The sequence below is a fragment of the Ahaetulla prasina genome, chromosome 7 (assembly GCF_028640845.1).
Source record: "Ahaetulla prasina isolate Xishuangbanna chromosome 7, ASM2864084v1, whole genome shotgun sequence".
NCBI lineage: Eukaryota > Metazoa > Chordata > Lepidosauria > Squamata > Colubridae > Ahaetulla > Ahaetulla prasina.
In genome coordinates, this window is record NC_080545.1 from 88,508,241 (window position 1) to 88,652,419 (window position 144,179).

Genomic DNA, 144,179 nt, shown 5'->3' on the forward strand with positions numbered 1-144,179 from the left:
AAAGTAGACTTCATGAGATTATTACTAATCTTTTGAAAAATCATAATTTTAAAATATCTGCACTCATTCATCATTCACTCCCACTTTTACAGACTAGCATTTCATATACAATTTAACATAAATCAGTACTTAAAAAAATAAATAAAACATGAGATGTTTTTGAGGAAATGATGGAACGACCGTCTTCAGAGCACTTTTATTCAAGGGTTGAAGTTAACAGTGTTTTTCTTAATCCATAAATTTTCAGAGGCATCATAAACATCTTATGATAGTGTACAACCATTTTAAGCTAGAGGAGTAACTTTTAAAAAAAAGATGCAGGCTCTTTTCACAAACTTCCCCAGCAGGAAACTGAGTGAAGTCTATGTTCTGCTTAAGCTGTAGGAATCTATTCAAAGAAATAATTTACTTGACTCAAAGGAATCTCCATCAAGAAGATATCCTTGACTTCCTGTTGAATTTCAGAACCTAGGAGCCTTTGAATTTTTCAGAAGGAGGAAGATAGCGTTGCTCCAAGTCATTTCTCTGAAAACTCACCTTTCTTTAAATAGTGTGGATCTTAGCCAAGTAAGAATTATTACAAGGAAAGTCGCAAGAGGCCAGTTCTTTTAAATATAATTAGGGAAATCGAAAATGGTCCATGGATTGCATTTTCAGTCAATTTAACATAATAAAGAAATATACCACAGACTTAAACTTGGCAGGGCAGCCATGAAGGTCTTGGAAAAAGATATTCAAATGCCATGAAGTGTCTGTACTGCCATAGATCAGAATACTGCAAGGGATGATATTCCCTTTGACCAGAGGTGGATTTCACATAATTGGCGATGTTTCGACGAGGTCTCACTCGTCATTAGGAAGACGGCCTGCGCTTGTGTGAGCAACAAGCACGGCCGTAAGCACCAGCCTGAAGATGATGAGTGAGACCTCGTCAAACATCGCCGAGATACTCAACCTTATACGGAAGACCGAATCAAGACCTACATACCCATATGCGTGAAAACCTACGAATATATATATAAATAAATATAATATATATAATATATTATATATAAATTTCACGCATATGGGTATGTAGGTCTTGGCGTATTCGGGTCTTTTTCCATATATATATATGTAGGTCTTTGGTTATTCGGGTTTTTCCCGCGTAAAATTGGAAGTGTCTTGGCGACGTTTCGACGAAGTCTCATTCGTCATCTTCAGGCTTCAGCTTCATGCTTCTGGGAGCAATGTGTGATTGCAGCTGTTTCTTCCTTTTTAACTGCTAGTGGGGATTTGAACTGATTGGGTGGGAACTTCGTTGAAACCTCGCCAAGACACTTCCAATTTTACGCGGGAGAAAACCCGAATAACCAAAGACCTACATACAAACACCCACGAAAACCTCAGAAAACATATATATATATATATATATATATATATATATATATATATATATATATATATATATATATAAAACTACTTTTTATTTTTTTAAAAAAAAACAAGACCTAACGAACACTAACATAAAACATATACTCCTTCTTTACATCAGTTTCTTCTATTATTTACATTTTTCCCCTCTCGTTTTCTTTAATTATACTTACCTTTTTTGTCCCATTATCCCTTATTTCTGTGTATATTCCATCATACCTATCATTATAACAATTCATTTTTTTCCATGCACTACCCTTTGTGTGTGTGTGTGTGTGTGTGTCCTTTTCCCCTTTTTCGTCATTTACCATTTCTAATTTCTACCCAATTATACAATTTATTCCATACTATATAATAATCCGTATCTTCCTTTTCTTTTATCTCCTTTGTTAATTTATCCATCTCAGCACAGTCCAGAATTTTCCTTATCACTTCCTCCTCCGATGGTATATTCTCATTTTTCCAGTTCTGGTGCATAAAATATTCTTGCGGCTGTTATTATGTGTAAAATTAGATACCTTATTTCTTTACTATATTTCCTATTGAGTATTCCCAGCAAAAAGGTCTCTGGTTTCCAGTCTATGTGTTGGTGAGTTATTTCTTCCAGCCATTTTCTGATTTTGGCCTAATTTTTTTTTGCAGATGGACATGTCCACCAGCACCAAACTTAATGCACCTATCATGGTTTCTTTCCCTGAAGTTTGATCTAGTGGTTAAAGCGTTAAGATTGGTGACCATCTCAAGCTATATCTACCTCAGTATCTTGATAGAAAATTGAATGCCAATGTATTTAAAAAACACAGAATTACATGGCTTTCTACTATCCAGTTGTAATGTGGTTTTGTATCCAGAATCTATTGTCTTCAATTTTGGCATTGTATACGAATGCGATACGATGCCAAACCCAGCTGCTAATTTTATGTTTGAACAGACTCTATTGCCTTCCTAGATTCTGCATTAAAAGGTTTCAATCCCCTCTGTGAAACAAATTTGAGAGTTTCATACTTCACTTTAGAGCAGAAAACAACACCAGCCCTTCAGCATAAGGATCACATCAGGGGTTTATCATTAAAGTCAACTTATTATCATCAGTGTCTAAGTAAAGCCATTATATAAATTGATTAAAAGAAAGGGGGGAAAGAAAGATGGTTGGTGTGCTTGGAAAAGGTGGGGGGGCGGTATTTTTAGCCCTCTTTTGCTGGCATATGAAGCCTAACAGCTTTTGTCTCTGGTAATGTGGCCCACAGGGGAAAGAGTAAATTGCCGGCAATTTATTCCTTTTCAAGCAATACAACACATTTATCCTTTTCATTCTAACCTGCCAGCAGTTCACCCTATTTCCCATAACATATGCCGTTACCTCTGTCCACTCAGAAGCCATTACGTCTGTCCAGTCAGCCAAACAATACTTGAGGCTGCAAAATTGCTGAATTAATGTTTTCCATCATTTTTACTTTGCAAAGCAAGGGCCTCTTCTTTTCCTTTTGCTTTTTCCCCCTGTTTAGGCTCCCACAACAGCGAAAGCATTTTCTCGTTTGTGATTTGGCAACGCGGCTGGCAGGGTGCCCGTCATCCTTCATTTACCTTATGCCAGTGTCCTGCTTTTGCCTCAGGAAAATGGACAATAGAGAGAACGAGTCCAGCATGATAGAAAAAGTGATGTTTTTAAGATGACGGTGCCTAAGTAGGGCCAGACGTGTAAAATAGAGAAACTATAAACTATAATGTGGGGGGGGGGGGAAAGGGTTGCGGTAGAAAATGAAACCTTAGAAAATGACTCTGGACTCTTGTGTCAGAGAAATATAAAACAGAATTACGGATCTTGGATACATGTCTGGGAAAAAGTCTGGAATCAGTAGGAATGTAATGAAATAACATGTCTAATTACCCTGGCAGAACAACAGTATTTTGTTGTAAATTAAAATTAAATAATAAGTTAAAATTATTTAATTTTGCCCAGGATGCTGGCTGGTGAATTCTGGGAGTGGAAGTCCATGCATCATCTTTTTTTGGAGGGGTCAAGAAGCTTAATTAAAATATAGTATCATATAAAGAACATGATGAATCACCAGTAGGAATTAAGATTGCTGGGAGAAATATCAACAGCCTCAGATATGCAGATGATACCACTCTACTGGCAGAAAGTGAAGAGGATCTAAAGAGCCTCTTGATGTGGGTGAAGGAGGAGTGTGCAAAAGTTGGCTTGAAACTCAACATTAAGAAAACTAAGATCATGGCATCCGGCCCTCTCAATTCCTGGCAAATAGATGGGGTAGAAATGGAGGTAGTGACAGATTTTATTTTCCTGGGCTCCAAGATCACCAGAGATGGGGACTGCAGCCAAGAAATTAAAATACACTTGCTCCTTGGGAGGAAAGCTATGGCAAATCTACATAGCATACTAAAAAGCAGAGACATCACCCTGCCAACAAAAGTACTATAATCAAGGCTATGGTCTTCCCAGTTGCAATGTATGGCTGTGAAACTTGGACCATAAGAAAGGCTGAGCGCCAAAGAATTGAGGTGTTTGAACTCTGGTGCTGGAGAAGACTCCTGCAAGTCCCTTGGACTGCAAGGCGAACAAACAAGTCAGTCGTAGAGGAGATCAACCCTGACTGCTCTTTAGAAGGCCAGATCCTGAAGATGAAACTAAAATACTTTGGCCACCTAATGAGAAGGAAGGACTCCCTGGAGAAGAGCCTAATCCTGGAAAAGATTGAGGGCAAAAGAAGAAGGGGACGACAGAGAATGAGGTGGCTGGATGGAGTCACTGAAACAGTCGGCGTGAGCTTAAATGGACTCTAGGGGATGGTAGAGGATAGGAAGGCCTGGAGGAATGTTGTCCATGGGGTCGTGATGGGTCGGAGACAACTTCGCAACTAACAACAACAACAAAGAACATGTGAAGAATGGTTGCAGGAATTGGGTCTGTCTAGTTTAATGAAAAGAAGGGATGACATGATAGCAGCATTCCAATATTTGATGGGCTGCCCCAAAGAAGAGGGAGTCAAGCTATTCTGCAAAGCATCTGAGGGCAGGACAAGAAGCAGTGGGTGAAAACTAATTAAGAAGAAAAACAACTTAGAACTAAGGAGAAATTTCCTGATAGTTAGAACAGTTAATCAATGGAATGACTTGCCTAAAGAAATATGGGAGATTTTCAAGAAGAGACTGGACAACGATTTGTCTGAAATGGTATCCTGCTTGAGCAGGGGGTTGGGCTAGAACGTTTATCCTTTGGTTCATCATAGGAGTTTATTTATTTATTAATCATATTTAGATGACTACCCATGTCACAAGAAATAATTCAACACAATGAATAATAATCAATAAAATCAATAATATAATAATCAATAAAACAACAACTATAAAAATTAATCATTGTAAAAATATTAAACGTCATTATTTTTTAAAAAAAATTTAATTTTTAATTTTTTTAATTTATATCCCGCCCTTCTTCGAAGACTCAGGGCGGCTTACACTGTGTTAAGCAATAGTCTTCATCCATTTGTATATTATATACAAAGTCAACTTTTATTGCCCCCAACAATCTGGGTCCTCATTTTACCTACCTTATAAAGGATGGAAGGCTGAGTCAACCTTGGGCCTGGTGGGACTTGAACTTGCAGTAATTGCAAGCAGCTGTGTTAATAACAGACAGTCTTAGTCTGCTGAGCCACCAGAGGCCCTATTATTAAAACACCATGAAAATTTAAAGGATATAAACCACAGAGACAGAATAGAAGTTCAACTACAATGGAGCCATCTAAGAATGTCTCCAGCTCCCCAGGGCCACCAGGCACGGTGAGGTAACTAGGTCTTAGGGGACTTCAGACTGATAACATGAATGGCGCTGATTTCACTTCAGTGTGGGGGAGAGAAGGCTCCATAGGTTGGGTGCCATAGCACAGAAGGCCCACCTCCTGGGACCCACCAAAATTACGTCCCTAGAAGATGGTACCCACAACATGCCTTCTCTGCCCAATCTCTCTGTTGTGAAAGGAATTTCTCCACATGGTAAGCAGAGGTGGCTTTCAGCAGGTTCTGACCAGTTCTGGAGAACCGGTAGCGGAAACTTTGAGTTGTTGGGAGAACCGGTAAATATCATCTTTGATTGGCCCCACCCCCATCTATTCTCTGCTTCTTGAGTCCCAGCTAATTGGAAGGAAATGGGGATTTTGCAGTAACCTTCCGCTGGAGTGGGGAGGGGACGGAGATTTTACAGTATCCTTCCCTGCCACATCCACCAAGCCATGCCCACCAAGCCATACCCACAGAACCGATAGTAAAAAAATTTGAATCCTACCACTGATGGTAAGTACAGGATTTTCATTAATAAACTCTTTTGTCAAGTGTAATTATCTTGGTATCTTCTGCTGTGTAAACCACCTTCGCTATCTGACTTGTACATTCTAAATTAAATGGCAACATCGAAAGCAAAATGTTGGAGATGTGATTGTGAGGATGCTACTTATTGTCAAATATGGTGGACTTGCAAGAAGCTTTTTGGATTAAAATATGGTGGATGATGCAGAACATTTTGAAAAAGAAGATCAAGTTTGTTCCACAGTTCTTTTTATTAGGAATAATTCCAGATTGTACTGTTATAGAGATAAAATTGATTTTGAATTTAATAACTGCTGCAAGATTATTGATTGCACAATATTGGAAGAAAGAAGACTTACCTACAATTGGAGAATGGATTAGTAAAGTATCAAATTTAGCAGAAATGGCGAAAATTTCTGCCTACTTGAAAGACTATACACAAGAAAAATATATTTTGGAACGGAGAAAGTGGATCGATTATATTCAAAATAAGTATCAGATTAAAAAATACCAATTAGTTTTTGAGTGAAGTTAGGATTTGCTATGTATTAGAGTTTAAGAAAGAAGGGAATTGATAATGTGATGGTGTGAAATGGATTATGTTTTATGTTATATTTTAGATTATGTTTGTTAGTTACTAAACCCTGTATTCTGTTCTGGGAAGTCTCGGGGGGGGGGATGGGAGGAAATGGGGGGGAAGGGGGAAGATTATAAATTGATTGATTGCCATTGTACAGGAATATTGGTAGAATTAAATAAGTTGGAATGGTGTAAAGTCGGGGCTGCTCAGTAACCACTCCAGAAGGGAAAGGGTAAGGAAAGAGGAGTAAAGAAGGAAGAAAGTAGGTAGGCAGGTAGGTAGGTAGGAAAGAAGGGAGGGGGAAGAAAGGAGAGGAGGAGGAGAAGGAGGGGAAGATAGAGGGTTAGAAAGGATGGAAGTGAGAAGTGGGAAGGAGGAGGGGAAGTAGGAAAGTGAGGAAGAGGATGGTGGGGAAAGTAGAAGAAGGATGAGAAGGGTAGAAAGGATTAAGGAAGGGAGTGGCGACCGAGCAGGCCCGATTGAGCATAATTTGAGTATAGGATCAATTGTTGGATAAGTGATTGTATTGTACACTGGTCAAATTGTGGGAATTATTATGGAAAATAAAAAACTTTTTTTTAATAAATTAAATGGCAACATCTAGGCTTAAGTTTTTGATAGGTACCCATTTATCTCCACAATAATATCAAAATGGCAACAAATACAGTAGTATGTTACAACACTGAAGACAGCTGGAAGTTTAGTTTAACAATCTGAATGTCCTGTTCTTTTGGACCTACTGAAGAAATGATTTTATAAATATTTTTTTTTCTTTTCCTCCAGAAAGATTCAACACAATTATATTTACAAAACTGAGCACTTTAAACAGGAGTTCAATTTGCAAGTGAACCGATGCAAAGGAAACATTCTTTATTCAGTCTAGTTGAAATCCACTTATAGTTCTAACTCCCATGATGACCTACCTTCTAGGAAGGAAAATAAGCGGGAAATGTAGCTTTGGGTTCATGAATAAATATTTATACAAGCCAGTGATCTCTTGCCTGATGAAATGCTAATCAGAACTTCATTTCATTGATTGTAAAGCAAATACTAGATTTGGGTAAAACAAATATTGGACTGGCCTCTGGCTAGCCCTCTCTTAGGACTAAACTAGCAGCAAAGGTTAGTGCTGTGATTTTCAATATCTGGAGTAGAACAGCAGCCAACCAAGAAAACTGCATTCCTAAGGTTACACATTTGTAACCAGGGGTGGGCTTTAAAATTTTTAGCAAGGAGTTCTCTGCCCATGTGAGAAATGGAATTATCCCTGTAAAGAACATAGCCTAAGTAACTCCATATTGTACTCTTCCTATCACCTGAGTTAACCTGAGCTATTTTAGCAGTGTAAGACATTTAATAAGGGGAAGTTTGTGTAACGCCTGTTCTGAGGAAACAAGCCATAAAATGATGTTTCTACCTGTTGAACAGGACAGGCTGACCTAAGCAAAATCGTATTCCATTTAATTGTTCTGTAAATGACATAAGGGGGAAGTAGGATCTCTGGGGGACTTTCCAGAGGAAGAAGATGGTGCTGAATAAACCAGAAATGTTATGTAATGTGTGAAGAACAATGACAGGTCGGGGCGTTGTAACTGCCCTGTTGATTGTCTGAAAATGTATTTAAACCATGTATTCGGTTGGATGTTCTCTCCCTTGCGGATAACCCATTTGCAAAAAAAATTTATGATATACAGTATATCTTTTTGAAATAAACCTGCTTTACACTTGTTCATGGTTTTTGTTGCTTTTTATGGGATTTACCATTATTGTATTTCTCACAGCCCAGTTGCTGGGTAGGCATGGCCTAATTGGCCTCCTGCACCACGGTGGGGGGGGGTTTGCCCTCCCCGGACTCCGGAGACTTTCCTCGAGCTTCTGGGAGGGCAAAAATGGCTTCCCCAGGCTTCGGAGGCCTCTTTTCTGGCCTTCCCAAACTTCCGGTAGGGCTGTTTTTCACCCACCCTGAGCCTCTGCGCCAGGGGTGGATTCTACTTACCTTTACTACTGGTTCGCATTGTACCCACGCACGCAGATCACTTTTGATGAAATTTGGGTCAGTGGGTGGAGCCTCCTGGTGTTTTACTACCAGTTTGTTGTGGCTCCAGGCCCCACCCCCGGGCCTGGCCCCCTGCCAGAGAGTGACTCAGAGAGTGAGGGGGAAGGGCCGTCAGGGCTCCCTTCTGCAGGGCTGGCTTCCCTGGCTCAGCTCCAGGAGCCAGAGGCAGGCCAGGTGGAAGAGGTGATGAGGCCTCCGTCTCCTGTATCTCCCCCTGCCCAGGAAACGCTTCCAGACCCAGCTGAGGACAATCAGTCCTGGTTAGATCTCCGGTTTTGTAGACAAGAGAGGCAGGAACAACAGAAGCAGGGGTGGGGCAGGCCTAGAAAGTGCTGAGTCACGGAGCCACACCCCACAGGGTATAAAAGCAGGAGGGGCTGCTATACTGCTTCGTGACGAACAAATCCAATTGCCTAGAGAGAACTTGAGCTGAAGTGCTGTTTATTCCTGACTTTCTGATTTACACGCCGGCATCAAGAAAGATAACAGAAAAACCTTGGCAGATGCTCGCTGGGTTGCTGCCAGAGCTGATAGCTGCTGTGGACTCAATTGCCGGCTAACTGAGTCATTTCTCGTGCCTCCCGGACAGCGGTGGGGGGACAGAACACAGTTCTACAGAACCGCTCCGAACCGGGGGCAACCCACCACTGCTCTGTGCAAGCTCTACACTTACTTACATCCAAAACGGGCTGCATGGGGACTCCTGGGAGGGGTGGGGCAGGATGTGTGGGGTGGGGAGGGCCAGCCAGGAGTAGGATTTGGGGGTTCTTCAAACTGCACAGAATCTTGGCTAGAGGTTTTCCCAAATCCCTGTGAATCCCCAGCAGCCCACCCTTGCCTGTAACCATAATATATGATGTATGTGTGGGAGGGTGAACAACTTGTTCAAGCATTATTTCTATGAAACTGAGACAAAGCTATGGCAGTCAAATAAATAAAACATGTGCTTTTACACATAGGTACATGCTGCTATAACATGCATGTTATAGCAAATGGGTATCAAACTCAAGGCCCGTGAGTCAGATCTGGCCCACGGGGTGCTTAAATCTGGCCCGCAGGGCTGGCCTAGAAATAGCAAAGGACTGGCCCGTGGTGCCTCTGGCAGCCAAAATGGGGGGCGGGGGGGGCAGGCGTTTTGGCTTCAAAGTGCTGCAGGAGACTGTCCAGGCTGAAAACGGGCCACGTGGAGGCCATGTGTGCCCTCCCGCACCCCGTTTTGGCCAGCAAAGTGCTGCAGGAGGCTGTTGTGACCCAGGCCCAAATAGGTGGTAGAAAACTGAGTCCGTGAAAAAAATAAACAAACATTATTCGAACAGCTGGGAATTACTTCAGTCCCAGCATCGTTCAACTCAAATTAAAACAAATTCCTCCCAACACAAATTCCTCAGTCCAATCGCAAATTAGGCAAATTGCCAAAGGCCTTTCTTGGCAAACACTCTGAATTAAAAAAATAAATGCAAGACGTAGACGAAGCAGAAGATGAAGCTACTAACGTTGTTTTCTGGCAAAGCCCAAACACCGTTACTGGTCTGCTTTAAGCCTTATGGAAGGGGCCAATCATCTCTCGGCCCTACTCCCGAGTTGTCCTCTTTGCTTGAGCTGTTCTTGCCTTCTGGCAGCTCTTCTCATGCGTGCATTAGGAACAGGCTCCTCCTGTTCCTCTGCCTCAGTACTATCAGTCTCTGGAGGCTCTGGAGTCCACACCTCACTCCCCGATGGCCCTGGCCCTACCTCAGCCTCATTGCTCTCTGACTCCATTGCCAGCTCCACAGGCTACTGGTGGACCACAATAGAGGCTGGCCAGCTTGTCTCCCCACCACCACCTGGCCTGCCCCCAGGGGAGAACTACAACGCTGATCCAGCCCTCAAATAAATCCAGTTTGACACCCCTGCTATAGCATGGACCAGCCAGCCATGCCTTATTTGACATGCAATCTGGATCCTTCGTTTGCTAGGCTCTTTGCTAGAAAACTAGTCAAAAACATCAACTAAAATGCCCAGAGAACTTGCCGGCTGGATGTCACCCTTTGAAGCAGTTCAGATAGAAAGCACAAACCATGAATATTGCTCTACCTTTATTATAAGATTACAGACACAGAATCTTGCAAGCCTGAAAGCACTTCTTCCCTACCAACCTCATGGAATGCATGCCATTAAAGAGGGGAAAAACTAGAATTTAGTTTCTGCTATGGGAGAAGTCGTAAGACAGGGTTGGCAAAACTTTTCGGCACAAAGTGATGAAACAGGAGCGTGCGTGCGTGTGCAAGGAAGTGCCAAAAACCGGAAAAGCAGCTCCCCGGCACGCATGCGTGGGAATGCTGGAAACCGGAACAGCAGTTCTTGCCAGGGAGCTGTTCTTCCAGTTTCCGGTGCTCCTACGTGTGCAAAGACCAGCTGGCCGGCACGCATGTGCACGCCGGAATCTGGAAGAGCAACAGGCGATGGCTGGCATGCCCAGAGAGATGGCTCTGCATGCCACTTCCAGCACATGTGCCATAGGTTCACCATCACGGTTGTTGGAGATGACCAGGCTAAGCCTAAAGGCAGAGGCAAACACATCAGTGTCGCGTCTCTACACCCCCGTATGAGACCCAAGTCCAGCCCCCTTGGAAGTCCATTGACCCTTATCAGCAGCCAATTCACCTTGACCATTAGTCGTTCAGATTCTTATGTATAGGTAGCATGAAGTAAACTTGTAGTACTTTTGGTTCATGTCTATAGAGATTCTCAGTCATCCAGGTCATGGTTTTCCCAAAGGTGCTTTTTTCAAGAGGCAAATGGACTTTCTGGTTTTTCTTTGAAGACGTTTCAAAGGGTCTGTAGATATTTTCACAGCCCTCTTTTTGACTCGTGCAGTATACAGATCCTCAATGGAAGGCAGGTTGGTAGCAATCGTTTTTTCTGCAGTTGCAGAACCAAACCAGACAGTAATAGAAGTGCAGATGACAGCCTTAACAATTCCTCTGTAGAACTAGGGACGCGGTGGCTCAGAGGCTAGGACATTGAACTTGTCGATCGAAAGGTTGGCAGCTCGGCGGTTTGAATCCCTAGTGCTGCCGTGTAACGGGGTGAGCTCCTGTTACTTGTCCTAGCTTCTGTCAACCTAGCAGTTTCTTTTCTTCTTGTTTTTTATTGAAAAAGTTTCAACAAACAAAAACATTTTCTCCCCTTTCCCCCCTCCCCCCGCAAAACCCCCTTCCCCCCTCCCTTCACCCCTATCCCACCCCCTGGCTTCCCAGGTCAATCACAAGGTATTGTTATACATAAACCAAACATAGAATAAAATTTTCCTTTCTAATCCAATTAACCTCATCCAAATCTTTTCATTTCCTAACCCGCCCATTATATAAAATAATACATCCTAATTATTCAAAGGTAATCTGATATCTCTTAATCTGATATCTGTTTTGTAAATAATCAATCCATTTTTTCCATTCAATTAAATATCTTTCCTGTGTATTGTCTTTCAAAAAGGCTGAGATTTTAGCCATCTCAGCCAAGTTAGTAACTTTCAATATCCATTCTTCTATTGTAGGTAACTCTTTTTTCTTCCAATATTGTCCAATCAACAGCCTTGCTGCTGTTATTAAGTTCAAAATCAATTTAATCTCACTGTACAATCCGTTATAATTCCCAAAAGGAAAAATTGTGGCAGGAACTTTATCTTCTTCTTCAGGACATTTTGAATAATCCACCAAATTCTTATCCAAAAGGCCTTGATTTTCTTACAAGTCCACCAAATATGGAAATATGTAGTGTCATCACAGTCACATCTCCAACATTTCGCTTGGATATCAGGATACATACATGATAATTTTTTGGGATCTAAGTACCATCTATAAAACATCTTATAAAAATTTTCCCTTAGATTCTGTGCTTGTGTAAACTTAACATTTCTAACCCAGATTTTCTCCCATGTTTCCAACATTATTGGTTCCTGAATATTCTGTGCCCATTTTATCATACAATCCTTTACCAAATCCTTTTCCAAATCTATTTCAAGCAATACATTGTACAATCTCTTTATATGCTCCTGGGTCTGATTTCTAATTTGCTTTATTAAATTTTCCTCCCTTTGCATTATACCAATTTTTTGATCTTCTTTCCACCTAGCACTTAGTTGCCCATATTGAAACCAAGTATAATTCCTCCCTTCTTCATTTAATACCTGTAATGATTTTAATTGCAATCTACCTCCTTCAGCATACAAAAGTTCTTTATAAGTAATCATTTCCTGTTTCTGTTCTATATTTATATTCTCTATTGTATGTCTGGGGCTCACCCATATAGGAATCTTATAGTCTAGTTTATAGGAATATTTTTTCCAGACCCACAAAAGAGCACTTCTCAACACATGACTCTTAAAAGCCCTATCCACTTTTTTTTCATAAAATAAATACGCATCCATCCATATAATAAGTCATAACCTTTTATATTCAAAATTCTTTCCTCCGTTAAATTAAACCAGTCACTTATTACTGAAAGGGCTACTGCTTCATAATATAGTTTAAAATTAGGCATTTTTAGGCCTCCTCTTTCCCATAAGTCCTGAATTATTTTCATTTTAATCCTCGCCTTTTTACCTTGCCATATAAATTTCAACCTAGCAGTTTCGAAAGCATGTAAAAATGCAAGTAGAAAAAATAGAGACCACCTTTGGTGGGATGGTAACAGCGTTCCATGCGCCTTTGGCATTGAGTCATGCTGGCAACATGACCATGGAGATGTCTTCAGACAGCGCTGGCTCTTCGGCTTTGAAACGGAGATAAGCACCGCCCCCTAGAGTCGGCAAGGACTAGCACGTATGTGCGAGGGGAACCTTTACCATTACCTTTACCTGTAGAACTGGATCAGCAGCTCCTTGGGCAGTCTGAGCTTTCTGAGTTGGGCAGAAAGAACATTCTTTGTTTAGCTTTTTTGATAAGGTTTTTGATGCCAGGTGTTCATTTTAAGTCTTGAGATATGATAGAACCTAGAAACTTAAAGGACTCTACTGTTGATATTGTGTTATCTAGTATTGTAAGAGGTGGTAGTATAGGAGGTTTTCTTCTAAAATCCACCACCATTTCTATGGTTTTGAGTGTATTTAGTTCAAGATTGTTCTGGTTGCACCACAAGGCTAGTTGTTCAACCTCCCGTCTGTATGCAGATTCATCATTGTCTTGAATGAAACCAATCACTTTTGTATCATCTGCAAATTTCAGTATTTTAACAGAGGGATCTTTTGAGATGCAGTCGTTGGTGTATAGAGAGAAGAATAGTGGAGAGAGCACACAGCCCTGGAGGGCTCTTGTGCTAATTGTACAGATATCTGAGGTGATTTTGCCTAGCTTCACCTGCTGCTTCCTGTCTGTTAGGAAGCTTATGATCCATTTACAAGTGTGGTCAGGTACAGCTAGCTGATTTAGTTTAGTTAGAAGAATATCTGGAATGATGGCATTGAATGCTGAGCTGAAGTCTACAAAGAGGACCCTTGCATAGGTCTTTGGAGATTCAAGCTGTTGTAGGATGTAGTGCAGAGTAATATTAACAGCATCATCTATTTATCTATTTGCTCAGTAGGCAAACTTCAAGGGGTCTTCATAACTACAGATGTTAGTTAATTCTAACTCTACAGTTAGTTAATTCTAACTCTACAGATGTTAATTCTAATTCTAACTCTATTCTTATTCTATTCTGTTCTGTTCTGTTTCTTATTCTATTCTTATTCTAGTCTAGTCTAGTTTAATCTATTCTTATTCTATTCCATTTATATCAGAATTATTTATAAGGCACTTATCATGTTTGTTAGCACTAACATATAATTCTATAGTTCAGAGTTTATTCCGTGTTTAGTTCAATTGAAGCAAATCCCACCAATTTGGGGGGGGGCGGTTTAGGAGTGGGAGGATTATGGGAGACACAAAAATGATTAATGATTATGTGCAACCTGGTTCATTTTCTTGGGTGTGAATTCGAAGAAAAAACCTTTATCCCAGAGTCTAGTCCACCTCCTCCCAAAAAAAAGGGCATAGAAAAATGAATTTATGGAATCTGGGAAGGTATTACATCCTAAGATCAAATCTGCATGCTTTATTCCATGTACCTTTGCCATTTTTATTATTAACATACGCATCTCAAAATGGAAATCATGGTCCCTCTAATGCTTCAATCATTTTAATTGCTAAGACTATGGTAAGCTGGCTTTGGAGGCCAAAAATAACAGAGGATTGCTTCTAATGACTTAAGCTGCTAGAGTAAATAGCTTCTACTGAAACTGAAATGTCGTTTTGGGTGCAGCGTGAAAATGCACACGGTGGTTTAATTCATAGAGATGCTTGACATTAAACTGAGTAATAAAAACTGAGTTTCCAACATTCTTTCCCTTTACTTAATTGTTATTAAAATCAATAACCCAGATAAAAACATAAAACCAAAAATTTAACAGCCCAGGATATAATATTTAATGATGCATTTTAATTACAGGAACACCAAAATTAGCCACAGTATTAGTAAGGCTAGCATTGGAATCAGAAACTGGAACTTTAGATAATAAAGACCTGTTTATCCTTTTTTCCTGAAACCACATCTTTTTTTTTTCCTTTTTAATGATCCTGTAATCCCTTGCATCAGGGTGGAGTCGGGGCAACTGAATGGAGCTGAACGTTTACTGGCCGGATGCCCTTCCTGATGCCTATGCAAAGTTCACAGCAGATATTTTCTCTTTGCAACCGGAGAAAGAAATATCTGCCACTACCTAGGATTGAACTCACACCCTCCTGATTGTTTAGGAAGAGAATAGAATAGAATAGAATTTTATTGGCCAAGTGTGATTGGACACACAAGGAATTTGTCTTGGTGCATATGCTCTCAGTGTACATAAAAGAAAAGATACGTTCATCAAGGTACAACATTTACAATTCTATCTTACCTAGAGGGGCACCTCTAGGTAAGAAACTAGATAATTTTAGCAATTATGTCCCCCAAATTTGGTAGCATGACTTGGAGCAATATGTTGTGGATCTATTGGCTGATATAGCTCCCTTGGGAATTCTGGATAGCCCCTGTAAGAAATGATGATAATCCTTATGCTAGTATAAGATATCCTTGTGATCCTTATACTGTTATTGCTACTCTCTAACTCTGCAATCATCGAATCTGCATATGGCTGAATTATTTATCATAGCTACGTTTCATACACTGCAGTTAGTAAATCATCTGATTAATGCTACACTGAAGTTGATTGGTGTTTTTGTGGTTTGCAACCTTATGCAAATCTGCATATTGGTTTATTTTTTTTTACTTTAATGCATTTTTACTTAATGCACTGAAAAGCCCAGTGGTTCAGAAACTGTGTTTAAGTTCATTGCGGAAACATAATAAATCACTATGGAACAAGCATCATAGAAAAATAGGGGATGTAAGATTCTAATCTTCGTGTTTATGGAGAAAACTTTGAGCCCAGAAGTGATGTCTGATCCAGAATTAGGCATTCACTGTCTTGCAATTTTCCCTAATTAGGAATCCTTAATCTTCATTTTGTAGCCTATCTATTCCAATTTGCTTGGAGAAAGGCTATATATATGCCCTATACCTGTTTGGATTATTTGTCTATTTATTTATTTATTTATTTATTTATTTATTTTATTTTATTTGCATTTATATCCCGCCCTTCTCCGAAGACTCAGGGCGGCTTACACTATGTCAGGCAATAGTCTTCATCCATTTGTATACTATATACAAAGTCAACTTATTGCCCCCCAACAATCTGGGTCCTCATTTTACCTACCTTATAAAGGATGGAAGGCTGAGTCAACCTTGGGCCTGGTGGGACTTGAACCTGCAATAATTGCAAGCAACTGTGTTAATAACAGACTGTCTTAGCAGTCTAAGCCACCAGAGCTGAAACTCTCTTTTTTCATTTCTTGCTTGAATGCAAAAAAACAACAACAACTTTGACTAAATGGGGCCTGTCTGGGAAATGAATTACTTCTGTATGTTGTCAAATGCACAATCCGCCTGCGTTTTCTACAAAGAGAATATATGTTGAAAAGATGGCTGCGCAAATGAGCTTGCTGTTTGACATGGGCACAAACACTCTTCACCGCTAGGAAAACTCAAGGCTGCCATCAAAATAATCACTGAATGTTCATACCGAGAAAAGAACACTCCAATTTTAAGAGATGCGTATTCAATGATCGCTGAAGGCACAGCAATCTAGGTACTATTTTTATGCTTGCAATTTCAAACAATGTAAAATGATCTTACAATATTGTGCCCTGTGTCATACAAATGATGAGAGATGGGGGTTTTTTTTGCATTTCAGATTTAATCTTGCACTCAAGAAGCACCAGAGGGCAGGACAAGAGACAATGGTTAGAAACTGATCAAAAAGAGAAGCAACCTGGAATTAAGGAGAAACTTCGTAACAGTGAGGACAATTAACCAATGGAATAGCTTACCTTCAGAAATCATGGGCGCTTCATCAAGTTTTTAAGAAGAGACTAGACAGCCACCTATCTGAATAGAATAGAATAGAATAGAATTTTTTATTGACCAAGTGTGATTGGACATGATTGGACACACAAGGAATTTGTTTTGGTGCATATGCTCTCAGTGTACATAAAAGAAAAGATACGTTCATCAAGGTACAACATTTACAATTCTATCTTACCTAGAGGGGCACCTCTAGGTAAGAAACTAGATAATTTTAGCAATTATGTCCCCCAAATTTGGTAGCATGACTTGGAGCAATATGTTGTGGATCTATTGGCTGATATAGCTCCCTTGGGAATTCTGGATAGCCCCTGTAAGAAATGATGATAATCCTTATGCTAGTATAAGATATCCTTGTGATCCTTATACTGTTATTGCTACTCTCTAACTCTGCAATCATCGAATCTGCATATGGCTGAATTATTTATCATAGCTACGTTTCATACACTGCAGTTAGTAAATCATCTGATTAATGCTACACTGAAGTTGATTGGTGTTTTTGTGGTTTGCAACCTTATGCAAATCTGCATATTGGTTTATTTTTTTTTACTTTAATGCATTTTTACTTAATGCACTGAAAAGCCCAGTGGTTCAGAAACTGTGTTTAAGTTCATTGCGGAAACATAATAAATCACTATGGAACAAGCATCATAGAAAAATAGGGGATGTAAGATTCTAATCTTCGTGTTTATGGAGAAAACTTTGAGCCCAGAAGTGATGTCTGATCCAGAATTAGGCATTCACTGTCTTGCAATTTTCCCTAATTAGGAATCCTTAATCTTCATTTTGTAGCCTATCTATTCCAATTTGCTTGGAGAAAGGCTATATATATGCCCTATACCTGTTTGGATTATTTGTCTATTTATTTATTTATTTATTTATTTATTTATTTTATTTTATTTGCATTTATATCCCGCCCTTCTCCGAAGACTCAGGGCGGCTTACACTATGTCAGGCAATAGTCTTCATCCATTTGTATACTATATACAAAGTCAACTTATTGCCCCCCAACAATCTGGGTCCTCATTTTACCTACCTTATAAAGGATGGAAGGCTGAGTCAACCTTGGGCCTGGTGGGACTTGAACCTGCAATAATTGCAAGCAACTGTGTTAATAACAGACTGTCTTAGCAGTCTAAGCCACCAGAGCTGAAACTCTCTTTTTTCATTTCTTGCTTGAATGCAAAAAAACAACAACAACTTTGACTAAATGGGGCCTGTCTGGGAAATGAATTACTTCTGTATGTTGTCAAATGCACAATCCGCCTGCGTTTTCTACAAAGAGAATATATGTTGAAAAGATGGCTGCGCAAATGAGCTTGCTGTTTGACATGGGCACAAACACTCTTCACCGCTAGGAAAACTCAAGGCTGCCATCAAAATAATCACTGAATGTTCATACCGAGAAAAGAACACTCCAATTTTAAGAGATGCGTATTCAATGATCGCTGAAGGCACAGCAATCTAGGTACTATTTTTATGCTTGCAATTTCAAACAATGTAAAATGATCTTACAATATTGTGCCCTGTGTCATACAAATGATGAGAGATGGGGGTTTTTTTTGCATTTCAGATTTAATCTTGCACTCAAGAAGCACCAGAGGGCAGGACAAGAGACAATGGTTAGAAACTGATCAAAAAGAGAAGCAACCTGGAATTAAGGAGAAACTTCGTAACAGTGAGGACAATTAACCAATGGAATAGCTTACCTTCAGAAATCATGGGCGCTTCATCAAGTTTTTAAGAAGAGACTAGACAGCCACCTATCTGAATAGAATAGAATAGAATAGAATTTTTTATTGACCAAGTGTGATTGGACATGATTGGACACACAAGGAATTTGTTTTGGTGCATATGCTCTCAGTGTACATAAAAGAAAAGATACGTTCATCAAGGTACAACATTTACAACACAAATGATGGTCAATATATCAATATAAATCATAAGGATTGCCAGCAACAAAGTTACAGTCATACAGTCATAAGTGGAAAGAGATTGGTGATGGGAACGATGAGAAGATTAATAGTAGTGCAGATTTAGTAAATAGTTTGACAGTGTTGAGGGATCTGTAAATATTTTCACGGTCCTCTTCTTGATTCGTGCAGTATACAGGTCCTCAATGGAAGGCAGGTTGGTAGCAATTATTTTTTCTGCAGTTCTAATTATCCTCTAAAGTCTGTGTCTTTCTTGTTGGGTTGCAAAACCGAACCAGACAGTTATAGAGGTGCAGATGACAGACTCAATAATTCCTCTGTAGAACTGAACCAGCAGCTCCTTGGGCAGTTTGAGCTTTCTGAGTTGGCGCAGAAAGAACATTCTTTGTTGTCCTTTTTTGATGATGTTTTTGATGTTAGCTGTCCATTTTAGATCTTGTGATATGATAGAACCTAGAAATTTAAATAGTACAGGTTCTCCTGCTTGAGAAAGGGGCTGGACTAGAAGACCTTCAAGGTCCCTTCCAGCTCTACTCTATTCTATAGTGGATAAAACTTACCATTCACATTGACTTAGTGAATTAGACGGATCAACAGTCTGACTCTGGCAACTAACTTCCTATCTTCTGTATTTAGCTTTCGGAGTGATAAACTTATTATTACAGTATCCATGCAGATTGTGTCTCTCACACTAAATAAGAATAATTATCCAACCAGGCAAGATGAACAGAAAATATCTTATGGGTTTCTTGGTGCTCTCTGAGCTTGGTTGTTTTCTGGCAGAAGTTTCATTATCCAACTAGGTAACATCATCAGTGCTAGAAGGGACTTGGCCAAATAAAGCATTCTATTCTATTCTATTCTATTCTATTCTATTCTAGTCTATTCTATTCTATTCTATTCCATTCCATTCCATTCTATTCCATTCCATTCCATTCCATTCCATTCCAGGGATTTTTGCTACCAGTTCTCCGAACCACCCGCCATCACTACTGGATTCGAACTGGGAGCATTTCACCCCTGTGTTAAAGCAATACAATAATAAAATTTGTTGGATGTCAGTTCTTTGCTTCCTTTTGGAAAAAAAGTACACTTAAGCATCATAATTAGAATGACAGATTAGTCCTTGACTTACAGCTATAAATGAATCCAGTTGTAAGTCATTAAGTGGGTCACCGTGGGATTATGCCCAATTTTACAAATTTTTTTGCGATGTTCATTAAGGAAATGCAGCAGACAAAAAATGCAAGGCTGAGTCAACCATGAGCTGGTCAGAAATGAACTCTTGGCAATAGGCAGAATTAGCCTGCAGTCTAACTGCATTCTAACCACTGCGCCACCATGTTTCTTAAATGCTTATTTCCAGCAAAAATATCATAAATCACAGTCATGTGACTGCAGGACACTGCAAACATAAATCTAGGCTGATTGCTGAGTGCCCAAAATGTGATCATGGGACCTAGGTGGTGGCCATTGACACTTTTAATCTGAGTTGTAAGTCGCCCTGGGGCTGACCATCATAACTTTAAACAGTTGCTAAGCAACTGGCCATAAGTTGAGGAATTCTAAAATGATTGGTGGATATACTCAAAATCTGTAGAAAATTAAGATTGCCACAATTTGACTAGAGAGGGTCTACAATTGTAATATCTCCGGCTTTTCCTCAGTTTTTTTAAAGAAGGAAACACAATCAGAATAGGTCATCAATCTGCTAATCACATGTTTCTCAGTCTTAGGTTCTAAATTCATAGTTCATTTGAATATATTAAGTGTCTTGCATCTTTTTATTTGTATTTTAGATGTTTAAAAACTTATTCTAAACTATCTATTTATTGGCATTCTAATTATTCATTCTGTCGTGTCCCCCTCCCCCTCTGACGACCGGGTCTAGGAAGTCCGTATCAAGCGTGGCCACGAAGCCTCTGCAGCTTTGCCAAATTCCTTTCAGATTTCTCAGGGCAGGCAGGAATCCAAGTTGTGACTTCAGCGAACCAGATGAGACTTTGCTTGACTCAAAGTTGCTTGACTCAAGCTGGTCCTTTATATAGGCTGTGGGGTGTGGCTCCATGACTCAGCACTTATCCAGGCCTGCCCCTCCCTTCCTTCTGCTGATGTCTCCGATCTCTGGAAGCGGGGATCCTCCCACTGTGAATTCTCTTCCTCTGGATCTGCTGCCGGTAATTCCAGCACGTGGCTGGCTCCCTGCTCACATGCTGTAGGAGTGAGGTTTGTTTGTTCATTCCTGACATTCTGTCCGGGAATGGGGCCAGGGCAGGGGGCTGGAGGTATGCCAGGCCGTTCCTCTTCATTATCAAACTCTGAATTTGATAGCAGGCCCAGGAGGAGGTGGGAGGGGCCCAGCTGAGGAGAGGAGGGAGGACGAGGTACAACACATTCTGCACAAATCTTGCTGTCTCGGGCTGACTTTTTGAAACATTTCTGCGAAGGACATCATTGTAAAAAAAAATATTAGGAAATTGATTTTTCATGTTATCTTCCCATGTGTAAAAGTAAACGTGTAGATTGACGGTTTCTTCTTGGGAATATTACTAGAGAACATAACTTTTGTGAGTAAACATTAAAGGAATTGGCATGCAGCTTGACTCAATGGTGCAGGCATCCTTTTTAAATAAAAACATAAATAATAAAATTGCCCAAACTTTTCCAGGATTGTCAGATTTTATGAGTTTGGAAACATAATTTCATGATAGCCGGTGATTTTTTATTTTTTTATTTTTTGGGGGAAGTCTCATGAAACAATTAAATTTGGGGATGCTATAATCCAGGGGTGTAAATCTTGTCTGAGGGGCCGCCCTGGAAACAGCGAAGGACCGGCCTGCAGTGCCTTTGTCAGCAAAAACAGAGCTTGGGGAGCAAGCTCCATTTTTGCTGGCAGGGGGCTAGCAAAACAAACTAAAGACAAAAAAACCTGAGGAATGTTTCCCCTTTTTATTTGAGCATCCAAGAAGGGACAGGAAAGGAGAAAGGGAAAGAGTAAAGGCAAAGAAAAAGAACGAAAGATGGGAAGAGAGCAAGAAAGGAAAAAGAAGGAAAGAGGGGAAGGAAGAAGAAAGGAGAATGAAATGGGAAGGAAAAGAAAAAAAGGAAGGAAGGAAGGAAGGAAGGAAGGAAGGAAGGAAGGAAGGAAGGAAGGAAGGAAGGAAGGAAGGAAGGAGATTATAATGATAGTGAAGGAGGGTCTGAGGGAAGTCCTGCCTTAGCACTTGGCCACCACAGATGCTCCCCATATGAGTGATGTTGAGTTGGCCACGCCCACCCTGGCCATGCTTACTCCATCCACGCACATTCCCCCTCCCCCCGAGGTCAAACAAAACCCTGATGCAGCCCTCAATGAAATCAAGTTTGATACCCCTGGTCTTTGTAGGTAGATGTTCCTTCAACTAGGAAGTGCATCTTTTGCTAGATGATTGTCATGTTTCTCTTGAATCCTCAAGACCTTGTAGGGGGCAGGGGCATCCCAGCCAAACGTTAGGGAAGAACTTAAGACAACTCTCTCCTCCGGTTGAAGATGATGAGTTATGGACTCCAGGTCCAAAAAACCAAAGCAATGGTAGCTACTAGGGTGAAGAAATAGCGTCCGCAGGCACAATAAGAATTTCTCCAACAAAGCTTCTAGGCCACATCGAGGAGGAAAGCCCTGCTCTGCAGATTTAAACCTGCCCTCTGAGCTTCTTCAGTATCCTTTACAGTATTCACTCAATCCTGTATATCGCATGGATCTTTTTCTTGAATCCAAAACTATGTATCAGGACCAATGGTGGGATTCACACAGATTTGGTAGAACCGGTAGCTAACTTTTTGTGCAGTTTAGCGAGCCAGCTAAATAGCATGTCTTGCATGCCCGGTCCCGCCTCGTCTCGCCCCTCCCCTCCCAGCCACTTCTCACCTCTCTGCCTGGCCGCTCACCCAGCTGCCCAGCTGCCTGACTACTCACCTGGCTGGGCAGCGAGGCAAGCGGCCAGGCGTGACGAGGAGTGCCTGGAGGGGAGGGATGAGGCAGGGTCAAGCATGGTGAGGAGAGGCTGGGCAAGGCAAGGCACCCCTCGATGTGAGTGGTGTCAAATTGGCCACAGCCACCCAATCACATGACCACCGAGCCACACCTATCCAGCCGGTCATTAGGGCATTGAACCAGTTGTTAAATTATTTGAATCCTACCACTAATCACGAACCATTTTATCTCTTCTTTTTGTCCATTGAAGTAAGAAAAACCTATCTAAAAACAGCAAACTATGCTACCTGCAAGAACTTACTACCCTCAGGCTTTCTACTCAGTATCTTTTGTTTTGCTTTGTAGTTTTTCCTCTGCATTAGACCAGCGCTGCTAATTACTTAAGAATGATTGATAGCAATTATGGCTTTCAAATAGGACAGATTGCAAGCTACGTTCTAATCACTTTTGGCCATAAAATAGAAAATATTATGATAAGCAAAGGAGATGCTATGAGTACAGATGACTTGGCATCTGTAGTTGCTGGGCAAATAAAGCTTTCAGCAGGCTCCTTTCCTCATTGGAAGATTTCGAACTGTTCATCAACAAAACAAAATCAAAACTGAGCAAAGGCATTGCTCTGCTTTTCTGAATCAAAATGTGTTGTTTATGAAAAGGCTTCCCTTCCATCCTACCCCTACAGGAGCCATATTTCTTATCAGCTTGATGGCAGTGTTAATGCTAAGTAAGTTCTCCTCATTTATTCATTTATTCAATTTTTATGGTCACTCATTTGCAGAATGACTGACTTTGGCGAAGTCTACTTCTGAACAACACACTGAATTTTATAGCCCAACTAAAGTGGATGTGTGAAAATGCTTTGGAAGCAGCTTCAGCAAAACTATTTGAGACAGAGAAACCACCCTGTAGAAGGGATACATACATAACTTTTAGCTTCTAGAGGGAATTTAGGTAAAGGTTCCCCTCGCACATATGTGCTAGTCATTCCCGACTCTAGAGGGCGGTGCTGATCTCCGTTTCAAAGCTGAAGAGCCAACGCTGTCTGAAGACATCTCCGTGGTCATGTGGCCGGCATGACTCAACACCAAAGGCACACGGAACGCTGTTATCTTCCCACCAAAGGTGGTCCCTATTTTTCTATTTGCATTTTTTATGTGCTTTCGAACTGCTAGGTTGGCAGAAGTTGGGACAAGTAACGGGAGCTCACCCCATTACACGGCAGCACTAGGGATTTGAAGTGCTGAACTGATGACTTTTTGATCAACAAGCTCAGCGTTTTAGCCACTGAGACACCACGCCCCTTATAACAGACAGATATTCATTTTATATATTACTTCGTAAGGGTCCAATTTTCACTTAACAAGTCTTATGCTGTACTCAATGAATGATTGGAAGGATGAAAGAAATTTTTGTTGCCATTAAATATAAGGAAACAAGAAACTGATGATAAATCATTCCTAAGATTGTGACCTATGCCTTAGAAGAATCTCCTTAATGATATTTTCTGGAATGCCCTAAATCAGTGTTTCTCAACCTTAGCAAGTTTGAGATGTATGGGTGTCAACTCCCAGGGAATTAAACTCCATATATCTTAAGTTTCCAAAGATGAGAAACACTGCTCTAGATTGTTCCTTAATTGAATACTTGTATCAACTGCTTATAAATTCCACTGGTTCATTAGATCATTAGCAGTATAATTGAGTCATGTTTTATTACCTTCAGATTCATCGTCATCTGTATGCCAAGGTGGAAAACTCAGACCACAACAGATTGGAATATTGCAAAATTGGCAGTTGGCTTCCAGGAGAAAAAAAATCTTCAAAAGAATAGAATAGAATAGAATAGAATAGAATAGAATAGAATAGAATAGAATAGAATAGAATAGAATAGAATAGAATTTTATTGGCCAAGTGTGATTGGACACACAAGGAATTTGTCTTGGTGCATATGCTCTCAGCGTACATAAAAGAAAAGATACGTTCATCAAGGTACAACATTTACAACACAGTTGATGGTCAATATATCAATATAAATCATAAGGATTTCAAGCAACAAGTTTTAGTCATACAGTCATAAGTGGAAAGAGATTGGTGATGGGAACTATGAGACGATTAATAGTAGTGCAGATTCAGTAAATAGTTTGACAGTGTTGATGGAATTATTTGTTTAGCAGAGTGATGGCCTTCGGGAAAAAACTGTTCTTATGTCTAGTTGTTCTGGTGTGCAGTGCTCTATAGCGTCGTTTTGAGGGTAGGAGTTGAAACAGTTTATGTCCAGGATGCGAGGGGTCTGTAAATATTTTCACGGCCCTCTTCTTGTTTCGTGCAGTATACAGGTCCTCAATGGTTTTGTAGAAACTTCAATCCTTCAATTTTTATCAGAAAACTTCACAACTACCAAAGAGTCTGTATCCTTATTGGACAAGATTTCACTTTTAATAGGAGTGAATATGTTGAAGCCCACTGTGGGCAATTCCAAATATCTTCTGATGAAGAAATCACTTCTTATACATTGGCCCCAGGGATATATTTTTTTTGTTATTATTATTATCTACAACCTACGTTCTTCTTTGTTCCATCAGTAAAGTATTGGGACCGTGCAAAATCCATGCAAATCCCACCCTTCAGCCAAGCATAGGCCTTACCTTTGTGGGCAACTATGGTGAGCAGAGTGGTACAAGCCCCATGGGCTAGAACTGGAAAGTAAGGCCAATGGTGATGGAGGGAAATCTGCTCTGGCTCCACAGCGTTTGGCCAAAGGGGGTGTGGGGGAACACGGAAAGATTCTAGAAGAGGGGTGTCAAACTCGCAGCCTGTGGGCCACATGCGTCACATGTTGGCCCCGCCTCCGCCCGGTTTAGCAAAGGGCGGGGGAAAGTCCCGATATGTTTTATTTACCAAAACGTTCTACCTGTAAATGAGTACTTTAATTTCAACCGTAATAACACAAGGGCTATCACTAGATTTAAACTCAATGTAATTCACTCAAATCTTAATTGTAGGAAATATGACTTCTGCAATAGAGTAGTAAATGTCTGGAACACTGTACCTGATCCTGTTGTTAGTCTTTCTAAGCCCCGTACCTTTCACCGTAAACTGTCTACCGTGGACCTTTCGTGTTTCTTAAGATGGGGCGTGCATAAGTGCACCAGTGTGCCTACCATTCCTGTCCTACTGTTCCCAATTATATGTAATCATTCTATGTGTTTATGGCTAGGTTTTGCCAATTTATATCTATTTTTATTTATTTATTTATTTAATCACATTTTTATACCGCCCTATCTCCCGAGGGACTCAAGGCGGTTTACAGCCTATTAAAAACACAAAAACAGATATAAATACAGAATAAAACACTAATTAAAAAACTTATTAAATAAGGCTGACTTTAAAATTATAATTAAAATACTAAAACCCCATTAAAAACTAAATTAAAATTAACATCCTAGCCAGTCCTGCGCAAATAAATAGATGTGTCTTAAGCTCGCGGTGAAAGGTTCGAAGGTCGGGAAGTTGACGGAGTCCCGGGGGAAGTTCGTTCCAGAGGGTGGGAGCCCCCACAGAGAAGGCCCTTCCCCTGGGTGTCGCCAGTCGGCACTGCCTGGCGGACGGCACCCCAAGGAGTCCCTCTCTGTGAGAGCGCATGGGTCGGTGGGAGGCAGTCAGTGGCAGCAGACGGTCCCGTAAGTAACCCGGCCCTAAGCCATGGAGCGCTTTGAAGATGGTTACCAAATCCTTGAAGCACACCCGGAAAGCCACAGGTAGCCAGTGCAGTCTGCGCAGGAGCGGTGTTACATGGGAGCCACGAGGGGCTCCCTCTATCACCCGCGCAGCCGCATTCTGGACTAACTGAAACCTCCGGGTGCTCCTCAAGTGAAGCCCCATGTAGAGAGCATTGCAGTAATCCAGGCGAGATGTCACGAGAGCATGAGTGACCGTGCATAGGGCATCCCGGTCTAGGAAGGGGTGCAACTGGCGGACCAGGCGAACCTGGTAAAAAGCTCTCCTGGAGACGGCCGTCAAATGGTCTTCAAAGGACAGCCGTCCATCCAGGAGAACACCCAAGTTGCGCACCCTTTCCATTGGGGCCAATGACTCTCCCCCAACAGTCAGCCGCAGCTGCAGCTGACTGTACCGGGGTGCCGGCATCCACAGCCACTCTGTCTTGGAGGGATTGAGCTTGAGCCTGTTTCTCCCCATCCAGACCCTATCCTTTTCTTTGTGCCAATTTTTTTCATGTGTCCATGTCTATGTCTATTCTGTTACTTGTTTTCTCGTACTTGTTGACAAATAAATAAATAAATGTCACGTGACAATGCCATGACGATGCGAGTTTGACACCCTTGCTCTATAACAGGGGTCTGCAAACTTAGCTCTTTTAAGACTTATGGACTTCAACTTGTGGACTTGTGGACTTCAACTCCCAGAGTCCCTCAGCCAGCTTTGTTGGCTGAGGAACTCTAGGAGTTGAAGTCCACAAGTCTTAAAAGAGCCAAGTTTGCAGACCCCTGCTCTAGAACAATAGGGAAGCTACAACCACCGTTCAAAATTACTTTGTCTTCCTTTACAGATTTTCTTGGTCTTTGATGATCATCTTCACTGGACTTCATTGTGATTTATCTCTGTGAGAAGAAATGTCACAGAGGCATTTCTTTCTTGTATTGGACTTGTCAGCAAAAGGACTTAGTTGTTCATAGCATAAGATTGCCACTTTTATGGACTGCCTGAACAGTTGCTCTTTGATCGTGGCTCATAATTTATAGGACACGTTTGGCAGGCTCTTATTTTTAGATGAGCAGTTTCACATATCGTCAATATCTGATCAAGCATTGGGATTGGCAAATGAAATGGACCAGCAAAATATCTGGTCTTATTAATTTTATTATATAATTTTTAGCTGAATTCATTCAATACATAATTCCACAAAACAAGTCTCATATTTTGCTAGTATATCCCATTTATTTTCATCAACTTTATCTTAACTTCAAGTTCTGCTGTTAGCTAGGCGTCGTAAGAGTTACAGGTCTAACGTGAGATGTACAATGATGAATTCTATGGTTGATGAGAACTCTTTTTTTTTTTGCCCAGATCATCATTGGACAGTTTTAGCCAGGTCTGTGCAGTGTGGGAAATGATTTGGTTATCTATCCAGTACTGTCTGCTCAATGGCTGTTCCCAGAAACTTGTCAAGAATTATTTAGGGTTTCTCCCATTGTCTATGGAGTTTCTCAGTCATCCAGGCCATGGTTGTCCCACAGATGCTTCTTCAAAAGGCAAGTGAACTTTTCCTTGAAGATGTTTTGCTTTTCATCCAAGAAGCTTTCATAGTCCTGATTGAGGATGGAGGATGGAAAGATGGTGGAGGATGGAAGGATTTCTATTCTTTGTAGTCATCTGGTCATTAGCATTTTTTCTGAGAGTCATTGAGGCCACTTGGAAGTTTATCTGTGCCCTCAGGGTCAGCTAAATAGTGCAAATGAGTGTGGAACCTTCTTGGAACTGCTGAAAGGACTAGGTTGAAACAGGAGATAGGTGGTGTCCTATCCCTCCATCTCTGTTGAAAGAGGACTTTCCAACCTTAATGTAGATGACCTCTTTTAACCCCTTTTTCAAACCTGTGGTCCTTTCAGTACAGAATGTGGACTTTGTCTCCCATTGTCACCCAGATCAATGCTATGATTGATGGCAATTATGGCTCTAAACAGAACAATGACACATAGCAAAAAGCACCGCACTAATGTTGGTATCTGCATCAGTACCATTTTGTTCATTAAGGCAAATTAGACTTTGTGGTCCACAGCCGAAGGCATAAAGGTGGTTCTGAGCTTTGATTCAAATAACAGTTTGCATCTTCTATGCTCCATGATGGTGATAAAATATTAGATTAGATTAGAATTCTTTATTGGCCAAGTGTGATTGGACACACAAGGAATTTGTTTTTGGTGTACATGCTCTCAGTGTACATAAAAAGAAAAGATACATTCGTTAAGAATCATAAGGTACAACACTTAATGATAGTCATAGGGTACAAATAAGCAATCGAATCATACTAGGAAACAATCAATATAAATTGTGAGACTACAGCAACAAGTTACAGTCATACAGTCCTAAGTGGGAGGAGATGGGTGATAGGAACGATGAGAATAGTAATAGTAATGCAAATTTAGTGAATAGTTTGACAGTGTTGACAGAAAAAATTGTTTAACAGAGTGATGGCATTCAGGGATTCCTTATGTCTAGTTGTCATTGTATACCAATGACTGCATCTCCAACGATCCATCTGTTAAGCTACTGAAGTTCGCAGATGACACAACAGTGATTGGTCTCATTCGAGACAGTGACGAATCCGCATATAGACGAGAGGTCGAACGACTAGCCTTGTGGTGCAACCAAAACAATCTGGAACTGAACACACTCAAAACTGTAGAAATGGTGGTAGACTTTAGGAGAAACCCTTCCATATTTCCACCTCTCCCGATACTAGACAACACAGTATCAACAGTAGAAACCTTTAAATTTCTAGGTTTTATCATATCGCAAGATCTAAAATGGACAGCTAACATCAAAAACATCATCAAAAAAGGACAACAAAGAATGTTCTTTCTGCGCCAATCAGTAAGCTCAAACTGCCCAGGGAGCTGCTGATTCAGTTCTACAGAGGAATTATTGAGTCTGTCATTTGTACCTCTATAACTGTCTGGTTCGGTTCTGTAACCCAACAAGAAAGACACAGACTTCAGAGGATAATTAGAACTGCAGAAAAAATAATTGCTACCAACCTGCCTTCCATTGAGGACCTGTATACTGCACGAATCAAGAAGAGGGCCGTGAAAATATTTACAGATCCCTCACATCCAGGACATAAACTGTTTCAACTCCTACCCTCAAAACGACGCTATAGAGCACTGCACACCAGAACAACTAGACATAAGAACAGTTTTTTCCCGAAGGCCATCACTCTGCTAAACAAATAGTTCCCTCAACACTGTCAAACTATTTACTAAATCTGCACTACTATTAATCTTCTCATCGTTCCCATCACCAATCTCTTTCCACTTATGACTGTATGACTGTAACTTTGTTGCTGGCAATCCTTATGATTTATATTGATATATTGACCATCATTTGTGTTGTAAATGTTGTATCTTGATGAACGTATCTTTTATTTTATGTACACTGAGAGCATATGCACCAAGATAAATTCCTTGTGTGTCCAATCACACTTGACCAATAAAAATTCTATTCTATTCTATTCTATTTGTGTGCAGTGCTTTATAGCATCGTTTTGAGGGTAGGAGTTGAAACAATTTATGTCCAGGATGTGAGGGGTCTGTAGATATTTTCACAGCCCTCTTTCTGACTCGTGCAGTATACACGTCCTCAAAGGAAGGCAGGTTGGTAGTAATTGTTTTATGGCACCTTAACCTGTGTGCAATTCTTTGTAGGAATAAAAGCAGCTGGAAAACTCACCACACATGTGGATTTTCTTCATCTGTCATTAAACCTTCTGTTAACAGTATTATTTTTTCTTGCTCTCTGCATTTATTGCAATTGAGGTTTAGTAGCAATATACACTGAAGTCCATGACGCCAAGAATCTTCTCTGCCTCTGACTATGAACATCAGCAGGTCAATTTTTCGCAGAGTTGTGATGATGCTGATTGCTCAACAAAACAACATCCCGCGGAATGCAGGAAAGTGCTTCCCCACTGGAGAAGGATGTAATTTGAACATTGTCAGAGGCAATTGAATTATTTCTTCATTTGGATGTGGTTCCCCTCCTCCTTCTTTCCCAGAGTGAGCTCTTTTGCCACATTAACTGAAGCATTTGCCTTGGAGAATAGGTGCCTACGGGAGGTCGCTAACTGCACATAACAAGTTGCTAATCGTGGGGAAATTATAATGGCTTTTTCATGGTCCATTGTCATTTAGTTATCTACATGCAAGGAGTACCCTCTATGTGCAAATGTCCCCATTAGCACGGGGGCATAAAAGGCCGATCTATTTATTTTGCAGCGTGCAATTGCTGCAGAGGTAAAAGGGCTAAGTACACATTACAGGCTAATGTGCTTAATGTTGTTCCAGTCCTGGCTTTTTAATCACTGAAACATCTTCAGCAGTAGGCAATTTAGGATGGACATGTAGCAGAGGTGTGAGTAACGGCTTCCTGGGTTTGTCAATCTTGCCATTCCCAGTTGAATTTGAAATTCAGGGCACGAAATCCCATTTTGGTTAATCAGATTCTAGCAAAATTTAAAGGAAAACATCCTAAACTTAAGAACCCTTTGCTAGTGGAACCAGTGAGATGGAGAAATGATGGACTTCCTCTTTGCTGGAAATTTTTAGAAACCAGAGAGACTCTTTCAGGGCTAAATTCATTTAGATTCTTCCGCTAAGCAAGGTGGCCTAAACATCCAATTCTAACTGATTCTATGACTCTGTAAAGGTAAAGGTAAAGGTTCCCCTCGCACATACGTGCTAGTCGTTGCCGACTCTAGGGGGCGGTGCTCATCTCCGTTTCAAAGCCGAAGAGCCAGCACTGTTCGAAGACGTCTCCATGGTCATGTGGCCGGCATGACTCAACGCCAAAGGCGCACGGAACACTGTTACCTTCCCACCAAAGGTGGTCCCTATTTTTTCTACTTGCATTTTTACATGCTTTCGAAACTGCTAGGTTGGCAGAAGCTGTGACAAGTAACGGGAGCTCACCCCGTTACACGGCAGCACTAGGGATTCGAACTGCTGAGCTGCCAACCTTTTGATCAACAAGTTCAACGTCCTAGCCACTGCATCCCTTGACTCTGTACCAGGCGTGAAATCCAGCAGGTTCTGACAGGTTCTGGAGAACCAGTAGCAGAAATTTTGAGCAGTTCGGAGAACCGGCAAATACCATGTCTGGCTGGCCCCAGAGTGGGGAGGGAATGGGGATTTTGAAGTAACCTTCCCCTGGAGTGGGGTGGGAATGGAGATTTTGCAGTATCCTTCCCCTGCCACACCCACTAAGCCACACCATGCCCACCAAGCCACGCCACAGAACCGGTAGTAAAAAAATTTGGATTTCACCACTGCTCTGTACAGGTATGGTAGTCTTCAACTACCTGTAATTGAGCCTGTAATTTTTGTTGCTAAGCAAGAGTTATGAAGTGAGTTTTAAATGAGGAGCATGTCTTTTGAAGTTGAGCCTTTGATAGTGATTTAAGGTGTTGCCTATTCAGCCATTTGGTAAATTGTCTTCCTGAAGAATGTACGATTCAGAAAAAATAATTAATCTCTTTGCTCACTTCCGATTTTCTTAAATTTGTTTGTTTGTTTGTTTCTCTTGTAGATGAGTGAAATCATTGGGTTTTGTCTGTGTGTGCTCATTCAAGAGAACTGTAGGGTCCTTGGCAGTGGTGAAATCCAAATTTTTTTACTACAGGTTCCGTGGCCGTGGCATGGTGGGCATGGCAAGCGAAAGATACTGCAAAATCTCCATTCTCACCCCACTCCAGGGTAAGGAGACTGCAAAATCCCCATTCCCTCCCAACTCCTGGGGGAAGGATATTGCAAAATCTCCAGCCAGAGGTGGTATTTGCCAGTTCTCCAAACTACTCAAAATTTCCACTATCAGTTCTCTAGAACCTGTCAGAACCTGCTGGATTTCGCCCCGGTCCTTGGTTCTCTCTGAACCTGGTTTCTTGAAGACATTTCATTACCCAACTAAGTAACATCATGCAACCATTGGTAGGAATTCAACTATCAACAAATCTAAACCTACGTCCTTCGTGTAACTAGGGGCCTTGGAAGTGAATTATCCCAACTCATCATTTTTCTAAGCTAAAATCATTCCCGCCACTCAACACTTGCTCCTAAAAAATCCTCCAGTCCTTTCATTATTTTAGCTGTGTCTTGTTATAGGTTAGATTACCGTATGGCATTTTTACAAAATTTTACAAGATGTGTATTTGTGTGTATCTGTGTGTGTGTGTGTGTGTGTGTGAGCTGTGTGTGTGTGTGTGTGTGTGAGCACACACACACGTGGACATGTGTGTGTAATAGGAGCAGTTTATTTAAGAAGTATGTGTGATCAAATGAGGGAAGGAATTAAAAATGAATGGGCTCTGAATTATTTTGGACTGGACACAAAAATGATCTTGATGCAGTTTGACCATATGAGAGAATATTCAATCTCATGTTAATACAAAGCGAATAAGTAAGGATTGAATTTAAAAAAAAACAACAGGAAGGAAACAGGAAGAGGGGGAGGATTGATAAATCTGGTTGAGTGGAGTTACTGAGGACTTCAAAAAGAGGTAGAATAGAGAGGTTTAAATCAGAAAAAAAGCATGTGTGAATCAATATGTGAATATGCTGGAATTGTATTAAGAAGAGAAAGAAATGGAAATCTCTACTGAATAATGCTGGTATAAACCAGCTACAGTTAAATTTCTTTTCCTTTACTCTTATTTCATCCTTTAATGTCTATGGCTAATTATTTCTTAGTCCCTTTCTCCTTTTTTCCCCCTAACACTGCACATTCCCAAAAGGAATAGTGTGATCAGTATGTATGCATGTCAGATTTTTTTTTTAGATCTCCTTTTTAACAATGGAAGAAAAAAAATTCTATTTGCCAGCTTACTAAAACACCACCTAAAGATGTATTAGCCAGTGGTGGGATTCAGCCAGTTCGCACCACTTTGGGAGAACTGGTAGTTAACTTTCTGAGCAGTTTGGTGAACTGGTTGTTGGAAGAAATCATTAGGTCAGAGAACCGGTTGTTAAATTATTTGAATCCCACCACTGGTATTAGCCCAGCCTACAAGGAAATACACACACTTTGGCACAAAGTTTTCCGTTAGAAGAAAAAGATAATAACTGCACCCTTATGAATTGGGTAGACAATTGTCAAAGGCAAAGACTTGATAGTCTTGTCTTGGACATGCAGCAGTTGATGGCGTTGTAGTTTTGGAAATGGAGTTCTACTCAAAAAGAGTCATTTCAGTGATAAAACCACTTCATAACACCTTGGTAAGACCAACTTGGAATATTCTATCCAGTTTTGGTTGCCATAATATAAAAAAAGTTGTTGAAACTCTAGAAAGAGTGCAGAGAAGAGCAACAAAGATGATTAGAGGATTGGCGTGTCCTTCAGATGGTTTCAGATGCCATCATGACTTTTTTTTTTAATTCAAAAAGTTTTACAAAAAAATTTTTTCCCCCTTTCTCCCCAACCCCCCTCCCTTCACTAATCCCCTCCCCCCTCCCCCCTGACTTCCCGGAACAAGCACAAGGTATAGTTAAAAATAAAACAAACATATGCTAAGAAAATTTTCCCGCAAAACTATTATACCAATTTTCCCTCTCTAGCTCTGACTTCCTCCTAACATAACCAAAATCCTTCAAAAAAAATTAACAATTAACAGTAATAAGATATGTAAAGCAATAGAACAAATTAATCCTAAAGTGTTTAAAACCAGCTAAAGCATAAAAATCCAATCCCATTCAGAGAATATCTCCCTTATAGCTTCTATAGCCATATAATTTTTCCCTCAGGTCTTTCTTACATAAGATCTTTCGAGAATATTCTGTTTAAAATTCAATACAACACATTATAAAATTTCAATACAGAAAATTACAATATCTATTCAACTTTAATCCTTCCTCGTCAAAATCCAGTATAAATCCAAATATCTAGTCTTTTATGATAGATATAAAACATATAATCAACCCATTTATTCCAGATCTTCCTCTCATATTGTCTTTCAGGGACACTAATATTTTTGTCTGTTAATATTTCAAAACAACCTTGTTTCAAGGATAATACTTTTGTCTCTTGCCATTTTTTTTGATGCATTAATCTCTGTCTTTCCTTCATTACTCCTTTTGAAAAGTCAGTCACAATATTTCCTACTAGTTCCTTATGTCCAAGAATCCACAAATTACTACCGTATATTTCATCAGAGAACTCTTGGAAAGCATTAACCCTGTGAGTTTTTCAGTTCGGAGACAGCCTCCTGTAGCACAAATTCAGGCATTTCATCCAAACTATTTAAAGAAAACTTCTTTACATCAACTTGTTTATTCACGATCATATCTTCATATTTATCCACTTTTGTTTGTATCTCCTCCATTCCATTTTCCAAGTCCTGATTACACTGGTTAATTTCCTCCAAGCTCTCATCCAAAACGTCCCCATTTTTTATCAATTCGTATTTTTGAATAATTAAATACATTCTTTCTGTGTAATCCTGTATAAAGTCACGAATCCATTCTTCTGAAAGAACCTTCATGGCAAAGTTCTTGCTGAGAATCCCCTTATGAAATACTTAAACAACGTAATATAATCCAACAATCCACAGTCCAACACAATAAGATAAAATCTCCATTCAGTTTCGATTTCGCAGCAAGGCTCCTTTCCTTTCCCTTCCCTATCGCTCTACTTTCAGTTGCTCTCAAACGCCATTTTAAAAAATTAAAGGAAGGGGGGGAAATTTCTCTTTTTAAAGAAAGTGGAAGTCAGAAAGTCAAAAATACTTGCAAACCAATAATTGTTCACTCATGCTTCTTCCGTCTGCTTATAGAAATCCACAAAAAGAAATCAATTGTTAGCAGAAGTGGACACCTTCCTCTTTTCCTGCTTTTTTTTTTTTTTTTTGCATTTATATCCCGCCCTTCTCCGAAGACTCAGGGCGGCTTACACTATGTCAAGCAATAGTCTTCATCCATTTGTATACTATATACAAAGTCAACTTATTGCCCCCCAACAATCTGGGTCCTCATTTTACCTACCTTATAAAGGATGGAAGGCTGAGTCAACCTTGGGCCTGGTGGGACTTGAACCTGCAATATTGCAAGCAGTTGCTGTTAATAACAGGCTGCATTAGCCTGTTGCGCCACCAGAGGCCCTTTTGCAGAAGCGCACTGAATACTGGAGATTAAAGGAGGATTCAATGGGATTCGACCTTTCGAGACTTTGCATAACAAATACAAAGCCCCTAGGGGAATCTACCACTCTCCCCCCCTGCTCTTTCTCTCTCTTTCAACCAGAGAGGGAAATTGAAGCCGGGAACAGCTGTTGCTGTTTTCACCGGCTTTTACCATATCCAGTGCGGAGTGCCATAAATTAGCACCCAGCGAGAAAGGTGGCGCCAAGCGGAAGTCGCCATCATGACTTTTTGACTCCACTCCAGGGATGAAATCCAGCAGGTTCTGACAGGTTCTGGAGAACCAGAAGTGGAAATTTTGAGTAATTCAGAGAACCAGCAAATATCACCTCTGGCTGGTCCCAGAGTGGGGTGGGAATAGAGATTTTGCAATATCCTTCCCCCCAGGAGTGGTGAGGGAATGGGGATTTTGCAGTATCCTTCCCCTGCCACACCCACCAAGCCACACCACGCCAACCAAGCCACACCACGCCACACCCACCAAGCCACGCCCACAGAACTGATAGTTAAAAAAATGAATTTCACCACTGCTCCACTCACATCTGTCAAGATTGAACTGCTTTGCTTCTTTCAAACCTTAACGCTTTTCAACTTGCCAATGAACTGGGGGGAAGGAAGGAGAAAACAGAATACTGAGAATGTGTGCATGGACTGTGAGAGCCTGGCAACCATCAAGGTCACCTCTGCAAGTGCTTGAGATGAGAGCAATCCAAAGAGATGGATTGTTCCCATAACAAAAAGACATCTCATAATTGGATAAAATGATCACCCAGGGATGTGGAGAAAGGGAAGCCATTGTTTAACTAGGCAAGCCTTTGCACGAGAAAACCAGATCTAGTTTTGACTCTTCATGTTGTGTTCCACCAATGGCCAGCAGAGCTGGCAGCAGATTCAGACAGTGAGGAGATTGGGGAGGAACATGAGCCAGTCCTGGAATCTGGGGAAGGCTTGGATGATGGCTCTGAGTTGGAAGCAAAGAGAGGGCCAAGGCCATCTGGTAGTTCTTTGCTGCCTTCAGAGTCTCCAGAGTCTGTCATCAGCAAGGCAGAACAGTGTGAGCCTGTTCCCAGTGTACACAGGTGCAGAGCTGCCAGGAGACAGGAACAATTAAGGAAATAGGGTCAACTTAGTAGTAAGGCTTGGAGATGATTGGCCTCTCCCATAAGACATAAAAGAGAATCAAATAGGACATGAGCTTTTGCAGAAAGCAATTAGTTCATCTGGCCAATTCAAGATTTGAAAATTCTGTTTGTGACTCTGTGCCAAGTTTGGCCTTGTCCTGCATCTGGAAACTAACTCTTCGGAAACGTTCCACATGAGTTAGGTGGGTGTTGATAACCTTCCTCTGAAAGACTGTTTATCAAGCCTTATGGACTGTAAATGAAAGTAATTTACAGTCGTATGAATTAAAGAGGTTTGCTGGGACTAAGTTTGTGCTGTTTAATTTCTAAGGAAGCCTAGGTCAGAACACTTAAGTACCAAAATGATGTATCCAATAAAGTTTTACTTTTGGGAATTCAAAGCACCTGAGAGTGTTTACTTATTTTGGGTTCACACCCTGCTTCTCCAAATATTTTTTAAAAAAATGTTTACTAAATGTGTCCTAGAGATCGATTGATAAAACAACTGGCAGTCATTTTTAAGTTGTACTGAGACAGAACTATCTTGCATTGTCTCCATCTCCTGCTTATGCTCACAGTCATCTTGGTGACTATTGGGAGAATAAAATAATTAAGATGGGCCTTGGCCTCATCTAGCAGGCTATTTTTAGGTTGCTATGTCACATTCTTCTCCAGATTCCATTTATTTGATGAAATTGCAAAACATTATCCATCATATTTATATGATGCCATTTTTGGAGCAGGTATTTCTTTGGAAAGAAAAGAGGACATCATCATGCAAACAGATGCAACTAAAGGGGCAGTTTATGGTGATTAAAAAAGGTAAACAAGTCCCTGCAGATTTTACACTGCTATTTGTTGCCGACTATAGGGGAAGGTGCTCATCTCCATTTCAAGACCATTGAACCAGTGCTGTCTGAAGACGTTTTGGCAGTCATATGGCTGACATGACATCATGGAGTGCTATTATCTTCCCACCAGAGTTGTAGCAATAGCAATAACATTTAGACTTATATACCGCTTCACAGTGCTTTACAGCCCTCTCTAAGGGTTTACAGAGTCAGCATATTGACCCTAACAACAATCTGGGTTCTCATTTTACCGACCTCGGAAGGATAGAAGGATGAGTCAACCTTGAGCCTGGTGAGATTCGAACTGCCAAAGTGCTGGCAGCCGGCAATCGGCAGTCAGCAGAAGTAACCTGCAGCCCAACCACTGTGCTACCTCTTTATCTACTCACATTTGCATACTTTCAAACTGCTGGGTTGACAGGAGCTGGGGCAAGGTCAGGAGCTCACCCGTGACTTGGCGTTCAGGTCGCAAATCTTTCTAGCATATTAATCACTCCAAGCCCAACAAGTTAACAAATGAGCCACCAAGATACCATGGAGGGAGATACTATAAAGCTTTCCTTCCACAACAATTAAATACACACACACCAACACCAACACCAAATACATGCCAGAATGCCTACTCCATAGACCTAATATTTCAAGTACTATAAACACTATTAGAAAGTAGGAGGAATCACCTGCTTGGACCATGGTTGCTTTATTAAAACACACAGATGGAAGAGCGGGTGATGACATTACTGTTGAAAGTACCATATGTAGACAAACAGAGAGGCAGGCTTGAGGGTAACTCCAAGTTTGGAGACCAATGGAACGTGGCGATAACCTGAAAGAAAACCAAGATGACAACAATGCAGGCATGTCAAGTAAGAAGCAACAGTGGAAAAAACTGACCATCCACACTGAGTTAGTGAATTAGACAGATCAACAGTCTGACTTCTAGCAACTAACTTCCTAATCTTCTGTGTTTAGCTTCTGGATTGATAAACTTATTATTACAGTATCCACGCAGGTTGTGTCTCTCACACTAAATAAGAATAATTATCCAACCAGGCAAGATGAACAGAAAATATCTTATGGGTTCCTTGGAGTTCTCTGAGCTTGGTTGTTTTCTGGCAGATGTTTCATTATCCAGCTAGGTAACATCATCAGTGCTAGAAGGGACTTGGCCAAATAAAGCATTCTCTTCTAGTCTAGTCTAGTCTAGTCTAGTCTAGTCTAGTCTAGTCTAGTCTAGTCTTATGTTATCTGGAGTATGGCTTACATGCACACTGTGGCACATGCAAAAAGACATTTCCTCAGAAAAAAACGTGTTTTTACAAAATTTTAACCAATTGTTCCTCCTTGTGTGGTTTCAACAAGAACAGAGATCAATTTGATATAGATTTTCCAGAAAATCCTCCTCTTTCTATTTTCTCTGACTAACTTCATGTAGACATACACAAGTATATATATTTTATCATTGATTCTAGGTGCTCTGTTATTGAGAAATAGATGTTTTCTCCTTCCATAATAACACTTATAGATATTCTCTGACAGCACACCAAGTTTGTCATCTCATTAGAGTCTAAATATTTCATGATGCTTCATGCAGTGTGAAATATAGCTTAATATTTCTTTGGATATTTTATGATGATGTGCCTGCAATATTACACTCAGGAAAATATTTTACAAATGGAATGTTGTGCTTTTTGCAAGTTTGTAATGACAGAAGAAATGAACTAGAGAACATGACTGATTTCCATCACACAAACTTAAACTCATTTCAAACACTCTTTGATAAAATACCTTCTCTTATTCTCTGAATCTGATTTTGGTTAATTTAAATCCTCCAAACAAGTCGGAGTATTTGTAAAGCAATCGGGATGCAGTCTAATTCAGAATTAGGCAGAGGCTTAAATGTGCAAATTAATAAGTGTGCCCTGCGATTTTTATAGATATAAAGGCATTTGTTTGTTTATTTATTTTATTTATTTATTCGTATCCCACCTTTTTATGTTTACAGATAAGTCCATGTGGTAAAACTATCCAACACACTTTTCTCCTATTTTTGCCCACAACAACTCTGTGAGGTAGATTGGACTGAGAGAGGGTGATTGGTCCAAGGTCACCCAGCTGGCTTTCATGGCTGAGGCTGAACTAGAACTCAAGGCCTCCCACTTTCTAGTCCAGATGTCTTCAAACTTGGCAGCTTTAAGGCTTATGGACTGGATAGCTGGCTGGAGAATTCTGAGAGTTGATGTCCACAAGCCTTAAAGCTGCCAAGTTTGAAGACCTCTGTTCTAGTCTGATGCATTGACCACTAGACCAAACTGACTGTCACCATATAACTGACGTTCCAGTACAATCAAGAAAGGCAGCAAAGGAGAAAAAAGGGAATCTGAGTTTAATCCCCTCCTTTTGTAAATTTAAAAATATTCAAATCATGCTCGGCCCTTTTTAGCGGTGACTTATCTTTGTTCAATGTGCTGTCAACTTCTATTTTTTTATTATGGTTAAGGGCCTCAAAAGCTAGCATGAAATATAACTGAGCATTTCAATGGCTATTTTATTGGGCTGTGTGTGTAATGTTAAATTCAAAGTAATATTTTATAACCTGCATTTGGAAAAGGGAGACGTACGGTTTTTTTGCAACTCCTGGAGGGATCATTTCTAGGTGAGTTGATGGCTGGAAACTGAAAATTAGTTTGACTTCAGACGGCTCCACGTTAGAACAATGTCTTTGTGTTAAATATAGTTTGACACTTTCCTATTCTCTAAATTCAGGCTATAGTTTCTTCTCTTGGTTGTGATATGTATTGTTGTGTCTCGCCCACTCCCACTCCCCCTGCCGCAGCCGGGCCCCTCTTATCTCCTGCCGGACGCTGATAGTTCGGAAGAATGTCCTGGCATGCCTCCAGGCCCCAGCCCTGGCACCATGCCCGGACAGGCCGAGCAAGACGAAGGGCCTGACGTGCCTTCAGCCCCCAGTCTTGGCACCATGCCCAGGCAAACGGAGCAACTAAACCCCTCCCCCACAGCATGTGAGCCTGAAGAATGTGAGGCCAGTCATAAGCTAGGATTGCCAACAGCTAGAGGCTGGAGGGATCCTCGCTTCCGGAGAGTTGAGAGGCGACATCAGCAAAAGGAAGGGAGGGGCAGGCCTGGATAAGTGCTGAGTCATGGAGCCACACCCCATGGCCTATATAAAGGATCTGCTTTCTGACATTCTCTGAGTCAGGCAAAGTCTAACTTGGATTGCTGAAGTTACTTCCTGGTCTCCTGCCTGCCTTGAGAACTCTGATAGGACTTTGGCAGAGCTTCAGAGGCACGCTTGATACGGACTTCCCCGACCCAGCCGTCAGCGGAGGAGTGGGACACGACATGTATTATATCTCATCTACTGATGAGCTAAAGACAGAAATAAGGTTTTCTGGTGTTTGCGGTACTGCTAATTCTAGAAGATCAAACACCAGTAAATCTGTAAATATTACAACAGATGTCTGTAGAAATTCTCAGCCATTCAGGTCCTGGTGGTCCCAAAGGTGCTTTTTCAGGAGGCAACTGGACTTTCTGGTTTTTTTCTTTGAAGACGTTTCGCTTCTCATCCAAGAAGCTTCTTCAGCCTCCTGAAGAAGCACTTTTGGGATTCCAACAGATAATAACTAGGTATCAATAAATGATCACTTAAGTGATCATCAGCTACAATAATCCATTGTACTACAGTGTGCGTGGTCATAAACAAGAACCACAACTGGTAGGGCTCCTTACCAGAATGTGGAATCTAAATTTAGCATCCTTCACCACCTCTTAGCTCTTTAACTTCTTGGCTACATTGTAAGCCAAAGCACACAATGTTAGAAAAACTTCTGTAGGACACAATCTCACAACATGAAATCCCTTACATATGAATTAAAATCTGCGGTACAAAAGAGTGGATTAAAAATAATATTTTAGGTTAGGATGGGCACATCAAGCTAGAAATTGGGAGACAGTGAATTCTAGTCCCAGCTCATTGTTCCTTGTCTGACCTTCAGATGCTTTGGAAAATAGGTTGTCTCCTTCTCTCTGTGACAGCTTCTCAAATATTGGAACACTGCTATAATATCAACCCTGGTCCTTCTCTTCACTAGACTAGCCAGGCCCACTTCTTGCAACCATTCTTGCAATGGGGAATGGAGGGATTTATATTCCTTGCAATCATTTTGGTCATTAGCAGTCTTTCTGAGAGTTGTTGAGGGTACTTGGAAGTGCATCTGTACCCTCAGGATCATCTGAATAGTGCAAATGGACTTCTTGGAACTGCTGAAAGGACTGTATTGTAAAGAGGAAACAGATAGTGGTGGGATTCAGATCATTTAACAACTGGTTCTCTGCTCTAATGACTGGCTGGGTAGGCGTGGTTGGGTGGTCATGTGACTGGGTGGGTGTGGCCAACTCAACATCACTCCGAGGGGCATCTCACCTTGCCCAGACTCTCTTCAATATACCCAGCCCAGCTCCGCCTCGCCCCTCTGCTCCCACCTACTCTTTGTCATGCCCAGCTACTTGCCCCACCGCCTAGCCGGGCGAGCGGCCATGTGACCAGGTGAGCAGGTGGGTGGTGAGGCAAGGAGTGGCTGGGAGGGAATGGTGAGGTGGGGCCTGGCATGGCGATGCACATTATTCAACCGGTTCGCCAAACTGAACAACAAGTTAGCTACCAGTTCGCCAAACTGAACAACAAGTTAGCTACCGGTTCTACCAAACCTGTGCAAACCATCACTGGCCATATCCCTCCTGCTCTGTTGAGAGAGGGCTGTCCAAATCTATTGTGGATGACCCCTCTTTCAAACCAGCAGTCCCGTCTATCCAGAATGTGGCCTTTGCTGCCTTTGCTGAAGAAACTTCTCGGATGAGAAGCGAAATGTCTTCAAGAAAAAACAAATAAAACTTTGGAACAACCGTGATGTCAGTTTTGGAAGGCAATTTTCTTTTTGCTTCTTAACTGCCACATATTTTAGCTGGGGAAGTTGGGAGGGGGTTGTTGCTGGAGCGGTAGAAAGTTAGTCATAACAACATTCTGTATTCAAGGACATCCAGTGTCTGATGAAGACTGCCTGAAGATTGTATCCAATTGAGTGTGAAGAGTTGATTGGACAATGTGATGAACTTGTGGGTGTGGGGCAGGGCTGTGAACTGTCAACTGGGTGTGGAAAACCTGAAAGCTTTCAGTTTCGGGTTTTCCCAGCTGTGCCAACTAGTCATCTCTAATAAATTGGAACTTTCAGGAACCTCACGTCTCAGAGCTTTATTTCATTGGGGGTGTTCCTTGGAACCCTGACACGTGACCTGGATGACTGAGAATCTCCATAGGCATTAATGGTAGGATTTTAAAATCAAATATTGTGCTGCCAGGTTTTCTGCTACAGATGGTAATTCTCACCTTACATAGTACCTTGGCTTTTTGTTTTGTTTTTTTAAGGGCAGACAACTGCTTGTCATCTCTCATTAGTCAGAAAATAATGGCCTTACCTTTATTCATGCTCAAAAGTGGCAAAGTAAATTGGCCAAGGAAGTCATTGGCAAGAACTGCCATCTGATCTTCTACTACAAAGCGTATTAAGGCAAGATCTGGAACTTGGACAGTAAAGGTGAATGTCTCATTCCATCTAGGGTTCAAAGCTGAAATAAGCAAGGAAGAAAACTCTTGTTAATAGTTTCAACCTTTTGAGAGGTGCTCTGAGTTTCGAAAACACCAAGGCAGGGGTCTCCAATCTTGGTCCCTTTAAGACTTGTGGACTTCAACTCCCAGGGTCTTTCAGCCAGCTTTGCTGGCTGAGACACTCTGGGAGTTGAAGTCCACAAGTCTTAAAGGGACCAAGGTTGGAGACCCCTGCACCAAGGCACCCTTTTTTTGCCCCCTTAGTCCCTATTTCAGAACCTATGTAGTTCCTCAATAGATTTTTGTTAAACCTGACATCTAAAAAAACAAAACAAAATAGTTAAATTAAAACCCAAGAGATTTTTAAATATTGGGACTTCTGCAGATGTTTACATGGTCTTGTCTCCAAGGAGAAATAATAGATTATAATACCTGCATTGTTTTATTTTTTTAATGCAAAATTTTGCATGAATGTATTGACTCAAAAGCAGTTGAATGCCATAAGGAAGCAAAATTCAGGTGAAGTATATAATAAGGTAAAGTTAAAGGTTCCCCTCATACATATGTGTTAGTCGTTTCCGACTCTAGGAGGCGGTGCTCATCTCCATTTCAAAGCTGAAGAGCCAGCGCTGTCCGAAGACGTCTCCGTGATCATGTGGCCGGCATGACTCAATGCCAAAGGCACACGGAACGCTGTTACCTTCCCCTCAAAGGTGGTCCCTATTTTTCTACTTGCATTTTTTAACATGCTTTTGAACTGCTAGGTTGGCAGAAGCTGGGACAAGTAGTGGGAGCTCACCCTGTTACACGGCACTAGGGATTCGAACCGCTGAACTGCCAACCTTTCTATCAACAAGCTCAGTCTTTTAGCCACTGAGCCACTGCATCCCTTACAGAAGTATATAATATAACGATGTATACAGAACACCCCATCGCTGATTCTATTGAGATACTTCTTGTCTAATCACATCAATAATATTTCATTTATTTATTTAAAACATTTTTAAAGCCACCCATTTTAAAACAACTTTGGGCAGTTTACAGCCAATAGATATTCATCAAAGTCATGGTCAGCCATATGCAAAAGAAACTGAATCTTCAAACTTCCCCATTCTGTACTAATTTAATTTTCCAAGAAAGCTAGCAAAAATCATGTTTATTTGTACGTATGCTCTTTTTCCGACATGTTCTCAATGCATGATATTTTCCTAAAATAAGGATACAGATAGTCCTCAATTTATAACCATTCATTTAGTGACCATTTGAAGACAATAGCAGTGAAAAAAGTGACTTATAACCTGATCCTTACATTTATGATCATGGCAACATCACCATGGAATTCAGGAACTTGGTAATCAGCATGAATTTCTAATGGTTTCAGGATCCTGGGTTGATGTGATCACCAATTACAACTTTCCCAGGTGGTTTTTGACAAATGAAGTCAGTGAGGGAGTCAGATTTGCTTAATGACCACATAAATAAGAAGGTTGTAAAATTGAGCATGATTCCCTTAACAACCGCCTTGGTTAGCATGGAGGTTTTGGTCCCATTATGGTTGTAAGTTAAGGACTACCTGTATTGTAGTTTTTCTTTCCTAATGCTGCACAATTTTATACAATTTTTCCCTAATGCACATTTCTTGATCCTGGCATATCTTTTTTTTGTGTAGGGGCTTCATCTTAATGAGTTGAGGTTTTTTGTGGATATTTTCCCCTAATTTAGGTCTGTCTGAGGTACAAACTGCATTGCCTATTTTTAAAAATTGCAGGTGTCAGAGTTAAACTACTTTCATTGTGTGCATAGCTTAAAGGCATAATCTATGGTAATATAAAATAATTTGTATTTGTGACTCATTATTCTGTTATTCTTTAAGACTCTTCAATTGTTTGGTACATCGACAAATAGCAACTTTAAGCTAAAGTGACCAGATTTCAGCGATGGCAAAGCGGGACACCATTGATGGGGGAGAGGGGGGGGCTGCGCATGTGTGTTGAGTCTTGCCATCTGCCTGAAGGAGGAGGAGCGGCTGCTGCTTCTCCGCTTTTCCAGGCAGGCTCGGCTCTCCTCTCGGCTCTTCTCTTCCTCTCGGGTGAAGTCAAGTGGCATCTCTCCTCCCTCTCACGCCCCCTTCTCTGCCACTCCCCCTTCTCCGCCTCCTCCTCTTGCGTTGCCACCTCCCATTTTCAGAATGAGAGTGAAACAAAAAAAAAATTGGGACTTTTTGGAATTGCCGCGGGACGCGGGACAAATTATTAAAAAGCGGGACTGTCCCACCAAAAGCGGGACGTCTGGTCACTATACTTTAAGCGGGATTTTAAAAAAAACACCAATCCCTTCTATTCCAAAAGGTATGACCTACTAAAATAATCAAACACATATAAATTCATAAATTTTGTATCTCTTCTCTGCTCATCATCCAAATTTTTAAAAACGTGGATATCTTTGGAAATGTTATACACAAAAACATCTTCCATTTGTGAACATTATGTTTGCATAACGTTACAAACTTTGTATTGTAATATGATGTATTACAATATAAAATAATTGTAATTGGGTTACAATCAATCCTGTTGCTGAAAGTTGCAGACAAAAATGGGTATTAATAATAGCCATGCATTATACATATAGAATTCATTAGAAATTTAATGAATAAATAATAATTATAAATATATCTGAAACAACCATGTATTGTTGTTAGTATGTAAATTTATGTACCGTAAATAGCATGTATTACAGAAAGTTCTGTGTAAACCATTTAAAAAATAAATTATGCATTTGAAAGCCCGTATTAATAAAAAAAATCTGAAGAATATTTGATATAATAGAAAAATAAGGTAATATACGCAATATTGTAACTGACAGAAGTTAGACAGTTCCATGCATTCTTAACTCTGATACGCAGGTTTTACAGATTATTGAATTGGCTCTTAAAACTTTCTATTTTATTCAACTTACCATTATTCTTTATGGCAGAAGTCTGCCGTTTTGTCATATCCGCTGGAACACCATGAATTTCTATTTTGACTAAAGGATCAGCCTTGTTACTTTTGGAGAGGTTACTTGGAGGCAGCTGACAGCCACTAATAATCTGGAGAAAAGACATACGTTGGTATGCATCCTGATAGTAATGCTAGATTATATCAATGCATGACTAATTATCCAATGGTTGCCAGGCATAAGAAATCAGGAGCCAGGATACAGTTCAAAAGGGGCCGTGATAGCTCAGGCTATAAGAAGCCTGTTATTAGAACACAGCAGCCTGCAATTACTGCAGGTTAAAGCCCGGCCCGAGGTTGACTCAGCCTTCCATCCTTTATAAGGTAGGTAAAATGAGGACCCAGATTGTTGGGGGGGGCAATAAGTTGACTTTGTAAATATACAAATAGAATGAGACTATTGCCTTATACATTGTAAGCCGCCCTGAGTCTTCGGAGAAGGGCGGGATATAAATGTAAATAAAAAAATAAAAAAAAAGAACTACAAGTTTATTTCATACTATCTACATTCAAGAATCTGATCTATTAATGGTCAAGGCAAAATGGCACCAGATAAGACTCAACAGACTTCAAGGAAGGGGGGTGACTTTAGGTCTCTTATGGGAATGTAGTTATCATTCCCAACTGTACTTGCTAAATGAGGACCACCTATATAATAAAAAAAAATTTTGTTTACATTTATATCCTGCCCTTCTCTGAAGACTCAGGCGGCTTACACTATGTTAGCAATAGTCTTCATTATATTTGTATATTTATATACAAAGTCAACTTATTGCCCCCAACAATCTGGGTCCTCATTTTACCTACCTTATAAAGGATGGAAGGCTGAGTCAATCTTGGGCCTGGTGGGACTAGAACCTGCAGTAATTGCAGGCTGCTGCTGTTAATAACAGAGTGCATTAGCAGCCTGAGCCACAGAGGCCCTTATTTAGCTCTGAAACATTTATTTATTTATTTATTTATAATTTAATTTCTATACCGCCCTTCTCATGAAGGACTCAGGGCAGTTTACAGCCATATTTAAAAACACAAAATACAAACAGCAGATTTAAAAACAGAATTAAAACCAAATATTTAATAGGCCGAATCAAACTAAAACGATCATAGACCGACGTAAAACCCGTTTAAAAATTTCAATTTAAAATTACGCTTAGGCCAGTCCCGCACGATGAAATAATAAAGTCTTAAGTTCACGTTTGAAGGTCCGGAGGTCGGGGAGTTGGCGCAACCCCGGAGGCAGCTCATTCCAAAGGGCCGGTGCCGCCACAGAGAAAACATGTTCAAAAACATGATTTGAAACTTGAAACTTGATTCAATACTCCAAATAGATTACGTATTTACTCTACCCTTGAGCTCAGATTGGTCATCTCCTACAATTGCACAATCCTGGGTATTGTCATACATGGATAGACATCCCCTCCCACCAGCCACGTGAAGATAAAAGTGAACCCAGAATTCACCTAATCGATAGCTCCTTGCTCCTTCTGTTTTTTGCAAGCGAGAGTTTGGTGGATGTCATGGTATCTGGAAATGACCTTGGGAGACAGGGCAAAGAGATGTAACCAAGGAAACAGTCAGATAAAAGGCAGCTGATCCCACAGTGGGAATGTGGGGAGGACAAGAGGCTCAGAAGAAACCCTCCCTAGTTTCGTAGGCTGTAAAGATGATAGGAGGGGAGAAGCACTTTCAGACTTGAAAGATTCAGTTAATGTAACCTTACAATAAAGATTGTTCAACTGATATTATGTTTCCTGTCTGTTCTACTTAATGAGGCTGACATCAGTGTTGCAAGTCTCCTCTGAAATCTTGCCCCAGCCACATTCCTAATTTAGGGGGCAGTTCATCCCCATCACCACGCCCTTAAGCTACTGTTTTGCAAAGCTGGGATAGAAGTTTGGTCCATGTAAAACTGGATGCAGTGAGGGATTAGGTTGTAGATTTCATTGATCCCACAATCCATATCATGTGAACTATTTTTAATGATTCTTTTAAATTGTTTTGTTGTTAGTTGCGAAGTCGTGTCCGACCCATTGCAATCCATCACAACCCCATGGACAACATTTCTCTAGGCCTAAATTGCATTAACAGAGGGATATAATCAAGATCAAGTGAGATACTAATACCATTCTATAAAGCCCCAGTAAGACCACAACTAGTTTTGGTCACCACACTATAAAAAGATGTTGAGACTCTAGAAAAAGTGCAGAGGAGAGCAACCAGGATGATTAGGGGACTGGAGAATAAAACATATAAAGAATGGTTACAGGAACTGGGCATGGCTAGTCTAGTGAAGAGAAGGACCAGGGGTGACATGATAGCCATCTTCCAATACTTGAGGGGCTGACCCAGAGAGGAGTGGGTCAAGCTGTTTTCCAAAGCACCTGAAGGCCAGACAAGGAATAATGGATGGAAACTGACCATTCAACCTAGAAATAAGAAGGAACTTTCTGACAGTGAGAACAATTAACTAATGGAACAGAAGTTGCCTTTGGAAATTGTGGGAGCTTCATCACTTGAGACTTTCAAGAAAAGATTGGACTGCCATTTATCAGAAATGGTATAGGGTCTCCTGCTTGAGCAGGGGGTGGGACTAGATGACCTATTAGGTCCCTTCCAACTTTGTTAATCTGTTAAAGGCCTTCCTGTCTTCTACCATCTTCTGGAGTCCATTTAAGCTCACGCCAACTGCTTCAGTGACTCCATCCAGCCACCTCGTTCTCTGCCGTCCCCTTCTTCTTTTGCCCTCAATCTTTCCCAGCATTAGGCTCTTCTCCAGTGAGTTTTTAAACTTAAATGGTAGGTTAAGGTTGATTTATCTTGCAGTCTGTTTTTTATACTTTGTACTGTTTTATTGTTGTAAGTTAATACAATATCAAATGATGGGCCTTCTACACATTTTTTTAATCAAGTTTCAAGTTTCAAATCTATAACTAATTCAATAAACAAAATGATTGCTAAGTGAAAGCTTACAAACTTACTTCAGCTTTCCTTTGGTTTTCAGACCTGTGAAGTTGTTAATGTGAGGAGTGGTCATAAAATTGTTCATCACTGTCCACAAATGGACACTAAATTAAGGCAATCACTAAACAAGGTAGTCTCTAAGTGGATACTCTATTTTGGCTTGGGCTGAGGTGATTTAATGTTGCATATAATATGGTTCTCAGTGATTTTATAATCTTCAAATCTCCTAAGTCTTTCATGTTTTAACAATTAGCTTAATATATTCTAAGAAGGTTGTACCCTGGAATCAATGTTATAGAAAAACTCATTGACTCTGGCAACAGGATTGCTTCATTAAATGATATAGAAAGGAAAAAATGTTCATGATATGTGATTTAATTGTTTCAAACAAAAGTTGAAACATAAAATACAAAATGAATCCAACACAGGAACATCCTGGACCAAAAGTACATAAAACAGATGAATATATGACCATGAATGAAGCTATTCAATGGTACATATCATCTATTGGCAACAGAATACTTACTCCTAACCTGATGAATGAATCATTAAAACAGAATGTTTGTTTTCAAGAAAATTTATTTATTTTATTTATTTTATTTTGTCACAACAATATATGTAGGAATCATACAAAAGATTATATAGTATATAAACATATATGAGTAAATATAAGGAGGTATAAGCATATATATAGAAAGAAGAAAAGAAAAACAATAGGACAGGAACGGTAGGCACGTTTGTGCTCTTATGCATGCCCCTTATGGTCCTCTTAGGAATGGGGTGAGGTCAATAGTAGAAAGTTTTTAGATAAAACTTTTAGGATTGTGGGAAGAGACCACAGAGTCAGGTAAAGTATTCCAAGCACTGATGATTCTGTTACAGAAGTCATATTTTCTGCAATCTAGATTAAAGCGGTTGACATTAAGTTTAATTAATTTATTTTATTTATTTATTTATTTAATCATATTTATATACCGCCCTATTTCCCGGGGGACTCAGGGCGGTTAACAGCCACGTAAAATATACATAAATACAAGTTAAAACCCCAATTAAAAAAAACTTATTACATACGGCCGAATATTAAAACCCCAATAGAATAATAAAAACCCCATTAAAAACCAAATTTAAAATTTAAAATCCTAGTCCAGACCTGCGCAAATGAAAAGATGTGTCTTAAGCTCGCGGCGAAAGGTTCGAAGGTCAGGAAGTTGACGAAGTCCTGGGGGAAGTTCGTTCCAGAGGGCGGGAGCCCCCACAGAAAAGGCCCTTCCCCTGGGCTTCGCCAGCCGGCACTGCCTGGCTGACGGCACCCTGAGGAGTCCCTCCCTCTGAGAGCGAACGGGTCGGTGGGAGGCACTCGGTGGCAGTAGACGGTCCCGTAAGTATCCCGGCCCAATGCCATGGAGCGCTTTAAAGATAATTACCAAAACCTTGAAGCGCACCCGAAAGGCCACAGGTAGCCAGTGCAGTCTGCGCAGGAGAGGTGTCACATGGGAGCCACGAGGGGCTCCCTCTATCACCCGCGCAGCCGCATTCTGGACCAACTGGAGCCTCTGGGTGCTCTTCAAGGGGAGCCCCATGTAGAGAGCATTGCAGTAATCCAGACGAGATGTCACAAGGGCATGAGTGACCATGCATAGGGCATCCCGGTCTAGAAAGGGGCGCAACTGGCGGACCAGGCGAACCTGGTAAAAAGCTCTCCTGGAGACGGCCGTCAAGTGGTCTTCAAAAGACAGCCGACCATCCAGGAGAACGCCCAAGTTGCACACCCTCTCCATTGGAGCCAATGACTCACCCCGAACAGTCAGCCGCGGCTGCAGCTGACTGTACCGGGATGCCGGCATCCACAGCCACTCTGTCTTGGAGGGGTTGAGCTTGAGCCTGTTTCTCCCCATCCAGACCCGTACGGCTTCCAGACACCAGGACAGCACTTCGATAGCTTCATTGGAGTGGCCCGGTGTGGAAAAGTACAGCTGAGTATCATCAGCGTACAGTTGATACCTCACACCGAAACCACTGATGATCTCACCCAGCGGCTTCATATAGATGTTGAACAGGAGGGGTGAGAGAATCAACCCCTGCGGCACCCCACAAGTGAGGCGCCTCGGGATCGACCTCTGCCCTCCTGTCAACACCGTCTGCGACCGATCGGAGAGATAGGAGGAGAACCACCGATAAACGGTGCCTCCCACTCCCAATCCCTCCAACCAGTGCAGCAAGATACCATGGTCGATGGTATCGAAAGCCGCTGAGAGGTCTAATAGGACCAAGGCAGAGGAATAACCCCTGTCCCTGGCCCTCCAGAGATCATCCACCAACGCGACCAAAGCCGTCTCAGTGCTATAACCGGGCCGGAAGCCGGACTGGAACGGGTCTAGATAGATAGTTTCATCCAGGTACCGAGGTAATTGACATGCCACCACACTCTCTACAACCTTCGCCACAAAGCGAAGGTTGGAGACTGGACGATAATTACCTAATACAGCTGGGTCCAGGGAAGGCTTCATGAGGAGAGGTCTCACCACTGCCTCTTTCAAGGCGGCCGGAAAGATCCCCTCCAACAAAGAAGCGTTCGTAATCCCCTGGAGACAGCCTCGTGTCACCTCCATCTATTAGTTGCTCTAGTATTATTGCAATTAAAGCTGAAGTAGTCTTTAACAGGAAGGACATATACAGATCTACAAGGACTTTGGATCAGGCCCAGTGGTGGGATCCAAATTTTTTTACCACCAATTCTGTGGGCATGGCTTGGTGGATGTGGCATGGCTTGGTGGGCATGGCCGCAGAAGGATACTGTAAAATCTCCATTCCCACCCCACTCCAGGAGAAGGTTACTGCAAAATCCCCATTTCCTCCCGATCAGCTGGGACTCGGGAGGCAGAGAATAGATAGAGGCGGGGCCAGTCAGAGGTGGTATTTACCAGTTCTCCAAGCTACTCAAAATTTCCACTACCGATTCTCCAGAACTGGTCAGAACCTGCTGAATACCACCTCTGATCAGGCCACTTTAAAAAGTCCTCCATACCTTCAAGTTGTCTCTAACATAAAATACTATGGGAGAAGTTGTCCATTCATAAAATACCTGCCCAATCACTATGGCCAATCCAAGATAGAGTGGTGTTCTTACTATTACTATTCTTTGAAGGTTTGACAGTTCTTTTTGCACCTTCAAATCAATCTTGACTCTGGGCAATTACATTCCCTACAGTTTTCTTGAATGTGTTTTCAGAAATAATTTCCCATTGCTTTCTTCCTGGAGTTGAGAGAAAACATCTGGCCCAAAGTCTCCCAGCTGGCGTTGGGCGTATGGCGAGACTGGAATATATGGTCTCCAAGCTTGTAGCCTGGCTTCTTAAACCACTATATCAAACAGGTTCTAATGGTTAACGTAACCATTAAAAACTGTTTTTATGAGATAGGAGATATATTGAACTACAAGCTAAACATCTGCTTTAGGCACTGATTAAAGCATGTTTGCTAGTTTCAGTTCAGTGTATTATGCAAGCAAAGCCATTCATTGGTAAAGAATTAGTGATATTGTTCTTATGACAATTCTTCATTCTCTGGATGCTTTGCAACATAGTGAGGCAGTGGTGGGATTCACATAATTTAACAACTGGTTCTTTGCCCTAATGACCAGCTGGGTGGGCGTGGCCATGGAGGGCATGGCCAGGGGGTGTGACAGACAGCACTCGGTCTCCTGCACTCCACTGGGAGCAAAAACGGGTCGTGGGGGGCCGTTTTGGGCCTAGGAGGCCTCCCTGCACTTACCACCTTTAAAGCGCTCCATGGCTTAGGACCGGGTTACTTACGAGACCGCCTACTGCCATCGTTTGCCTCTCACCGACCCGTGCACTCTCACAGAGAGGGACTCCTTAGGGTGCTGTCAGCCAAGCAATGTCGGCTGGTGACCCCCAAGGGAAGGGCCTTCTTTGTGGGGGCTCTTACCCTATGGAATGAGCTTTCCCCTGGACTTCGACAACTTCCAGACCTTCGGACCTTTCGCTGCGAGCTTAAGACCTATTCATTTATCCGCACAGGACTGGCATAGAACTTTTAGTTGTTTTTAGAGTTTTAAATTTTTAATTAGTTTTTGGGATTTTAAATGTATTTTTAAATTTGGGCAAAATTTAAATAAGTTTTTTAACTAGTGTTTTTATTTTACTGTGTGTATTGATTGTCATTTTTATTTTGGCTGTTCACCACCCTGAGTCCTTCGGGAGAAGGGCGGTATACAAATTAAATTATTATTATTATTATTATTATTATTATTATTATTATTATTATTATTATTATTATTATTATTATTATTATTATTATTACCTGGGATCCAAAATGGGGCATGTGTGGACTCCTGGAAGGGGCAGGGCAAGAAGGGGCGGGGCCAGTCAGCAATTTAACTACCAGTTCGCCCGAACTGTTCCGAACCAGCTGAATCTCACCACTGTAGTGAGGCCAAATATGCTAGCTAAAGTTATTCCCCCCGGTTTCCAAAAGGATTAAATATCGGCTGAATAAATGTATACATCTATTCTCTAAATTTGAGGGCAGAACAAGAAGTAACATATAGAAGCTTATCCGAGAGAGATCCAAACTAGAACTAAGGAGAAATTTCCTGAGAGTGAGAGCAATTAATCAGTGGAATGGCTTGCTTCCAGAAGTTGTGGATGCTCCATCACTGGAAGCTGTTAAGAAAAGATTGGATACCCATTTCTCTGGCTCTCCTGCTTGAGCAGGGGTTGGACCAGAGGACCTCCAAGGTCCCGTCCAACTCTGCTGTTCTGAGGTCTGTATGTCTATTCAGGAGAAGAGAATCTTGGGAGAGAGATATCAGATGTATTTTTGAAGGCAATGTAGGCCAAGGATAATGATCGCTTGATTGTAGAAGTATAACATTCTCAGACTTTTCTAGTCAAATAATTTGATGGTACAGTGGTGGCCAAAATTGTGGAAACCTTTTTGGAAAAATGTATTTTTGAGATTTGATGGCTAATAACAACACTTCTTTTATTTTGGAGTTTCAAGATAATCCTATTCCACTGCTGGAATGGCCTGGGAATAGCCCAGACCTTAACTCAATTGAAAATCTATGGAGTCAACTAAAGAAACTTTTTAGTCAGAAGCGACCCAGCAATAAAACCCAGTTAATAGAAACAATCATTCAATCTTGGTTTCACATTAGAACAGCTGCAGAACTAAAAGACTTGGTTCACTCAATGGGAAGACGTTGAAAGGCCATAATTATGCCAAAGGTTACCCAACTAAGTATCAACTGATGTGATAATTTTTGTATATCTCAATTTTTCTATGTGTTTGACTTTTCTTCTTTATACTGTAACTGCTATTCTACTAGCAAATCCTTCATAGAAGTTATTGCATTACATTCTTGATTAAATGAACTTTCCATTGATATATAATTTTATGGTACTACTCTCCCCAAAAAAGTGGTGTTATTAGCAAGTTTTAGAAAATACACTTTTCCCAAAAGGTTTCCACAATTTTGCCCATGACTGAATGTCCACCCATATTAAAAGACACACTGGGTGGCTCACAACAGCAGCAAAACTGAAATACAATAAGAACACCTGGTGCCACAACCTTTCTCCTGTAATGCAATCAACACCACCATCTTCAGGATCCAACCTTACCCTGTCCTAGCGTTGTGGGAAGGCCTATCTCTTTACAACCTTCTAGGAAGCAAACTTGTCTTCCACTGAGGACCTTTTATACTGCACGAGTCAAATAGAGGGCCGTGAAAATATTTATAGATCCCTCACATCCTGGACATAAACTGTTTCAACTCCTGCCCTCAAAACAACGTTATAGAGCACTGCACACCAGAACACACACCAGAACAACTAGACACAAGAAGGCTAAAAAAATAATTTTTCCCGAAGGCTAAACAAATAATTCCCTCAACACTGTCAAACTATTTATTAAACTATTTATTATTTACTAAATCTGCACTACTATTAATCTTCTCATCGTTCCCATCACCAATCTCTTTCCACTTATGACTGTATGACTGTAACTTTGTTGCTGGTAATCCTTATGATTTATACTGATATTGATTGTTTCCTGATTGCTTATTTTTACCCTATGATTATCATTAAGTATTGTATCATTAAATGTTAAATTGTACCCTATGACCATCATTTGTGTTGTAAATGTTGTACTTTGATGAAGGTATCTTTTCTTTTATGTATACTGAGAGCATATGCACCAAGACAAATTCCTTGTGTGTCCAATCACACTTGGCTAATAAAAAATTCTATTCTATTCTATTCTATTCTATTCTATTCTATTCTATTCTATTCTATATCAAGGAATTGTTCCTTAGATAGGTTGAAGTTTCCATGAAACTGCTTCAAGACTCTAAGACTAGAGGAGGATTTGGCCTACCAAACTGGGAACTTTATCACCAAGCAGCGATGTTAACCTGGGTTAAAGAATGGATTTTATTGAGAAATACAAGTCTATTGACTTTGGAAGGACATGATTTGCAACTAGGTTGGCATGCTTTCTTATAGTACGGCAAAAATAGGATACATGGATACTTTCAGAGACATTGTGTTAGAAGTGGCTTGTTAACAATATAGGAGAGAGTGAAAGAAAAACACTGCATGGAAATACCAATGTGGCTTTCAACAATAGAAGCGTTGACACATCTGAATATGATTAATATGAACAATATTGCATGTTATAAAGACATTTTAACTGAGAAGGGAGAGTTGAAACAGAAGCAAGAATTAGAAAACCAAGGGAATGAGACTGATTGGTACACAAGATTGCAAATACAATCAAGGTATGATAAAGACTTGAAACAATATGGTTTTAATTTGGGGGAATCAGAGTTGGATCAGATACTGACTGGAAAAGATGAAAAAATGATTAAAAAATTGTATAATTACTTATTGCAAGTTAGACTAGAAGATGAAGAAGTAAAAGAAACAATGATAACATGGGCAAAATTTTTTGGTTATGCAATAGAATTAGAGAAATGGCAACAACTATGGGAAAGGGATTATAAATTGACAATGACAACGGCATATAAGGAAAATATATAAAATGTTTTATAGATGGCACATGTCACCAGAAAGACTAGCAAAAATGTTTAAAGATAAATCAGCTAAATGTTTGAAATGCTCGAATTTGCCGGGCTCATATTATCATATGGGTGGACATGTATAGAAGCAAAAAAATATTGGTTTAGAATACAGACATGGTCAAAAGAAATGCTACACAAATCCATAGAATTTAAGCCAGAAATTTTCTTATTGGGTATTTTGCCAGAAAGATATAGCAAAGAAGAAATGTATTTAATTATCCATGTAATAACAGCATCAAGACTTGTATTTGTGCAAAATTGGAAGTTAAAGAAAATCCCATCAGAAGGTGAAGTAATAAAAAAGATCTTAGATTGTGTGGAAATGAATAGATTAACTTTAAGAATAAAAGATAAAGAGGAATCGGTGTATTTCAAGACCTGGGGAAGATTTTATGTATGGTTAGAAAAGAGATAGAAATAAAAGTCAATAAATAGATAAACAGTGTTAATAAATGGAAAAGAAATGAGAAAAACTGTAATTAAGAAATAGAAATTCAGATATCGCCAAAATAGATGGAAAAGGGGGAGGGGGGATGAAGAAGAGAAGATTATAGATATAAATGTACAGCCATGAAATGATGGATTGGGTAAAAAAGAAAAGAAATCGAAAAGAAAATATATATTATCAGAAGATTGGAGTTGCTCGGATACCAAACAAGGGAAATAATATACAACAAGGAAGAAAGAAAGAAGAAAGAAATAGAAGGTGGTCTCTACTCAAAATCCCAAAATCTTCAATCAAAAACTGTCTACTATTGACCTCACCCCATTCCTAAGAAGGCTATAAGGGGCGTGCATAAGAGCACAATAGTGCCTACCGTTCCTGTCCTATTGTTCCCTTCATTATATCAAATTGATATAGTTGATGCATATTTTTTACATATATATATATATTTTTCTGAGGTTTTCGCGGGTGTTTGTATGTAGGTCTTTGGTTATTCGGGTTTTCTCCCGCGTAAAATTGGAAGTTGCTCCCAGAAGCACGAAGTGAAGCCTGAAGATGACGAATGAGACTTCGTCGAAACGTTGCCAAGACATTTCCAATTTTACACGGGAGAAAACCCGAACAACCAAAGACCTATATATATATATATATATATATATATATATATATATATATATATATATATATATATATATATATATATATATATATATATATATATATATATATATATATATATATATATATATATGTATATATGTATATATTCTTCAAGATATGTTGTTTTATCTATGACAATTGTTTCTGTATACTGTTGTGACAAAAAGTTAGGGGATAAGAGTAGGAGAGAAGGTGAAAAAGGAGGGAAAGGGGAGTGGGGGAGAGGAAAGGGAAGTAGGTATGAGGAAGGAGAGGAGGAGGAAGAAGGTAGGAAAGGAGAAGGAGGGAGGGAAAAGAGGTGAAGGTTTGTTGTAAAACAAAGGGAAAGAAAGGGTAGAAGAGCAACTTCAGAGGTAATTAAAAAGTTTTATTTTGTGCTTTCTTTAGAGAGTATGATTATCTATGTCCTTGAGTGGCGCAGACTGCTAAACAGTCTGTTATTAAGAGCAGCTGCTTGCAATTACTGCAGGTTCAAGCCCCACCAGGCCCAAGGTTGACTCAGCCTTCCATCCTTTATAAGGTAGGTAAAATGAGGACCCAGATTGTTGGAGGCAATAAAGTTGACTTTGTATATAATATACAAATAGGATGAAGACTATTGCTTAACATAGTGTGAGCCGCCCTGAGTCTTCGGAGAAGGGCGGGGTATAAATGCAAATAAATAAATAAATAAATATGTACATTTATAATACGTGTATAAGAAAAAGAAAAAAAAACCTTAAAAAAAAGAAAAAGAAACTGCCTTACCTTTATTGTTAGCGTAATGGGATTATATCTATCAGCAACGTTAAATGGGTCAAAAGCAGAGTCTCTTCTTCTCAAGAATTCTGGTTTCAAAACGTAACCAGAGCCTCCATTGTCCAAAAATTTTCCAATTAGTAAATCCATCTGCACACCTGGTGTTTGGAAATTTAAGGCCACTGTAGGAAAAAAAATAAAAAATTAAAGCAAAACGTACTTCTCTTTTTTTAATAATTTTTTTAAAATTTTATTTCCAAACTTAAAATACAACCTTCGACAGAAAAAAAGAAAACAAAAAAAAATCAAAACTAAGAAAGACAATTAATTGTGCATAAAAACCAAAAAAATACACCTAAATTATTTCCCCTAGTTGCATACTGAACAATATATTTCAACAGTAATAGTCCCTGTCCCTCCCCCCCCCGCTTGCAAAACAGGTCTACAATTTATAAACGTCTATAGCTCTATTTAGCCAAGTAATCGATAATCTGTCCATTTCTGCACATTCATATATTTTTATTATAATTTGATCTGGTGGGATATCTGGATGTTTCCAATTCTGTGCTATCACAATACTACATGTCGTCAATATGTGTAATATGATATATTGTATATTTCTTTCCATTTTCCCTTTCAGAATGCCCAATAGGAATAGTTTTTGTTTTTTTCTATTTTCTGCCCTGTTATTTCATCCAGCCAGATTTTTATCTTCCCGCAAAATTTCTTAATCTTAGGGCAGGTCCACCACATGTGGTAGAAGGTCCCCTGTTTGTAACCACATCTCCAACAATTTGGGGACCTATTTGGAAACATCCTGGCCAATCTCACTGGTGAAATTCATGCCCCTTTCAGCCTCCTCCAATGAGCCTGCAATTCTCAAAGCTCCTTCTCCTTTAATTATGTGTTGGAATTCATTGTTAGAATCTATGCCTATGTCTGTGCAACAACTACAGTGGTATTCAGCCAGGACTCTGCAAAACATTTCTAATTGCAAGTATCGCAATAATTTTTTCAAAGCTGCGAAGTTGGCTCCATGCTTGGGAAAACAGTTACAGAGTTGTTGTTTTTACTTTTAGTAAAAACAGTTTGCTACAACCTTTTTTGAGTTTGCAGAGAAACACAGTATACTGGCATGAAATTTGCTATCCCCAATTCCAATTCATGTCCAGTCATTGTTCCCAGTCACTGCCTCAACAGATTTTGCATACCTTGAGGCCACCCTTAGACATGGCCAGAACAGGATAGAAAGCACAGTTTTAACACTAGTGATGCTAAAAATGCCCTAAAACTGGGCTCATCTACATGGCCTTGTCAGCAGGCCGTCCTTTGGTTCTTGAGATGGGAGGAAAATATACCATTTTGAAACACACCAGGAATGAAGTCAGTAAAATTGATGCCCTCATTCAAGGGTTACAGGCAGGGGTGATATTCACTTACGTTCCCTACTGGTTCGCAAATGTAAATGTGCGTGCATCCACCTCTGCGCATGTGCAGGGCCTTCCGTGCATGCGCAGAGCATCAAAAACATGGATAAATGAGACGTGAAAATGTCCATGTGGGTGGGCAAAGCTATCCGCAGCCTCTGCTATCGGTTCGCCCGAACCGGATAGAACCGGCTGAATATCACCACTGGTTACAGGGGCTGCTGGAGCCAAAGAAAAATCAGCAGCAATAATTCCAACCAGGGTCCATGTCCGGTTGCAAATATCTAGGGCTACTGTTTTCCTGCAAAACCAAAACATGAAGCACCCCAATGGCCAAATACATCCAAGCCCTACTCTACGTATATCCAAGCACCTCCTCCTTGGGCTTCTGGGCAGCATAGGGATCCAAAGGGCTGGAATGGAAAAAGAGAGGTTTGTGGAAAAATCACTATAAATCCTTATCATCAAACAGAAATGGCCTACAGGGGGAAACAGAATTGGCCTAGGGCAGGGATGTCAAACTTGTGGCCCGTGAGCTCGATACATCATTGGCTGGTTCAGCCCCCGCCTGGTTTAGTGAAGGGAGAAAAAGTCCTGATACGTCACATGACGATGCCATGACGACACAAGTTTGACACCCCTGGCCTAGGGGGAACATTTTCAAGTGGTGAGGTAAAGAGCTGCCATAAAGAAGAGGGGATCAACCCAGGGGTGAAATGCTCCCGGTTCGGCCCGGTTCGGCTGAACCCGTGGCCAGTGGTTCAGAGAACCAATAGCGATGGCAGCACGAAACTCCGCCCGCCCACCCAGTCATTGTTACTTCCTTGTTTTTACCAGGAAGTAACCTGTTTCTTACACTCTGTGCATGCGCACAAGGATTTGCACATGCGCAGAGGGTCCAAGCACGCATGTGATGCACACACGTGCGCGAGCGAGCGAAGCAAGCACATGCATGCTGTGCATGCACTTACAAACCACTTGGGAAGGTAAGTAGATTTCACCCCTGGATCAACCTATTCTCCAAAGCATCTGAAGGAAGAACATGAAGCAATGGATGGAAACTAATCAAGAAGAGAGCCAACCTAGAAATAAGAAGAAATTTCCTGGCAGTGAGAAAAATTATTCAGTGCCTTCAAAAGTTGTGGGTGCTCCATCACTAGAACTTTTTAAGAAGAGATTGGACAACCATTTGTCTGTAATGGTATAGGGTCTCCTGCTTGACCAGAGGCACTAGAAGAACTTCAAGGTCCTTTCCAACTCTGTAATTTTGTTATTCTGGTAAATTCTCATCCCAGCAACCTACATCCTCTACAGGGATATAGAATAGTGTCCTTCCTATGATTGGGCTTGTAATTACCATATTTTTTAGAGTATAAGACACACTTCCCCCTCCCCCAAAAAAGAGGGTGAACATTTGGGTGCATCTTATACACTGAATGTAGCCCCACCCACGCACCGGCTCCCACCCTTTAGTCTCTGCCTCTCAGCAATTTACCTCCTTGCAGCAAACAGCCCATTTCAGCTTCAGCACAGCCTGATTAGCACAAGCAGTTGATTGTCGGTTGGATCGGGCTCTCGACCCTCAGCTGTTTCAGGCTACATGGATTGCCATTGCCTATTATTGTGTGGGCCTCCGCTGTTTGCTGCAAGGAGGCAGATGTTTTTTTCTTGTGCTAATCAGGCTGGGCTGAAAATGAAAATGAAACTAAAGCAGGTTGTTTGCTGTTTGCTGCAACGAGGCAAATTGCTGGGAGTCAGAGGCCGATTTTTTTTCTTGTCTTCTGTCCCAAAAAAGATAGGTGCGTCTTATAGTCCGGAGCGTCTTATACTCCAAAAAATACAGTACTTGTTTATTTTGGAGTACTCTTTCAAGATTCATTTTGTCCCCTTTATTTTTGGTCTTGAATATAAATTGTGGGTTGGAAGGGTTAGACTTCATGTTGAATCAGGCAAGGCGAGGAATGCCTGACAATAATAGGTTACTATCAAAATAATAGGTTACTGTTAAATCATCACACCTCCAAAGGAAACCACTCTCTGATTGAGACCCTTCGTTTCAGTCCATTAAAGAACTGAAGTCACTCCTTCTCTAGGTATCAATATTTTATTCTGGTGTCTCTGTTGGTATTTCACAAACATCCAATTTTCTGCAAGACAGGCTTCCCTAGTCCCGAGCAACATGCAATTAATGTTCTTTTCATGCTAGGAAAATGTGCATGAATATATAGTGCATTTCATCAAAGCTTCTGGTGTCGCGGAGTTCATATCATAAAATAGAACAATTTATCTTTTTTATACACTACAGCAAGACCATTAAGAGTGAAAACAAAGCAATGATGGCTGAACGCAACAGGAAAGAGTGGCATTTATCTGTCACCCTCTTCTCAGGCAAGATTCCCACCAGTTGCTGTAGATAAAAAAAACAGGGATCTGAATCCACACAATTAGTTTATTGCTCTTGTGTGCATGTGTGCCTTAAGTCAGACGCCAGTTTGACACCCCTGGCTTAGAGGGAACATTTTCAAGTGGTGAGGTAAATTGCCATAAAGAAGAGGGGATCAACCCAGGGGTGAAATGGTCCCAGTTCGGCCCGGTTTGGCCAAACCCCTAGCGATGGTGGACAATGGTTCAGAGAACCGGTAGCAATGGTGGCACGAGGCTCCGCCCACCCACCTGGTCATCGTTACTTCCTCGTTTTAACCAGGAAGTAACCTGTTTTTTTACCCTCTGTGCATGCATGCGCGGAAGGATTTGTGCATGCACAGAGGGTCCAAGCATGCACGTGATGCACACACGCACATGAGCGAGCGAACCTGGCAACTGTCCAGGGGTGGTATTCACTTACTTTCGCTATCGGTTCACAAATGTAAGGGTGTGTGCATGCACTGAGTGTCAAAAACGGGACATGATGACGTCTGGGCAGGTGGGTGGGCGGAGCATCCCACAGCTGCCGCTACTGGTTCGCCCGAACCGAATAGAACCAGCTGAATACCACCAATGAAATTGTCTGAACAGATCCCTTGGCAACATTTTGGAAGTGGTTTGTCCTTGTTTACTTCCTATGGCTTAAAGAGAATGACCTGCCTAAGGTCACCTTGGTGGCTTCATGCATAAGGTGGGACTAGAATTCACAATCTCCTAGTTTCTAGTTTCACTGTATCAGACTGGCTCTCTTTCTCTTTATGTGAAAGGAACAAATACAGTTGTTTAGAAGACCTGCGCTCTAGTACTCCTATCTCAGAACTACTGTTGCAGAAGGTGAACATCAAGAGGTTTTAATTTTCTCACAGGAGTATCTTTGCTGCAATCAGAACAATCATGTTTTTCTACCGTGATGCACTTCTGGGATAGTGGACTTCATTTCCCAGAATTCTAGGTTAACTTGGAAAACATGAAAGTTGAAAGTTTTGCTTTCTCTGATACTGTGAATAGGAGGGGGGTTCACACACACACACACACACACACACACACACACACACACATCCTGTTTTACAAGAATGCCATATGGTAATCTGGCCTATAAAAAAAACTGATTCTCATCAGTGGCATCTGCAGTCAACCCCAAAAATGGAATGTGTGCAGCGATTTTATTGTTGTTGTTCAGCTGCTAATCCATATCCAGGTCTTCATGACCCATGGACCATAGATGGCAAGGCCCCTTGTCCTCCATTATCTCCCTGAGTCTGTTCAAACTCATGTCCACTGCATTGATGACACTACCTAACCATCTCCTCCTTTGCTGTCCTTCTGTTTTTGCCTTCAGTCTTTTCCAACATCAGGGTCTTTTCCAATGAGTCCTCTCTTCTCATTTGGTGGCCAAATTATTTGAGCTTCAACTTCAGCATCTGTCTCTCCAAAAGAGAGTCAGGGTTGATTTGCTTTAGGGTTGATTGATTTGAACTCCTTGTGCAGAGATGCCATCATGCAATATTGCCTTTATTTATTTTAATAAATAAATAATTAAAAAAATAATTGCTACCAACCTGCCTTCCATTGAGGACCTGTATACTGCACGAATCAAGAAGAGGGCCGTGAAAATATTTACAGACCCCTCGCATCCTGGACATAAACTGTTTCAACTCCTACCCTCAAAACAACGCTATAGAGCACTGCACACCAGAACAACTAGACACAAGAACAGTTTTTTCCCGAAGGCCATCACTCTGCTAAACAAATAATTCCCTCAACACTGTCAAACTATTTACTAAATCTGCACTACTATTAATCTTCTCATAGTTCCCATCACCAATCTCTTTCCACTTATGACTGTATGACTGTAACTTTGTTGCTGGCAATCCTTATGATTTATATTGATATATTGACCATCATTTGTGTTGTAAATGTTGTACCTTGATGAACGTATCTTTTCTTTATGTACACTGAGAGCATATGCACCAAGACAAATTCCTTGTGTGTCCAATCACACTTGGCCAATAAAAAATTCTATTCTATTCTATTCTATCCTATTTGCATTTCAACGGTCAATGCAAGTATGTAGACTGCAGAATTTGTGTGATGATGGTTGTAATGCCTATTTCTTAATTCCCTCCTCCTGGCTTCCTCACAGACCACTCTGAGTCCAGTGTACTTATATCCTTGTCTTCAAAGATAGCTTTTCACAGTTAGAAATGCACGTAAAAATTTCACCTCCACCTAAGTTTCAACATTAAGTTGTTCAAATAATGAGATTGGTCTCATCTCTGCCTACTGCTCTAGATCCAGTCTTATCAGAACAGAATACATATTTCATGTGATCTCAGCCAACTGTAATTAACTGAATAAACAAACCGCAGCTTAATGGGATGTGTGAACTAAGATATCCAGGCTCCATTATCCCCGTGAACTTTCAGATCCCCTTAGCAGTAACCCACACCCCACTTTTCAAACAATTGCTGTCTCCCGAAGTGGCACAGATCATAAAACCAAGGTCTTGCCTGTTGAAAGTTGAAGTATTCTCTGTGTTCTTGTGTATGAGAGTGAGAGAGTGAAAGTGAGAGAATTATATTCCCAAGAGCAGAAATCTCACTTGAACAATCATTAATGAAGTAAAGTTGATAACAAAACCACAAAAGTTTACTTACTGGAAATTAATTATTGACATAAGCAAAGCCTACCACCTGATTAATAGTAGTAACTGTAAGAGGGATCTTGGAGTCCTAGTGGATAACCATTTAGATATGAGCCAGCAGTGTGCAGCAGCTGCCAAAAAAGCCAACATAGTTCTGGGTGCATAAACAGAGGGATAGAATCAAGATTATGTGAAGTGTTAATACCATTTTATAATGCCTTGGTAAGGCCATGCTTGGAATACTGCATCCAGCTTTGGTTGCCACGATGTAAAAAAGATGTTGAGACTCTAGAAAGAGTGCAGAGATGAGCAACAAAGATGATTAGGGGACTGGAGGGCAAAACATATGAAGAATGGTTGCAGGAACTGGATATGTCTAATTTAATGAAAAGAAGGACTAGGGGAGACATGATAGCAGTGTTCCAATATCTCAAGGGCTGCCACAAAGAAGAGAGAATCAAGTTATTCTCCAAAGCACCTGAGGGTAGAACAAGAAGCAATGGGTAGAAACTAATCAAGGAGAGAAGCAACTTAGAACTAAGGAGAAATTTCCTGACAGTGAGAACAATTCATCAGTGGAATAACTTGCCTGCAGAAGTTGTGAATGCTCCAACACTGGAAGATTTTAAGAAGATGTTGGATAACCATTTGTCTGAAGTGGTACAATTTCCTGCCTAAGCAGGGGATTGGACTAGAAGACCTCCAAGGTCCCTTCCAACTCTGTTGCAGCATTATTATTATTATTATTATTATTATTATTATTATTATTATTATTATTATTATTATTATTATTATTATTATTATTATTATTATTACTGCCTCCTGCCAGGTAGAGAGTCAAACAACATACGATTCATGCATAAAGTTGTCCAGGTTGGAAAATGTTATCGTAGACAAGAATATGAATGATAAGTAAAAAAGGGGAACACAGGATAAATCTTTAATTCTATTTCCAACTTTTGGTCACTAGATTATGAGGTACTGAGGAGGAAGTGCCACAGGAATTGGACTTCCAAAACTGCCATCATGTTTACAAAATAGAAAGCCAGGAAAAAAAGGAATGGTGTGTAAAGAGGAGCTATAAGAGGGAAATTTGGTTCTTTGGATTCAGGTTTTAGAATTAACTTCACCATGGGGGGGAAAAACTGCATGCTTGATACAAGTCAACATGACTTTAATGGCACACAATCCATGTCCTTATCATAGAGAGTCGTGGTGGTGCAGTGGTTAGAATGCAGCACTGCAAGCTACTTCTGCTAACTGCTGGCTGCCAGCAGTTTGGCAGTTCGAGTCTCACCAGCCAGCCATCCTTCCATCCTTCTGAGGTCAGTAAAATGAGGACCCAGATTGTTGGGGGCAATTGTTGTGACCCAGGTCCAAGTAGGTAGTAATAAACTTAGTCCGTGAAAAAACAAACTTTATTTGAACAGCTGGGAATTACTTCATTCCCAGCGTCGTTCAACTCAAAGTAAAACAAATGCCTCCCAACACAATTCCTCGTTATTTCACAAAACTTAGTTCAGTTAGGCAAACTGCCAAAGGCCCTTCCTGGCAAATGTCCAGAAGCCACAAAAACAAAGACATACACGAAGCAAAGGACGCAGCTACAACGTTGTTTTCCAGCAAACCTGAAACACCGGTGTTGGTCTGTTTTAAGCCTTATGGGAGGGGCCAATCATCTCTTGGCCTTACTCCCGAGTTGTCCTCTCTGCCTGAGCTGCTCTTGCATTCTGGCAGGTCTTCTCATGCGTGCATTAGGAACAGGCTCCTCCTATTCCTCTGCCTCACTACTATCAATCTCTGGAGGCTCTGGATCCGCACCTCACTTCCCAATGGCCCTGCCTCAGCCTCAGCCTCATCGCTGTCCGATTCCGTTGCCAGCTCTGTAGGCTGATGACGGACCACAACAGCAATATGCTGATTCTGTAAACCGCTTAGAGAGGGCTGTAAAGCTCTGCAAAGTGGCTTATAAGTCTAAGTGCTATTGCTAAGTGCTGCCAACTTTGAAATGAAGCAGATAAATTTATATCTACTACAGACAAGTTTACTTTACTAGCTGTAATTTATTAAATTTATATTCCATTTCCTATCAAAGAATAATGGTGGAAAATAGCACTGGTGATCCTTTTTTCTTTGGTCAACAACTGGAGGCCACCATGTTCGTTCTCTATTTTTCTCTTAGTCCTATGGCTCTTTCTGGAAGACTTGAATACCGATCTATTTTGGCCCCCAAAATGATAATTTTCCCAATGTAAATCTAGTCTTGTCCCATTCACACTGCACAGCAGATTTGGTTAGCATCTAAGGGACCTACCCAGCTGGCATCCGACATTCCAAAATTCTTGAGGATCATAATTTGAAGAATCTGTTCTGGTTCCTTTGGGATAGATTCTTGTAAGGAAGCGGACTGTGTGCGAGACAAAGTCGGGAGCTGCAAAAAACAAACAAACAACATGTTCAAAACACTATTGCAAAGAAATCTGCCTAACTTTTTTTGTTACTGCTGCTGTTAACTCTATGTTATTGGTTCACTGCTTCTTTTATTGCTTCTTTTATTATGCATATTTTTGCATTGTTTCAAAGAATGCTCCTCTCAACTATTTTGACCTACTTTCTGATTATTGCAAGCGGTTTTTGTTTTTTGTTTTTGTTTTTTGCAATGAGAAGCAATATGTAAATATTTTAAATAAAATAAATAAGCGTGGAAAAGGCTGCAGACAATTTTAAAATAGCAAATATAACAAGCTGATAACATTTCAAAAGGGAGATTGTGTATGCTGACAACAAATTCACAATATACATTTATGCTGCATGCCTTTTGGGAGGGAGAGAACAGCAGAGCCAGTTTGGAGTAGTAGTTAAGGCACTAGTCTAGAAACTTGGGCACTGTGAATTTTAGTTCTGTCTTAAGCATGAAAAGCATCTGGATGACTTTGGGCCAATCATCTGGTGTCTGTGAGTTCTAATCAGGGGTGGGCTCCTAGGGGTTCGGCAGGGTTCGGGCAATCCTCTAGCCAAGGATCGCCGAGGTTTGGCGAACCCCCAAATGCCACCACTGGCTGGCCACGCCCACCTTTCCCTGCCTCCCCCAGGAGTCTCCACGCGGCCCGTTCATCATTCCAGGTAAGTGCAGGGGCCATGCAGAAGGTCTGGGAGGGCAAAAAACGGGCCTCCCAGAGATTCCATGAGTCCAGAAATGGTCTTGTTTCTGGCCTCTGGAGGGGTTCCAGACCCTGGGGGAAGCTGTGTTCGCCCTCCTGGAGGTTTGGAGAAAGCCTCCAGAGTCTGCGGAGGGCGAAAAACAGGCCTCCCAGAAGTTCTGGAAGTCCAGAAACGGGTCTTTTTCCAGCCTCCGGAGGGCCTCTGGACCGCAAGAGAAGCAGTTTTCACCCTCCCAGAGGCTCGAGGAAGGCCTCCGGAACCTGCAGAGGGCAAAACACACACACACCGTGCTGTGGTGCAGGCAGCTGACTAGGCTACAGTCAGCTGCCACGCCCACCCAGCAACGGGGCAGCGAACCCGTTGCTAAAGGATCTGAAGCCCACCCTTGGTTCTAATCCTGTTTCAGGCATGGAAGTCATCGTGGTGACTTTGGGTCAATCCCCAGGAGCCTGAGAATTCTAGTCCCGCCTTACGCATAAAACTCAGCTGTGTGGTCTCTCTCTCAGCTCTGGGAAAGGCAAATCACTTCCAAAAATCTTGTAATCAAGTAAATTGCAGGGACTAGTCCAGTCGTTAGGAGGAGTCAATAATGACTCAAAGGCAAAGTAATTTAGCCACAAAGAAGCTAGATTGATTTAGCAACAATTAAGTTAAGAGAATTTCAGGAGTCTTCTTGGACTTCCTTATCCCTGAGGTGACCTCTGAGGTAAATGCAAGCAGTCAACCTGTCTTCTCATGACTTCATTAAAGCCCAAAGGAAGACATCAGCATCGCGGTGGCACAGTGGTTAGAGTGAAGTACTGCAGGCTACTTCTGGTGATCACCGGCTGCCAGCAGTTTGGCAGATCGAATCTCACCAGGCTCAAGGTTGACTCAGCCCTTCCATCCTTCTGAGGTGGGTCAAATGAGGACCCAGATTGTTGGAGGCAATATGCTGACTCCGTAAACTGCTTAGAGAGGGCTGTAAAGAACTGTGAAGTGGTATATAAGCCTAACTGCTATTGCTATCAAGAGGAAACGCTTCTTATTGCTTATTTTGAGGGGTTTTTTTTAGTAAGAAAGCTATCCTCAGTAAAGAGGCGTCTGAAATTGATGGAGAATGTCTTCCTTTTCCTGAAGAAATTCAGATAAATTGGCCTCCCAGTTTCTCTGTCTTTATGGATAATTTCAAAAAGGCAGATTTATCCTGGCAGCCAACTCTCCCAAATATTTTGTATTGATCCCTATCTCAGCAAGCATTATGGACCACATTCTATGTGAACATCCCCTTCAGAACCAGAAAAATGACATGATTAAGCCAACCGTTGGAAGTTCTATTTGCAAGATTTATTCCAGTTTAGGTAGTAGGAGGGAGGGTGGCAGGTAGATAAATTGAGAAGCCCTGAGGTTACATCTACTGTAAATATCAGGCAGTAGAGTAATCTTGCCAGATTAGGTGGCAATGTCTAACTAACTTGGTTGATCTTTTTTTAAAAAAATGGCAAGTAGGCCCAGTCCTGGTTAGCATTTAGATGGAAGCCAGTGGGAAATCTCAAGACTGGAGGCTAGATTGGGAGGTAAACAAATAAAAAAAAGAGGTGGTACTGAAAATCCACATCAGTGTTGCTACCTAGAACCAGGGGAGGGCTGCTGGGGGCGCAGGAGTTTCGGGAGAACCTCTAGCTAAGATTCTGTGCAGTTCGGAGAACCCCCAAATCCCACTCCTGGATGGCCCCGCTCACCCTGCCCTGCCCCTGCCAGGAGTCCCCACGTTTTGGATGCAGGTAAGTGCAAGGTGCATGTGGAGGCTTGAGGAGGGTGAAAAACAGGCCTACTGAAAGTTCAGGAAGGCAGGAAACAGGCCTGTTTCTGGCCTCCAGAGGCCCTCCAGAGCAGGGGTGAAATCTAAAAATTTTCCCTACCGGTTCTGTGGGTGTGGCTTAATTGGTGGGCGTGGCTTGGTAGTCAGATGAATGGGTGGGCGTGGCCAATAACAATAAATAAAATAATAAACAAAGTATAAAAAACAATAAGAGGTACCAAAAACCAACTTTCACACTTTACACACACAACACAACACAACACAACTGACTCAAACACAATGTAAAAGCAGCTGCACTTCACACCTCACACAGTCACAAAAAGCTCAAAAACTAACTTTCACACTTTACACACACACAACACACCTGACACACACACACACACACACACACACACACACAATGCCACATACAGCTTTCTGAGATTTTGTGTGTTTGTGTAGTTAGAGTGAAACACTACAGAAACACACCAAATCTCAGAAAGCTGCACAAATATTTTATTTTATTATTTTATTTTATTTTATTGTGGACTTCAATTCCCAGAGTTCCTCAGCCAGCAAAGCCAGCCAGCATTAGTTGATCATGAGGAAATAAATTAGCTAAGCAATTGATTCTGTTTGGCTGAAAGTGAAACTGGGGCTTTCGGGCTGGAAAAAAAGCCATGCGTTCATCAGTAATCAGGTAAGTGCCTTAGAATCTCTACTCTTACTTGTAGAAAACATGTTTTCTACAAGTAAGAGTACAAGTAAGGTTCTGCTGATGAGGAACTCAGGTGAGATCGCCAGAGAAGACTTCATTTTTATTTTTTAAGTTTAAAGGCTCTGCTGATCTCAGCTGAGGGGTGGGATCCTCAAAGGCTTTTTTTTACTTTTAAAGGCATGTTTGGCTGAAGAAAAACCAGCTTTTAAAAGTAAAAAAAAAAAACCTCTGCTGATGGTGCGGCTCAGCAGAGGCAGGGGGGCGGGGCCAGGGATTTTTGCTACCAGTCCTCCGAACCAGCAGCCACCATCGCTACCAGATCGCACGAGTCAGTCCAAACTGGAAGCATTTCACCCCTGCTCCAGAGCCTGGGGAGGCCATTTTCACCCTCCCAGAGGCTCAAGGAAAATCTCTGGAGCCTGGGAAGGGCAAAAACACTCCCCTACTGTGGTGCAGGAGGCCAACTAGGCCACACTCACCAAGCAACCGGGCAGAGAACCCCTTGCTAAAATTTTTGAACCCTACTCCTGCCCACAACAATTATGCGGAAGTGTCCATAAATCCAGTGATGAGATTCAGCCTGTTCGCACCACTTTGGGAGAACCGGTTGTTAACTTTCTGAGCAGTTGGGGAAACAGGTTGTTGGAAGAAATCATTAGGGCAGAGAACCGGTTGTTAAATTACTTGAATCCCACCACTGCATAAATCCCAAAGTTAAATTTTACACAAAAGAATCATATATATCCCCCTGTAATACATTGAAAAGCTTCATAAATTAACACAAGGCATTTTTATCCTCAAGGACCTTTTGAAAACTACGCTGGCTCCAAAACAAACAGAGAAATACTCAGCTCACTTAAATATTTAGTTGACGGTGGAAACATCTACATTACCTCTCCGGCTGATGAGCTTCTGACCTTTCACCTCTCCGATGGAATTATTTTGGTAGCATTTCTGCTTCTCCTTGGAATCCTCAAAGCTGACAAACTTCCGAGAAGCAGTATAAATCACAAGCTCAGAAAGGAGCAGAGCCACTTTGACTTTATGGCCCTAAGAACAGAGATTGACAAATGTTATGACTCTCAGAGGTGAAAGTAATGCGTGGCGCAGTCAAATTTAAGTACATCAGGGGTGACAAGATTGGGAAGACAGTGTAGTTCTAGGTAGACACATTCTGCAGTCTCCACCCGTTCAGTCTGAACAAAAGGGACCGTGTAAAGATCCATCTTTAGATTAAGATGGTCTCAGGATAATGGGATCATTGCACCTACACTGTTCGGGACTGGACCCTTGTGCCTCCGACATTTTTTTTTCTAAAAAGAACTTTTTGATAGAATTATTCAGGACGGATTCAGCCAGACATGTCCTTGACCGAGGATTAGATGGGGTGCTAAAGCAGCAAAATATCCATTCCCACCTGGGGGAAGGAAATTGCAAAAACTCCATTCCCTCCCCACTCCTGGGGGAAGGTTATTGCAAAATCTCCATTCCCTCCCCACTCCTAGGGGAAAGGTATTGCAAAATCTCCATTCCCACCCCGCTCCTGGGGGAAGGATACTGCAAAATCCCCATTCCCACCCTACTCCTGCGGGAAGGATACTGCAAAATTTCCATTTCCTCCCCACTCCTGGGGGAAGGATAGTGCAAAATCTCCATTCCCTCCCCATTGTGGGGCCAGCCAGAGGTGGCATTGGCCGGTTCTCCAAACTACTCAAAATTTCCGCTGATGGTTCTCCAGAACCTGTCAGAACCTGCTGGATTTCACCCCTTGCCACGGCCTACACCAGCATGGCTTGCTGAGTAATTCTGAGACTTGAAGTCGACAAGTCTAAAAGTTGCCAAGTTTGGAGAAACCCCCGCCCCCCCTCCCGCCTTAGACAATAAACTAATAAATAAAATTTGAGGGGGGGTGATGTAAGCATCTCAGAAAGGATGTTCCCTAGTTTTGGGAAAAGTAAAAGTGAGGGATGGGAGGAATATTTTTAGACCTGCAAGATTCTGTTAATGTAACCTTATAATAAAGGCAGAGCTGGTACTCTTTGTTGTACTTCCTGCTTGAACTTCCTCCCGAGGCTAATTGGATGGCAAGAGTTTATTCATCAGCACCTGCCAATTGCCTCCATTAGCTGTTTTCAGAGAGGAAGAAAAACTGTGAGTGTGTTGTGTCTCACCCGCTCCCCCTGCCGTAGCCGGGCCCCTCTTATCTCCTGCCGGACGCTGATAGTTCAGAAGAATGTCCTGGCATGCCTCCAGGCCCCAGCCCTGACACCATGCCCAGACAGGCCGAGCAAGACGAAGAGCCTGACGTGCCTTCAGCCCCCAGTCCTGGCACCATGCCCAGGCAAACGGAGCAACTAAACCCCTCCCCCACAGCATGTGAGCCTGAAGAATGTGAAGCCAGTCATGAGCTCAGATTGCCAACAACTGGAGGCTGGAGAGATCCTCGCTTCCGGAGAACTGAGAGGCGACGTCAGCAAAAAGAAGGGAGGGGCAGGCCTGGATAAGTGCTGAGTCGTGGAGCCACACCCCATGGCCTATATAAAGGATCTGCTTTCTGGCATTCTCTGAGTCAGGCAAAGTCTAACTTGGATTGCTGAAGTCACTTCCTGGTTTCCTGCCTGCTTTGAGAACTCTGATAGGACTTTGGCAGAGCTGCAGAGGCACGCTTGATACGGACTTCCCCGACCCGGCCGACAGCGGAGGAGTGGGACACAACAGAGTGAGACAAGAGTAAATGATTGAGAGAATTAGAGTGAATGAGCAAGAACACACGAGACAGGTTGTGACAGGGCAAGACCATGAGAGACAACAAGGATATCTCAAGGGACGTGTTTCCCAACCTTGACAACTTGAAGATGTGGAGACTTCAACTCCCAGAATTCCCCGGCTGGAATTCTTTCATAATGGCTTCATTAGTTGTTGTTATTTTTTATTTGCAGTTTCGTACCCAACTAGTTAGGCCTTCGAGATTTTGAGAAAAGCCTTACTTCTGTTTTCTTATTTTGAAAGAATCACAGCAATGTTGCTGTGGACCACGGGTCCCCAAACTTGGCAGCTTTAAGACTTGTGGACTTCAACTCCCAGAATTCCAGAATTCTGGGAGTTGAAGTCCACAAGTCTTAAAGCTGCCACATTTGAAGACCTCTGTTGTGGACGATTGGCCCTTGGCTTACCTTTTCCTTATCTTTTTTACTTTGTTTCCGAATGAGCGTTTTCTTTAGTGTGCGTCCAGTACTTTCATCATCTTCATCATCTGACTCCATGGTATCCTCAGTTTCTTCTGTAAGGCCCTGGTATTTCTGACCCCTCCGATGAAGGGTGTCTTGGAGTGATCCAGCTTTCTTATTTTTGATCAGAATCTTTAATTTCAATTGCTATGAAGGGGGAAAGGTGCGCTCATTCAGTATGGTAAGCTACAAAACTAAATGGCAAGGACAATTAAGACCAGTTTCTAATTTAATTGAAAAGAAGGACCAAGGGTGATATGAGGGCAGTGTTCCACAAAGAAGAGGGAGTCAAGCTACTCTCCAAAGCACCTGAGGGCAGGACAAGAAGCAGTGGGTGGAAACTAATCAAGGAGAGAAACAGAACTAAGGAAAAATTTCCTGACAGTGAGAACAATTAATCAGTGGAACAACCTGCCTCCAGACATTGTGGATGCTCCAACACTGGAAGTTTTTAAAAAGAGATTGGACAATCATTTATTTGGAATGGTTATAGGGTTTCTTTCCTGAGCACTAGAAGATCTCTAAGGTCTCTTCCAATTTGGCTATTCTTATCTTCCATCCTAGGGAAATATTTGATAAGCAAATACAGAAGGGCTTCAAACATCACGTTAAGTAGCAAATAAAACCACACTGTGGCTTAGCGCAGCGTGTGAATTCAGTCTGTGTAAGTTGGCACCATGATAAGGATTGTACATCCTCCAGACACATTTTTTGCAAATGTCAATAGCCATTCAAATACCAGCATTCAAGTCAGGAATGGCTCTGATAACTCAATTGAATCGGTCCCAAGGCGGCCAAGCAAATGTAGATATCATGGCTCTGCACCAATCCATACATACCTGACATGGGATTCATATGTCAATAAACATAAATAATGCTGTTGTAACACCAATAATCACCACTGTCATATAATCACTGGCACAATAGCTATCAAGCCACGTATGTGAGCTCCATCACAAAAGTCTGCAGACATCGATCCCTCAGCAAATGGTGACAATTAGCCAGCTTAGTTCTCAGAAAATCTAAGCAGAGTTGAACTTCAGGTTTATAGAGGAGATCACCAGGACATTCAAGGGCTGTGAACCAGATTGGGAAATTGACAAAAGATCCTGGGAGGAAACAGTAACAAGCTACTTCATAACAATAATTTCAAAACAATAATTAATACAATTAAGCGTGTGCAGAAATATTTCCCAAGAAGAGTCCTCCACTCCTCTGCTCGCAACAAAATACCTTATGCCACCAGACTTGAAATTCTGGGTTTAGAAAATTTAAAACTACACTGCCTTTGGTATGACATGAGCATAGCTCATAAAATCATCTGTTACAATGTCCTTCCTGTCAATGACTACTTCAGCTTCAATCACAACAATACACGAGCACACAATAGATACAAACTTAAAGTGAACTGCTCCAATCTCGATTGCAGAATATATGACTTCAGTAACAGAGTTGTTAATGCCTGGAATGCACTACCAGACTCCGTGGTCTCATCCCAAAATCCCCAAAACTTTAACCTAAGACTGTCTACTGTTGACCTCACCCCATTCCTAAGAGGTCTGTAAGGGGTGTGCTTAAGAGCACCAGCGTGCCTACTGTCCCTGTCCTAATGTTCCCTTTAGTTGTAATCATTTTATGTATTCAATTCATGCTTATACTTATATATATTATTTAATAAGTATTTGACTAAATAAATAAATAAGGGTTTGTCCATTTACGGAGACTCTTCAATTTACAAGCATTCGTTTAAGCGAGCATTTCAATGCCCTGGAAAAAGTGACTTATGACCATCCCCACAGTGACGGGATCAAAATTTGAGTTCTTGGCAACTGTTGTTGGTATTTGCAACAGTTGTAGCATCCTGGGGTCAATTTTCCAGCCAGCTTCCAGCGAGTAAAGTTTCAGAGAAAAACCAGATTCTCTTAATAACCACATGATTTAATTAATGATTGCAATGATTTGCTTCACAGTTATCACACACAAAAAAAGGTTGTAAAATCAAGTGTCACTCAATCAACAAACATCTTACTTAATAATGGGAATTTTGATCCCAATTGTGGTCACAAGTCAAGGACTACTATAGTATTAGTATTATCCTTAACCTGAATGAATCTTTTTTTCATGGAGGTTTTTAAGAAGAGACTGGACAGGACTGGACTGAAAGGGTATAGATTTCCTGCTTGAGCAGGGAGTTGGGTTAGAAGACCCTTCCAACTCTATTTTGTCTAGTCTAGTCTAGTCTAGTCTAGTCTAGTCTAGTCTATGCTGTTCTGTTCTATTCTATTCTGTTCTGTTCATCTTTTTCCTACTCTACTCTACTTTTCTTGTCATTTCCTACTCTACTCTACTCTACTCTACTCTACTCTACCCTACCCTACCCTACCCTACCCTACCCTACCCTACTCTACTCTACTCTACTCTACTCTACTCTACTCTACTCTACTCTACTCTATTCTTATTTAAGGTTTGCATTGACTGGAAGCAAGATGAGTATTACCCTCTCTTCCCAGCAAAATTTGTCCCAAATTCATTTTTTATGACAGAAAAAACAAACGGTGGCAGATCTATCCATCTTGCATCCTTAACTTTTGTGGGTTTTTTTCCCCTAAGGAAGGAGGAGCACATGATTTTACCTCTGGGGAGGGTAATTCTGTTGGCACAGCATTGTCAATGGTTGTAGTACACAAGCTATCACGCAGGATGTCGAGGAGATGAGCTGCCATCCTTTCCTGCTGTGGAGGACTGCAGTGATTCTCCAGTGACAAAATGATGGGGTAATCAGAAGCCTGAAAATAAATTGAAGAGGTTATAGGACCTGCTACGTAATCACATCATCTTTAGGGACCAACAAAGACTATGCCCATAAGTTTGCATACACTTCCTCGTTTTAGCTCTTTTGCCTTCCGTTGTTATTGTCATTTCTCCTTATGGAGCCTTTTAATTTGATCCCATACTATTCTAGTCTCACATTTGCAGTACTGTTGTTTAAATACAGATGTAAGTGATGTACTGATTTTATGTTTCATATCAGCTATTTTAAATCATATTTCATAACATGTTTCTATGTTTCTGTGTTTTAATTGTACTCTGCCCAGAGTAGCTCTATATGGGAGATGGGCAATCTTCATTTGAGATATTAATAAATAAAAATATTTAATTGTTATCCCACTGTTTTATCCAGACTGTATATACCGTATTGTTTGGAGTATAAGATGCACCTTATTTTGGAGGGAGGAAAATAAGGGGGGAAAAAATCCTGCTTGAGAGGTTTTCCATTTGAGAGGTTGCAAAAGGGAGGGGGCCGGTGGATGGGCAGGGCTACATTCAGTGTATAAAACACACCCAAATTTTCAACCTCTTTTAGGGGGAGAAGTGCATCTTCTACTCCAAAAAATACGGTATCTCTGCCATACTCACTCTTGTCTTCATAACCTTAATCTTAACATTTTAATGATATTGGTATCAACATTTTATAGTTTGTGATTTAAATCTTAGGGTATTTCTGTTATAGATTAGATTACTACAAGGGGACAGCTGTAATTTTATATGTGAATGTTATATAAGTCAATGACCAAAATAAAGGCATTGCTACTAAAACATAGAAGAGGTTTTACAGTGATTTATTTCTAAAAATAAGGAAGTTCATGCTGTCATATTGAGGGTATGAAATAGATACAAATGGATCGAAAGGAAGATCTTTGAATTTTTTCTTACTTTTCTATCTTTCTTCTACTTTTTCCCTCTAGTTTCTTGCATTTTAACTTTTTAAATTTCTTTTGTTTTTCTTTAGTTTGTATTGATCTTTATCTTCCTTTTTTTTAAAAAAAATAATTACATTATATTTTTAAAAATAAGTTGATCCTATCCCTCAATCAGCTTTATAATGTTCCACGAGGCTGTCCCTTTGTGGAAATTTATCTAGAATTAGTCAAGGTAGGGTCAGATGCAGCTGGATATTTTGCTACTAAAAGTACTACAAGATTGTCCCAAAAGTGCTTTCTCAAGAGGCAACTGGGTTATCTTTGTTTTTCTTTGAAGAGCTTTTGCTTCTCGTTTAAGAAGTTTCTTCAGTTTTCCTTCCTGGATGAGAAATGAAATGTTTTCAAGGAAAAAGAAAGACAGCGTTCTTGAAAAAAAAAACACCTTTGGGACAACCATGACTTGGATGACAGAGAATCTCCATTCAGGATTGAACAGACAATCTAGAATTTCATATTCCATTGTGGGCTGGGATATAAAAGCTCATTAAGATTATGAGAATGGCACAAATTTAGTTAAGTGCTCCTAAATAGAGTCCAACTGGCAACAACTGTCCAGTGGTGGAATTCAACTGTTTTTACTACCGGTTCTGTGGGCGTGGCTTGGTGGGCGTGGTGTGGCTTGGTGGGCATGGCAGGAGAAGGATACTGCAAAATCCTCATTCCCACCCCATCCTGGGGCCAGCCAGAGGTGGCATTTGCTGGTTCTCTGAACTACTCAAAATTTCCGCTACCGGTTTCCAGAACCTGTCAGAACCTGCTGAATAGCTTCTTCTCCGATAAGATTACACTACTAACCAGAGCATACAAAACATTTGCTAGACCAATTCTCAAATACAGCTCATCTGTCTGGAACCCACACTGCATATCGGACATTTGATATTAATACAATTGAGCGCGTCCAGAAATATTTCACAAGAAGAGACCTCCACTCCTCTGCTCGCAACAAAATACCTTATGCCACCAGGCTTGAAATTCTAGGTTTAGAAAATTTAGAACTACACCGCCTTGAGTATGACCTAAGCATAGCTCATAAAATCATCTGTTACAATGTCCTTCCTGACTACTTCAGCTTCAACCACAACAATACACGACCATACAATAGATTCAAACTTAAAGTGAACCACTCCAGTCTCAATTGCAGAAAATATGACTTCAGTAACAGAGTTGTTAATGCCTGGAATGCACTACCAGACTCCGTGGTCTCATCCCAAAATCCCCAAAACTTTAACCTAAGATTGTCTACTGTTGACCTCACCCCATTCCTAAGAAGGAATGTAAGGGGCATGCATAAGAGCACCAGCGTGCCTACCGTCCCTGTCCTAATGTTCCCTTTAGTTGTATTCATTTTATGTATTCAATTCATGCTTATACCTTTATATATTATTTAATATGTATTTAACATAACATAACATAATAACAGAGTTGGAAGGAACCTTGGAGGTCTTCTAGTCCAACCCCCTGCCCAGGCAGGAAACCCTACACCATTTGAGACAAATGGCTATCCAACATCTTCTTAAAAATTTCCAGTATTGGAGCATCCACAACTTCTGCCGGCAAGTTGTTCCACTTATAGATTGTGCTAACTGTCAGGAAATTTCTCCTTAGTTCTAAGTTGTTTCTCTCCTTGATTAGTTTCCACCCATTGCTTCTTGTTCTACCCTCAGGTGCTTTGGAGAACAGCCCGACTCCCTCTTCTTTGTGGCAACCCCTGAGATATTGGAACACTGCTATCATGTCTCCCCTAGTCCTTCTTTTCATTATATTTGACTAAATAAATAAATAAATAAATACAAACACCTGCCCCTGATACAAACACCTGCCATGTTGACTTGATGGTGACAACTATCAGTAGCTCTTACAAAGGAAATTCTTAATTTTGTCTATCTTTTTTTATCTTCTTTACTTATTACAATTTAGCCATGTAGAATTGTTTTAGCCCATCCCCAACAGGGGGATAACAAGAAATCATGTGAATTTCTGTTAACTCACCATCATCTCAAGAAAACAGCTTTTCCTTACTCCAGGGTCAATTGACCGATTCTTCCTGCTTTTTGTGGTACTCATCTCCAAATCCATAAATTGAAAGCATCAATCTTCTTTCTCCTGCACTTTCTAAATATTTCACTGGCATACAGGACCATTGAAAAAACCCTTGCTTTATTTATGGCGAACTCCAGCTTGTCATAACAATGTCCTTATCCTTCATCAACTTGTCCACATCTATCATGGCTTCCCTCCCAAGGATTAATCTCTTTACTACTTTAACACACTGCCCTTCTTTATCTATAAAGATAAAGAAATAAAAGTATCTACCGCCTTCCTGTCTTTTCCCAGTCAGTCTCTTTTAATGATGGAAACCACGATTTCAGTGTACGTATGACTGTATGACTGTAACCTTATTGCTAGTATCCTTCAGATTTATATTGACTGTTTCCCTATGACTATCATAAGTGTTATACTTTATGATTCTTGATGAATGTATCTTTTCTTTTATGTACACCTAGAGCATATGCACCAAGACAAATTCCTTGTGTGTCCAATCACACATGGCCAATAAATAATTCTATTCTATTCTATTCTATTCTATTCTATTCTATTCTATTCTATTCTATTCTATTCTATTCTATTCTATTCTATTCTGTTTGGGATAGTTTGTTTGACATTCTCTCTTACTTCAGATTACCTTTCTTGATCAGTAGATCCAACCTGAATCGTTTTATCTTGCTAAAGGAAGAACAGATCCTTCCTCCTAAAAGCTGACAACTTTTGTTTAACCCTTGTTTCTTGCAAAGAAAAACCAGGAAGTCCAGTCGCCTCTTGAAAATGTACCTTTGGGACAACCATGACCTAGATGACTGAGAATCTCCATAGACATTAAATGTTCTTCTTATTTTAACTTGTTGTTATGAAAATAGGAGGAGGAAATTCTTAATTTTGTCTATCTTTTTTTATCTTCTTTACTTATTACAATTTAGCCATGTAGAATTGTTTTAGCCCATCCCCAACAGGGGGATAACAAGAAATCATGTGAATTTCTGTTAAGTCACCATCATCTCAAGAAAACAGCTTTTCCTTACTCCAGGGTCAATTGACCGATTCTTCCTGCTTTTTGTGGTACTCATCTCCAAATCCATAAATTGAAAGCATCAATCTTCTTTCTCCTGCACTTTCTAAATATTTCACTGGCATACAGGACCATTGAAAAAACCCTTGCTTTATTTATGGCGAACTCCAGCTTGTCATAACAATGTCCTTATCCTTCATCAACTTGTCCACATCTATCATGGCTTCCCTCCCAAGGATTAATCTCTTTACTACTTTAACACACTGCCCTTCTTTATCTATAAAGATAAAGAAATAAAAGTATCTACCGCCTTCCTGTCTTTTCCCGGTCAGCCACAACTTCACAAAAGATACAGATGGTCTTGTAGATATGTTATATTTAACATTGGCTCGGTTGTTTCATTTTTCATTTTTTTTACTTTCTGAAAGAGTTTGTATTAGTCATCTTTACCTTGCCATTGTCTGTATATCTGATGCCAGCATTTATTGCTTTTAACCCTACTATAACAAATAAACAGAAGGACATTTTCCCTATTTTGAATCTCTCGGTTTTTCTCGACTCTATTTTTACACAAGTTTCTTGCTCTCTATAAAGATAAAGAAATAAAAGTATCTACTGCCTTCCTGTCTTTTCCCGGTCAGCCACAACTTCACAAAAGATACAGATGGTCTTGTAGATATGTTATATTTAACATTGGCTCGGTTGTTTCATTTTTCATTTTTTTTACTTTCTGAAAGAGTTTGTATTAGTCATCTTTACCTTGCCATTGTCTGTATATCTGATGCTGGAAGAGTTGTTCAATATCTATTTTATTTGTGTATACATTTACAGATAAATCATATTCGGACATATTTAGGTAATAACTAACAAAAAAATCATAAGACCAATAAAGGGAATCAATCCCCAGTAACATTCATGTGTTATTATATAATAATTCAAATTACAGGTAAGCCTTGATTTACAACCGTTCATTTAGTGATCTTTCAAAGTTACAAGAGCACTGAAAAAAGTGACTTATGACTATTTTTCACACTTATGACCATTGCAGCATCCCCATGGTCATGTGATCAAAATATGGACTCTTAGCAACTGGCTCATATTTATGATGATTGCAGTGTCCCAGGGTCATGTGATCCATTTTTGGTGACCTTCTAACTAGCAAAGAAGAGACACGGTGGCTCAGTGGCTAAGATGCTGAACTTGTCGATTGAAAGGTCGGCAGTTCAGCGGTTCGAATCCCTACTGCCATGTAAGGATGTGAGCTCCCATTACTTGTCCCAGCTTCTGCCAACCTAGTTTGAAAGCATGTAAAAAATGCAAGTAGAAAAATAGGGACCAGTTTTGGTGGGAAGGTAACAGCGTTCTGTGCACCTTTGGTGTTTACTCATGCCAGCCACATCACCACGGAGACGTCTTCGGCTCTTTGGCTTTGAAACGGAGATGAGCACTGCCCCCTAAAGTCAGGAACGACTAGCACATATGTGTGAGGGGATCTTTTACCTTTTTAACTAACAAAGTCAATGGGGGAGCCAGATTCACTTAACAACCATGTTTGTCCCTCAACAACTGCGGTGATTCACTTAACAACTGTTGCAAGAAAGGTCATAAAATGGAGCAAAACTTAATTGTCTTGCTTAGCAATAGATATTTTGGGCTCAACTGTGGTTGTAAGTCAAGGAATACTTGCTTATATATTCACAGTAATAAATCAGTGATGCGTTCATCTTGAAAAATAGTAACAATATATTAGATAATGTTTCAAAATATAATTAAATATACCTGTAACAAAAATCATCCCAAAACAAAACAAAAAAATTACAGTTACTGTAGATCTGAACAATATTCTAAAACCAACAATCAGTAAGAGGGAGATAATATTAACCAATAATATAGCTACCTAATACATGAAATATTCAGAGAGGTCAGAAATAAATCAAATAAAAATAGATTAAGTATTAAGTATGACTTACTGTACTTATCGCATTGATTTCAGTGGGGGAAAATGACTAATTGTCTAGCTTCAATTTAATAAATTACAAGAATAGTTAAGAAAGTATTTTCTAACTTACTTAGGTATTCAATTAAGTACATTATTTCAAATAAGAGCATTAGATGTTGTGGTATATTCCATAAATGTTTGCATAACTACATAAATCAAGGTTCTGTCTTGGTTAGAATAGAAAAGGAGCATGGTAGCTCGCATGATTAGATCGCTGGGATGGAGATTAGTGAGCCCACGTTTGAGATCCAAGTGCTGTTGTGGGGCAGGGTTGAGCTCCCATCCTTCGTTCCAGCTCCTGTCGGGGTCATGAAAGGATCCTTCACTAGGGTGTCCCCCATGCAACAGTGATGTCACCAGCTACTCCTTTCAATCCCTGAGTTCACACATTAGTGCAAGCAAAGATCAGAATAGAGAAAAGGAATAGTTGAATAAATAAGATCATCCTTTTCAGTATTCTGATTTGGAACTAGAGTTTTTCTATAACAGTGCCCTTTTTAAGCAATCCTTTTACACATCCACCCATCATCCCTTCTTTCTGCCTTTCCCAAAAGAAGTACATACTTGGCATAGCCCCACAGATGACTCGGCCCTATAAGCTGATCCTGGATAAGATAAGTGTTGTGTGAAGACGATATGAAGTAATCGCAGAGCGGGAAATTCATATCTTGGTAAACCGTTTTGTTCTCCGTTTTGAATAAACTGCACTCTTCTGACAGCATGTATCGTGTAAAGCCTTCGATGGTCATCTCCTTCTGACTTCTCGCTAAAAAGTCGTGGTGGGAATTAAAAGAAACAAGCTCAGGATTTTTTTTCAGATTCGTGTTCCAACTGAAACTAAACAGACTAGAAATAGTCCACATATCCTTCACCAGATCTTAAACTGCACATTGAGACTTGCTTTATTTTATGTCATTAGATCCTAGGTAAGTCTTCTCCAATCAGGAAACCTGCAGAAATTCTAGTTAGTTTCACCAAATATGGACATGGAAACAGGCATGGTTCTTTCACAGGCTTGTCATAGTGGTATAAAGCAAAGCTCTTCATTTGGGGCAACCACAATAATTTCCTTAAAACTTTGAGGGAAGTTCTCTATTAGTTATACGGTGCTTCTCAACAGTTATTTATTAGGACCTTCACGACGGCACATTCCAAGTGAACATGCTGACATGAATCACATAATTTGCAACCCAGGCATGACCCTATTTCCCCCACTTTCCCCAAGGTGTGTCATCAGTCACATTCGCCAACGGAGCAATTTCAACGGAGCAATTTTGTAGAGATCACTCCCTTCCAGCCGCTGTGATTAACGCTGGGAGACAGCCTTGCGAGAGATATGTCTGGAATGTGCTTTTGTTTTTGGCTGCTGTGCTGCTTTGCCAGTTTTCCCACCCCCCTTGCCTATGGCAACTCGAGAACAGGCCAGGGATGCTTTGCAAGTTGACATTTAGCAACTTTAAGATATCTTGACTTCAACTCCCAGATTATGCTGGTTGCGGAATTCTGGGAGTTGAAGTCCACACATCTTAAAAGTAGCTAAGGTTGAGAAACACCGAGTTAATACATATCTCTTCTCTGTAATGCCTGGGTTCTCTCAACATATTTCTCCAAACCTAAATTGACTCTGGGTAATTTTGATCCTCTCTATTATGGGAAACTCAGTTACTCCATTAATATCTTGTCTGAAGCAAGCCATCACATTAAACCATGATTATTTCAGCATAGCAGGTGACCCAAACAATAGAGATACCCAGAGGATTCAAAGCTTTGGTTCCAACAAGGAAAAAAGCATCTCACTGTTGTGACACAACTCTGGTTTTTTCATACTCGAGTATGATATCATGAAATAGTTACATTCCAGTGGTACGATCCTTCTCCCATCATTGGCCCTCCTTACCACTGTTGCTGGTGAACACAGCAGTTTGAGTTTGATAATTTGAAGTTGTTGTTTAGCTTGTTGGGTGAACCAGCTGAGTTGTTCCACCCTTAATAACTGTCTCTTGCAACACATAAGACAAAGAAATGTTGTTGACCATAAACTGAGATGTAATGATACAGCATTTTCAGACTAGTGGACATAGCTTATCAGGGCCAACATCAAAAAGTTTTTCACTCTCTTATTTTCTTACTTTTGTAATGGGACCATTTATCCTTCTTTATCTGACTGGGATACAGTGGTGGGTTGCTACCGGTTCACCCTGTATCGGGCAAACCGGTAGCAGCAGCGGTGGGAAACTCCGCCCACCCACCTGGACGCTTCTGCGCATGTGCAGAAGCATCACGCACACCAACAAGCAAACTGGTAGTGACGGGTTTTGAAACCTGCCCCTGCTCAGATAGTCTTCTGACAGATATAACTTTGAATTATAGATCTAGGTTATCAAAGAACACCTCTATTGCAAAAAGTGTGGTAGTTGACTAACAATTTCACTCAGGTTTGTTCCACAAGATACCCTCACAAAGGTGTCCACAAGGTGTGGTCAAAAAAAAATCAAGATGGTGTTCATAGACCGTACCCTAATGACACCCTTGTACTTATGCAAGATGTTGACAATCACACAAGAGGCAGTTTTTCCTTGCAATGTGTGACTCTCCTGCACATCTAGAATGTGATCTCACAATTCTTTGCAGCACCAAGATAACTTTCCACAACTTAAGAGACGTGGGAATGATCTGAATGCTGAAATGTTAGCTCAGTTCATCCAGATAGGAAGTAGGTAAGAGGTGTGCTCTAGTGGTGTTTTTTTTAATTATTAAATTATTTTTCTGGTGCAGAAAAAATAATTGTTACCAACCTGCCTTCCATTGAGGACCTGTATACTGCACGAATCAAGAAGAGGGCCATGAAAATATTTAAAGATCCCTCACATCCTGGACATAAACTGTTTCAACTCCTACCCTCAAAACAATGCTATAGAGCACTGCACACCAGAACAACTAGACACAAGAACAGTTTTTTCCCGAAGGCCATCACTCTGCTAAACAAATAATTCCCTCAACACTGTCAAACTATTTACTAAATCTGCACTACTATTAATCTTCTCATCATTCCCATCACCCATCTCTTTCCACTTAAGACTGTATGACTGTAACTTTGTTGCTGGTAATTTATATTGTGATTTATATTGATATTGATTGTTCCTGATTGCTTATTTGTGCCCTGTGATTATCATTAAGTGTTGTATCAAGTGTTAAATTGTACCCTATGACCATCATTTGTGTTGTAAATGTTGTACCTTGATGAAGGTATCTTTTCTTTTATGTACACTGAGAGCATATGCACCAAGACAAATTCCTTGTGTGTCCAATCACATTTGGCCAATAAAAATTCTATTCTATTCTATTCTATTCTATTCTATTCTATTCTATTCTATTCTATTCTATTCTATTCTATGACAGGGGTCTCCAAGCTTGGCATCTTTAAGACTTGTGGACTTCAACTTCCAGAACTCTGGGAGTTGAAGTCCACAAGTCTTAAAGTTGCCAAGGTTGAAGACCCCTGTTCTAGGACAGGGGTGTCAAACTCGCAGCCTATGGACCAGATGCGTCATGCGCTGGCCACACCTGCCCCCAGTTTAGCGAAGGGGGGGAGTCATGATATGTCACATGACAACAATGTGATGCCGCAAGTTGGACACTGATCTAGGACAAGTAAAGGTTGTTGGCAAGAATAGAGCCGCCCCAGAACAGTGTTTGTGAAAATAGTTCTTCTAATGATGATTAATGTGGCATTCTCACTACTTCTGTTCTGCTGTGTTACACTTCTAAGTGTAAGAGAGTGTGCTGAGGCTGGGAAAGAGTGGAAGGGAGAGTAGTGGGTAAATAGTCAACTGATTAAAGGTGAGTCAGATGGAACTTAAAGCAAGTGGGAAGAAACTTGAGAAGTAGTGCTTCAGATCATTCAGAGATTCTGCCTTAATTAAGATAAATGATGCTGGGATTTCTTTATGCCGTTTTCCGTTTACCCTTGAACAGCATTAAAGAGATTTTTTTTCTGAAGTCTGTGTGTTTCTTGCTTCTTGACTGGCTACATGGGGCTTAACAAAGAGTAGTTCCCACAGGGAAGTGGAGACAAGATGGGCCATCCCTTCGGTCCATGTGACTTTTTGTCTTTTTTTCAGTGATATCTCTGAGTAGTGTCTTAGTTCCTTTTTTTTTTCTCCCCTTTAAATCTGAATGCTGTATGCCAACAGTGCAATAACTTTATAATTATTTTTAACAGTTAATAAATGACTAATAAATTGTTAATTGAATTAGCTTTTCCAGATAGGAAGTGTTTAGTTTCTATGATATATATATATTTTAATTGGATAAAATTGCATTGCTTCTGTCCAAAGCTCTTTCTGCCAAATCTAAAATTAGCCGGTTCTTCCTTTTTTTTTTTTTTTTTTTTTAGGATTGTACGTGTTTCAAAAATTATTCGGAAGGAGCGGAAGGAGCGTGAGGGCAAAAACACAGCATCTCTTTAAGACAGGTAAACTGTCAGTAAACCTGTCATTAAACCAGGCAGCTGCTTTAATGAGCCCCATTAAAGATGCGATTGTCTTAAGGATTAAACTCGTTTAATGAAATATATCAGTGAATTTAATGAGTTGCATCAAAGACATGATTATTTAAGAGAGTCAGCTTCTTAAAGCTAGTACTTTTTTTTAGGTTTTCTAGAAGTCATCATCCAAAAGTAGCTGCTTTAAAGAGATGCTGTTCTTGCCTTCCTATACGTACTGAAGCATCTCCTCAAAATCATTTTCAAGGCATTTACAGATTCATTTGTTTTTAATGTATAGTTTTATTGATCTTGGTACTTTTATCCTTTTCTTCAAGCAATTTCTTTCCATATTCCAACAAAGATTAGTATTTTTTTTATCTGTTTGTTGTGCTCGATATGTTTTTTTTTTATCGCTATGCTTTTCACTTCCAGCTCCTTGAATCAGCTTAGTATATTTTTTCCCCTCTCACTGAGATACATTTCAAAATGTATCCCCTTTTTTATTTTCTCTTTGAAAATAAATTGCGCCTGCAAGTGACGGATTGGCTTGTAACACCAGAAGACATAGTCTCAACACGGTAGGGCTACATCCATTACGGGAAAACTTCTCTTCTCTATCTCTGTCCCTCCTCCTGCTTTTTAAAACTTTTTTATTGATTCTATTTTATATACCCAAGTACCCTCTTGCTTTCATGGCCCTTATTGCCTCCAGTTCCTTTTGATTCATGTCTCTTGAAACTTCTTTGGCTGTGAATCGTTGAGCCAATAGTTTTGCAAAAAGGCTTAGAATATTCTGGATGCTAGATTAAGTTTGTAAGAATAAAAGTGTAGGTCATATGGAATATTGACTTATTCGGGGCTACGATCCAGGGATTCCGCCCATTACACCAATTGCAGTGATTTATTTTATCTATAAATAAAATCCAGACACTGAGGAAAGCAGAATCACTGCAAACTCTATTACTCAGCAAAAAAAGAATTGTCTCAGTTTGCAAGTAATGCAGAGCCCAAGGTTCAGAATTAGGCTAGATGTAGCTGAGAGCTCGGAACATGTACTTCGATGTGAAAACTAACCTTCCCTGCTATATTTTAAGATAGCAAAGAAAAGCACTGCTCAAGAAACATATCTTTTATATCTAGGTTATTAGGGCTGTGCAATGCTTCAGGAATTTGCCACAAGTCCAAACCCGGTTTCAGAATCTGGTGGAAATGCAAATACAATTTTTGTCTGTAGCTCTTTAAAGCAGGTTTGTCCTTTGTCTTTTCCTGGAGAGTAGTATAATGTAAATATGTATGTACCTCTAATCTGGAGCACTACACAGTTCTAACCTTTATCTCCTCAACAACTGCGGTGATTCACTTAACAACTGTTGCAAGAAAGGTCATAAAATGGAGCAAAACTTAATTGTCTAGCTTAGCAATAGATATTTTGGGCTCAACTGTGGTTGTAACTCAAGGAATACTTGCTTATATATTCACAGTAATAAATCAGTGATGCGTTCATCTTGAAAAATAGTAACAATATATTAGATAATGTTTCAAAATTATTCGGAAGGAGCGTGAGGGCAAAACACAGCATCTCTTTAAGACAGGTAAACTGTCAGTAAACCTGTCATTAAACCAGGCAGCTGCTTTAAAGAGATGCTGTTCTTGCCTTCCTATACGTACTGAAGCATCTCCTCAAAATCATTTTCAAGGCATTTACAGATAAATCATATTCGGACATATTTAGGTAATAACTAACAAAAATCATAAGACCAATAAAGGAATCAATCCCCAGTAACATTCATGTGTTATTATATAATAATTCAAATTACAGGTAAGCCTTGATTTACAACCGTTCATTTAGTGATCTTTCAAAGTTACAAGAGCACTGAAAAAGTGACTTATGACTATTTTCACACTTATGACCATTGCAGCATATCTGATGCTGGAAGAGTTGTTCAATATCTATTTTATTTGTGTATACATTTACAGATTCATTTAACAACCATGTTTGTCCCTCAACAACTGCGGTGATTCACTTAACAACTGTTGCAAGAAAGGTCATAAAATGGAGCAAAACTTAATTGTCTAGCTTAGCAATAGATATTTTGGGCTCAACTGTGGTTGTAACTCAAGGAATACTTGCTTATATATTCACAGTAATAAATCAGTGATGCGTTCATCTTGAAAAATAGTAACAATATATTAGATAATGTTTCAAAATATAATTTAATATACCTGTAACAAAAATCATCCCAAAACAAAAAGACTCTTTAAACAATAGTTTCTTTCCAATAGTTTCATAATGGTTAAACATTTCTTACTTATCCATTTTTCTCCCTTTAAATCTGAATGCTGTATGCCAACAGTGCAATAACTTTATAATTATTTTTAACAGTTAATAAATGACTAATAAATTGTTAATTGAATTAGCTTTTCCAGATAGGAAGTGTTTAGTTTCTATGATATATATATATTTTAATTGGATAAAATTGCATTGCTTCTGTCTAAAGCTCTTTCTGCCAAATCTAAAATTAGCCGGTTCTTCCTTCTTCTTTTTTTTTTTTTTTTAGGATTGTACGTGTTTCAAAAATTATTCGGAAGGAGCGGAAGGAGCGTGAGGGCAAAAACACAGCATCTCTTTAAGACAGGTAAACTGTCAGTAAACCTGTCATTAAACCAGGCAGCTGCTTTAATGAGCCCCATTAAAGATGCGATTGTCTTAAGGATTAAACTCATTTAATGAAAAATATCAGTGAATTTAATGAGTTGCATCAAAGACATGATTATTTAAGAGAGTCAGCTTCTAAAAGCTAGTACTTTTTTTTAGGTTTTCTAGAAGTCATCATCCAAAAGTAGCTGCTTTAAAGAGATGCTGTTCTTGCCTTCCTATACGTACTGAAGCATCTCCTCAAAATCATTTTCAAGGCATTTACAGATTCATTTGTTTTTAATGTATAGTTTTATTGATCTTGGTACTTTTTATCCTTTTCTTCAAGCAATTTCTTTCCATATTCCAACAAAGATTAGTATTTTTTTTATCTGTTTGTTGTGCTCGATATGTTTTTTTTTTAATCGCTATGCTTTTCACTTCCAGCTCCTTGAATCAGCTTAGTATATTTTTTCCCCTCTCACTGAGATACATTTCAAAATGTATCCCCTTTTTTATTCTTTTCTCTTTGAAAATAAATTGCGCCTGCACGTGACGGATTGGCTTGTAACACCAGAAGACATAGTCTCAACACGGTAGGGCTACATCCATTACGGGAAAACTTCTCTTCTCTATCTCTGTCCCTCCTCCTGCTTTTTAAAACTTTTTTATTGATTCCATTTTATATACCCAAGTACCCTCTTGCTTTCATGGCCCTTATTGCCTCCAGTTCCTTTTGATTCATGTCTCTTGAAACTTCTTTGGCTGTGAACCGTTGAGCCAATAGTTTTGCAAAAAGGCTTAGAATATTCTGGATGCTAGATTAAGTTTGTAAGAATAAAAGTGTAGGTCATATGGAATATTGACTTATTCGGGGCTACGATCCAGGGATTCCGCCCATTACACCAATTGCAATGATTTATTTTATCTATAAATAAAATCCAGACACTGAGGAAAGCAGAATCACTGCAAACTCCATTACTCAGCAAAAAAAGAATTGTCTCTGTTTGCAAGTCACGCAGAGCCCAAGGTTCAGAATTAGGCTGGATGTAGCTGAGATCTCGGAACATGTACTTCGATGTGAAAACTAACCTTCCCTGCTATATTTTAAGACAGCAAAGAAAAGCACTGCTCAAGAAACATATCTTTTATATCTAGGTTATTAGGGCTGTGCAATGCTTCAGGAATTTGCCACAAGTCCAAACCCTGTTTCAGAATCTGGCGGAAATTCAAATACAATATTTGTCTGTAGCTCTTTAAAGCAGCTTTGTTCTTTGTCTTTTCCTGGAGAGTAGTATAATGTAAATATGTATGTACCTCTAATCTGGAGCACTACACAGTTCTAACATTTATCTCCCTCTGCTTCTGCAGTAGTATCCCGTTTCCATCTTCCTTGCAAAGCTATCTTGGAACTGGCTGAAGTCTTTTTTTTTTTTTCAAAAAACAAAAAAGACTCTTTAAACAATAGTTTCTTTCCAATAGTTTCATAATGGTTAAACATTTCTTACTTATCCATTTTTTCTCCCTTGTTTCTATGGATCCTTTATACAAATTCCTTGTGTGTCCAATCACACTTGGCCAATTAAAAAAAAATTCTAAATTCTGAATTCTAAATGTGAGAAGGATCTTGGAATCCTAGTGGTCAATCACTTAAATAGGCGCCAGCAGTGTGCTGCAGCTGCCAAAAAAGCCAACACAATTCTAGGCTGCATTAACAGAGGGATAGAATCAAGATCATGTGTTTATAGCGCCTTGGTAAAACTGGATGAATATTGCATCCAGTTTGGTTCCACAATACAAAAGAAAGATGCGGAGACTCTAGAGCAGGGGTCTTTCTAGAGCAGGGATTTCCAACCTTTTCTGAGAGTTCTGGGAGTTGAAGTCTGCCAGGCTTAAAGTTGCCAAGGTTGGAGACCCCTGCTCTAGAAAGAGTGAAGAGAAGAGCAAGAAAGATGATTAGGGGACTTGTTGTGTCTGCGCCCCCCGAGCCAGGCCTCCTGCCAGAAAGTGACTTGGAAAGGGAGGGAGAAGGGCCGTCAGGACATACCTCGGGAGCACCGGCTTCCCTGGCTCAGCTCCAGGAGCCAGAGGCAGGCCAGGTGGAAGTGATAACAAGGCCTACGTCCCCTGACTCTTCCCCCCCAAGCCACGCCTCCAGACCCAGCTGATGGCAATCAGGCTTGGTTGGACCCTAGGTTTCGTAGGCAGGAGAGGTGGGAACAACAGAAGCAGGGGTGGGGCAAGCCTAGGTAGTGCTGAGTCATGGAGCCACATCCCACAGGATATAAAGACAGCAAGAGCTGCTGTGCCTCTTCGTAGCAGGCAAATTAACTAAGAGCTGAAGTTCTGTTTGTTCCTGGGTGACTTATCGGCGTCGAGGGAGATAACAGAGACACTTGGCAGACGCTCACTATTTTGCTGCCAGAGCTGATAGTGTCGGCTAATTAAGCCATTGCTCGGACGGAGGCGAGGGGGGACAGAACAGGACTGGAGGCTAAAACATATGAAGAACAGTTAGAGGAACTGGGTATGTGTTGTTTAATGAAGAGAAGGACTAGGGATGACATGATAGCAGTATTTCAAAAGCTAAGCGGGTGCCACAAAGAAGAGGGAGTCAGCCTGGTCTCCAAAGAACCCAAAGGCAGGACAAGAAGCAATGGATGGAAACTATTCAAGGAGAGAAGCAACCATTTGTCAGAAATGATATTGGGTTTCCTGCTTGAGCAGGGGGTTGGACTATAAGATCTCTAAGGTCACTTCCAACCCTGTTATTCTGAATGCTAAAAGGCATTCATTGAGATAACAACAACAACAACAACAACAACAACAACAACAACCTCCAAGGTCTTCTAGTCCAACCCCCTGCCCAGGAAGGAAACCTTACACCACTTCAGACAAATGGTTATGAAACATCTTCTTAAAAATTTCCAGTGTTGGAGCATTCACAACTTCTGCAGGCAAGTTGTTCCACTGATTAATTGTTCTAACTGTCAGGAAATTTCTCCTTAGTTCTAAGTTGCTTCTCTCCTTGATTAGTTTCCACCCATTGCTTCTTGTCCTGCCGTCAGATGCTTTGGAGAATAGTGTGACTCCCTCTTCTTTGTGGAAGCCCCTGAGATATTGGAACACTCCCCTAGTCCTTCTTTTCATTAAACTAGACATACCCAGTTCCTGCAACCGTTCTTCATATGTTTTACCCTCCAGTCCCCTAATCATCTTTGTTGCTCTTCTCTGCACTCTTTCTAGAGTCTCCACATCTTTTTTACATCGTGGCAACTAAAACTGAATGCAATATTCCAAGTGTGGCCTTACCAAGGCATTATAAATTGGTCTTAACACTTCATGTGTTAATAAAAGACAATGGAGGAGTCCTTCCACCCAAACTACATCTGGAACAGAAGGAAGCAGAAAAGAGAGAGAAAGAGGTAGGATGCTGTTTTCTGCTGCTTCTTAAACACAACAATTTACCGAACAACAGAACAGATGAAAAACAGCCAGGAGGACACGACCCATCCCACAACCTTTCCCTTGCCTTTGGCCCTAGTGAGCAAAAAGCTTCTACAGACAAAGAGATTTTTTTTTTAATTTACATTTATATCCCGCCCTTCTCCGAAGACTCAGGGCGGCTTACAGTGTGTAAGGCAATAGTCTCATTCTATTTGTATATTTATATACAAAGTCAACTTATTGCCCCCCCCAACAATCTGGGTCCTCATTTTACCTACCTTATAAAGGATGGAAGGCTGAGTCAACCTTGGGCCTGGTGGGACTAGAACCTACAGTAATTGCAAGCAGCTGTGTTTAATAACAGGCTTCTTACAGCCTGAGCCACACCGCGGCTCAGATTGTGCTGTCTCTGTCACACAGTCACTCTTCCATTCGCACAACATATAAAATTTGAGTTACCGTATATACTCGAGTATAAGCCGAGTTTTTCAGCACGTTTTTTGTGCTGAAAAACGCCCCCTCGGCTTATACTCGAGTCTACCCTTGCAGAGCCGACCCAGGGAGAGGGGTTTGCCCTCGGGAACAGCTGGGCGGCAGGACGAGCAAATCCTGCCGGCATGCTTTGCCAGCTCGGCCGGCTCGTTTTGGGGCGGCGGCTGCCCTCCGGCGTTTTCTTCCGCCGCTTTTTGATGGCGGCGGCGGCGGTGGTCGGCGGAGGGGGCGTTCGACATTTTCGGCCCCCTCTCACTCGTCCTCCTCTTGCCCGCGGTGGGGGCGGAGGGGGCGTTTGTCACTCTCGCCCTCCTCTCACTCGTCCTCCTCTCGCCCTCGGATTGGCTCCCGGGCTCCCCCAGCCGGCACTTCACGGCGGCCTCTCCCCACCCACCCACCCCCACTGCCGCTTCGCACTCAATTTCAGCTGGAGAGGAGGCGGGGTGATAACGCCCCTCCGCCCCTCCGAGGCGAGAGGAGGACAGTGAGAGGAGGCGAGTGTGTCAAACGCCAAGGCGAGAAGAACTCTCTTTTATTTGTTTGTCACTCGCCTCCTCTCACTCGTCCTCCTCTCGCCTCGGAGGGGGCGGAGGGGCGTTGTCAATACATCCCAATAAAATGCAAAGGTTTCAAAGCATGTTTTGGAAAAGCAGCGAGGATGGGGAGAATGCTGCCTTGAATGTGAAAAGAAACGTGGAAAACTCCAACTACAGTATAAAAAAACATTTGCACTCAGTACTTTTTATTTTATTTTATTTTTGCCAAGTTTTCCCCAGGGTTTTTTTCCCCCTATGGAAATTGGGGAGGTGGGGAGAAAGAGGTGAAAAAGAAAAGCCTCTTGGAAAGCGGAGAAATACGGCAAGAACAAACGATTTCTCCCCCCCGCCCCTCCCGGCGCCGTCCTTCTCTCCCGCCAGTCACACGGTTCAGTTTTTTTTCAGGCTAACTATACTTTGCGTTTCACTCCCCCGAGTGAACATTGTAACCCAGATCACCCGAGACTTGCTCGTAAACAGCGAGCAAAATTACGGTAATCTCCTCTGCCAAATCTATTCCCAAACCCTCCCCCCCCAACACCTCCGCTCCGCAAAGGCAAGAAATGAACGCCGAATCCGAGAGGGGGGCAGGAGGAGGAGGAGGAGGAGGAGGAGAGATGGGGGCATTGCAAGCTAGGGTGGGAAGAAGGAGGAGGAAGAAGAAGGGAGGCAAAAGAAACCGACCCTCGCGCAGATCAGCAAATTAGCTTTCCTTCTCCAAACCAATTTTTTTTTTAAAAAAAAACCCGTTCTACCCAGAGCAAATGGCAAATAAGCAGCCCGTTTTGAGTCTGATTATTGTTTCGCGGTGGTTGCCCTCTCTGATCTCCTTGTACATGACAAGGCACCTCTAACCCAGCGCTTTGTGTTTGTTATTGGTAATTCTCCTCTCCCTTCTTCCATTGGAGTCCTCTCCCCTTCCTTTCCGAACGGGGCGGGCGATTTACCTTCTCTGCCTTTTTTATTTTCCTGGAGGTGGAGGTGTATTCCTAAGGATGCCTTCAGTGCTGGGGAAGGAGCCGATCCATGGAGGGGAGGGGGGCGACGCTGCCGAGAAGCCGCTGCTTACAGAGAGCGAAAGAGCCAGGGAGACCTTGGCATAGGTGGGCGGCTGGTGTAAGGCAGGGCAGAACCTTCAACCCGCAAGGATCCCGGGAGGTGGGGGACGAAAGAGAGGCAGAGAAGGAGGAGGAGGAAGGAAAAGAAAAGAAAAGGGGAGTGAAAATAAGAGCAGTCCGAGCAATAAATAAATATTGCTGGGCTGCTTTCCAAAAATCCCCAGCACGGAACTAAAAGTTGCAAGTGTTTTGTGAGTTCAAACAGTCCCTTCCAGACTAACACGTTTCATTAAAAGATACAAAGTTTGGTAAACTGAAGCTCGCTCTGTCCAATGCAAAAAAATCATCATCATCATATAATAATAATAATAATAATAATAATAATAATAATAATAATAATAATAATAATAATAATAATAATAATTGTATACCGCCCTTCTCCCATATATTTGTAATATTAGCAGGAAGGGTTACAGCAAGGAAAATCAATACAACCCGTTCTAAGCCGAAAACACATTTATATAAAGAGACCTGAAAACGATTTGTATAGAAACAAATGTACGGTATTTGTCTCTTGTGATGATGTGTTGCAGGGTTGCCTTAAATTGCTGTGTGATAGTTACAGCATTTCCAGAAAACACAGACTGGAAAAGAAAAGAAAAGGGAACGGTAGGGAATGAAAATGGATGACTGTGACATCCATATCATCAACCTTTTGTGAAGTGTGTTGGGAAGCAACTTTTTAAAATAAGACCTTTTCTTGATCGTCTCCCTTATTAAAAAGGGGGCATTTGTCACTCTCGCCTCCTCTCGCCTCTTGGCGTTTGACACACTCGCCTCCTCTCACTCGCCTCTTTTCGCCTTTGGAAAAGATAGCTTGCCGTCCATGGGTCTCTTTGGACAGCTTTCTGGGGTGATGGTTTCCTGATGGCAGTTGACGCCGTAATAATTTTTTTCCTGTTAGGAATGGATCCCAGTACTTCTAATCCTGGACCATCAAAACAAAACGCAGGTCATCTGAAGCTGCTTTCAAACTTAAGGTTGTGTCAAGAGCAGAAGAAAGCAATAACAGTATTGCAAGTAGGGAATTTTGTGTTGATGAAAACAAGTAAGGAGTGGCGGAAAATGAAAGCTGACTTGGAAAAGCTTCCAAAGGCAAAAAGCTCGACGTGGTTTAACGAGTCCATTTGGGGCTCTAGAGACTGAATTGCATGAATGGGTTATGGAGTGTCGTCAAAATGGTTACTGTGTAACACGATGGGAATTCGCCACGTGCCTTCAAATGGCTAAAGAAGAAAAATTTAAAGTACCAGGCACTGAAAATTTGTTGCATCAGCAGGATGGTGTACCCGCTTCATGAATAGGTTTGGCCTATGTTTGCGGCAAAGAACAAAGATTGCACAGAAGCTGCCAAAAGACCTTGATGAAAAAGTGATGTCATTCCATTCATTCATCATAAAACAAAGAAGGATCCATAACTATGACCTTCAAGATATTGGAAATATGGATGAAACACCTATGACCTTTGATCTTCCAAGCAACAGAACTGTGGCAAGTTTGGGAGACAAAACAATTTTACTAAGAACCACAGGAAATGAAAACCATTTCACAGTCGTTCTGTCATGTTTGGCTAATGGAACCAAGCTGAGGCCTGTTATTATTTTTAAAAGAAAGACCTTGCCTAAAGGTAAAATTCCCGCCACGAATTACAGTGCGTGCACATGTTAAAGGCTGGATGGATGAAGATGGAACAAAAAAATGGCTGGAAGAAATTTGGAACGGACGACCAGGAGCAGCCTTAAAGAAAAAACCATCACTGTTAGTTTGGGATATGTTCAGAGCCCACATCTGATGACATAAAAAAATTGGCAAAGTCATCTCAAGTCACTTTGGCCGTTATTCCAGGTGGGCTTACATCTGTATTGCAGCCCCTAGATGTCAGTTTAAATAAACCTTTCAAGGACCGTGTGCGAAGGATGTGGCATGAATGGATGACATCTGGTCAAGCTCAACTGACAAAAGTTGGAAATCTGAGAAAGCCAGACATAGAACTAATAGCACAGTGGGTTCGTGATGCATGGGAAGATATTCCAGAGGACATGGTGCAACGTGCCTTCAAGAAATGTGGCATTAGTAATGCTATGGATGGCAGTGAAGACAGCGCATTGTATGAGAGTGACAGCAGTGATGATGACGACTGTGAACTCAGTGATGACGACAACGTATATGCGGATAACATCACAGACGCTGAAGTAGCTGAAGCTCTGTTTGGACAAACAGATGATGAGGAGGAGAGTTTTGAGGGATTTTAGCTCTCGTTAGCTTGGTTGCTGTTACTTTTAAAGATACTGTATTTTTGATACCATATTCTTTTTGGGGACCCCCTTTTGCACTTTTATTGTTTTTCGTTCAAATAAATATTCATGTTATTTTACTTGGCTCTATCTTTATTTTTTACATTGACCAGTAGCTGCCTCATTTCCCACCCTCGGCTTATACTCGAGTCAATAGTTTTTCCCAGTTTTTGTGGTAAAATTAGGTACCTCGGCTTATATTCGGATCGGCTTATACTCGAGTATATACGGTATCTAATACCGATTTCCTTTTTAGGTAACCTAGCATGCTTTTTAAAAAAAATTATTTCAATTTCAAGGCTATCCAACTCCATAGCAACCCTGGGTCGCTTACAAATAAAACAATTAAAAGAAAGCATATCAAGAAGAAGAAGAAAAAAAGATAAGTGACCAGAAGACAGAATCAAAAACACAAACAGCAAAAATCACTTCAAATGGACTCAGCCACCCTCCTAGCCCTAAGTCTGAAAGAGCAAACAGGACCTTAGCAATTTGCTGAAAGTAAAAAAAAAACAAAAACAAATATCTGGGAAATATTATCCCCACCCCCAGGATGGCGTGAATCTGCTATGTTTGAATTACCATATTTTTCAGAGTATAAGACACACCGGAGTATAAGACGCACTTTAGTTTTTGGGGAGGAAAATAGGAAAAAAAAAAATCTGCCTACCAGGTTTTCATCTCGCTAGTGTCCTTAGTCTGGTCAGCTTCAGTACATCAGTTTGCTGGTTCTGAGCATGCGTACACACTTTTTATCCCCTGGTTGGGGATAAAAAACAGCTTCTGAAGCACAGCTGATTGTCGGAGGGAGCAGCAATGAGAAAAGCAGGCAAAGCACGGAAGATCGCTTCACTCGCTAGTGCCTCGTTAGGGCTGAAAAACAGCTTCTAAAGCACAGCTGATTGTTGGAGGGAGCAGAAATGAGAAAAGCAGGCGAAGCGCGGAAGATCGCTTCACTGGCTAGCACTTCATTAGGGCTGAAAAAAAACCTTCGAAAAAGCTACATTCAGAGTATAAGACACACCCAAATTTTCAGCCTCTTTTAAGGGGGGGAAAGTATGTCTCATAATCTGAAAAATACAGTAATTTAATTCTAACATTAAAACCCCATCACAAGTGTTTATTTTAATAGCTATTTTAGGAGAACAAACCTAGTTAGATCATTTTGCATTAGGGTTACTTTCCATGAGCTGGACAGCTATGTAAACTAGATTACTAGATAGTAATCTAGTATAATGATATGTGAGAATGACCTTGGAAAACAGGAGGAAGATTCACAGACTAGATAATGATCAGATAAAAGGCAGCTGAGCCTATAAAATAAATGGAGGAGGTGATAAATGTATCAGAAATGGCTTTTCCTAGTTTTTTGGACTGTAAAGGCGAGTGAGGGAGAGAGATAGTTTCAGACTTTCAAAATCTATCCTCAATACAGGGAGTTCTTGATTTACAGCCATTAAGCCATTCGAAGTTACAGCTGTGTTAAAAAAAAGTGACCGATGACCATTTTTCACACTTCTGACCATTGCAACGTCACATGGTCATATAGAATCAGGAGTCTAGTAGCACCTTTTCAGACCAGCAATGGAAACAACTGATGTTCAACACATCCCAATTTTAATTGATAAAGTGCATGTAGTCTCTCTGACATAAACCCTGCATCTGTAGAACTGCCCTCTGTCTTCTCTTCATCCAATTTACAATAGTGGCCAAAATTGTGGAAACCTTTTGGGGAAAATGTATTTTTGAGGATTGATGGCTAATAACACCACTTTTTTGGGGGGTGGGAGTTTCAAGATAATCCTATTCCATTGCTGGAATGCCCTGGGAATAGCCCAGACCTTAACCTCATTGAAAAGCTATGGAGCCAACTAAAGAAACTTGTTAGTCAGAAGCGACCTAGCAATAAAACCCAGTTAATAGAAGCAATCATCAATCCTGGTTTCACATTAGAACAGCTGCAGAACTAAAAGACTTGGTTCACTCCATGGGAAGGCGTTGAAAGGCCGTAATTCATGCTAAAGTTTACCCAAATAAGTATTAACTGACATGGTGGTAATTTTTGTATATCTCGTTTTTTTCTACCTGTTTCACTTTTCTTTTTTATACTGTAACTGCTATTCTAATAGCAAATCCTTCATGTTATTGCATTACATTTTTGATTAAATTATCTTTCCATTGATCTATAATTTTATGGTACTACTCCAAAAAAAAAGTGGTGTTATTAGCTAGTTTTAGAAAATAAACTTTTCCCAAAAAGTTTCCACAATTTTGGCCACTACTGTAAATCCTATCAGTTTCAACCACAACATCACAACAGCTCTGCCCGGATCCCCAAAGCTTATGTTTCTTCCTAAAAATGGTTACTCTGAAAAAATACTACCAGACAACTTTTGATCTCAGCTCAGTTCAGGGAACTCTGGAAACATCAACACAATTGTCAGTTAAGGTGTTAGACTTCAGAAACTAGATTCACACATTGCTCTAAGCTGTGATTTTAATAAGCATGGATTGCTGAAGAAAATAGAGTTGTTTGGGTTTAAACAAGATCATAAATCACAATGATTAGATTCCTATAGCAATAAGACAAAAAGAGAGAAGCCCATGGTTTGACACATTAAAGGTTCCCCTCACACATATGTGCTAGTCGTTCCCAACACTAGGGGGCGGTGCTCATCTCTGTTTCAAAGCCGCAGAGCCAGCGCTGTCCAAAGACGTCTCCGTGGTCACGTGGCCGGCATGACTCAATGCCAAAGGTGCACGGAATGCTGTTACCTTCCCAACAAAGTGGTCCCTATTTTTTTAACATGCATTTTTTACCTGCTTTCGAACTGTTGGCAGAAGCTGGGACAAGTAACGGGAGCTCACCCTGTTATGCAGCACTAGGGATTCGAACCGCTGAACTGTTGACCTTTCGATCGACAACCTCAACATCTTAGCCACTGAGCCACCATGTCCCCCACTGACACATTATACGCACCCAATTTAATCTCAGCAACCTGCCAGTCACAAAAATAGATATTTTTCATCCCAGGTCCTTTTTTCCCTTAATAGTTTAATATCTGTTAAAAGTCCCCAAACCAGCTGCATTCCATAGCCTCCAGTCCATTCCTGCACTGATAAAGAAACCACACTTCATTTAAACCTAATGGAGTCAATGGAGTTCCTGCCATTGATTTCTAAGGAAGAAAGTCCTTTAAAAGAAAAGTTGAAGTGAGGGAACGTTTCTTTACCTTCCCTTCAAACCTGAAAGCTGAAGTAATGAGATCGTTCTGTGAGCAATCTATAAACCCCTTAACTTGATTTCCGCTCTTGATAATATATCCTTTAAAAAGAAAGTCAGGTGAAGTATTTTGGTAAATAATAATAACCCAGTAATTTTCATAATAATGGGGATGTGGTGGCTCAGTGACCAAGACGCTGAGTTTGTCGATCGTAAGGTCAGCAGTTCAGCAGTTCAAATCCCTAGTCCACATAACCGGGTGAGTTCCCGTTACTTGTCCCAGCTTCTGCCAACCTAGCAGTTCGAAAGCACGTAAAAAATACAAGTAGAAAAATAGGGACCACCTTTGGAGGGAAGGTAACAGCGTTCCGTGCGCCTTTGGTGTTTAGTCATGCCAGCCACATGACCACAGAGACGTCTTCGGACAGCGCTGGTTCTTCGGCTTTGAAACAGAGATGAGCACCGCCCCCTAGAGTCAGGAACGACTAGCATGTATGTGAGACGGGAACCTTTGCCTTTAACTAATTTTCAATTATGGCTACCAAATCTGATAACTTCAGATAAGGAGTAGGTCACAACAAAGAGGTAGGATTTTTTTTTGCCATCTTTGCTATCTTTTAGTGGTTATCCAGATTTTTTGAAATCCAGATATGATTGCCAACATGCAAGGGAACTAATGAAATATCTTACCCCTATTTACCCACGAACACCCCTTCCATTTCCATTTTCCTTCTTCTGTACTTCCCACATTTAATTCTAAGCAGCATAAAGCATTCTGAATTTTTCTTCATTGTTGTTCTAATCCTGGTATTATTGTTAGTTTTACCGGTATGAAAGTAAGAAAAAATCATGAGGATATTCCTTGATTTATGACTTAGCAACTGTCTGAAGTTACAACCTACCTCAAAAAGGGGACTTATGACCCGGATCCAACATTCTGACCATTGGATTCCCACCTCATGTACACACTGGGTACTCCACAACAAGGGAAATAGGCACTTGCAGTGTCCCACAGTTATGTCACTGTCTTTGACATAACTGCACAGCAAACAGGTAATGGTTGGGAATTATGGGAGTAAAAGTACAGGTAAAGGTTCCCCTCGCACATACGTGCTAGTCGTTGCCGACTCTAGGGGGTGGTGCTCATCTCCGTTTCAAAGTCGAAGAACCAGCGCTGTCCGAAGACATCTCCGTGGTCATGTGGCCGGCGTGACTCAACGCCAAAGGCGCACGGAACGTTGTTACCTTCCCACCAAAGATGGTCACTATTTTTTCTACTTGCATTTTTACGTGCTTTCGAAACTCCTAGGTTGGCAGAAACTGGGACAAGTAACGGGAGCTCACCCCTTTACACGGCAGCACTAGGGATTCGAACCGTTGAGCTGCCAACCTTTCGATCGACAAGCTCAACGTCCTAGCCCCTGAGCCACTGCGTCCCTATTATTATGGGGGTATAACCCCACATATTTGAAACATATCCAATTGGGTAAGGTTGCACGACATTACTTACTTTATAGGAATGCTTGCAACTGCTAGCATGACTAGCAGCAGTTATTATAAGCACTTTCCGAGCTGATAAAACTTGAAAAGCTGAGTGTGCTAAAGCAAACAGTAAATTATGCCAAACTTTGTTCTGAGGAGTGGGGGGAAAAGTGTTGAAATTAATCTCATTTAAGATTTTTGCACATCTGGAGTCAGCAATTTATGCCTTCTACGAGGATTTCTCTTTTGTGTGTTGCTGTTATCTAGGTCAGGGATTTTCAAAGTTTTTCAGACAATTGAACTTGTTACTTTTCAAACAAAACAAAACACAAATTCCCACAGCCCTTTTTTTCAAGTTGCAAAGCTCTCACAATAGGAAATCAGCAATAAAAGAAACAGGGACCAATGGATGCCTGTTCACAGTGAGAAGGCTGGGAATCTCCATCCAAGAAGGAAGCCCATGTCTGCTTAAAACCATCCATTTGGCCTTGCTCCAGGGAAAGGGAAGAAGGCAAGGCTTTGTTTTATTTATTTGTTTTAGCATCATTTTGTAGATGCTACACACATATTTATATGTGTGTAGCATCTACAAAACTCCGCAGCACTTTTTTGTGAGGCTGCTGATAAAAATAGGATCGCCAACATGATTGCCGACGTCCAATGATGGATATGGCACAAGAAGAAGAATCTACAGAGGTCATGCAATCATTGAAATACAAATATAACTTTAAATAAAACATCATCATCATCATCATCATCAAATAAATATACATATATGTATACATTTACATTTATGTATACATGGGTGCAATGGCTCTGTGATTAAAGACGATGAGCTTGTCAGCTGGAAAGTTGACAGCCCGGGTTTAAGACCCAAGCTTTGGGCAATGGAGTGAGTTCCCATTACTTGCCTCAGCTCCTGCCCACTAGCAGTTCGAAAGCATGCAAATGGGAGTAGATAAATAGATACCATTTCAGTGGGAAGGCAACTGTGTTTCGTGTCCTTTGATGTTTAGTCATGCGAGCCACATGACTACACAAATGTTGGCTCCCTTGGCCAAGAAATGGAGATGAGCACCATGCCCTAGTCAGACAAGACTGATAGGGAATATATATATATATATTCTGAGGTTTTCGTGGGTGTTTGTATGTAGGTCTTTGGTTATTCGGGTTTTCTCCTGCGTAAAATTGGAAAAATTTCAAAAAAAAAAGGAAGAAACAGCTGCAATCACACATTGCTCCCAGAAGCACGAAGCTGAAGCCTGAAGATGACAAATGAGACTTCGTCGAAATGTCGCCAAGACACTTCCAATTTTACACGGGAGAAAACCCGAATAACCAAAGACCTACATACACACACACACACACACACACACACACACACACACACATACATACACATTTGTTTTTGTAGGTTTTCACGGGTATAGGTATGTAGGTTTTGACATATTTGGGTCTTTTCCCGTGTAAGGTTGAAAGTATCTAGGCAATGTTTCGACGAGGTCTCACTCGTCATCTTCAGGCTGGAGTTTTTGGCTTTGTGCTTATGCGAGCAAAGCTTGCTTGCACAAGCACGAAACCGAAAGCACCAGCCTGAAGATGATGAGTGAGACTTCATCGAAATGTCGCCAAGATACTCTCAACCTTACACAGGAAAAGACCCAAATATGCCAAGACATACACACACACACACGCACGCACACACACACACATATGGACAATACAATATATGAAATAATATATTAAATTAAGATAAAGCCATAATAAAAGCACCATAAAAAAGCACCCTAGAATCACAATGGAATATATATTATAGTTTGATATCTAAGGAAGCTAGTCATCTAACTCCTTTTTGGAGTTAGACTTACCTTTTTGGACTGAAAATATAATATAACATGAATATACATGATGATGAACTATGATGATAAACTAGGTCTAGTTTAATGAAAAAAAGGACTAGGGGTGACCTGATAGCAGTGTTCCAATATCTCAGGGGCTGCCACAAAGAAGAGGGAGTCAAGCTATTCTCCAAAGCACCTGAGGGCAGGACAAGAAGCAATGGGTGGAAACTAATCAAGGAGAGAAGCAACCTAGAACTAAGGAGAAATGTACTGACAGAACAATCAATCAGTGGAAAAACTTGCTTTCAGAAGTTGTGAGTGCTCCATCACTGGAGCTTTCAAAAAGAGACCAGACAACCATTTGTCTGGAATGTATAGAATCTCCTGCTCAGGCAAGGGGTTGAACTAGAAGACCTCCGAGGTCCCTTCCAACCAGTGGTGTGATTCAGCCGGTTCAGGCAAATCAGTTGTTTAATTTCTGGCTGGCTGTGGCTCTCCCTGCCCCACACCTTCCAGGAGTCCCCAAGTGCCCTGTTTTGGCTCCCAGACAAATGCAGGGAGGCCTACTAGGCCCAAAATGGGACATAGGGGTTACGGCACCAGCCACCACCACCACCATCACCCATGGCATGTTTTTGCTCCCAGGCGGCTGCAGGGAGTCCTATTAGGCCCAAAACGGGGCACAGGGGATGAGGCACACCCCCCCCGTGGCCTGTTTTTGCTCCCAGGGGAGTGCAGGAGGCCGAGTGCTACCTGTCATACCCCCTGGCCACGCATCCCAAGGCCACATCCACCCAACCGGTCATTAGGGCAGAGAACTGGTTGTTAAATTATTTGAATCTCACCACTGCTTCCAACTCTGTTATTCTGGTTCCTTCTGATTTGGCTGTGGTGAGATCATCTCAGGTGCCTTGAAATTCCCGGGGAGACATTCTTACACTATAGTTTGATCTGAGAATTAGGTAAGCAAGTCTGATCTTATTGGTCCTAGACTAGGGTTGCCATATCTTTCTATAGTTATATATTTTGATAGACATCCAGGATAGCATTCCAGGTTCGTTTTCTCACAATTCTTGCCACGTCTGAAGGTTCTCTTGAGAAATTTAACGAAGTTGGGAAACAATGAAAGACAGGGCTTCTGTGATTCTGCCCTGTTCCAACCTTTTTACTAGCAGTGGCTATAGGAAGTGTCTGTGTATTCTTTTAATGAAACAATGTGTTGTTCTTGTCATGCTTATTGTGCGTTGTGCTGGGCAGAACTGTGATTGAGAAAGAAGGCTTAAGACAGACCAACATTCCAAGTTCCTGGATTGGGGAATTCTTTTTTCTAGGATGTTATTTTCCACGGCCACATCTGGACCAGAGGTGGTATTCAGCAGGTTCTGACCAGTTCTGGAGAACCGGTAGCGGAAATTTTGAGTAGTTCGGAAAACCGGTAAATACCACCTCTGACTGGTCCCCATCTATTCTCTGCCTCCCGAGTCCCAGCTGATCGGGAGGAAATGAGGATTTTGCAGTAACCTTCCCCTGGAGTGGGGAGGGAATTGAGATTTTACAGTATCCTTCCCCTGCCATGCCCACCAAGCCATGCCATGCCCACCAAGCCACACCCACAGAACCGGTAGTAAAAAAAAATGAATCCCACCACTGATCTGGACCATGTTCAAACTCAGTCTTCTCCCTTTTAGCTTCCTCCATCAACAAATCAGTTCCCATTCCGTTTTTGGAATTATCCTGGACACCCCAAACCCCACAATCTTTGCATAATTTCCTTCCGATATTCTGTGAGGTTGGAAAGAATAACTAGGGAAACCAGCTGGTTGAAGGCCATCACTTTCCCAGTAAGCTACTTAATTTTTTTTGAAATGGACAGAATGCACGTTTTCATTGTTTATCATTAGCAGAAAAAGCTCAATAAAGCTGGAGTTAAGCAGAGCCACTTTCAAGCCTTAAAGGTCATAGAGATTTCAGGCGGAGTACTAAGCACATCTTCCCGCTAAAATCAATGAAGGTAAGAAATCCAATTGCTGTCTAAGCTCCCAATTATGAATTGAATTGGAAACAGCTCTATAAACCATGCATCAATATTTTTTTTTATTTACCTAAGCTCTCTGTATTTTCACATGGGCATTTGTATAAAACAATCCTATTGATGAAAAACTCAACATTTCCCATTGCAACAGTTGGTTTTTCTGACCTACTTTCATTCCCATTGAAAAACACGTGGCCAAGTAACAATTTTCAGGAACACACTCAGGGTGTAATTGTGATATACCTCATAACCAGATGAATCGTATTTTATTCAGCAGGTATAAATCAATACATATAGTGGAGCTAACCGGTTGCTGCCTGCTGCCTGTAGCAGGTACATTTTTTTAAAAAATCATAATATAGCTGCTAAATCAGGAATATGAGAATGGCCAGAAATGCTACTTCTCACAGGGTATCTAGCAAAACTTAATTTTAAATGTAAAATGTATGGATGAAACAATGCACTCCCTAATCCTTCTTGTTGGTTTATATACATACATACATACATACATACATACATACATACATACATACATACATATATATATCTGTTACTGGCAATGTGTGAAAAGCTGGCATTGTATAGCACTCATAGGAAATCTATAGAATGTGTGACTTTTTAAGGTAATTATGAAATATGTGCATTTAATGTGTTATATGCTAGGTATTGTATATAATACAGAGATATTATGTAGAATGACAGGAACTATTTAGGCAAAGTATGAAAAGAAAGTCATGAGAAGGATTAAAGGCTAAACCCATCCCAAGCAGAAACCCAAGCACAAGCCCAAGCCCAAGCCCAAACCCAAACCCAAACCCAAACCCAAACCCAAACCCAAACCCAAACCCAAACCCCAGCCCCAGCCCCAGCCCCAGCCCAAGACCAAGACCAAGACCAAAACCAAGACCAAGATTAAACCTAAGCCAGGTGTCGGCAACCTGCGGCTCTGGAGCTGCTTGCAGTTCTTTGGGCCCTCTGCTGTAGCTCCCTGTCCCATCACTGGCTGGCCCCGCCCCGCCCTTCACTCTCCCCTCCCAGTCTCTCCTTGCCTGACCTGAGAAGGTGACGGGTGACGACGGGGGCTGGAGAAGTGGCCAGGGCTGATTCTCTGTTGCCTCACTCTTGCTGGAGTTTCTTCCAGCCCTTGTTGGTGCTGGGTATGTCTCAGTCGCTTGGAGAGACGCACAACCTGTTCTCCACCCCAAGACACTGGCCCAACCCGGCCATGACGGATGCTGGCCTCACTAACACAAGGGCTGGCAGAGTGGGAATGGGATCCGGGAGGACGGGACAATGGAAAGAGAGATGGGCCCGCCTCACCCAGCCACAGCTTTAAGAAGCTCAGGGCAGCAGGAAAAGCCCCCCCCCGCCCGCCAAACCTCACATGCCCACCCCAAGGTTCAGGAAAGCCGAGGCTGGGCCTTGCTGGTGAGCTCTCCTCGGGGCTCTTCACTACTCCTTTTTTCTTTGTTTTGGAAATCTGGGCTGGCTGAGGAACAAGCTCAAAGCGCAGTGGAGGCTTCCCTTTGGGTGACCCTCCTCAGGGGTGAAATTTAAAAATTTTCCTTACCGGTTCTGTGGGCGTGGCTTAATTGGTGGGCGTGGCTTGGTGGTCAGATTACTGGGTGGGCGTGGCCAATAACAATAAATAATAAAAATAATAAATAAGGTGTACAAAACAATAAGAGGTACCAAAAACCAACTTTCACACTTTACACACACATAATACAACACAACTGACTCACACACAATGTAAAAGCAGCTGCACTTCACCCAGAATGGCTCCTGCAACAAGCAGGAACCTCACACTTTCACACTTTACACACACACACTACAACTGACACACACACACACACACATAATGCCACATACAGCTTTGTGAGATTTTGTGTGTTTGTGTAGTTAGAGTGAAACACTACAGAAACACACCAAATCTCAGAAAGCTGCACAAATATTTTATTTTATTATTCTTATTTATTTTTTTAGATCAGGGGGTCTCCAACCTTAGTAACTTAGTTTGTGGACTTCAACTCCCAGAGTTCCTCATTCAGCAAAGCAGGAAGTCAAAGCAAACTGTAATCAGTAGCTGAAGAAAAGCACGCTGTTGCCAGCGAAAGGAGCAGTAATTATAGATAAATGAGGAGGGGGAATTGGCTGGCCATGGGTGGGGGCTCTTGTAAGTGGGGGCTGTTAAAAAGTGAGTTTAAAAGCCTGTGAAGATCAGGAAACTCCTCTGGGATTGCCAGAGGAGGCTTTTAAAACCTTTCCCCCCCCCCTTCAGTTGAAGAGGGTTTTTTTAAAAAAAACTTTTAAAGGGTTTTGATGATCTCTGCTCAGCCCCACGATCATCAGAGGGTTTTTTTTACTTTTAAATTCATGTTTTCGGCTGAAGAAAAACTTTTAAAAGTAAAAAAAAAAAACCTCTGCTGATGGTGCGGCTCAGCAGAGGCAGGGGGCGGGGCCATGGATTTTTGCTACCGGTCCTCTGAACCAGCAGCCACCATCGCTACCGGATCACGTGAGCCGGTCCAAACCAGGTGCATTTCACCCCTGACCCTCCTCCTCCTTCTCTCATGCCCCCCCCTCAGCTGGCTGTGGCAGGGCTGGGAGTGTGCGCATGAGCAGGGAGACCCTCCTCAAGCAAGCAGCTGCCCATCCCCTTCGCCCCTTTGCTGCACTTTGGCCGAGCCCGCCGGCTCACTTGAGGCCACATCTAAATACCCCACAGGCCAGAACTGGCCCACGGGTCTTGAGTTTGACACCCCTGCTTTATTGAAAGACCTATATGAAAATGAAAGAAGAAATGCAAAATAAAGTACAGGACTTTCTTACTGAACAAAACAAGGGAAGAAGCAGTGGTGGGATTCAACCAGTTTGCACCACTTAGGGAGAACCAGTTGTTAACTTTCTGAGCAGTTTGGTGAACTGGTTGTTGGAAGAAATCATTAGGGCAGAGAACCGGTTGTTAAATTATTTGCATCCCAGCACTGGGAAGGCGGCTAGTACTGACCTATTTGTTGCAACAAGGAAAGCTAGAATGGCATTTTAGCAAAAATACCTTATACTTTGCCAGTTTGCCTTTTGGCATTGCATAGAATGTCTAGGAAGTGTGTGAAATATTAAGCATTTCATACTTTGATGTCCTGTTTTTGGCATTCTATCGATTTCCTAGGCATTCTATAAAATGCCTAATTTCACAGATTGATGATAACCTATCTAACAATTTATTTTATGACGTGTGAGTTCTTTTCAGGATGATGGTCATTAAACCAAAGCCAGAACTAGCAATGAAATTATTATGGTATGTTTCTGTGATAAAGCTGTGCAATGGACTAATCTGGCTGTCATAGGTTAATATTGTAATAGATCTTTATAGCAAGAACAATTGTAGTAATCAGGGCACTAATGATCAAGTATTGGCTACTTTTTAATTAATTAAGCCATGGTAAAGGATAGGAACATAACAGTGCAACAAGCTAATTGGGCAGGCAGAAGTTTATGATAACAGAAATTATAAAGCTTCCACCCAATATAGTAGTATGTTGTTTATTGTCATGTAAATGAGCAAGAGAAATGTGCTCACTTACAAAGTGTAAAAACCCTAAAGAAAAATACAATAACAAGAATTAGAGGTAAAAGAGGAGTTAACTGTAGGCCAGTTCATATTTTTATTTCATTATTAGCACTTGTGTACATTATTTATATAAACATACAAATTCCCCAAGAGAGAACAGGAGTCAGTTAATTCATGCAATTACATAAATACAATTCCATAAGATTGCATATAGTTTTGTAAAAACTGTGTAGAAAACAGCACTGGGAATATTTTGTGTTAAAATATATTTCTAAAAATAATTATTGTATAATATGAAAATCCAAGCCTTTTTTAAACACTATAAAAAAAACAATAAAATAAATTGTACAGGTAGTTTTCAACTTAGAACAGTTCGTTTAGTGGTTTTTAGAAGTTAGGACACTGGGAAAAAAGTGACTTATGACTGTTTTTCACAATTGTGACCGTTGCAACGTCCCCATGGTCACGTGATCAAAATTCAAATGCTTGGCAACTGGTTCTTATTTATGACCGTTGCTGGTTTTTTGTAGGGGTCACGTGATCCCCTTTTGCCACCTTCTGACAAGCAGACTTAATGGGGAAGCCAGATTATCTTAACAAGTGTGGTGATTCACTTAACAGCTGTGGCAAGAAAGGTTGTAAAATGAAGAAAAATTTACTTAACTGTTTCATTTAACAATAGAAATTTTGGGCTCAGTTGTTCGAGGACTAGCTGTATTATTAGGCCAACCCAACATTAAAAATAGAACATTTTTAAAAATTCAAGGATTATATAACTTTTAACTTATTTTTGTATCTTCCAACATTTTACCAATTGCCTCTATTGCAATCTGAACTGTAAAATTATTGGTCTAGGCTACTGCAGAAAAAACATATTTCAAAAAATTTACCTCATAAATTACTATAACTTGACCTGATATGCCTGTGATCACATTCAATATCTGAATAAAACATTTACTAAGATAAAGCATGCATGCAGTACAGTACAAAGTATATAAACCAGTGTTTTGCTTTAAAGTAGACAAAATGAATACAAAAAACAAAAGAAATGCAAAACACAATGCATTCAAAAAGAAGAAGATAAAATTAGTTGCAATGCTTTTCCTCGTCGTATACACAGAAGAATCATTTTTCAACAGAGAATTTATAAAGCATATTTAGAAGCTGAGCTCACTGTTCCTCTTCTCAGGACATGATTAATTAGCACAGAAGTAGTTTAATAAATTAATACATCATATTATATATATGTATAATAAATTAATACAATTAAAATTCATAAAAGCAGGCATAAAATACAATACATATTGCTTTAAAGGTTGTACATAATTTCAATAGTTACACAAAAATGACAATTCTGATCTCCTATTAAATGCACATATGGTACAGAAGACACAACTGCGACAATAATATAAAATAATAAAAAACTAATGATTTCTTCCAACCAAAAAGTACGTTTTTAAAGAAGTATGACAATTGTTCGCATTACTTCTATTTTCAACCTTCATTCTTTCTTTAGAAAAGGAAGTTCCACTAATTAAATTGTAACTTTAGAACTGTGGGGTACCTTCAGGAATGGGTTCGTATCGATTAATGAGGGAAACAGCCCTTCCTTCATTCGCGCTAAGCTCAAATTGCTCCTTTCTGAGGAATTCAGCTAGATTTGTCGACGATAAAACTTTTTTGTTTGCCGAGTAGCTGCTGAAAAGTTCAACCAGTTCTGGTCTGTGGAGAAGCATGCGATAGATTGCTCTGAAATCTTCCATGGTAATAAGTCCAGACTTCTGTTTGTCATTTTTCTACCAAAAGAAAAGAAAAAGAAAGAAAGATTAGGCAAAACCTGGCTACCAAAACAGTAACTGTGAGAGGGACCTTGGCATCTTAGTGGAGGATCACTTAAACATGAGCCAGCAGTGTACGGCAGCAGCCAAAAAAGCTAATCCAATCCTTGGTTGTACAGCCAGAGGCATAGAATCAAAATCACGTGAAGTATTAGTACTGCTTTATAAAGCGGTGGCTCAGGGGCTAGGATGTTGAGCTTGTCGATCGAAAGGTCGGCAGCTCAGCGGTTCGAATCCCTAGTGCTGCCGTGTAATGGGGTGAGCTCCTGTTACTTGTCCCAGCTTCTGCCAACCTAGGAGTTTCGAATGCACGTAAAAATGCAAGTAGAAAAAATAGGGACCACTTTTGTTGGGAAGGTAACAGCGTTCTGTGCGCTTTTGGCATTGAGTCATGCCGGCCACATGACCACGTAGACGTCTTCGGACAGCGTTGGCTCTTTGGCTTTGAAACGGAGATGAGCACCGCCCCCTAGAGTCGGCAACGACTAGCACGTATGTGCGAGGGGAACCTTTACTTTTATAAAGCCTTAATAAGGCCACACCTGGAATGCTGCATCCTGTTTTGGTCACCACATTGCAAAAAAGATGTTGAGACTTTGGAAAAAGTGCAGAGAAGAGCAACTAAGATGATTAAAGGGCTGTAACACTAAAACATATGAAGAACGGTTGCAGGATTTGGGTTTGGCTAGTCTAGAGAAAATAAGGACTAGGAGGGATATGATAGCAGTATTCTAGTATTTGAGAGGATGCCACAAAGAAGAGGGGGTCAAATTATTCTCCAAAGCATGAGAGGGCAGGACAAGAAACAATGGATGGAAACTAATCAAGGAGCAACCTGGAATTGAGGAGAAACTTCCTAACAGCGAGGACAATTAACCAGTGGAACAGCTGGCCTCCAGAAGTTGTGGGGGCTTCATCACTGGAGGTTTTTAAGAAGAGACTGAACAGTCACTGAAATGGTATAGGATCTCCTGCTTGAGAAGGGGGTTGGACTAGAAGACCTCCAAGGTCCCTTCCAGCTCTATTCTGATTCTGATTCTAAGATTACGAAGAAGTCTAGATAATATGCATAGGGCAGTATAAATAATAAAATGAAGAAGTGAATTCTGGGAAAGGGGTGTCTTTTATTTGAAGATAAGCCATTAAAGGTAGTCCTCAACTTACAACAGTTCATTTAGTGACCGTTCAAAGTTACAACAGCACTGAAAAAAGGGATTTGTAATCATTTTTCATACTTATGACTGTTGCAGTATCCCCACAGTGAGCAAAATTCAGATGCTTGGCAATTGACTCCTATTTATGACGGGGTCATATGATCCCCTTTTGTGACCTTCTGACAAGCAAAGTCAATGGGGAAGCCAGATGTACTTAACAACCGTGTGACTAACTTAGCAACTGCAGTGATTCACTTAACAACTGTGAAAGTTCGTAAAGTGGGGCAAAATTCACTTAACCGCTGTGTTGCTTAACAAAGGGAATTTGGGGCTCAACTATGGTCATATGTTGAGGACTACTTCTAATCTGATCGGGAAGTCTAAATACACAAGAAAGCAGGACAGAACTGGTATCATTAGGACTGAAATATATTCAAACTCATAGTAATGCTACCATATATCCTTGAAAATAAGACCGGGTCTTATATTAATTTTTGCTCCAAAAGATGCATTGAGGGCTTATTTTCTGGTTAGGTCTTATTTTCAGGGAAATATGGTACTAATTGAATCCATCTGGCTGACAATCTTAACTAGGGCTTATTTTGGGTGTAAGGCTTATATGACGAACATCCTGAAAAATTATGCTAGGGCTTATTTTCCAGTTAGGTCTTATTTTGGGGGAAACACGGTATGACTTACCTTCATACAGCCGAAAAGCAAACAGAATTATGCTACTCTACAGGTAGTCCTCGACTTACAAATTACTTCAGCAGCCATTCGAAGTTACAAAGGCATTTAAAAAAGGGACGTATGACCATCTTTGAACTTACAACCATCATAGCATCCTCATGGTCACATGATCCAAATTCGGGCACTTGGTAACTGTGTTTATGATAGTTGCAGCATCCCAGGGACTTGTGATCACCATCTGTGACCTTCCCACCCAGCTTCTTTCCAGCCAATCAATAGGAGAAGCTGAATTTGCATAAGTCGTACGTGATTCACTTAACAATTGCAGTGATTCACTTAACAACTTTGGCAAAAAACATTGTAAATTGGACTTAACTAGTTTAACAGCTGCCTTGCTTGGAAAACAGAAGTTCTGTCTCAATTGTGGCTGTAACTGAAGGACTTACCTGTAATAAAGATTTGATTTGATTTTTTCTGAAACCTATTAAAGGCAAGTGATTCAGATTATTTCCCTTTTCTTTTCTTCCATGCTATCTGCTGGCTTAATACCAACAAAAAATAGAGAACTTGCTCAGTCTATCTTTTAATCTATATAATTTTCGCAGACCCAGGTATGAAATTCTTGAATCAGGACTTGCCGTGATTAAGAATACATTCAATGAATTCATTTTTCAAGGGGTGGAGGACAGGAAGAAAAGGAGCGATATAAATGGGGAAAAATTACAGTGTAATCCTATCATATGTCAGTAATAAAAGATTGATTGATTGACACAATGAAAAGAAATTGACACAATACAATTGCACTGAGCAATATTTCAACTTGAACATAATAAACGCTCCTCTGGATAAATGCAACAAGGTTTTGTGTATATTTTTTTTTCTAAATGGTAAACCAGAACATTAGCTATCAATAATCAGAACCACTTTGGTCTAGTGGTTAAGGCATCAGGCTAGAAACCAGGAGGCTGTGAGTTCTAGTCCTACCTTAGTCATGAAAAGCCAGCTGGGTGACTTTGCGCCAGTCATTCTCTCTTAGCCCCACTCATCTCATAGGGTTGTTGTTTTGGGGAAAATAGGAGCAGGAGGGAGTATTAGGTATGTTCCCTGTTTTAAGTTATTTCTAAAAATAATAAAGGTGGGATAAAAAAGATCTAAAAACTTGCATTTCCATATTAAAAGAAAACTTTAACCTAGAAATTTGTCCATTGAACATCTGAGAAAATGGCTTTGATCATATTTTTACAACACATTTTTTTTAAAAAAAATTATTATTTTCTCACCTTAAAAACTTTTTTCACATGAACATAATCGTAAGAGACTTCAAACTTATTGAGCAGCTTTAAGGTCTTATCTATGTTGATCTTGCCCTCTCTAAATTCATCATAAATCATGTCCATGAACCATGTATAGGAAAGTGAGTTAAGGGAACTCTCAACAACATTGACAATCTTAATCCGGAAAATATCAACAGCATTGACAATCTTCATTCAGAAAGCATATAAGAGACAATCCCGTGACATTTAATATTAAGATTTCTATGACCAAATGCACTTAAGTTACTTACATTCATTTATTTTAGAGATGTAAAACTCGTTTTCTTCAAGCATTGTAGTTCTCCTCCATGGGCTAGCCGGGGGGGTGGGGGTGGAGATGGGATGGATACCTCCTGCAGAACCCTGATGGCCAAAACAGGGCACAGGGAGAGCGGGTGAGCCCCCCCTGTGCCCCATCTTTGGCCTGGATGGCCTCCTGCAGCCAAAATGGGGTGTGGGGGCCCTCACACAGACCCCTGCATCCTGTTTTGGCTGCCAGAGGCACGGTGGGCCAGTCCTTTGCTATTTCCAGGCTGGCCCCACGGGCCAGTTTTAAGCACCCCGCGGGCCTTGAATCTGACACCCCTGATCTATTTCATTTATTTATTTATTTATTTAGACGGCACTGCCTAGCTGACGGCACCCTGAGGAGTCCCTCTCTGTGAGAGCACACGGGTCGGTGAGAGGTATTCGGTAGCAGCAGGCGGTCCCGTAAATAGCCCGGCCCTATGCCATGGAGCGCTTTAAAGATAGTCACCAAAACCTTGAAGCACACCTGGAAGGCCACAGGTAGCCAGTGCAGTCTGCGCAGGAGAGGTGTCACACGGGAGCCACAAGAGGCTCCCTCTATCACCCGCGCAGCCGCATTCTGAACTAACTGAAGCCTCCGGATCCCCCTCAAGGGGAGCCCCATGTAGAGAGCATTGCAGTAATCCAGATGAGACGTCACGAGGGCGTGAGTGACCGTGCATAAGGCATCCCGGTCTAGAAAGGGGCGCAACTGGCGCACCAGGCGCACCTGGTAAAAAGCTCTCCTGGAGACGGCCGTCAAATGATCTTCAAAAGACAGCCGTTCATCCAGGAGGACGCCCAAGTTGCGCACCCTCTCCATCGGGGCCAATGACTCGCCACCAACAGTCAGCCGTGGACTCAGCTGACTGTACCGGGATGCCGGCATCCACAGCCACTCTGTCTTGGAGGGATTGAGCTTGAGCCTGTTTCTCCCCATCCAGACCCCATCCAGATTTAAAGATCAAGTGAGGTACTAATACCACTCTATAAAGCCTTAGTAAGGCCGCACATCGAATATTGCATCCAGTTTCGGTCCCCACGCTATAAAAAAGATACTGAGACTCTAGAAAAAGTGCAGAGAAGAGCAACCAAGATGATTAGGGGACTGGAGACTAAAACATACGATGCAGGAACTGGGCCTGGCTAGTCTAGTGAAGAGAAGGACCAGGGGAGACATGATAGCAGTGTTCTAATATTTGAGAGGTTGCCACAGAGAGGAGGGAATGCAACCTATTTTCCAAAGCACCTGAAAGTCAGACAAGGAAGAATAGAATAGAATAGAATAGAATAGAATAGAATAGAATTTTTATTTTAATTTAATTTAATTTTTATTTGCATTTATATCCCGCCCTTCTCCGAAGACTCAGGGCGGCTTACACTATGTTAGCAATAGTCTTCATTCTATTTGTATATTTATATACAAAGTCAACTTATTGCCCCCAACAATCTGGGTCCTCCTTTTACCTACCTTATAAAGGATGGAAGGCTGAGTCAACCTTGGGCCTGGTGGGATTAGAACCTGCAGTAATTGTAGGCAGCTGCTGTTAATTACAGACTGCATTAGCAGTCTGAGCCACAGAGGCTCAGAATAGAATAGAATAGAATAGAATAGAATAGAATAGAATAGAATAGAATAGAATAGAATTTATTGGCCAAGTGTGATTGGACACACAAGGAATTTGTTTTGGTGCATATGCTCTCAGTGTACATAAAAGAAAAAGAAAAAAAATACCTTCATCAAAGGTACAACATTTACAACACAAATGATGGTCATAGGTTGCAATTTAACCCTTAATGATAGCAACAAAAAGTTATAGTCATACAGTCATAAGTGGAAAGAGATTGGTGATGAAAACGATGAGAAGATTAATAGTAGTGCAGATTTAGTAAACAGTTTGACAGTCTTGAGAGAATTATTTGTTTAGCAGAGTGATGGCCTTCGGGGAAAAACTGTTCTTGTGTCTAGTTGTTCTGGTGTGCAGTGCTCTATAGCGTCATTTTGATGGTAGGAGTTGAAACAGTTTATGTCCAGGATGTGAGGGATCTGTTAATATTTTCACGGCCCTCTTCTTGATTCGTGCAGTATACAGGTCCTTAATAATAATAATAATGGATGGAAACTGAACAAGGAGAGGTTCAACCTGGAAATAAGAATTTTTCTGACAGTGAGCGCAATCAACCCATGGAACAGAAGTTGCATTCAGAGATTGTGGGAGCTTCATACCCTGGAAGGTTTCAAGAAGAGACTGGACTGCCATCTGTCAGAAATGATATAGGGTCCCCTGCTTGGGTGGGGGGTTGGACTAGATGACCTACAAGGTCCCTTCCAACTCTGTTAATCTGTTATTCTGTTAATTAGACTCAACTTTAGAAGACTGAAATAACTTTGTATGGCAATGTTGTAAGTGAAATATCATTAAAATAGAAGGGGTTTTCCACCCCCCACCCATGGAAAAACAACTTCCCCATCCTCTTTGAAGACATTTATGGGGAGAAAATAATAATTCCCCTGTATTAAGAGCCAGTTTGGTCAAGTGGTTAAGTGCTTGCCTAGAAACCAGGAAACTGTAACTTCTAGTCCTAGCTTAGGCATGAAAATCAACTGGGTGACTTCGAGTCAATCACTCTCTCTCAGCTCAACCTCACAAAGTTGTTGTTATGAAAACAGGAGGAGGAAGGAGTATTAGGTATGTTTGCCACCTTGAGTTACTTATAAAGTAATAAAGGCAGGATAAAAATCTAATAAATAAATAGTAATATGTTAAATTTATATGTTGCCCAACTCCTAATGATTCCCAGTTTAGGCATATACACTAAATATATACATAGGGATATCTTATGTTTAGGTATACACACTAAATATATACACAGGGATATCCATAAACTGCCATTAAATTCAACTGAAATTTTGCTTGTTGCAAAGGAATGGGACAACGTTGGAAGAGTTGACACAATAAACAAAAACTGAGAATCCTCAACAAAAGGATTAAATGTATATTTGTACAGAGAAAATGGTGTTTCCTTATAGTGCAGACCCTGCTTTGCCCTTCTTAATATACCACCCATTAAAAAAAGCCCTTCAACAGCAACCTTATGATTATTCATTCATTTATTCCTTTTGCATCATGCTGGGATCTAAGTTTATAAGCTATGAAAAACCTTAAAACACCCACAGTAAATATTAAAAGTCAGAGTAAAAACAATTAAAAACACATAAAAATTGTAAATGGGCAGAAATAAGATAAATAAAAGATAAGAAGATAACCAAAACTAACTAGTTGGAGTACTTTGGGAGATGCTCTCAGCATCCTCCAAAATGCCCTTTCAGGGAAAGGGCCAGGCTGATGATCTCTATTAAAAGATTATTCCAGAGGCCTGGATTCCTTTAACTTCCTAATTAGGTCAACTGGAATATTATGTTTATCTGAATGAGGGTTTCAAAGTCCATGCAATATTAAATTGCTCCCTTAGAAAAGCAGGAAAGATTAAGCCAGTGGTGAAATCCAAATTTTTTTGGACGCTTACTTATTCCGGGCACTTGTTACTATATAAACGACACGATTTTATTCCTGCTCACTTTTCTTCCTAATCATTACCCAAAGTCACTTATAGATTTCCCAGATCCTCCCATCTGGGAAACCCACAGTTAGAAAGCAAGAAAAAACCCTATTACACCTAACACTACGGCTACCAATAACTATACCATAGAGGAAGAGGACGCTGACTTTCCAAGAATATTTAGAAATATTCTTTCCAAGAATATTTAGGGCTGGGAAGTGGCTCACCAGGCTAATGCAGCCTGTTATTAACACACAGCTGCCTGCAATTACAATTACTGTAGGTTCGAGTCCCACCAGGCCCAAGGTTGACTCAGCCTTCCATCCTTTATAAGGTAGGTAAAATGAGGACCCAGATTGTTGGGGGGCCAATAAGTTGACTTTGTATATAAATATACAAATAGGATGAGACTATTGCCTTACACAATGTAAGCTGCCCTGAGTCTTCGGAGAAGGGCGGGATATAAATTCAAATTAAAAAAAAATATTTAGAATAGAATAACGGTCTTGGAACCATCAGGATTAGTAATGTTCTATGTCTTTGCCTTTTAGAGCTCAGCTTATTGAAAGCCATCATTTTACCTCTTGGGAATTTCACAGTTTAACCATAACAGAACAACAGCGTTAGGAGGGACCTCGGAGGTCGTCTAGTCCAACCCCCCACCCCCGCTCCCTGCTCAAGCAGGAGGCCCTAGAACATTTCTGACAGGTGGCAATCCGGTCTCTTCTTAGCGCATCCTTTGCTCGACTGATGCCCACGGGACCTCACACCCAGGAATTCTTCGCCGACCCGACCACGCGTCAATCAGTTGGGGAATCTGGGGAGCTGGGGGTCCATACTCAGCTGGAGGGCGACGCATTGGGGAAGCACCCTCCAGGGCTGCCCTCCCTCCCTCCTTCCCTCTTTCCCTTTTCCTCCTTCCGAGCCAAGGATATTTATTCTCCATGGTGCTGCCGTTGCCTCCTCCGCATGGCCCGAGCGCCTGTTCCTTACTGCGATGGTCTCAGCAGCTCCCAGCGCGCCGCCCGGCTCGCCAGCTCGCGGCTCTACCCCGCGGCTCTTCTTCCCTGCTGTCCGCTTGGACGCGGCCAGTCGAAAGCCAGGAGGGAAGCGACCCTCTATGGCGCCAGCGGGGCAGCCCGCGGGGCCTCCGCAACGTCACAACGAGCGGGCGAGGGGCTGCCTCCCTTGCTTTTTTTCCTTTTTTCAACGGCCGGGTTGCCCCCCTCCCAGCGCCACAGATGGGCATCCCGTGCGCCTTTTCCCCCCCTTTCCCTTCTTCTCCGCTGGGCTCCAGCTTTCTGGCCAGAATACATCTTCGAAGCATGCATACACACACATCATCATCATCATCATCATCATCATCATTACGTAAGGTTGATAATTAAATGAGAAGATAGGAAGGCCTGCAAACGAAGGAGTGTGATAGCACCCATAGGTGTGATCCAAAACATCGGGAGTGCCGCCTGAAGAACGTCACCCTCAGTCAATTGCAAAAGGTGGCTTCCATCCTGCGATGGTGAAGGCAAAGATAGCACCCATAAGTGCCTTAAGTGCGATCCAAAACACCTGGAGCACAGCTTGAAGAACATCAGCATTTGGCAACGTCACTGTCAGTCGATTGCAAAAGGTGGCTTCCATCCTGCAATGGTGAAGGCAAAAATAGCACCCATAGGTCCCTTAAATGCAATCCAAAACATCTGGAGTGCCACTTGAAGAACATAAGCATTTGGCAACATCACCGTCAGTCGATTGCAAAAAGTGGCTTCCATCCTGTGATGGTTAAAGCAAAGATAGCACCCATAGGTACCTTAAGTGCAATCCAAAACATCGGGAGTGCCGCTTGAAGACCGCTTGAAGCGTTGGCAATGTCACTGTCAGTCAATTGCAAAAGGTGGCTTCCATCCTGCAATGGTGTCTCCAACACCATCCAAGATTCCTTTCTGCCTATTCCAGGTTCTTAGAAGGATTCGAGTTAATAAAAATGACAAATCCAGTCTGAACATCTGGCTGACTGTGCCACGGGCAATAATAATAATAATAATAATAATAATAATAATAATAATAATAATAATAATAATAATAATAATAATAATAATAATAATTACTGAGATATGCTCGCATAATTCGCTGATACATCACGCAGTCCTAAACTCTTGGAAAGTGTTCGACTAGTGATTAGTGATACGAAATCCAGCATAGTTATCTCGTTTGCTGTGTATACTGTCATTTTGTGTAAATAAAATAATAATAGGAAACAAATGAACTGATATGAAACAAATGAAAGTCTAGAAGAAAAGAGATATTGAACTGCAGCATAAAATTCATGTATGCTGAAGTATCTCATCTCAGTGTGGCTTCTCTGGTTTTAATTTTTTTCCCCCAAAAAACTATTTTGCTGACTATTATAATTGCAATAGTAAAAAAACAAATACAAAGTAAAAGAAAGAAAACTAGAGAAAATGTTTTTTTTAAAAAATAAGAATGTAGTAGAATAATATATAAATGACCCCCACAATCTTCATGTCCCAAAGGTGTTTTTTCAAACGGTAACTCAGGAAAAACAAAGTTCAGTGCCTTTTGAATAGAATAGAATAGAATAGAATAGAATAGAATAGAATAGAATAGAATAGATTTTTTTATTGGCCAAGTGTGATTGGACACACAAGGAATTTGTCTCGGTGCATATGCTCTCAGACTCATCTACCTACTTATCTACCTACCAACCTACCTACCTACCTACCTACATCTATCTATCTATCATCTCTCTATTTATCTATCTACCATCTCTATCTACCTACCTACCTCTATCTCTATCTATCTCTATCTATCAATTTATCTATATCTATATCTATCTATATCTATCTATCTCTACCTACCTACTTATCTACCTACCTCTATCTATCTATCTATCTATCTATCTATCTATCTATCTATCTATCTATCTATCTATTTGTAGCCTGACATTTAAAAACATTAATTAGTTGTACATTCTTCTCAATTTATTGAATTAAATGCATACAAGTTATGCAAAATTTTTGAAGAGGCATAAATCTTTGAAAAGGCTGCAAATGACAGTAGCACATGCAAGTTACAATCACTCCTCTTCAGCACTTTCCATAATTCTTGCTCTGCATCGTAGACAACTCAGAAACTCTTGGATCCAGTTTTAACCACCTAGGAAACTTAATGGTTCCATTCCGCTTGATGTCATGGAGTGACAAAACAATTGTTTTCTCTGGCATTTCTCCAGGTCACAGTGCGTGACAGTCTCCACAGATCCTAGGAATTGATATCATTTTTGTGTGCAGAACATAGCAGTTTTCTCATCTATATTCATTTGCAGTCACTGTGAATGTTTTCAAAACAGAATACAGCGGAATCAGTAAAGCAGACTTCGACTCCAGGGTCCTCCAATGCTAAAAACAAGGGTAATATATCCTTTTTTTGGGGGGATGTAGTAGTTTTTCCTTAATAATATAAATGCTTAGTATCTGTCCTTCAAGGCTCACACGCATAAACACACAGCCAATATTTTAGAATTCTGTTTTAGCCTCAGAATTTGTTAAACAATCTTTTTGGTGGGATTAAGGGATTTAATAAGCTTCGTTTGCTTGTGAGGTTGAGATTGCCATGAGCCATGGTGGTGCAGTGACTAAGAATGAAGTATTGCCAACTGCCAACAGTTCGATAATTCACAGGCTCAAGGTTGACTCATCCTTCCATCATTCCGAGGAAGATAAAATAATCATCTTCTTTTCTTCTTCTTCTTCCCCCATAATCCCTTGCGGGGTGGAGTCTGGGCAACTGAATGGAACTAGCAAGAGTGTTTACTGGCTCGATGCCCTTCCTGTCACCAATGCGGAGTTTTGTTCAGCATATATATTCTCATTGTGCCCAGGGGGAGAAATATCTGCCTCTACCTAGGATCGAACTCACAGCCTCCTGATTGTGAGGTGAGAGCTCTACCTCTAGGCCACTCCCCGAGGAAGATAAAATGAGGACCCAGTTTGTTGGGGGCAATATGCTGACTCTGTAAACAGCTTAGACAGGGCTGTAAAAGCACTGTTAAGCAGTATGTAAGTGTTAAGGTGGCTCAGGGGCTAGGACGTTGAACTTGTTGATCAAAAGGTTGGTAGCTCAGCGGTTCGAATCCCTAGTGCTGCCGTGTAACAGGGTGAGCACCGCCCCTAGAGTCAGCAACGACTAGCACGTATGTGCAAGGGGAACCTTTACCTTTACCTTTAAGTGTTAAGTGCTATTGCTATTGCTATTATGAGCTTTCACAGAAACAAAAAAAAAAAAGCATGAATTTCTGCAAGAGGCATTTATTTATTTTTTCCAAAATTTCAGATCCCACTGCTACCGTTGAAACAGGCCCATCAAAAACTGAGCCAGCACCAAAAGAGGGCGCAGCTCAACCACCTACAGATGCTAAAGCAACATCAAAACAACCTGCGGCTGCTCCACCTTCGGAGACAAAGGAACCTGAAAAACATGGTAAAACCAAAGAAATGCCCAATTATCAAAATGTGACTACCTCAACTTCTGCAACACGAAGTGCCAAATTATAATTTCAAATACAGCAGGGCAAATTATGAAAGGAGTAATAATGCTGGCTAATTACACTGCAGTGTGAATTAATTCTTTTAAAAATTCATTTGTCCAGATCAATCACAAGCTAAAGTTGACCAGTAATAAATGTTGGCTAATTTCCAGACCAAACTTTTATATACTTAGTCAGATAACCTGTAAGATCTATTGATTTTTTTTAAAGGAAAAGGAAAACAGGAGGCCCTACTCCAAAATCCTCCAGTATTAGTAATCTTGAAAAGATTAAGGTTTCCTTAAGACCAATATACAATATACACAGTCAATTAATGCTATTGTTTTCTTTGAGTTTCTTCTAGATTTGTTAAGTATTTTTTTTCCCAATTGGTCTTGTTTTAGAAACTTTCTAGAAAATAGATACATTATTTTTTTTTCTTCCTAGCGTTTTCCCACAAATGTAGAGACTACTCTTCTTTTTGGGATCAATTAAGTATCGATCTATGGCAGTGGTGAAATCCAATTTTTTTTACTACTGGTTCTGTGGGTGTGGCTTGGTGGGCATGGCAGGGGAAGGATATTGCAACATCTCCATTCCCACCTCATTCTGGGGCCAGCCAGAGGTGGCATTTGCCGGTTCTCCGAACTGCAAAATTTCTGCTACCGGTTCTCCAGAACCTGTCAGAACCTGCTAGATTTCCCCCCGATCTATGGGTTGTAACAGGACTCAGCTGACCAGTTTGTTTTTTCCAAGCTGATGTAGTTGCCTGAGAAAGACTGATTCACCCAGAGCCATCCGGCCAGCTTTCATGCACAACTAGAATATAGAGTAGTTTTTATATGATTTTTTATATTGTTTTAATTCTTGATTGGGATCCACTCAGGGTTTGATATAAGATCGGTAGCTATGTAAATATTTTAAATAAATAAATAAACCCACAGTCTCCTGGTTTGTAGCCTGATGCCTTAACCACTGAACCAAACTGGCTTATGTAAAATATATGGGGTTTTTTTTTCCTAAGTCCCAGGCCCACCACCGTCTTCGGATGTTAAAACAGCCACAAAACCACCTGTGGACCTTCCAACATCAGTGACAAAGGAACCCGAAAAACAAGGTAAAACTAGAAGAATGATAAATTGTCGCGATGTGGACATTCTATCTAAAATGAAATTCAATGGTGGAAAAAGTAAGATTCTACATTTAGGCAAAATGCACAGGTACAGTATATGTAGTGCCTTGCTCAATAGTAGTAACTGTGAGAGGGATCTTGGAGTCCTAGTGGACAACCATTTAAATATGAGCCCTCAGTGTGCAGCAGTTGCCAAAAAAGCCAACACAGTTCTGGGCTGCATAAACAGAGGGATAGAATCAAGATCATGTGAAGTGTTAATACCACTTTATAATACCTTGGTAAGGCCACACTTGGAATACTGCATCCAGTTTTGGTTGCCATGATGTAAAAACTGTTGAAACTCTAGAAAGAATGCAGAGAAGAGCAACAAAGATGATTAGGGGACTGGAGGCTAAAACATATGAAGAACTGTTGCAGAATAGAATAGAATAGAATAGAATATTTTAATTTGTATACCGCCCTTCTCCCGAAGGACTCAGGGCAGTGAACAGGCAGATAAAATACAAACATACACAATAGTAAAAACAACCCTTAAAAAACTGATTTAAATTTGCCCAAATATTAAAATAACATACACCCCCATAAAATTACAAAAATTTAAATTTTAAAAACCCATCAAAAGGAACTGGGTATGTCTAGTTAATGAAAAAAAGGACTAGGGGAGACATGATAGCAGTGTTCCAATATCTCAGGGGCTGCCACAAAGAAGAGAAAGTCAAGCTATTCTCCAAAGCACCTGAGGGTAGAACAAGAAGCAATGGGTGGAAACTAATCAAGGAGAGAAGCAACTTAGAACTAAGGAGAAATTTCCTGACAGAACAATTGATCAGTGGAACAACTTGCCTGCAGAAGTTGTGAATGCTCCAACACTGGAAGTTTTTAAGAAGATGTTGGATAACCATTTGTTTGAAGTGGTGTAGGGTTTCCTGCCTAATCAGGGGGTTGGACTAGAAGACCTCCAAGGTCCCTTCCAACTCTGTTATTCTGTTCTATTCTAGTTGGCCCGAGATTTTTTTTTTTACTTCCAATCTTTTGTTAGTAAAAAATCTTTTTTAAAAATGTACATGGGGTAATGTATTAGCAAAATACCATCTGTAAAGGAACTTGTAACTAGACTTTTGGACCTGCCATACAGCAAATAGTCCAGATGTTAGAAGAGAAGCACATCTGGAAATCCAAATGACTTAAGCAATGAAGCCACGCCAGGCAAGTCCACACAAGGTCTCCAACATCCCCATCAGGCTAGATGTGTACACCTGCAAAACAAGCAAACAAAAAAGAAATGCCTCAGTACAGGTAGTCCTCGAAGTACAACAGTTCAGTTAGTGATCTTTCGAAGTTACAACTGCCCTGGAAAAGGTGACTTATGACCATTTTTGACACTTTTGTCATTTTTGATTGTTGCGGCATCCCCATGGTCATGGTATCAAAATTCAGATGCTTCTTATTTATGACAATTGCAGCATCCCAGGGTCATGTGATCCCCTTTTCTGACAAGCAAAATCAACTGCGAAGCAAGATTCACTTAATAACCGTGTTATTAACTTAACTGCAGTGATTCACTTAAGAAGTGTGACAAGAAAGGTAGATACCTTGATGAAGGTATCTTTTCTTTTATGTACACTGAAAGCATATGCACCAAGACAAATTCCTTGTGTGTCCAATCACACTTGCCCAATAAAAAAATCTATTCTGTTCCGTTCCGTTCCGTTCCATTCTACTCTACTCTACTCTACTCTACTCTACTCTACTCTACTCTACTCTACTCTACTCTACTCTACTCTTTTCTATTCTAGTCTAGTAAAATGGAGTAAGATTCACTTAACAAATGCCCCACTTAACAGAAATTTTGGGCTCAATTGTAGCTCAAGGACTATCTGTACTGAAATCTATATAGAACGTCTGGCTGGGGAATTCCGGGAGTTGAAGTTCACAAGTCTTAAAATTGCCATGTTTGGAGATCCCTGGTTTTGAGAATTGGGTTATCCAGTTTCGGAACAGGCAAAGGAGGACATGGACATTTTGAAAACAGGACAGATGGGTGCAGCAGGAGGAGGACACACTAATAATTTGATTTTGGAATCAAATTTGGAACCTGCAATAAAAATTCCAATGTAAAACTGGGAGGAGGAGGAGGAGGAGGAGGAGGAGGCAGCATTAAGGGTTGTAAACCTAATCTTGCGTAGCTTCTTCTCCGGTAATATTACACTACTAGCCAGAGCATACAAAACATTTGCTAGACCAATTCTCGAATACAGCTCGTCTGTCTGGAACCCGCACTGCATATCGGACATTAATACAATTGAACGTGTCCAGAAATATTTCACAAGAAGACTCCTCCATTCCTCTGCTGGCAACAGAATACCTTATGCCACCAGACTTGAAATTTTGGGCTTAGAAAATTTAGAACTACGCCGCTTTCAGACTGACGTAAGCATAGCTCATAAAATCATCTGCTACAATGTCCTACCTCTCAATGACTACTTCGGCTTCAACCACAACAAGACACGAGCCCACAATAGATACAAACTTAGGGTAAACTGCACCAAATTCAATTGCAGAAAATATGACTTCAGGAACAGAGTAGTCAATGCCTGGAATGCTCTACCTGACTCTGTGGTTTCTTCCCCAAACCCCCAAAACTTTAACCTTAGACTGTCTACTGTTGACCTCACCCCATTCCTGGTCTGTAAGGGGGCGTGCATAAGAGCACCACCATGCCTACCGTATCTGTCCTAATGTTCCCTTTAATTGTATTCATTTTATGTATTCAATTCATGCTTATACTTATATATATATTATCTAATACGTACTCGACAAATAAATAAAAAAATAATAAAAAAAAATACTTGGGTCTACATGAATGGGTCTACATGAAATTACTTTTTCCAGCATGAGAAAGATTGGTTTTTCAATTATAAGAAGGTGTCAAAATCAGTTAAGGGGCAAAAGCCTTCAACCTTGTAATTGATTAAGGCTGTCAATTTCAGGCATCAGTACAAGCTAGTGAGAGAGTGCTAATCAAGATCAGAGTACAGCTTGTTAACTTGAGGTTCCATTAGTACTGCTTTAGGAGGCAGTGTGCCATGGAGAAAAGCAGCTCAGAAAGAGATACTTAAAAAGCTGGACAAGGTCTGATTTTAAGGCTATGCTTTCCAGATGGAGATCATGAAGAGAACAAGGAGGACATGTTGACCCAATCTGAGAACTTTTTGGGATACGTAAAACAAAACAAAAAATGTATCCATGCAAAATCTGTTAATAAGGAATTGTACCATTATAACTTTACCAGTTGATATATACCCGTGATGGCCAACCTATGGCACGCGTGCCATAGGTGGCACCCGGAGCCATATTGGTGGGCACGCGAGCGTTTCCCAAGCTCAGCTCTGGCACGCGCATGCTGATTTTCGGACCTTCTGGGCCCACCGGAAGTCAGGAAACCGGCTGTTTCTGGCCTCTGGAGGGCCTCCAGAGGGGTGGGTAAGGCCCGTTTTTTACTCTCCCCAGCCTCCAGAGCCTTTCTAGGAGCCTGGGGAAGGTGAAAATGGCAGGAAATGGGCCATCTCCAGACTCTGGAGGTCCTCGGGGTGGGAGGAAGGCTTTTTTCATCCTCCCCAGGCTCCTAAAAAGGCTCTAGAGCTAAAAATGGGACTTTCCAGTGCCAAAAGTGTGGGAAGCGTGGGGGGATCACGTGTGCATGTGCAAGGGGGCATTGAATTATGGGTATGGGCACCTATACGCGCGACCCACCGACCCTCCGCGCTCCCCCTGCTTTTGGCACGTGACAGCAAAAAGGATAGCCATCACTGATATATACAATACAAGAGGAACTTAGTTTCACATAAATTGCTTACTGAAAAATAAATCCATTGGGACATTTTCTCATTGTTCCTGCCTGTAATATAAATTGTCCATAAGCCCTGTTGACTCACACTGCTTGGGATTTCTCATTTACAGATATTGCGAGTGGTGCAAAAGTCCCTTCTCAGCCAGGAAGTGATCAACCTGTAGACAAGAAGTCCACCCCAGCACCATCTCAGCCTCAACCGGAAGTTGAAGTACAAGGTGGGATGAGAATTCTGACATTCCAACTTATCTGAATTCTTGGTTTTACTACACAAATTTTGAAAGGCAGAATATAATTTTGGTTTCATTATGTTTCCTTTGCTTTCCTTTTTTTCAAGTATATAAACTTAAAAAGAAAGGAAAACAAAGGAACTGAAATTAAATTTTAGATAGATAGATAGATAGATAGATAGATAGATAGATAGACAGACAGACAGACAGACAGACAGACAGACAGACAGACAGACAGACAGATACATATACACATACAGATATAGATATAAGCCAAATACCACTCACTCATCATGAAATCTCCAGAAAGGTAAAGCCTACAAACTTGAAATTTGGCACGTATGATCCTCTTGGCTTCTAGGTGCTCGCTAAGGAAGGATTTTTCGAAATGACCATCAGATCATTAGTATTTCTTATACAGTATATTCATATACAGTATATAGAATAGATATACTAGATAATAGAGCACTGCACATCAGAACAACTAGGCACAAGAACAGTTTCTGCCCAAACGCCATCACTCTGGTAAACAAATAATCCCCTCAACACTGTCAAACTATTCACTAAGTCTGCACTACTATTAATCTCATCATTCCCATCACTCATCTCCTTCCACTTATGACTGTATGACTGTAACTTTGTTGTTTGTATCCTTACAATTTATATTGGCTGTTTCCCTATGACTATCATTAAGGGTTGTACCTTATGATTCTTGACAGATGTATCTTTTCTTTTATGTACATGGAGAGCATATGCACCAAAACAAATTCCTTGTGTGTCCAATCACACTTGGCCAATAAAAATTTGTCTATTCTATTCTATTCTATTCTATTCTATTCTATTCTATTCTATTCTATTCTATTCTATTCTATTCTATTCTATATACAGTATATTCATATGCTCTGATGCTAAGCAGTTAGACATTCTACTCCCCCTCCCCACCTGAAAAGAGCTCTGTTCCAACTGCCAGTTGCCTTATATTAACACACTCTGATGCTACCGCTTCGCTAAATCAGGTGTGGGTGTGGCCAGCACGTGACTCATCCAGCCTCCAGGCTAGGACATTCTACTCCCTCTCCCCCTCTGTTCCAACTGCCAGTTGCCTTATATTACCACACTCTGATGCTACAGAGTTATTTATTATTTTATTTATTAAATTTTTATACCGCCCTTCTCCCGAAGGACTCAGGGCGGTGTACAGCCAAAAGATAAAAAACACAGAAATGTACAATTAAAACGACAATTTAAAACCGAGCATATTTAGAAAAAATGGCCACATTTAAAAGTTTAAAATTTAAAATTATAAACCATATAATAATAAAACCCCAGTTAAAATTTTAAAATATTAAAAATATTAAAAATATTATAAATATTAATATTATGCCAGTCCCGCTTGAATAAATAAATGCGTTTTCAGCTCACAGCGAAAGGTCCGAAGATCAGGCACTTGACGTAGTCCAGGAGGAAGTTCGTTCCAGGCGTGGGGCTCAACAGAAGGCCCTTCCTGGGGCCGCCAGCCAACATTGTTTGGCGGACGGCACCCTGAGAAGACCCTCTCTGTGAGAGCGTACGGGTCGGTGGGAGGCATGCGGTAACAGCAGGCGGTCCCGTAAGTACCCTGGCCCTAAGCCATGTTACTAAGCCATGTTACACATTCTACACTAAGTTTCAGGGTTTAAGTGTCAATTTATCAAGCCCACTCACATAGTTTCATAGTGAAGCACAGGTTTCCAGCTAGCATTGTGTGTGTGTGTGTGTGTGTGTGTGTGTGTGTGTATCTATATCTATATCTATTTTATTTATTTGCACCGACCTATATTATTTATACAAATACTGTAATTCAAGATGAGGAACGTATCCAAAAAACCTTCTTCCACCTATTTTTCCCTGCAACAACAGTCCTGTGAGGTGGGTTGGGCTGAGAGTGTGTGACTGGTCAAAAGTCAGCCAGCTGGCTTTGATGGCTAGTGAACTCACCATCTCCACTTTTTGGTCTGGTGCCCTAACCACTAGACCAAATTGTCTCTCCATTTTTTTTCATTTATCTATTTATCTCTATCATCCTAATATATTTTTCTTCTTCCATTATTTCTTCTGGCAAATTTACCTTGGAAATGAAAACTTCTCTCAGCTCAACAACCGGCAACAACCAGCAGTCCCCAGGCTCCTGGTAAATATCCCCTTATCATTCAGAGATATCATTTTTTCCTTCTTTATTCTTTGTGGGTTGTTGGTTGGTGTTGTGTGTGTATGCGTAATGTATATATTTTTTTAAAAATTCAGCAGTTCCCACCAGTGCTCCTGCGGCGGCCCCTTTAACAACTCAGCCAGCACCAAAACCCACAACAGAACCACAAGCTCCAGGGGTTGCTCCAGCAGTAACGCAAGCAACAAGTAAGTCACCTTTCCTCACTTAATTGAAGAGAATAACTTTCCTTGTTTGTTCTTTGTGTCAAGCTTCCATATACAAGTCCTAATATTTTTTCGTGTACTATATTTTATGGCAAATCTCCTTGGAAATGAAAATATCAAACAGCTCCACAACCAACAACAGCAGCCAGTCCCGCAGCTCCTGGTAAATCACCCCTTATCAATTACTTAAAGATAACATCTATCCTTGTTGTTTTCCTTTGCGTTTTTAATGCCTATATTTTTTTATTAAAAAATTAGCAGGTCCCACCGTTCCTCCTGCGGCGGCTCCTTTAAAGACTGAGCCAGCAGCAAAACCGACAACAGCACCGCAAGCGCCAGCAGATGCAGCAGCAGCCAAGCCAGCACCAGGTAAGTCAGCCCTTGTTACTTAATTGAAGAGAATGGCTCTCCTTGTTTTGTCTTTGTGGGTTGTTATTTTTGTTTATGTTTTTAATCTCCCTCCCTCCCTCCCTCCCTCTCTCTCTCCCTCCCTCCCTCTCTCTCTCCCTCCCTTTCTCTTTCTCTCTCTTCTATCTATCTATCTATCTATCTATCTATCTATCTATCTATCTATCTATCTATCTATCTATCTATCTATCTATCTATCTATCTCACTATCTATCTATCTATCTATCTCACTATCTCACTATCTATCTATCTATCTATCTATCTATCTATCTATCTATCTATCTATCTCTCTCTCTCTCTCTCTCTCTCTCTCTCTATCTATCTATCATCCTAATATATTTTTCTTGTACTATATTTTATGGCAAATCTCCTTGGAAATGAAAATATCAAACAGCTCCACAACCAACAACAGCACATAGCGCCAGCAGATGCAGCAGCAGCCAAGCCAACACCCAAACCAACAACAGAACCACAACCTTCTGCACCAACAACACCAGCAAAGCAAACAGCAGATGCCCAAGCTGCAAAGCCCGAAGCCCCTGGTAAAACCAAGATAAAATTCAAGCTACCTTTCAGGCTCACTGTAGATAAGCTTATGACATAAGGTTATAGAGAATATAATTTGTGGCTCCTGAACCATATAGGACTCCCAGAAGCAGTCTTATTGCTTCCACGCCCCTTCCAATATCAGGTGCCAGATTATAAATTTTTGTATCCCAAGGCAAATTGTGACAGGTAGTCCTTTGACATACAACCATCAGTTTAGTGACCATTTGAAGTTCGCACTGCGCTGAAAAAAGTGACTTATGACCAGTCCTTGCATTTACAACCATTTCAACCTCCCCATGGTCATGTGATCAAAATCCCGGCACTGGCAATGGCTATGTATTTGTAATGTGTTGTGTGATCATGTCATCACCATTTGTAACCTTCCCAGCCAGTTTCCAAACATGCAATGGAGGAAGCTGGATTTGTTTACAACTTGATTGAAAGGTCAGCAGTTCAGCAGTTCGAATCCCTAGTGCCGCGTAACGGGGTGAGCTCCCATACTTGTCCCAGCTTCTGCCAACCTAGCAGTTCGAAAGCATGTAAAAAATGCAAATAGAAAAATAGGGACCACCTTTGGTGGGAAGGTAGCAGCATTCAGTGCGCCTTTGGCATTGAGTCATGCCGGCCACATGACCACGGAGACGTCTTCAGACAGCGCTGGATCTTCGGCCTTGAAACAGAAATAAGCACCGCCCCCCTAGAGTCGGGAACGACTAGCATGTATGTGCAAGGGGAACCTTTACCTTTATACAATTCACTTAACAACTGCAGCGGTTCATTTAATAACTACGGCAAAAAGGTCATAAAGTCAGGCATGACTCACTTAAGAACTTTCTTGTTAAGGGAGTAATGGAAATTGTGGTTTGAATTGTGGTTGTAAGTCAACGATTACCTCTTATCAGTAAGTCTCCTCATCTAATTGCATTGAAATATCAGCCAACTTTAAAAAAACCAGTTGCCCTGACCCAGGAGTCTGCAGACTTGGCTCTTTTAAGACCTGTGAACTTCAACTCCCAGAGTCCCTCAGCCAGCAAAGCCCTGACCAATCTCAGCCTGAAAGCATAATGTTCAACATATTATGTGAAAGCAAGTTGCATCCTTTGTCCCCAAAACCTGGTCCATCCCAATGCAAAGTCATAAATGTCAGCTAATTTGCAGATGAACCTTTTGTGCAGTGTACTTGCTCAGATGTAACTTCTATTGAGTTACAACTCTATTGAGTTAGTTCTATGAGCCGAGGTGGCGCAGTGGATAAGAGTGCAGTACTGCAGGCTAGTTCTGCTGATCACTGGCTGCCAGCGGTTTGGCAGTTGAAATCTCACCAGGCTCAAGGTTGACTCAGCCTTCCATCCTTCTGAGGTGGGTAAAATAAGGACCCAGATTGTTGGGGGCAAGAGGCTGACTCTGTAAAATCAGGGGTCTCCAACTTTGGCAACTTTAAGACTTGTGGACTTCAACTCCCAGCAAAGCTGGCTGAGGAACTCTTGAGAGTTGAAGTCCACAAGTCTTAAAGTTGCCAAGGTTGGAGACCTCTGCTGTAAACCACTTAGAGAGGGCTGTAAAGCACTATGAAGCAGTATATAAGTCTAAGCGCTATTGCTATTGAAAGTTTTAAAAGAAAAAAAGGATAACTAGAACACCAGATCCTCCACTCCAAAATTATCCACTGTTAAATGTAAAAACAGTGTGTTTCTAGGGAAGATTACTTCTTATTAATTTTCCTTAAGGTTTATATATACGCATGTTAGCTTTTCTTTCTATGGGTTTCCTTTCAGAGTTGTTAAACACATTTTTCAATAGACTGTATGTTACAAAGATCTAGCAAGCTTTCCCGGAAAATAAAGATATATATGAGGGTATCTAAATTATGTTTATTTTTTCCCCCCAGTCCGGACTGTTACTTTTGAGGCAGCCCCCCCCAAAACCGAACCAGCATCAACAGGTAAACCACCACAAGATACTAAAACAACAACAAAACAGCCTGTGGAACTTCCGATATCTAAGGAACCCGAAAAACCTGGTAAAAGTAAAATAATAATACCGTACTTTTCAAACTATAAGATGCTGCGAACGATAAGACGCACCCAGCTTTTGGGGAGGAAAACAAGAAAAAAAATATCTGCTTCTGCCTCTGCCTCCCAGCAATTTGCCTCCTTGCAGAAAACAGCAAAGCTGTTGAGCCCAGCCCAGCCTGATTTAGCACAAGCAGCTGATTGGTGGTTGGATCTGCCCCCCGGAATACCGCCTATCAGCTGTTCCAGGCTGTGGGGATCGCCACTGCTCATCGCCACCGTCGCTGCCTATTGCTGTGTCGTGTCCCACTCCTCCGCTGATGGCCGGGTCAGGGAAATCCGAATCAGGCGTGCCTCTGCAGCTCTGCCAAAGTCCTAGCAAAGTCCTCAGGGCAGGCAGGAGACCAGAAAGTGACTTCAGCAAGATATGTTTAGACTTTGCCTGACTCAGAGAATGCCAGAAAGCAGGTCCTTTATATAGGCCATGGGGTGTGGCTCCATGACTCAGCACTTATCCAGGCCTGCCCCTCCCTTCCTTCTGTTGCCTCCGTCTATCAAGTCTTCTGACGCGAGGGTCACTCCAGTCTGCAGCTGTTGGCAATTGACCTCCCTCAGGCTCACATGCTGTGGAGGAGGGGGAGGGGTCTAGTTGCTCCGTTTGCCTGGGCATGGAGCCAGAGCTGGGGGCTAGAGATACTTCCTCCTCTTCAGCCTGTCTGGGCATGGAGCCAGGGCTGGGGCCGGGAGGCATACTAGGACATTCCTCCGTGTTCGGAAGCAGATAAGAAGGCCCCGGCTGTGGTGAGATCAGACGAGACACAACACGCTGCTGCTGCCTCTCACAGCCTCCGCACGTCCCATTTTCAGCCTCTCTGTGCCCCATTTTTGGCCCATTCCAGGAGGCAGGGATAATGCGGCTGGAATGGACCAAAAATGGGGCATGCGGAGGCCAAAAATGGGAGGCATGGAGGCCGAAAATGGAGCGCACGGAGTAAGTGATAGGCGGCAGTGGCAATGGGTGGTGACGGTGGGGATGGGCAGTGGTGATCCCCGCAGCCTAGAATAGCAGATAGGCGGTATTCCGGGAGGCAGATCCAACCGCCAATCAGCTGCTCGTGATAAATCAGGCTGTGCTGAAGCTGACCAGGCTGTTTGCTGTTTGCTGCAAGGAGGCAAATTGCTGGGAGGCAGCGGCTGAAGGGTGGGGGCCAGTGGGTGGGCAGGGCTTTGGCAATATTTGCTGTATAAGACGTACAGATTTCCACTCACTTTTGGAGTGGGTGAGTGCGTCTTATACACTAAAAAGTACGGTAGATTGTCACAACGTAGGCATTCTAGATCAGGGGTCTCCAACCTTGATCCCTTTAAGACTTGTGGACTTCAACTCCCAGAGTCCCTCAGCCAGCAATACAAGAGCAACCAATAGATTTAAACTTAATGTTAACCGCTTTAATCTAGATTGCAGAAAATATGACTTCTGTAACAGAATCATCAGTGCTTGGAACACTTTACCTGACTCTGTGGTCTCTTCCCATAATCCCAAAAGCTTTAACCAAAAACTTTCTACTATTGACTTCACCCCATTCCTAAGAGGACCATAAGGGGCGTGCATAAGAGCACAAATGTGCCTACCGTTCCTGTCCTATTGTTTTTCTTTTTCTTCTTCTTATATATATATATAAGAGGGCATAGCCCTCCTCCCATATATAAAAGGCACCACAGACAGAATCAGCAAGATCCTCCACAAACACAACATCAAGACAGCATTCTGCACAAACCAAAAAATATCCACCATCCTAAGAAACCCCAAAGACAAAATTGAGTTAGAAAATCAAGGAGTATATGAAATCCCATGCACCGCCTGCCCCACCACATACATTGGACAAACCAACAGAAGAATAAGTGCACGCATTGAAGAACACAAGAACTCAGTCAAAAAAGAGGAACCAACTTCTTCCCTGGTCCAACACTTTAAAGTCACAGAACATGATATTGACTTTAAAAAGACCAGAACTATCGCCAAAACTGAACACTTTAACAACAGAATAATCAGAGAAGCCATTGAGATAGAAAAACGCCCACACAGCATGAACAAACGAGATGATACCTCCCGCCTACCAGCCATTTGGAAACCCGCCCTTATTGACAAACGAGTCCCTAACACGAGGAATGACACCAGACCCACACTCACGAGGTCCACACAGGATGTCACCACCGCACATCCACCCAGAAAGCAGACCCAAACCCACACTGATCATGAAGCACGACCAAGGACCAGAAGCCAGACCGCAGCTGCAACATTAGCCATTTCAAACCCCTCCAATCCATACATGCAGCAGACTGACACCCACTATGAAGATGTAGCACGACCACAAAGCCAAACAACAGCTATGCAGCTCACCAGCTCAAATCCCCCTGCAACACAGACTAAACTGAGCACAACCAAGCCCCCACCCAAACAGGACACACCCCCAGCCAATCAGAGCACAAAAAAAACCCCATCCAATCAGAGCACAGCCAAGCTCCCACCCAATCAGTTCAAACCCCCACTAGCAGTTAAAAGGAAGAAACAGCTGTCATCACACATTGCTCCCAGAAGCACGAAGCTGAAGCCTGAAGATGATGAATGAGACTTCGTCGAAACGTCGCCAAGACACTTCCAATTTTACACGGGAGAAAACCCGAACAACCAAAGACCTACATACAAACACCCGTGAAAACCTCAGAAAACATATATATATGCTTATACCTCCTTATATTTCCTCATATATATGTTTATATACTATATAATCTTTTTGTGTGATGCTTATATATATTGTTGTGACAAAATAAATAAAGAAATAAAATAAATATCAACACAATTGTTTATTTGCCAACACATTTCTGGGGCATAACTTTGTGATGTTGGGTTGGACTACACATGAAGCGATGGAGACCACGCTTACATGTTGTTTTATGAATAATTTGCGCCATTGTTTGTTTGTGGTTTGCAATGCAAATGATTTGTAAATTTTGCATCTTCCAACCCTTTGCAATTTCTCATTTTCAGCTACTGCGAGTGATGCAAAAGCCCCTCCCCAGGCTGTAAGTGATAAGCCTGGAGATAAGACGTCCACTCCGGCACCATCTCAGCCTCAACCAGAGAGTAAAGCTCAAGGTGATATGAGGTTTTGGACCTTCCAAAGGATCCGAATTTATTTATTTGTTAAATTTAATATACCGTCTATTTCATTTTGAGAAGCAAATTCTTTCAGCAAGAATTGTTAATCTTATTACAGAAATCTTGAAAAGTAGAATACAATTTGAATTTCGTAATTGTTGCTTTGTTCTTTCTCCTATTAACTTTCAATATCTATGGTTTAATATATTTTTCTTGTACCAGTAAAATTTGGCAAAGTTTCTTGGGGAAAAAAAAATACTGAAACAGCTAAACAACAGTCCCAAGACTCCTAGTAAATCACCCCTTATAGAATAGAATAGAATTTTTTTTTTTTTTTATTGGCCAAGTGTGATTGGACACACAAGGAATTTGTCTTGGTGCAGATGCTCTCAGTGTACATAAAAGAAAAGATACGTTCATCAAGGTACAACATTTACAACACAATTGATGATCAATATAGCAATATAAATCATAAGGATTGCCAGCAACAAGTTATAGTCATACAGTCATAAGTGGAAAGAGATTAGTGATGGGAACTATGAAACGATTAATAGTAGTGCAGATTCAGTAAATAGTCTGACAGTGTTGAGGGAATTATTTGTTTAGCAGAGTGATGGCCTTCGGGGAAAAAACTGTTCTTGTGTCTAGTTGTTCTGGTGTGCAGTGCTCTATAGCGTCGTTTGAGGTAGGAGTTGAAACAGTTTATGTCCAGGATGGGAGGGATCTGCAAATATTTTCACGGCCCTCTTCTTGATTCGTGCAGTATACAGGTCCTCAATGGAAGGCAAGTTGGTAGCAATTATTTTTTCTGCAGTTCTAATTATCTTCTGAAGTCTGTGTTTTTCTTTTTGGGTTGCAGAACCGAACCAGACAGTTATAGAGGTGCAAATGACAGACTCAATAATTCCTCTGTAGAATTGGATCAGCAGCTCCTTGGGCAGTTTGAGCTTACTGAGTTGGCGCAGAAAGAACAGTCTTTGTTGTCCTTTTTTAATGATGTTTTTGATGTTAGCTGTCCATTTGAGATCTTGCGATATGATAGAACCCAGAAATTTGAAGGTTTCTACTGTTGATACTGTGTTGTCAAGTATTGTGAGAGGTGGAAGTATGGAAGGGTTTTTATTTATTTTATTTATTTATTTATTTTGTCACAACATCATACAAAAAGATTATATAGTATATACACATATAAACATATATAGGAAGAAGAAAAGAAAAACAATAGGACAGGAACGGTAGGCACGTTTGTGCTTATACATATGGTCCTCTTAGGAATGGGGTGAGGTCAATAGTAGAAAGTTTTTGGTTAAAGCTGTTAGGATTATGGGAAGAGACCACAGAGTCAGGTAAAGTATTCCAAGCACTGATGATTCTGTTGCAGAAGTCGTATTTTCTGCAATCTAGATTAAAGCGGTTTACATTAAGTTTAAATCTATTGGTTGCCCTTGTATTATTGCAATTAAAGCTGAAGTAGTCTTTGACAGGAAGGACATTACAATAGATGATTCTGTGAGCTAAACTTAGGTCTTGTCAAGGCGACGGAGTTCCAAGTTTTCTAAGCCTAGGATTTCAAGTCTGGTGGGATAAGGTATTTTGTTGTTTTCAGAGGAATGGAGAACTCTTCTTGTAAAATATTTCTGGACACGTTCAATTGTATTGATGTCAGAGATGTGGTGAGGGTTCCAAACAGGTGAGCTGTATTCTAGAATTGGTCTAGCAAATGTTTTATATGCTCTGGTTAGTAGTGTGGTGTTTTGGAAAAGAAGCTGCTAAAATTAGGTTTACAACTCTTAGAGCTTTTTGCTATGTAGTTGCAGTGGGCTTTGGCACTTAGATCATTTGACATGAAAACTCCAAGGTCTTTAACGGGATGGGGTCGTCTGTAAGGTAATGTCCATCTAGTATGTACTTAGTTTTAGAGTTCTTTTTCCTATATGTAAGACTGAGCATTTGCTGGTTGAAATTTGAGCTGCCAATTTTTAGACCAAGCGGTTAGATGGTCAAGGTCGTTTTTATTTATTTATTTATTTATTTATTTTGTCACAACATCATACAAAAAGATTATATAGTATATACACATATAAACATATATAGGAAGAAGAAAAGAAAAAACAATAGGACAGGAACGGTAGGCACGTTTGTGCGCTTATGCACGCCCCTTATGGTCCTCTTAGGAATGGGGTGAGGTCAATAGTAGAAAGTTTTTGGTTAAAGCTGTTAGGATTATGGGAAGAGACCACAGAGTCAGGTAAAGTATTCCAAGCACTGATGATTCTGTTACAGAAGTCATATTTTCTGCAATCTAGATTAAAGCGGTTTACATTAAGTTTAAATCTATTGGTTGCCCTTGTATTATTGCAATTAAAGCTGAAGTAGTCTTTGACAGGAAGGACATTACAATAGATGATTCTGTGAGCTAAACTTAGGTCTTGTCGAAGGCGACGGAGTTCCAAGTTTTCTAAGCCTAGGATTTCAAGTCTGGTGGGATAAGGTATTTTGTTGTTTTCAGAGGAATGGAGAACTCTTCTTGTAAAATATTTCTGGACACGTTCAATTGTATTGATGTCAGAGATGTGGTGAGGGTTCCAAACAGGTGAGCTGTATTCTAGAATTGGTCTAGCAAATGTTTTATATGCTCTGGTTAGTAGTGTGGTGTTTTGGAAAAGAAGCTGCATAAAATTAGGTTTACAACTCTTAGAGCTTTTTTGCTATGTAGTTGCAGTGGGCTTTGGCACTTAGATCATTTGACATGAAAACTCCAAGGTCTTTAACGGGATGGGGTCGTCTGTAAGGTAATGTCCATCTAGTATGTACTTAGTTTTAGACTTCTTTTTTCCTGTATGTAACACCGTACATTTGCTGGTTGAAATTACGAGCTGCCAATTTTTAGACCAAGCGGTTAGATGGTCAAGGTCGTTTTGAATGATAGAAGTGTTGTCTGTGGTGTTAAATAGTTTGACATCGTCAGCAAAGAGAACACAATTACTTGAGATATGGTCACAAAGATCATTAATGTATAGAATAAAGAGTGTTGGTCCAAGGACGCTGCCTTGAGGAACGCCACTCTTGACAGGAACAGGATTTGATAAAGCATTGCCAATTTTGACCACTTGTTGTCTGTTAGACAGAAAAGCAGATATCCATTTGTGGAGGGGTCCTGAGATGCCATAGGATGTTAGTTTAAGGAGAAGTTTATCGTGTACTACTGAGTCAAAAGCTTTGCAGAAGTCTATGTAGATTGCATCTATTGATTTGCCTTGATCTAGATTTGAAGTCCATATGTTTTTGCAGTGGAGAAGTTGTAAGTTACATGATAACTTTTTCCTGAAACCAAATTGTTTGTTGGAGAGTAGGTTGTTAGTTTCTAAGTGTGAGGTAATGGATTGATTGATGATAGATTCCATGACTTTGCAGGTGACGAGCAAAGGGAGATCGGTCTGTAGTTTTCGACTAAGCTGGGGTCTCCTTTTGAAGATGGGGATGACTGTGGCTAGTGACCAAAGTTTGGGAAGAGAACTGGTAGTGAAAGCTTTATCAAAGATAATACTTAGGGGTTCAGCTATATTAATGGAAAGTTTTTTTAAGAAATATGCACATAGACCATCAGGTCCAATAGAAAGCGATGGTTTTAAGTTGTGAAGAGCTTTACCAACGTTGTCTTCTGTGAAATCTATATGAGTTAGATCATCATAGTCATTGCTGGTTCGTTTGTGGAATGTTGGATATGTGTTATCGGAGTTAACAAAAACTGAGCCAAAGAAAATGTTGAAGAGGTTTGCTTTGACTGTTTCGTCATTGCATTCTTTGTTGTTAGAATCTTTTAGTGGTGGGATGGATCTTGAATCTTTAAGTTTACTGTTGACAAAATTATAAAAGGCACGATTGGAATTTGTGCGTAAAAGGTTTTCTTCTTGCTTGGTGTGGTAATTTGTGCATTCAGTTTTAATTTGGTTGCATATGTTTCTGTAACGGTTTCTGAAGTTTGTAACATAGCCTTTTTTGTTTCTTTTCCAGAGGGATTTTTTTTTTGATTGAAGCTTTTTTATTGATATGGGTAGTTTGTTTTTCTTGGACATGGTAGTCATTCGTGGTACATATAATTTAATGACTCTATTGATTTCAAGTAGGAAGATTCTATAGAGGTCATCAGCGGTTATGCAGGTTGCAAACAGATTTTGCCAGTTCAGAAGTGAAAGATCGTTTTTTTTTTTCCTAAAGTCTACCACCATTTCAACGGTTTTGTGTGTGTTCAGTTCCAGATTGTTTTGGTTGCACCACAAGGCTAGTCGTTCGACCTCTCGTCTATATGCGGATTCGTCATTGTCTCGAATGAGACCAATCACTGTTGTGTCATCTGCGAACTTCAGTAGCTTAACAAATGGATCATTGGAGATGCAGTCATTGGTATACAGAGAGAAGAGAAGTGGGGAGAGCACACAGCCTTGGGGGCCCCCTGTGCTAATTGTACAGGTATTTGATGTGATCTTGCTTAGCTTCACCTGCTGCTTCCTGTTTGTTAGGAAGCTTGTGATCCACTTACAAGTCTGTTCCGGTACCTGTAGCTGGTTTAGCTTAGTTAGAAGAATGTCTGGAATGATGGTATTGAATGCTGAACTAAAGTCTACAAAAGGACCCTTGCATAGGTCTTTGGAGACTCAAGATGTTGTAGGATGTAGTGCAGAGCCATATTAACAGCATCATCTGTTGATCTATTTGCTCGGTATGCAAATTGCAAGGGTCTAAGAGCGGATTTGTGATGGTTTTCAGGTAGGAAAGCACTAGCCTTTCAAAGGTTTTCATGACTACAGATGTTAGAGCAACTGGTCTGTAGTCATTCAGTTCCTTGATGGTGGGCTTCTTCGGCACTGGGATGATGGTAGGCGTTTGAAGCAAGAAGGAACATAGCACATCTCTAGTGATTTATTGAAAATATGGGTGAAGATGGGGCCAATTGGTCAGCACAGACTTTTAAGCAAGAAGGAGTTATCTTGTCTGGGCCTGGAGCTTTTCCTGGCTTTTGTCTGTGAAATAGGTCCTGCACTTCCTTTTCTGTGATCACTAGGGGTTGTGAACCCAATGAAATGGGGTCAGTTGTAGGAGGCTTGGCTGTTGTTGGTGTGTCTGAGATGAGGGTTGTGGAGATAGGTGGCTGTAGTTTCCTTTCAAACCTGCAGTAAAACTCATTCAGGTCATCTGCCAGTTGTTGATTACCTTCAGCCTGGGAAGGAGGTTTGCCATAGCCGGTGATATTTTTAAGAGTTTTCCACATGTTTGCTGGTTCATTTGCTGAAAATTGATTCTTTAGCTTTTCAGAGTAGCTTCTTTTGCTGCTCTTATCTCCTTGTTAGTGCATTTCTGGCCTGATTGTACAGCATTTTATCACCTTTTCTGTAGGCTTCCTCTTTGGAATGTCGTAGCTGCTTAAGTTTAGGTGTAAACCAAGGTTTGTTATTACTGTGTATTCGCAAGTTCCTTGTAGGTACATAGGTCTTCACAGAAGCTGACATATGATGTTACAGTATCTGTGAGTTCATCCAGGTCTGCAGAGGTATCTTTAAAAATATTCCAATCAGTGCAGTCAAAACATGCCTGTAGCTTTAATTCTGATTCCTCCGTCCAGGTTTTCACTGATTTAATTATTGGTTTTATGGCTTTAAGTCTTTGCCTGTAAGCAGGTACAAGGTGAATCATGCAATGATCAGAGTGTCCTACAGCTGCACGTGGTAAAGACCGATAGGCATCTTTTAGTGTTGTGTAGCAGTGGTCTAGAGTATTCTTGCCTCTGGTGGGACAATTGACATGCTGAAAGTATTTTGGTAGTTCTTTCCTTAAGTTTGCCTTGTTTAGATCTCCCAAAACAATGGCCAGTGAATCAGGGTGTTTGGCTTCAGCCTCCATGATTTGGTCAGCTAGAGTTCGTAATGCCTTGTTTACACAGGCTTGTGGTGGGACATAAACAGCAATTAGAAGAAATGAGGAAAATTCATTATGCTTAATAGTAAGGTTTGCAGTTGATAATTAGAGTCTCTAAATTGTTGTCACAGAATTTGTAAATTATGTTAAAATCTTGACACCAGGTTGAATTAATATATAGGCATAAGCCTCCTCCTTTCTTTTTACCAGATGTTTCTGGAATCCTGTCTGATCGTTCAATTTGAAATCCTGGAATGTTCAGGCTGCTATTTTCAATTGATTCATTTAACCAGGTTTCAGAGAAGCATAGGACTGCTGAATTGCGAAAATCAGAATAGTATTTGTTTAAGAGGAGTATTTCATCCATCTTATTTGCAAGTGAGCATATATTTGTTAGGAAAATTGAAGGCAGAGGAGTTTTAGTGCGAGTTCTTAGCTTGATTAAGATCCCAGATCGTTTACCTCGTTTCCGTCGTTTGGTTTTTTTAGTAATCCATGGCTCCGTGGGAATTGCCTCCTCCTGTGTTAGAATCTCCTCCGTGTTTGTAAAGACAGGCGGGGGTGAGATTAAAGAAAGCTGCTCCTTAAAGAAATGTTCCTTAATTTTTAGCACATGGTCTCGTGAGTAGGAAATCCGTAGTGAGTCACAGAGAACAATTATAAATAAAGAAACAATTAGAGAGCATTTCACCGAGGCAGCCTTCGTCGGCGCCATCTTAGGTAGGAAAAATTATTACTTAATTGAAGATAACACTTCCTTGTTTGGAAATGGTTGAGATGACGATTTTCATATTTCAAATTGACTGAATTTTTCAATCTTACTACAAAAATATTCAAAAGCAAAATATAATCTCAGTATAATTATTTCTGCTTATTTCCCCCCTTTCCTTTCAAGCTTCAATATACGAGTCCTAATTTTTTTTTTCTTATATTATTTCTTCTGGCAAATTTCCTTGGAAATGAAAACCTCAAACAGCTCCCCAACAAGCAACAACAGTCAGTCCCCAGGCTCCTGATAAATCACCCTTAAGCGGCTAAAAATATAGTCCATCGAGTCAAACGTGGCGAAAGTGCCACAGGCGTTGGCCGGTCGCCAGCCAGTAATCCAAGTAACGGTCTGTGGTCAGTCACAATTTCAAAATTCCGCCCAAAGACATACTCATGGAATTTTTTTGACCCCTGATACAATGGCTAATGCTTCTTTGTCTAATTGGCTGTAGTTCCTCTCTGGGGAGGACATCGTTCTAGAGTAGAACGCTATAGGGGCTTCTGTGCCGTTTGGAAGTCTATGGCTGAGTACAGCCCCCACCCCATAAGGGGACGCATCGCAAACCAGCACTAGGGGTAGTGAGTCGTGATATTGGATGAGCAGGCTATCACTTGAGAGCAGGTTCTTTACTGCTTCAAAAGCCCTATTTTCTGACTTTCCCCAAGACCAAACAGTATTTTTTCCTAAGAGCCTATGCAGCGGTTCCGCAACGGTTGCTTTGTTCTTCAAAAAGACCGCGTAAAAATTAACCAATCCCAGGAATGCCTGCAGCTCTGCTTTGTTTTTGGGCGCTGGAGCCTTCCTAAT

General features: G+C 40.9%; 1 protein-coding gene across 1 annotated transcript; it reads right to left on the reverse strand.

Moving 5' to 3' along the window:
• Positions 1 to 38,384: 38,384 nt before the first annotated feature.
• Positions 38,385 to 114,713, reverse strand: LOC131202585 (1-phosphatidylinositol 4,5-bisphosphate phosphodiesterase zeta-1-like). The gene is made up of 12 exons (XM_058191689.1): positions 114,507 to 114,713; positions 111,109 to 111,340; positions 82,949 to 83,150; positions 80,836 to 80,971; positions 76,194 to 76,346; positions 73,507 to 73,707; positions 71,227 to 71,383; positions 66,988 to 67,104; positions 58,188 to 58,360; positions 46,226 to 46,358; positions 43,141 to 43,290; positions 38,385 to 38,473 (listed from the first exon to the last, which is right to left on the reverse strand). Exons 1-12 carry the CDS (start codon positions 114,711 to 114,713, stop codon positions 38,385 to 38,387), a joined length of 1,950 nt encoding a protein of 649 aa, XP_058047672.1.
• Between the last annotated feature and the right edge of the window lie 29,466 nt (positions 114,714 to 144,179).

Bases quoted from the DNA above. Each gene is read 5' to 3' on its own strand.
- LOC131202585 (XM_058191689.1), bottom strand. From the start codon at position 114,713: ATGAAGATTGTCAATGCTGTTGATATTTTCCGGATTAAGATTGTCAAT. The intron at 67,105-71,226 runs GTAATGTAGATG...TGTTTTTTGCAG, and splicing joins GAAGCTCATCAGCCGGAGAG to CTCCCGACTTTGTCTCGCAC. The intron at 43,291-46,225 runs GTAAGTTGAATA...TGCTTATTTCAG, and splicing joins TTCTGCCATAAAGAATAATG to CTTTGAACCCTAGATGGAAT.